Raw genomic sequence first — 144,179 nt, 5'->3', positions numbered from 1 at the left:
CGTGCTTGGGATTACAGCCATGATCTACAGCACGCAGCCTAGCATCCTGACAGACATTAAATCAAATCTTGGTACTGGAAAGTAGCTTAATTATTCAGATATGCCCTTGTATTAAGTTTTGTGAAGATTAGTGAGGATCTCTGTCATTATGAAAATAAAGATCCACTGAAGAGTAATGGAATAAGCTCTGCTTATCCATGCTAGCATCCCAACAGACATCTCATTTTAATAGTCCTCATCTTATAAAAGTGAGATTACAGATTATCATGTTAACCAAAGAAATTACTAAGGGGTTTTGTTAGGATAACAGCACACAGAATTTGGTCTAAACAATGCAAAAGGCAAATACGATGTATAAAAACATACACAAACCGAGTATTTGTTATAGGTACTTTAGAATTAATTTACATCCCCTTCCCGAGGATAACATCACAGAATTTGGTCTAAACAATGTAAAAGGCAAATACGATGTAAAAAACATACGCAAAGAGTATTTCTTATAGGTACTTTAGAATTCATTTCTATCCCCTCTCCCCAATAAACTTGTGCAATTACTTTGTTCTAAATTAATCCTTGGGAACGAGATCTTGATACTAGCTTCACAGTTCATCCAACCTAGGACACTTAGCCTTAGTTATCTATTCAAATTTACGTCAGTTGGTGAACTGATAGACCCTGACATCTGAATTAAATCTAGAGTTCAAAGCCCCTGCAAGAAAAACCAAGTAAATTCTCACTCTCCCTTCAATTCTTTGTAAGACATCTCCATCATCTCTAGATGTATTTTTTCTCAGTCATACATATCAAGACTTGATTAAAAGTTTGGATTTTGTTTAAAAAGGCTTTATTCATTTTTTGATCAGGGAAAAGGACAATCTCAATGTCAACTTGTCACCTAATCATAAATTTGAACTTACAGGATTCACTACCCTAGACACCACACCTACTGACAACACAACTTAAAAATGAACTTCCTTCCATTCCCTAAAGTTGCATGTTGAATGAACAGAATCCCTTCCAACAGCCAACACTGGTACTTGGCCTAGGTGTAAGAATAGCAAAACAGCAGCAAAAAAAGGCCAAGAGCATTATAATGTGAAAGCCCAGGAAGTAGAATCATTGTAACAAAGTTGCAGGCACCAAATTAAAAAAAAAAAGGGAAGGCTCATGAGCGTAACTTACCAGTTTTGACATCACCCGTTGTGTGAGATCAACTACTCTGCCTGTGAACACATATGCCAATCCCAGTAGCTGACACTGAGGCCAAGGTCCCAAAATCCAACTACACTGAATGCAAAATTCAAAGTTTTTATTTATTCCAGGTCCTCTGAAACCTGGATATAAAACAGATTATCAATGCACCTGGAGGGTCCACTGTAATGACTCAGTCACATTTGTAATGACTTAGTCACACCCAAGATACCTTTTCCACTATTCCTGTGTGAAATACGTAAATGTTTAACTACTCAGTTCATGCAGTGTCAAACACTAGATTTACTATCAAGACTTTTTCTAAACTCACACAGCATTAACAGCTAACTGTAATACAACTTCCTCAGAATGCCCAGAAAATATTTTGTTCAATCTTGTGGTGGCTGTGAGAAAACACAACTAAATCTTATTTTGCCACTATTTCAAATTTTAATCTTTCGACCAAACTCATACCTTTCTACCAAAATCCTTGAGTTATAACTACTTCCAATGCTCTTATACCATAGCTCCTACCAGTTTTACAGTGCTCCTTTCCGTGTGCATCTGAATTTTTGTCAAGAATTAAAGTCATTCTGTTATGATTACAAAGCTTTTTCTAGGTGACCACTGATTAAAGCCAAGGTAATTAGCAATTCAAAAATGGCTTTCCAGAGACAGGAACAAAGTACTACTACTAACAATTTTATTACAATCCAGAAGAAATATGGTCTACTAGAAAGCTTCTACTAATCACAACACTTAGGTCTTTCTCTCAGGACAGTCTTCAGATAACCAGAAGGGAAAGAACATTGTTCAAAGGTGTGGTAGAAATCTCAGTTAACAGGGAGAAGATGAAGCCTTAAGAGCATAAAATACACCTACAAATTGGGGAAGAGGGTGACGCTGGCTGGCTATTTATAAAGGACCACAGTTTCTCTGTATGGACCAATACTCTCTACAAAATCAACTGTGCCTTAATTATTGCTTATTTTAAATTACATTTTTACAGAGCTATGTAGTACCTGACGCAGAAAAGCAATCACATAAGGAAGCATTTATTTGAGGTTTAACATGAAATGATACAAATAAAAATGTGTATAAACAAATCCACATTGAGTCATAACACAGATAGCAAAGGACAAAGTAAAAACAAAGAAAACTAATTGGCAGCTATATACAGTTGGACACAATCGTGTCTTGTACACTAGAAAGTCTTTTACAAAATAATCATCTTAGATCAACAGAAGACCAATCTTCAATGTCGTCCTGCAAGATGGGTTACTTTAACATCTCCTCCTAAAAACAAAAACAAAATACCAATTAGATTTGTGCAACTCTGACAAGCTTTTAAAGGTCCACTTTCATGAACTGTTTTAAGTCCTCACTTTATTTTCTTCAATAATTAAAGATCATATGCATATTTATTGGTAAAATACAGTTTGGGTAGTCAATAAGCTCACCCTGGAGTTCCCAAATGATATTAAATTCAATCTATTCAGGAAAGAATCTGGGAATACAATCTTCCCATATTCAGAGGTTCAACTATGTTAGATTAAGGTCTACTAGAAGCATCTCTAGTAACCCAAATAAAATGCTATCACAAACACCAATTTCTAATAAGATTACAAGAACATAAATTGATTTGTGCATATGATCTTTAATTTATATCCCAGATTTAAAAGTTCTTGTTTTGGTTTGTAGATTTCACTATTAGCTATAAAAAGAAAAAGCAAGCATTAAATCTTAAAAGAATGAACACTTAAAATGAGGCTCCACAATTGAAATACAACACTAAACAGAAGACCAAAATGATTAAGCTGTAAAAAGGCATTTATGTACTTTAACTCCTGTAAAAAACCATTTAAGTTAAGTTTAGACATTTAATCTCCAAAAAGATTAAAAAAGAAGCCAAAGTCTGAAGTTTTCCACTTTAATCTTTACGCTGGTACATGAAGTTGGAAGAGACCATACCACAGGACAGCGTTTTCTGGTGTATGCCTTGCGCTCTGCCCGCAACGTGCGACCCCCAGAGATAGACGTGGTCAGGGTGACACACGGCCTGCAATGAAGTTCCCGCTGGCGGGTACAAACAAGGTATAATGTCAGAGTTAGAAGACAACATTCTTGTTTTCCTTAAGTTGTACCCATTTCAGTACTTTACCTGTTAATAGTTCTAAAATGTTTAATTATTCCTCTAGACCACCTGGTACACAAAAGCAAACAGAAAAACTCTTAAGTTTTTCTGCAATACTAAAGAAAGTGAGATAAGACTTTAAAGTTAAAGATCTATAGACATTTTAGGCAAAACAGGCTCACAAAGCAATTTAAAAAATCAACAATTTAGTAAAAACAGGCTACATAGTATTTTGTTTTTACGTTTCATTTGTCTATTGATCTTTAAATTAAATTAGACATTTCCACTGTTTCCTGTACTCTTATACACACCTGTTTTTTCCAATGTTCTCCTTTAGTATGGCTGGTAATTGTTTTGGTGATTGCCACCCCCTCGAGATGCCTTGCCGTAAGTGCTCTGTTGGCCTATTTTGAAAACACAGAAATCTCATTAAGATAGTTTTCTACAAAACTGTTTCTTTACAAACACAATGAGAAGCTATTAAATCTACAAATCTTTGCATGCTAAATAAAAAGTATTAAAATATTAAGATATTTTAGCACCTATTATAAGCTACTCATAAATCATACATCCTCGTTCATTTATAACCACCAGTCTATGTTAGTATAATCATCCTATGATTGTAACATGCCTCAAACACTTAACTCCAAACACTTTAATGGAAAGCCCATACACATAATTTCAGAACAGGATTGTATGCTAACAATGAATTTTAATACCACTGGTTTATAAAATTAAGTTAAATATTCTTACCACTGTAGTCTGCATATCCCTGTCCATATCCATAGTTCCCATAGTTATACCCAGTATAATCATATCCGCCATAGCCACTATAGTTTTGATCACCACCATAGGCACTATTGTAATTTCCATATCCTTGATCATAATAGTTATTAAATCCTTGGTTCCAGTTTTGGCCCTGACCTGAAACAATGCACAATGATTGTTAGGAAACAACTTCTGACCCCCAATTCTAACATAAAATGATGTGTTCTTGTCTCTCACTCTGCAAATCTTGAAGGGCAGAATGGACATATATATTGCTATCTGCTTGAAAAACTATTTTTCCAGCTGTTATAAAAAAGGGGGCAGAAAGTCCAATTGTGCCAGTGTCAAACTTCCTAAATTTAATGGAAAATCATTCAATTTTCCATTAAAGCTGAAGACAGGTATACCGTTCCGTTTAAAACAAGGACTCCTGCCCAAGAAAACCTATCACGCCATGGTGTATCATGTAATGGTACACTTTTCCTATCAGTGATGACACTAATTGTCAAAGTGGCCATACTTTTAACAGTTTTTTTGAAACCAGTGAGCTCACAACAAAAAACCACCACACACAACCCCCACTATGCTGAACACTCCTCCCGGCTGGAATGGTTTTAAGTTTAAAGTTTTGCTTTCGTACAGGACTACCCATATTTAGCAGTATACAGCTTAAATAAACCACGGAGTCATATTCCAAGAATTAAGTCTCACCTCGGCCACGACCCCTCGTACCACCTCGTCCACCAGCTGCAGCACCTCTTCCACCCTTTTGTTGCTGCTGCTGCTGCCTATATACCTCTTTGGGTTGTGCAACTTTGATTTCACACTATAAACAAATTAAAAAAACATGAAAATATAATTTTTACCGAAGTTCTAAAATTAAATCACTTTATTTTTCTCAAACACATCAAGAAATAATTTCAAAAAAAGAAAACCTTTAAATTTTCATTTACAGTACTTAAATGGCTTTACCTTCCCAGAACCAATTTGATGGTATCTGCTTTCTAACAATTTTTTTACTGGCTCTTCATCGGTATATGTGATAAAACAAAATCCTCTTCTTTCATTTGTTTTTGTATCCATGGGAAGTTCAATATTTTCAATCTGAAATCGAGATGCACACTCAACGTCATCCCATAATTGTAAAATGCTACCAGAGTGTCAGAATGCTAAAGGTTCTTTTCAGGCTTCAACTTAAACATGTTATTCTTATCAGGTGACTTCTATACAGACATCACTGCTTTATGATCAACATCAGCCTACAGTGATTTGTTGTAGATTTGAAGCATTGAGAGAAATTATTTTGTACCCCAAAGATGCCACTAGTTAACAAGTCCAAACACTGACCACATTTAAGTGCCCATGTTTTAGCTAAATTAGATAATTGGGTTGCCATCAGAGCAGCAATCAAATCGAGGTAGTCACCGGAAGCCACTTGAGCAGCCACTTAATCCTACCCTTACCGAAACATGAATCTGCCCTGTATAAATCGAACGAGGATTGAACATTTTATAAACACATCAAGCTTAACATGTGTAAACATAATCACACACCTCTCCAAAGGCTCCAAAATATTCTTTAATTTGTTCTTCAGAAGTATCAGGGCTCAATCCACCCACAAAAACCTTTTTGGGAGGTTCTTTCCCTTTCAAAGCTTTGGCCCTTTTGGGATCTATCAATTTGCCATCCAGTTTGTGTTCTTTCAGTTCCAAAACCTACAAGACAGATTTATTTAATCTGACAGCACCATATAACTCCCAGAAAAATTTGCAAAACACCACAAAAACAGCACAATGCAAAACACAGTTCCTACCTTATCAACACTAGCAGCATCTTTGAAAAGCACAAATCCAAATCCTCTTGATCTCCCAGTGACTGGATCTGTTTTAATTGTGCAGTCTACAACTTCCCCAAATCGAGACAAGTACTCTGTCAGATCTTTTTTGCTTGTATCCCAGCTCAAGCCTCCAATAAACATTTTACTAGAAATAAAAGTTTTTTTTTAAAAAATAATTAGCAATAACTCAAATGATCCTTCAGTTCTGGAATTAAATCGTGAAATAAAAACAGGGACATTTACCCCCCAATTGTAAGCAATTTAATCAATGTTTACATTTAATCTATGTCACACAAAAATCCCAATATCCCAACGAAGTTACTCAAACTAGCGGAGAGCTCACTGTCCGCACTACATAAAGCAAAGCTCAAAAGAGACCAATAAAATATAGGAAAGGTTCTGCCCAGATTCCTTTAGCTAGAAGCCCCAACTTCCTAAATGAATCCCTCACATCTTATCTCTTAGGTCCATCCTCGTTCTCAGCTGTCAAGCCAACGTTCCACCCAGAGAACTCATCAATCAACACGTTTTGTGAATCTGGGTACCAGTCGCCTGCTTGTGCCCGAACTCAGAGTCCTCTAAAACTCTTCCCACGAAAACCGCGCCGAGTGGTAACAGAGACACAATGAAGAGGCGGCGGCAGCTGCAGCGTGCGGCGCTGGGAGGCCGGCCCCTCCCCCCCGGGTCCCACGCGGCGCCTGCGCGCTTGGGACACAGACGCCGCCGCCCTCCTCCTCCAACCCCTCCGCCCTTCCCCCACTCTTCCCGGGTCTCTCCAGTCACCCCCTCGATCTCTTACTTTCCTCTTCCCTCCAAGCTAGTGGGGCCCAGAGGGCACGCGGGGAATCGACTCCGAGAAAGAATGGGGGCAGCGCGAGGCTCACGAGGGACGAAGGGCGCGTGCGGCGCGCTGGGGGAGGGGGAGCGGGGGAAGAAGCGTGCGGTACCCGTCATCCTGCTGATTCTTGCTCGCGTTGATCTTGGATCCCTCTGCGAATTCCTCTATATTGCTGTACTCGTTCATATCCTCCATAGTGGCGGAGCTGTCGGCAGGGGGGTGCTGGCGCGCAGTCCGGGTCGCGGCAGCAGCGGCGGCGGAGCGTTGTATGGAGCTGGATTTAAAATGGCGGCGGAAGAGATCCGGGCGCCGCCTGCGCCCTCCCTTTATAGCCGCCCCGCCCGCCAATCGCGAGGGCTGCTGGGCGGTGACGTGGCGCTGGGCCCGGCGCGCCCCCTGCCGGGCGGAGCTGGGAGCGAGCGAAGGGAGGAGCGGGGCTAGCTGCCGCGGCGCCCGCGGCCGCCAATGGGAGAGGCTGCGGGAGGCTAAAGTAGCGGGAGCGGAGGGGAACAATGGCGGCGGCACATGGGAAAGCCGGGGCGGGACCTCCATCGCGGCCCTCCCGGCAAGGAGAGAGGCCACGCGTCAGGGGACGCGGGCTTGGGAGAAGAGAAGAATCAGAAGAGAAAAACGAAGGGGCGTAAATTCCTGGGGTCAGCAGTCCCGAGCAGAGCCGACGCAGGGCCACAGTCCCTCTTGCCTTGGGAGCCTTTGTCTCTGGCGTCCGGTCCAGCCCACTCCTACCAAAAAGCCGTCAACCCCGCCTTTTTCTGCCCTCGGTTCGCCAGTGGGGAGCCGCTGCGGCGGCCGCTGCTACCGACTAGCACCGCGGACAGGCTGCTCCGGAAAAAGGCGGACTGCGCCCGGCGCTGGCGACTGAGGCGGCGAGCGCGCTCGCCCACCGCGCGCACGCGTATTTTGTCCTCGAGCTGGCAGGAACCAGCCAAACAGGAAGCGGGCGCGCGACGACCCCTCCGGGCAGCGCGGCGCGGGCGCCTCTTCCGCTGTGACCACGGGCGCGCGGGCCGAGGGGGCGCGGCGGGGCCTCTCTGGCTGATCTGCCGGGCCCCGCGCGGCCTCTCTGGCGGGATGAGGCCAGGAGGAGGGGCGGGGGCTGGCCAGATGACTGTATCTATGCAAAGGTGGAGGCGGTGGGCGGGGAGGGGGCTGGATTCAGTAGAGGGCAAGGGGCACTCACATCCCCGGCGCGCCACTCGCGGGGCTCCTTTCTGCACGTGCCCCGGGCCTCTCCCGCTCGCTCAATCTGTCTGCGGAGGGCGCGCTCTCGCGCACTCTGCTCCCGCGTTCGTTTCTTTGTTCCCGCCCACGCGAGGCCCATTTTGACGGATCCAGCTCGAGGCCTGACGGCGACCAATCGGCGCTGGCGCCTTCACCCTCCCCGCCCCACCGAACCCGGCAAGGGCCGCCCCTTTTCCTGTCCACGTGGTCTCGGGCTCCTGCCCCGTCCTGCTCACGAGTTCAGGGCTCCTGGGCGGCCGCCTTTTCCAGTTCCAGGTGTGCAGAGGTGTCCTCTCCCCACGCGCGGCGGGCTGCACTTGGTCGCTGGCTCCGAGATCGCGCGGGGCCATCGGAAGCCCAAGACGGTACCGGGGGCCGCAGCCGCAGCCGGCGCCGCCCTCCGCCCTCCCCAACAGCAGGCCGAGTCCCGTAGCATCCGGTAGGGAAATGGTCGTGCTTTCGGTCCCCGCCGAAGTCACCGTGATCCTGTTAGATATCGAAGGTACCACAACCCCGATTGCTTTCGTGAAGGTGAGGGGCGGAAGGGAGCGGGGATGTTACTTTTCCTTAAAAACAGTTATTTTTTTTTCTAAGTATTGCAGGCCTTGCATTGGAGACGAGGGTTAGCAGAGGCGGTGTGGCTTTGCCTCTTCTGTGGAATGGGGAGGAAGGAGAGAAAGCCTGCGGCGGGTTGCGGGGATGCTTTTCCTCGCGGCACTAGGTTCTCCCTCCCCCGCCCTTGCGCTTGGTTGGATACAGATGGGTGGGAAGGGATGGAAGTTGACGCTAAAAATCGCCGAAGGGCAGGTAAATCGGGGCGGGGTGCGACGGTGCGGGCCTTCCCACCCGGCAGGTGTGCACCCGGTCGCTTCCGCAGGTGAGCGCAGCCTTTCTGCTCCGTGGGGCCTGGTGTGGCAGCGGCAGCGATTTAATGGTCTTTGAAGCTTCTGATATCAAAATGGAAAGACTGAAGTGTCAAGATGACTTTTCAGGTGGCCCTGGTGTCGGGCAATCAAGGTTCCTCTTCGCCCCTTCCCACTTTTGCTGTTAGTGGCCAAACTGCACACTATTATTTTACTCTGTTAGGCTCTGTGGTCCATAGCGCTGATTTTTTGAGCTATAGGACACGTCTAAATTCCGTTCACTTTCCTCAGAAAACCACAGAAGCTTGAAGCTCTTATCCAGAGCATTCCTTCTAGGATGTCACTGTGAACCAGCACTTGTCTGCACCTCAGCTTGCAACTTAGCGGATTCCTTCTTTATTCTTTGTCTGTTAGAATAAGCAAATATGAAATGTTACTTTAATTTTTGAAAGATTCCTCGGGCCTTGTCTTTATTTGGCTCCCTGAGGTTTAAGAATTCATTGCAGATACAAGTACTTCTTAGAGGTGCTTGCATGCCCAATAATAGTCGAGATATACAAAGTATATTACCAAGTAGGAAAATTCCATCTTCCAAGAAACTGGGCAGCTTGGGTTTTAAATTCTATTTTAGTTTCCATTAAAAAAAAATTACCTGTGAATAAGGCTTTTTTTTTTCTTTGAGACAGTCTCACTCTGTTGCCCAGGCTGGAGTGGAGTGGAGTGGTGCAATCACAGCTCACTGCAGCCTCGACCTCCCTGGGCTTAGGGCATCCTCCTGCCCCAGCCTCTCGAGTAGTTGGGACTGAAGGTAGAGCCACCATGCCTGGCTAATTTTTGTATTTTTTGTAGAGACGGGGTTTCGCCATATTGCCCAGGCTAGTCTGGAATTCTTGGCCTCCCAAAGTGCTGAGATTACAGGCATGAGCCAAGGCACCTGGCCTGAATGAGTTTCTTGATGTAGGTTATAATATAAAATCCATGTACACTTTTAGGACACCAAACATAACAACCTTTAAAATTCTTTTAGAAGAATCACAGTACCTTGACATCTTAGCATAGGTTCAGAAGAAATCGAGTTTAGCATTTTCTCCATGGTTTTTGTTTTTGTTTTGAGGCGGAGTCTCGCTCTGTTGCCCAGGCTGGAGTGCAGTGGTGTGAGCTCAGCTCACTGCAACCTCTGCCTCCCAGCTTCAAGCGATTCTTCTGTCCCAGCCTCTCCAGTAGCTGAGATTACAGACATGTGCCACCACACCCAGCTAATTTTTGTATTTATAGTAGAAAGAGGGTTTCACCAGGCTGGTCTCGAGCTCCTGACCTCAAGGGATCCACCCACCTCAGCCTCCCAAAGTGCTGGAATTACAGGCGTGAACCATGGCACGCGGCCTCTTCCCCACGTTTTGTTTTGTTTTGTTTTGTTTTGTTTTGTTTTGTTTTGTTTTGTTTTGTTTGAGACAGAGTCTTGTTCTGTCTCCCAGGCTGGAATACAGTGGTGTAACCTCTGCCTCCGGGATTCAGGCGATTCTGGTGCCTCAGCCTTCCGAGTAGCTGAGATTACAGACACGCACCACCATGCCCGGCTAATTTTTGTATTTTTAGTTGGCCAGGCTGGTCTGACCTCAGGTGATCCTCCCGTGTCAGCCTCCCAAAGTGCTGGGATTACAGGCGCGAGCCATCGCGCCTGACCTTCCCCCACGTTTTTAATCACACCAGAGACCTCTGCGGAAAATTTCAGGACAAATACTGATGATTGATTAATTTCCTTTTTTTTGGATTATGACAGAGTAAGCGCTTTATTGGTTTTCAGAGAAAAAAGGAGTCCTCATTTTTGTAATTTATAGTTAACAGCTCACTCCATTCTGGCTCTCTCTTGCTTTCTGCGGTCACCAGGAGACCAAGGATAAGGACAGGAGAGGTAGTGATGTGGCATTAAATCGTTAGATACTACCATTATCTGAAGGTAGATTTGGGGAGTAAGAAATCTCATACAAAATCAATTTTGCAACAAAACATAATACCCCTCCCCCACCGTTTTCCCCAAGTGCGTCTTCTGCTAGATGACATTATGAGCCGCTTCTTGGAATCTTTGTGTCTGTGGCAGACTTATTCTGAAATTCGAAAATAAAAATGTCTTAGTTGCCTAAATAAATTTTTCTGAGTTTGACGCTAGGCAATGTGCAATTTCAATGCAGGCTGCAAAAGAATGATTTAGGGATCTTGTTTAAAGGGTAATTTCTTGTGTCCTGTCCTATAATAATACCTATTGTTATTAATGTTAACCTATTATAATCTAATCTATTATTATAATTTGTTAGACATGAATTTATCAAAACCATTGTTCCTAAAAGTATGTTTAAAAGAAAGTTAGGTCTGTGTGGATGTTTATGGTAATTATGTAAAAAAGGATTCCATTAAATGCACTTCTGGGAAATGCTAGTTAGAATGAGTTCAAATAGATTTCTTTATTGCATGACTTCTCAGAACCTTCGGTATCATACATATATACACACATACACACTTTGTGAGATTTCAAGAGAGTGACATTTCACAAATCTGCTCGAACAAAAACTTAGTAGAGTATCTCAGTGACTAATCTTTTAAACACGTTTTAAAGAGATGCTGAGTTACATTCTTGAATCTGAGCACGGAGAGGTTGAGCATGGGAGTTGAAAGATAATCTGCTTGGAGCTTTAAAGTCAGAGTAGGTGTGTGAACTTGTAGCCCTTCCTCCTGTGGAATGATGGAAGGAAACATTGAGTACTGTATACATGCAGTACTCAATCCTTGACTCATTCTAAAAGACCATGAGGTGTATGTACTGTCTACACTTTACTTAGGATGAAACAAAGGCTCTGAAAAGTTGAACAAGATGCCTGGGATTTGAACTCAGATTGTCTTATTCATAAAAACTCTTATTTTTTCCATTACTGCACTCAGCCTTGGAAATGGGACCCACCCGTTTGTCCTGTCTCCTTTGCTTGGCTGCTGTGTATGTTAAATGACACAGTTAGTATGAGAGTCCTTTAATCGTTGTGGTACTGTGCTATAAAAGTATATGGTAACAAGCCGGGTGCGTTGGCTCAGGCATGTAATCCCAGCACTTTGGGACGCCGAAGCAGGTGGATCTCTTGAGGTCAGGAGTTCGAGGCCAGCCTGGCCAACATGGTGAAAGCCAGTCTCTACTAAAAATACAAAAATTAGGCCAGGCGTGATGGCTCATAATCCCAGCACTTTGGGAGGCCGAGACAGGTGGATCACCTGAGGTCAGGAGTTCGAGACTAGCCTGGTCAACATGGTGAAACCCCGTCTCTACTAAAAATACAAAAATTAGCCGGGCATGGTGGTGGGCACCTGTAATCCCAGCTACTCGGGAAGCTGAGGCAGGAGAATCACTTGAACCCAGGATATGGAGGTTGCAGTGAGCTGAGATTGTACCACTGCCTTCCAGCCTGGGCAACAGAGGAAGACTCTGTCTCAAAAAAAAAAAAAAAAAAAAAGAAAAGAAAAAAAGAAATAATTCAAAAATTAGCTGGGCATGGTGGTGCACACCTGTAATCCCAGCTACTGGGGAGGCTGAGGTGGGATAATCGCTTGAACCTGGGAGGCAGAGGTTGCAGTGAGCCGAGATTGTGCCAGTGCACTCCAACCTGGGTGACAGAGCGAGACTCTGTCTTAAAAAAATAAAAAAGTATATGGTAACAAATTTCAGTTTATAGCATGTCCTTGTGTCTTGCCTGAGGATCATCAAAATTTGTTGGGAGTAGAGCTGCAGCAGAGCCCAGTTTTCCTTAGATGTTCCCACTGCATCTAAATCCACCGCCACCATCCCTGCACTTTACCACAGGACACATACCTCTGGTGTTTGTTTTTTTTTGTTTTTGTTTTTCTGAGGCAGGTCACTGTACTCCCAGGCTGGAGTACAGTGGCACGATCACAGCTCACCGCAGCCTTGACCTCCCAGGCTTAAGCAATCCTCCTACCTCAGTCTCCTGGGTAGCTGGGACCACGAGTGTGCACCACCACGCCTAGCTAGCTTATTTTTATTTTTTATAGAGACGGGGTTTCATAGTGTTGCCCAGGCTGTTCTCAAACTCCTGGACTCAAGCAATCCTCCCATCACGGCTTCCTAGAGTGCTGGGATTATAGGCATGTGCCACTATGTCCAGCTAATTTTTAAAATTTTTTGCAGAGATGAGGTTTCATTGGGTTCAGGCTGGTAAAGCATTTTTAGAAATAGTGAATTCATTCTTGATTATTTAACAGTGCTTATAATTTATGTCCTCTTATAATGTATTTTAGAAGATAATAATTGAGGAGTGTTGCAGTTGACATCTTTCTTATGAAAACTGCTATATTAAATTATGGTCTTTCTAGGAAGAGAGCTTTGAAGTCTGATAGTTATCTCCCAACTTTGGTTAAACATCCATTTGATAAGTAGTATTACTTCTATTATTGCCAGCATTGAGAAGTGTATGATTCGCACTCTGCCTGCACAATGAAACAGCTAGAAGACAGCCTACAAGGGATGGCACACTGGAAGCATTCTTCTACCTGTGCTATTTATTATTGACACCAGTAACTGTAATAGGATCTCTTTCCCTGTCTTCATTCAGTCTACGGATTTAGGCTTTTTCATCTGCAAGGATGGGCTACTAGGATATGCTTTGTTTATAAAGGTGGTGATGAAGGTTAAATAAGATGGAATGCAAAAGCCTTTGAAAATTATGAAGTCCTATAGAAACGCTGATTATAATGCAGGAAGTGTCAGACTGGAGGAAATAGAAAGTGCTTATGAAGGAAGGATTGGTAAGGAAAAGAGGGAGCTTACATTTCCTGAAACCCACCATGCTCCCAGTTACGTCTACCATGGTTACTCCCAGTTATTTTTGCTCCTTATTGCCCTACCCAGAAATACGTTAAAAATAAGACGCAGGATATTGTTGATCTCTAAGAATTTGCAGAAGCACTGGAATGGCAGATAAGTAATTGTTGATGGGTTGATAAACAGCTGCCCCCCTCTCCCCAACCTTTTCTACTGCTTAGGGCCGTGTTTCCCAGCTACATTCATGGTAGTACGTGAGAGGATTTTTGTTGACTCAGCTTGAAACAAGGTGAGGAGTCTTTGGAGAATCACTGTCTTGCGTATATCAAGAGGTGGATGGAGGCTAGCCTTAGCCGTGGTGGCTCACTCCTGTAATCCTAGCACTTTGGAAGGCCAAGGTGAGAGGATTGCTTGAGCCTAGGAGTTCAAGACCAGCCTGCGCAACGTAGCATGACCTCTTCTCTACTAAAAATAAAAAGAGTTAGCCAGGTATAGTGGCATGTGCCTGTGATCCCAGCTACTCAGGAGGCTGAGGTAGAAGGATCATTTGAGCCCAGGAGGTCAAGGCTGCAGTAAGCCATGATTGTGCCACTGCAGTCCAGCCTGGATGACAAAGCAAGACCCTGTCTCAAAAAAAAAAAAAAAAAAAAATGGTGGATAGAAAGCACCTCTGGCCTCCTCTGGGAGGAAGCTGTCCCACCTAGCTGGGAGGGACCTCACCTAGGATTCAGGAGACCTGGGCTGCCTACCACATGAGCCTTAGACAATCTGCTCACCCAGCCACCTGTTAGTTCCCTAAAGCTGGGACTGTCATGTTCATCCTGCTCTCACACAGAATATGTCGTCGTCGTCATCATCATCATCATCATCGTCATCATTGTTGGAACCCAAAGAATCTGCATTAAGTAAATAATTCAGTATGGACATGGTGGCTCACCCCTGTAATCCAAACACTTTGGGAGGCAAAGGTTGGAGGAACACTTGAGGCTAGGAGTTTGAGACCAGCCTGGGCAACATAGCAAGACCCTGTCTTAAAAAAAATTATAAAAAAAGAAAGCACCTCTCACTTTGATTTCTGGTTCCTTATTTTTCTAGAACCTTCAGTATTGTGGCACTAGCATAATCTTTCCAGCCTAATCAATCCTTCTTTCTTTTCCCTCACATTTAATTGAATACCTATCATGTTCCAGGATATGGTAGGGATCCAGAGTCCTTAAGACCCAGCTGTCACCCTCAGGTTCCTCAGGGAACCTAGAAAGGAAGACAGTTACATAAATAGGTTGCCTTTGCATAATCAAAGTCCTCTGTAGTCTCACATTGGCTGTGAGATGAGAGTTCAACAAATGGGTTTTCCAACTTTCTATCCCTCTCTTCCTTTACACTTTACATAGCTGAACATGCACATTCCAGTCATGCCCTTTCTTGCTGCCACCATTCTTCCAGCTTGGAATGTCATACCTTTTCCTCTCCAAGTGTGGGTTCCATGCACTCATTAACTTAAAAAAAAATTACTTATTGTGCGAAGCTGTGGGAATATGGAAGTAAGAGCTACCTCTTCTTGTAAACGACCTATTTAAGCAGAAATTTCAAAGTCCTTTCTCTTCGTCCTCTGCACTCATTGCCAGTACCATGTGTAGTATTTGCTACTGGAGCCAATAGCTGACTTGTGATGTTGGATGTGTGTCCTCTTTTTCAAGCTATGTGGAAGGCTTCTCAAGGGCAGGGACCAGAGCCTTACACAGTGCTTACACATCAGGCGTGCTGTACATGCTGGGTGATGGTGATACACATTCTGGAATGGGTCTGGGAGGGACTGGGATTCAATTTCTTCCATACTCTGCAATCCTTACTATTTCAGATTTCCTCAAGGTGGTACTTTATTAAATTTGAACAATTTAACTGAAAGTGTTTCTAGAGTGGCATTAGAATTCATTGACTCAACATTTCCAAAACCTACAAGTTATAGAGGATGAAACCAGCTGATAATGGAAATTAAATGTCATAAAAGAGAAAATTTTATTAACAAAATTAAGATAAAAAGTGAAATATGTTATTTATAGAAACTTGCATCTGTTAATGTAAAGACTAGAGGAAAGGTTTTTCTACCCCCCCAAATCTTCTTCCTAGAAAATTAGTTCACCCTGATTATGAAATTGCAGACAAAGAAGAGTATGATATAGAGAATGAAAGCCCTGATATGCTCCTACCACCCAGAGGTGACCATTAAGAGTTTGGTGAATATTCCTTCTGTTTTTTTCCCTAGGTACACAGTAAAGTCATACAGATCTTTGAAAGATATGTAGTCAGACTGATTGAGTAAAAGGGGTTGAGCATGGTGGCTCACACCTGTAATCCCAGCACTTTGGAAGGCCGTGGCAAGGAGATTACTTGAGTTCAGGAGTTCAAGACCAGCCTGGGCAACATAGGGAGACCCCATCTCTACTAAAAATAAAAAATTGGCTGGACATGGTGATGTGCACGTGTAATCCCAGCTACTCAGGAGGCTGAGGTGGGAGGATCACTTGAGCCCAGGAGGTAGAGACTGTGGTGAGGCGTGATTGTGCCACTGCACTCCAGCCTGGGTGACAGAGCTGGAATGCAGTGGCGTGATCGAAAAAATAACAATTTTTAAAAGGGGCACCGATTTTAAGCTATAACCCCTATATTTTAAATACAGAGGCTGGATTTTATCTTGCTCATACAGACTTTTAAAATGATACCCTGTGTTTAGCCCTGAAAAGTGCTTACTTCTTGTCTGATGGGTCTTAAGATTTTCTATCCTTACAGCTTACCCTGTGTTACCACTCCACTAAAGAAAACAAAGTATTCTTTTTCACAATAAAAGGTTATTTTTATATGAAACTTTGAATTTCACATTTATCAACTCATTTGATTTTCAAAACTGGTTTTGTTGGAGGTGCAGGTCAGAAGAGGAGTGGAAACCAACCTGCCCTAATCCTGTTGCACCCATTTTCCCATCAGCTCACTAAAGAGTCGTGTGGAAAGTTGGTAGCTTTATCCTCAGAGGCCCTCCTGGATCCTCTCTGGACCTTTCCCAGGTGACACCATTTCAGGAAAATGGGTTTCTTTTCGAAGACAGAACGTCTTTAGGACAGAAAGGGGTTGTTTGCCTTCTGGGTATGTGCACGAGGGGTTCATTTCTCAGCTTGATTTTCTTTCCAACAATTCATGATGTGACCTTCTAACAAGTTCCTTTTCTTAAGTCTAAAAAGTGTAGACCTGATACCCCTTTACTGAGTAAAGAGAAACTAAGGCATGCGGTTTGGAAACTAATGGGAATTTCAGCATTGAGACCTTGGTGGGACTTTGGAGCTCACAGTCAGACCAGTGTTTGACAGTTAAGCTTGTGTATACTTACTACAACTCCCTGGGCTGGACTTGTATGGGTCCAAGTCGTTGTAAGTTCTGGAAGGTAATTAGATCCCTTTGATGGGGGTAAAGAGTGGGATCTTCACCCCCAATCTGATATGGGGGAGATTCCAGGGATCTGACTCTACAAACTCAGACCTGATTGATAAACTATAATCCCAGTTTGTTAATTTGTACTTAACCTTTATGTGCCTCTGAAAAACGGAGGAAGTAGTAACACCTATTTCACAGGGTTATTATGAAGATTAAAATGACATTATCAGTAAGTTGAGTAAATTTTGAGTGCTTGGTGGTGGCAGTGGTGAGAAATGATTGGATCTGAATATATTTTGAAGGTAGAGCTGATGGGATTTGCTGATGGATTAGTTGGATGTGGAGTTTGAGAGAAAGAGGAGTCAAAGATGACTCCAAGGTTTTTGGCCTGAGCATCTGGAAGGATGATTCTGTCATTTACTGTGATGTGGAGATGTAGGGGGAGGAGGAAGATTAAGGGATGGAATCAAGAGTTTGGTTTCAGACGTGTTTAGTTTGAGATACTGAATAGACATCCAAGTGGGGATATTGGGTATGCATTTGGAAAAGGTCCAAGCTAAAGGTAAGAATTTGGGGATCATTAGTATAAACGGTTTAAAGTAATGGAATTAGATAAGATCACAAAGGAGTGATTATATATAGAAAAGAGAAGTGCGTGTCATAGTAAGTGCTCAGTAAATGTTGGCAGTTACTCCCATTACTATAACTACTTGAATTATTATTGCTGATATTTTATAGGAAATGTTACAGAACTACTGGGTGAACCATAATCTCTCATTTTCTTAGTATGAAACCTCTTTGGGGAATCAAAGCTATATTAGAAATTTCCATAGAGAATATGCTGTCAAGATCCAGGGAGTTAGATGATCCTAGTGAATAGTGCTCCTTGAAGTCATTCACCCGTGAGAGCTGGATGGCTTCAGGTGTTGGGATTTGATAGGCCTGGGTTTGAGTCCTGGCTTTACTCTGCACCAGTAGTGAAACCTCTTTGAACCTCAGTGTCTTCATCTATGAAAAAGGGCTTACTTTGCAGGGATGTTAGGCAGATTCAAGGAGATGAATGTGAATGCCTTCCTTTCCCCTCCACTGTTAAGGACTAGGACTCTGGGCCAGTCAAGTTCCCTCTCTGGAACTCATTGGAGATATTCTGTTTCTTTTGTGCTGCTTCTTAAAACCTTACTCCAATTACTAGCCCTCTTGTACTGATAACAATCCCTTGTTCAGTGTGATTCATTGCACTTAATTAGATAACAGCATATCTTTTGTTAATTATAATTTAATCTCCTTAATGGGATTATCTTTTGTCTTATCAGCACATTGATTATTTCATTTTGAATGCACATGTGAAATCTGATGTTCATTCCTAAGGTTTCAGTTTTCAACCTACATCCCTTGTATGGGTCCAGCCCTGTTTACTCCCATGAATACGAGGACAGTAGGATTTTAATTCCTGAAACCATGTGGCCCCTTGTGGCAGCCAGAACACAGAAACTTCTTGATAGCTCCTACTATGGTCTTCAGGAAGCCTATTTGAGGAGCAATTCTAATACCACAACTGCTGAAACTATCTGGCAGATGGCATGGACCACTCCAAGAAGTAACAATTCTCATTGTTAGAAGTATTTAAACAAAGGTTGGTGTATTAGTCTGTTCTCATGCTGCTAATAAAGACATACCTGAGACTGGGTAGTTGATAAAGGAAAGAGGTATAATGGACTTACAGTTCCACATGGCTGGGGAGGCCTCACAATCATGATGGAAGAAGAAGGAAGAGCAGAGGGATGTTTTACATGGTGGCAGGCAAGAGGGCATGTTCAAGGGAGCTCCCCTTTATAAAACCATCAGATTGTCGGGCGTGGTGGCTCATGCCTGTAATCCCAGCTCTTTGGGAGGCCGAGGCGGGCGGATCACGAGGTCGGGAGATCGAGACCATCCTGTTTAACATGGTGAAACCCCATCTCTATTAAAAATACAAAAAATTGGCTGGGTGTGGTGGCGGGCACCTGTAGTCCCAGCTACTCGGGAGGCTGAGGCAGGAGAATGGCGTGAAACCGGGAGGTGGAGCTTGCAGTGAGCCGAGATGGCGCCACTGCACTCCAGCTTGGGCAACAGAGCGAGACTCCTTCTCAAAATAAAATAAAATAAAACCATCAGATCTTGTGACAGTTATTTACTCCTAGCACTTTGAGAGGTTGAGATGGGAGGATCACTTAAGCCCAGGAGTTCACCACCCACCTGGGCAACATAGTGAGACTCTGTCTCTACAAAAACAACAACAACAACAACAAAATAAATTTAAAAAACCAAAAAAACCTAACGTATTACATTTTCCTAATATTATTATCACAGACATCTGGCAGTAAACATCTGTGGGAAAACTAAAAGGGAAGGCTAACTTTAACAGAGAAAGATGCTAGGTGGCAAGATCATCAAAGTAAGTGACTTTGAGCCAGGGAAGAAAAGTGGCTCAGCACAAATGTGGTCTTTCTTCAGATTGATCATAGTATAGCTGATTCACTACCTGTGCTGATATAGCTCTATTCTCTTGAAGTCACAGTCTAGTCATTCTGATTGGAATTTGGATTTTGCTAAATTCTTCAGTCATACTGCCTCAGATAACTAGCTCTTCTTGTCCATTGCATGTAATTTCCCCTAATTTTATTCTCTGGATACAGCCTTTAATTGTTTGTCTTTGTAGGGGGTGATTTTATTTAAAACACTGTCAGCAGGCCAGCTTGGTGGTGGCTCCTATAATCCTAGCACTTTGGGAGGCCAAGATGCGGGGGATCATCAGAAGTCAGGAGTTCGAGACCAGCCTGGCCAACATGGTGAAACCCCGTCTCTACTAAAAATACAAAAATCAGCTGGGTGTGGTGGCACACACCTGTAATCCCAGCTACTCAGGAGGCCGAGGCAGGAGAATTGCTTGAACTCAGGAGGTGGAGGTTGCAGTGAGCTGAGATCACACCATTATATTCCACCCTGGGTGACAGAGCGAGACTCTGTCTCAAAAAAAAAAAAAAAAACACACTGTGGGCAATCTATGATTTTTTTTTTAACACTTAGTTTTGCTAACTTTTAGCACTATTAAGGTTATACATTTTTATTGTAGAAAAGAGATATGCAAAAAGGTTTCTTTTAATGTCATAACCCAGAGAGAACCTTTGTAAACATTTAAGTTCATGTTCTCTCATATTTTGTTCAATGTGTTAAATATCCCCCCAATAGGATTATGCTGTACATACTGTTTGTAACCTGTTTTATTAATTATTTGTATGATGTGATTTATATTTAGGAACCATCAAGCCACTTAATTTTGTTTGTTGTTGTTGAGACAGAATCCTGCTTTATCGCCCAGGCTGGCATGCAGTGGCGTGATCTTGGCTTACCGTGACCTCTTCCTCCTGGGTTCAAGCAATTCTCGTGTCTGGGATTACAGGCGCGAGCCACCACACCTGGCTAAATTTTTGTTTTTAGTAGAGAGGGGGTTTCACCATGTTGGCCAGGCTGATCTCAAACTTGTGACCTGAAGCAATCACTGGCCTTGGCCTCCCACAGTGCTGGGATTACAGGCGGAGCCACCGTGCCCAGGCATATGTCTCTATTAATGTTAGGGAATAAAAAGCAACATAAATTTATGTGGGGCCAGGCATGGTGGCTCATGCCTATAATGCCAACACTTTGGGAGGCCACGGTGGGATGATTGCCTGAGTCCAGGAGCTTGAGACCAGCCTGGCTAACATGGCGAAACCCCATCTCTACTAAAAATTCAAAAAATTAGCTGGGTATGGTGGCTCATGCCTGTAGTCCCAGCTACTCAGGAGGCTGAGGTGGGAGGATCACCTGAGCCCAGGAGACGAAGTTGCAGTGAGCCGAGATCATGCCACTGCACTCCAAAAAAAAAGAAAAAAATAATAGCCCACCAATGAGGGTTGGGCGTGGTGGCTCACGCCTGTAAATCCCAGCACTTTGGGAGGCCGAGGCTGGCGGATCACGAGGTCAGGAGATTGAGACCATCCTGGTTAACACGGTGAAACCCCGTCTCTACTAGAAATACAAAAAATTGGCCGGGCGTGGTGGCGAGCGCCTGTAGTCCCAGCTACTCAGGAGGCTGAGGCAGGAAAATGGCGTGAACCCGGGAGGTGGAGCTTGCAGTGAGCCGAGATCGTGCCACTGCACTCCAGCCTGGGCAACAGAGCGAGACTCCAGTCTCCAAAAAAAAAAAAAAAAAAAAAATAGGAAATAATAGCCCACAATATTGCTTTTGTGTTGTTTAATTTTTTTCTAAAAAAATTAAGTTCTCAAGTACTATAAATCATTTGCATTGTATAGTTCCCTTGGAGGGCTTTTGTTTTATTTATTATTTATTATTTTTATTATTTTTTGAGACAGAGTCTCCCTGTATCACAGGCTGGAGTACAGTGGTGATCTCGGCTCACTACAACTTCTGCTTCCGGATTCAAGTGATTCTCCTGCCTCAGTCTCCCAAGTAGCAGGGATTACAGACTGGCACCACCACATCCAGATAATTTTTGTATTTTTAGTAGGAACAGTGTTTCGCCGTGTTGGCCAGGCTGGTCTCGAACTCCTGACTTCAAGTGATCCACCCGCCTCGGCCTCCCAAAGTGCTGGATTACAGGCATGGGCCACGGCGCCCAGCTGGAAAGCTTTTAAAGTAGTTTCTTTATGTAGCTGTACTCTCAGCACTATTCTTTTTTTTTTTTTTTTTTTTGAGACGGAGTCTCACTCTGTTGCCCAGGCTGGAGTGCAGTGGCGCGATCTCGGCTCACTGCAAGCTCCGCCTCCCGGGTTCACGCCATTCTCCTGCCTCAGCCTCTCCGAGTAGCTGGGACTACAGGCGCCCGCCACCACGCCCTGCTAATTTTTTTGTATTTTTAGTAGAGATGGGGTTTCACCGTGGTCTCGATCTCCTGACCTCGTGATCCGCCCGCCTCGGCCTCCCAAAGTGCTGGGATTACAAGCGTGAGCCACCGCGCCCGGCCTTTTTTTTTTTTTTTTTTTTTGAGACGGAGTCTCACTCTGTCACCCAGGCTGCAGTGCAGTGGCACAATCTCGGCTCACTACAACCTCCGCCTCCTGGGTTCAAGAATTTCTCTTGCCTCAGCCTCTGGAGTAGCTGGGACTATAGTAGGCGTGCGCCACCACGCCCCGACTAATTTTTGTATTTTTAGTAGAGATGGGGTTTCACCATGTTGGCCTGGCCTCTCAGCACTATTTTTAGGAGGTACCTTTTATTACCCGTTTTCTTCAAAGGAGATGAATAAATATTGTAACAACAGTTTGATTTTTATTAATTCTATGAACTTTTCATTAAAACAACCATGCGACCATAAAGCATATCCATATTTTAACTTCTAAACATTTACAAGGCAACTTTTTAAATTAGATCTTCGAAATTTCATGGCTCTTTCAGTAAGCTATCACTGAGCTTTGAAGAGTAATATAAATTGCTGCTTGCACAGTATCCCCCGTAATATCTAGTGGAATTTAATCATATTCCCCTACAAGGCAAATAACTCTAGTTCTATAGCCTTTTGTTGTATGTACTGCTAAATCATAACAACTCCTTAAGTGCCTGGTGGACCAAAAATATTCGCACATTTATTTGTAGAATCCTGAGTTTATTGTGGCATATTTGTCATACTATAGTATTCTGAAATTATCTGTAAGTGGATTATAACTGAAGTTAAAACATTTATTGTCAATGGGTACTGTGGTTTATGCCTGTAATCCCAGCACTTTGGGAGGCTGAGGCGGGATGATTGCTTAAGCTCAGGAGTTCAAGACCAGCCTGAGCAACATAGCGAGATCTTGTCTTTACAAAACATTTTTTAAAAAATTAGCAAGGCTAATTACAGGTGGTGCACATCTGTAATCCCAGCTACTCAGGAGGCTGAGGTGGGACGATCTCTTGAGTCCAGGAGTTCAAGACAGGAGTGAGCTGTAATTGTCACCACTGCATTCCAGCCTGGGCGACAGATCAAGACTCTTTCTCAAAAAAAAAAAAAAATTTTTTTATAATGTATGATAGTACATGCCAGGCTATTTTATAAGCAACTTGAAGGCATTGTATTTGTGTTACAGATACTCTCAATAAGTATGTTGAAAGATTGGATAAAATTTTCACAATTTAGTTGATTATTCCGTGTACATACTTTTATGCAGTAACACTTTTGCACTAAAATAGTACAGTCTGCTAACATGTTGACTGCAAATAATTTGGTTTTTTTTGTTTTGTTTTTTGTTTGTTTGTTTGTTTGTTTGTTTTTTGAGTAGGAGTCTCCTTCTGTTACCCAGGCTGGAGTGCAGTGGTGCAATCACAGCTCACTGCAGCTTCAGCCTCCTGGGGTCAAGTAATTCTCCTATCTCAGCCCCTCCAAGTAGCTGGGACCACAGGTGTGCATCACCATGCCCAGCTAGCTTTTTAATTTTTTATGGAGACAGGGTCAGGCTGGTCTTGAACTCCTGGGTTCAAGTGATCTTCCTGTCTTGGCCTCCCAAAGTGCTGGGATTGCAGGCATGAGCCACCATGCCCAGCAGCAAATAATATTTATAGTCCGGATGTTATACTAAATTCTAGCATCATTGTCTAGCTTTTGTGATGACTTAGTACAGTGGCGCATTTTATAGATGAGGAGAGGGGCATATTGGATGATCAGGAACTCTAAAGTAATCTCCAACTTCTAAAGCTGTTCCCGAACATTCAATACTGTTTGAAACCTTGCACCTTTTATTTCCTTGAGCTCTCTGAGAAGAATGGCTTCATGACTCCAGTGTCCTGCTCTCTGTAGGCCCTCAGGAAAGTTGAATGAATAAGTTGGTTGTGCTTGTGATTTATCCTCTGGGAACTTCTCTGCTATTATTTATCATGAAATTTGAGTGATCCTTGCTCGGTTTAACTGCGTGTGCTGGAGAATATGTTAAGAATATATTGCCAGGCACAGTGACTCACACCTGTAATCCCAGCACTTTGGGAGGCTGAGGCCGGTGGATCATTTGAGGTCAGGAGTTCAAGACCAGCCTGGCCAACATGGCGAAACTCTGTGTCTACTAAAAATACAAAAATTAGCTGGGTGTGGTGGCAGGTGCCTGTAATCCCAGCTACTTGGGAGGCTGAGGCAGGACAATCTCTTGAACCTGGGAGGTGGAGGGAGGTTGCAGTGAGCCAAGATCTGCAGTGAGCCGAGATCTCACCACTGCACTCCAGCCTGGGCAATAAAGGAAGACTCCATCTCAAAAAAAAAAAAAAAAAAAAAAAGAACATATTAAGTGGTAAGATGCCAGGTGCTTTCCATTAGACAGTCCAATCCTCCGATGACTTTGCCTCATATTAGTCCTATGTAGCAAATGAGAAAACTGTGGCTTAGGAGCATAAGTTATTTGAACACAGCTAGTAAAAAGCGGAGGTAGAAGCCTGACTGGGAAAGAAATTCCTAATGCATGGATTACTGACAGATTATTTATTACTGAATTGTTTTGCATATCACTTTTTTTTTTTTTTTTTTTTTGAGATATAATCTTGTTCTCTCCCCCAGGCTGGAATACAATGGTGGGATCTCAGCTCACTGCAACCTCTGCCTCCCAGGTTCAAGCCATTCTCCTGCCTCAGCCTTCTGAGTACCTGAGATTACAGGCGCCCTCCACCACACCCGGCTAATTTTTGTATTTTTAGTAGAGACAGGGTTTTACCATGTTGGCCAGGCTGGTCTCAAACTCCTGACCTCAGGTGATCTGCCTGCCTCGGCCTCCCAAAGTGCTAGGATTACAAGTGTGAGTCACTATGCCCGGCCACATAACACTTTCTTATAGGATGCTCCAAAGGTAGTCTGGTTACCAAGAAAGAGTCATGGTGATCAAGTTTTTTTTTTTTTTTTTTTTTAAATACTTGTCATGCATGGACACCATTATTTTCTGCAGATTATTTGAGTGATGTGTACAATAATGTGGTATGCATGGGGGATAAAGCTGTGAGCAAGACACACTTAATCCATGTCTTCAAGGACCTTTGGTCTAGCCATCTAGTTCCGTAGTTGGGAGACTTTTTCTGTAAAGGACCAGACAGTGAATATTTTAGGCTTTGCAGGCCCTATGGTCTTGGTTGCAAATACTGAATTCTGCCACTGTGATGCAAAAGTAGCCACAGACATTATTTAAATAAATGAGTGTGGCTATGTTCCAATAAAACTTCATTTACAAAAACAGGCGGTGGACTTGATTTGGCCTGCAGGTTGTAGTTTGCTGACTCTTGGTCTAGTTTATTTGTTTCTTGGCCTCTGTCTGTCTTTCTTGCTCATATTCACAGCAGCAATTTTCATAAAGAGTTCCATTGATTTATTTGTTACAGTTATGTAGGTAAGATTGTGGAAGAACTGGATCTTGTATAACTGATAAAAGCTAACTCTTGTATTTTCTTTTACTCTTTTATCCAGGACATTTTATTTCCTTACATCGAAGAAAATGTTAAAGAGTATCTGCAGACACATTGGGAAGAAGAGGAGTGCCAGCAGGATGTCAGTCTTTTGAGGAAACAGGTTGGGACATTTCTGTCTTAAATTCCCAAGTGTCTTAGAAATGAGGGTACCTGGAGATTTAGAACATGCTCTGAGCATTTTGTAAAATAAGTGCCCTCGTTTGATAGGGGATGGAAGTTGCAGTGACTTAGTGAGTTGCCTGCTTAGGAATTCACAGTACATAATTAAAGGCTGGATCATGTCAGTTTGCTGTTTCTGGAGTTGCTCTTTGGTTTTTTTTTTTGGTTTTTTTTTTTTTGAGATGGAGTCTCGCTTGGTTGCCTAGGCTGGAGTGAGTGTGGTGGTGCAATCTTAACTCACTGCAACCTCTGCTTACTGGGTTCAAGCAATTCTCTTGCCTCAGCCTCCCGAGTAGCTGGGACTACAGGCACCTGCCACCATGCCTAGCTAATTTTTTGTATTTTTAGTTGAGATTGGGTTTCACCGCATTGGACAGACTGGTCTAGAACTCCTGATTTCAAGTGATCCACCCTCCTCGGCCTCCCAAAGTGCTGGGATTACAGGCATGAGCTTACCACCCCCAGCCTACCCAGAAAGGGCTTAAGTTTGCAAATATATGATATTTTTAGGCAATTTAAATAGCTCTAGGAAAAGGCAACTCTAGGCTGGGCACGGTGGCTCACACCTGTAATCTCAGCACTTTGGGAGGCCGAGGTGGGTGGATCACTCAAGGTCAGGAGTTTGAGACCAGCCTGGCCAAAATGGTGAAACGCTGCCTCTACTAAAAATACAAAAAATTAGCCAGACGTGGTGGCGGGCACCTGTAGTCACAACTCCTTGGGAGGCTGAGGCAGGAGAATTGCTTGAACGTGGGAGGCAAAGGTTGTAGTGAGCCGAGATGGCGCCACTGCACTCTAGCCTGGGCTACAGAGCAAGACTGTCTCAAAAAAAAAAAAAGTCCTTTCTGGGTAGAATGCAAAAGATTTTGAGCAGTCTCTACATTTTTTATTAACGTGTCTATATTAGTCTGTTCTCACATTGCTGTCAAGAAATACCTGAGAGTGAGTAATTTTTAAGAAAAGAAGTTTAATTGGCTCACAGGTCTATAGGCTATACAGGAAACCATAGTGGCATCTGCTTCTGGGGAGACCTCAGGAAGCTTCTGATCATGATGGAAGGCAAAGCGGGAGCAGGCGTCTCACATGGTGAAAGTCAGGAGCAAGAGAGTGGGGAGGGGAGGTGCTACACACTTTAAAATAACCAGAACTCATTATTGCAAGGACAGCATCAAGGGGGATGGTGCTAAATAAACCATTCACGAGAAGTCTATCCCCGCAATCCAGTCACCTCCCATTACGACTCACCTCCAGCATTGAGGATTACATTTCAATGTGCAGTTTGGGTGGGGACACACATCCAAGCTATGTCATTCTCCATATGACAGTACTTCATCATTTTGCACTCCCTCCTTCCTTACTGCAAGCCCCTGCTGCCCCCTCTGCAAGTGCTCCTGGCTCCTCACACCCACAATCCCCTTCCAGACTCCTCACCCCAGCTCACTCTGGCCCAGCCCTCATACCTCCTTTGGTCTCCTGTGCTTTGTTCTGTCCTCTTCTCCCCACCAGTCATCAGTCTGTCTTTTCCTTCCACATTGTGTGCTATGGAACTCCTGCTCTGTTGTTTTTCTTGTTAAAATTCCTTCAATGGCAAAGATCTTACATGGTCTGCAGAGCTAACTCACTGGCAGTTATTTTCTAGTTAGTTCTATATTGGATACTGTGGAATGCTCTCTGTAGGTGTTTTACTGTTAGGAATTAGGATTCAAAATGTAGTTATGTCCTTTGGGCATGGAATATTTGGGATTTTAATTTTCTAGATAACTCAGGGTTAATCTGAAATATAGTGAGTCCTTACTTAATGTTGTTTTTAGGTTCTTGGAAACTGACTTTAAGTGAAATGACACTTAAATTTCAATTTTCAATTTTAAACCAACTGTAACAAAACCAATTTTTTTCCACATAAATGTTATAACAAAATGATGTTGAAGGAAATGACATTATTTGAGAAGGTCATGTCACTTGAAGTCGTAGTTTCCAAGAACCTTTAGATGATGTTAAATGAGGACTTACTTTACTTTCCTCCCTTACCTTTGTTTGTTGTCGAAACCTTGTTGAAACATACATACATAGTCCCCCATTATTGTATATAGATATGTACACATGTATCTTTAGAAATTGGACTACTTTGTCACAAGGTCATTGTTCTAAGTGGCTACCAGGATTTTTGCAAGATGTGGGAGATTATAGGAGACTGAATGTGAACCAACCTTATTACTTCACTAGCTTCTTTTCGCTGAATTCCAGGCATAAACTAATTTATGAGATTTTCTTTGTTTCTTTCTCAATTAGTTATAGTGCAGAGAAAATGATCAGATTGAGTTAAAGTCCTGGTTTGTTGATCCCAGTAGTGAATCAACAAATCAAGTCTTAATTCTATCATTATATGCTCTCTCTTCTCATATACAACATGCCTCTCTGTTTAAATTTCAGCTTTTAGCAAAAGGAAAGGTAATGTAAATTTACTAATCCAGGTTCTTTTAGGAATCATTTGTATCAGCTCCAAAGTATATGATGTTTCAATTTGCAGCCATACTAGGGCTAATGATGGAGAAAGTTGTTCTGCTGGGTTTTTGGGTCTTGTTTTAAATGACTCTTTTTTGAATAAGCATAAAACAAACATGTTGTTTCTGACTTAAAGGCTGAAGAGGACGCCCACCTGGATGGGGCTGTTCCTATCCCTGCAGCGTCTGGGAATGGAGTGGATGATCTGCAGCAGATGATCCAGGCCGTGGTAGATAATGTGTGCTGGCAGATGTCCCTGGATCGAAAGACCACTGCACTCAAACAGCTGCAGGGCCACATGTGGAGGGCGGCATTCACAGCTGGGCGCATGAAAGCAGAGTATGTGCTTGAGTCAGCCTAAACATTTCACCAGTCCCAAATCCAAATATGTTTTTTCACCAGTCCTCTCTTTCCAGCGTAAGTCACAAGATTGGTAAAACAGATAAAAATCCACATTCTTTTTAGTCTAACAAGTGAGCTTTGTTTCATTTTTTCAAAACTGGGCTAAAATATTTCAGCTGACTAGATTACCTGGACCTGCCTGTCTGGTCTTGTGGGTTGATTGAAGGACTTGTCAAAGTCTCCGTTTAAAATAGCTTCCTAGAAAATGGTGACTTCCTTGAACTAAGTCATATTTGATTCTTAGCACATGAGTGACAGCTCCGTTGGGCTGCTTCCCTGGACTGTTAATTACCTGCTTTTTGCTCTATGAGACATAGGAAATTTTGTGCCCCATCATGTTGAGGTTACTCAGAGGATGTCCACACTACCATGTTCTTCTTTGCTCTTTTGAGCAACTTCCACAGATTCTTTGAGTCTTGGTTATGGAGTTCCTAATAGTACTCCTGCCTGAGGAGACTTTTGAGTATTATACTACTGAGAAATTCTTGATCGATTCAGACAGGGTCCTACTCTGTTGGCTGGAGTGCAGTGGCATGATCATGGCTCACTGCAGCCTTGACCTCCCCCAGTTCAGGTGATCCTCCCACCTCAGCCTACCGAGTAGCTGGGACCAGGCATGTGCCACCATGCCCAGCTAGTTTTTGTATTTTCAGTACAGATGGGGTTTTACCGTGTTGCCCAGGTTAGTCTCAAACTTCTGGGCTTGAGCGATCTGCCTGCCTTGGCCTCCCAAAATGCTGGGGTTACAGGCGTAAGCCACAATACCTGGCCTATTTTTTTTTTTTTTTTAGAACTGGGGTCTTGCTCTGTGATCCACACTCGAGTGCAGTGGTGCCATCATAGCTCACTGTAGCCTTCAAGTGATCCTCCCACCTCAGCCTCCTGATTAGCTGGGACCACAGGCACGCACCACCACACCTGGCTATTCAAAAAACATTTTTGTAGAGGTGTGGTCTTGCTATGTTGTCCATACCATATTGCTGATAAATTCTTTTCGTTTGTTTCTGTTTTTGCTTTGAGACCGTCTTGCTCTTTGCCCAGGCTGGAGTGGAGTGGCACAATCTCAGCTCACTGCAACTTCCACCTCCTGGGTTCAAGCGATTCTCTTGCCTCAGCCTCTGGAGTAGCTGGGATTACAGGCGCCTGCCACCATGCTAATTTTTATATTTTTAGTAGAGATGGGGTTTCACCATAATGGCCAGGCTGCTGTTGAACTCCTGACCTCAAGTGGTCCACCCCACCTCAGCCTCCCAAACTGCTAGGATTACAGGTATGAGCCACCCCTCCTGGCCTATTTTTGTTTTTGGAGATAGTCTCGCTCTGTTGTCCAGGATGGAGCGCATTGACACAATCTCAGCTTACTGCAACCTCTGCCTCCTGGGTTCAAGCAATTCTTGTACCTCAGCCTCCCAGACAGCGGGGACTACAGGTGCGTGCCACCACACCTGGCTAATTTTTTGTATTTTAGTAGAGACAGGGTTTTACCATGTTGTCCAGGCTGGTCTTAAGCTCCTGAGCTCAGGGCAGTCCACCTACCTTGGCCTCCCAAAGTGCTAGGATTATAGGCGTGAGCCACCGTGCCAGGCCTGCTGAGAAATTCTTTTTTTTTTTTTTTTTTTTTGAGATGGAGTCTCGCTCTGTTGCCCAGGCTGGAGTGCAGTGGCGTGATCTCCACTCACTGCAAGCTCCGCCTCCCAGGTTCACGCCATTCTCCTGCCTCAGCCTTGCGAGTAGCTGGGACTACAGGCGCGTGCCACCTTGCCCAGCTAATTTTTTGTATTTTTAGTAGAGACGGTGTTTCACCATATTAGCCAGGATGGTCTCGATCTCCCGACCTTGTGATCCGCCCCCCTCGGCCTCCCAAAATGCTGGGATTACAGGTGTGAGCTACTGCACCCGGCCGTGAAATTCTTAATAAGACTTTGCCTCTAAGGATTTTAGGCCACTGCCTGCTGTAAACCCTAAGATCCAAGATTGTTTCCAGCTGCATATATTTCTTTTGTGTTTCTGTCAAATGAGATGTTGTTTCTTTATTTATGTACTTTACGAGGAGCTTCTACCTTTTAAAGGATGGACTGGAATTTCAGGATATGCCAGTGATCTGGGAATGTCAGCCAGGTTCACTTTGTAAAGCACTCAAAAAAATGGAGACAGGAGACTGTGCACCCAGTAGTTAGCCCATACTTCTCTTGGTCTTGGTTCCTTAATTATACAGCTAACTGCTGAAGACAGGAAAAATCCTGTCTCCATGGGTACGGACTAGTACTCAGAATAACATACTTATATGTGTACTGGTTTTGAATACGTTGATCTCTTTCCTTCAATTAGTGCAACATATTAAGCATGTTAATACATATAAAGCGGAAGACTCCTGACATTTTCCGGGTAATCTTTTAGAGATGACTGGTTCTACAACCCAAGTTGTTTGTGCTTCTCTTTTCACCTTTCTCCTGTGATGTTAATTTCCTCCATGAATGTGGAAAACACTGTAGAATTGGTAAAAGAGACTGAGTGTCAGAAGTCAGAAAAAGACATCTTTATTTGCTGACTGGTTAATGTGAGTTGGTACAAGTCTCAACTGGTTTGTTATGTAATTTTTTTCCCCATATAATAAAACATTGTTTTCTTAGTTCTCAAGAAATGCAGGCCAGGTGCAGTGGCTCACGCCTGTAATCTCAGCACTTTGGGAGGCTGAAGTGGGTGGATCACTTTGAGTCCAGGAGTTTGAGACCAGCCTGGGTGACATGATGAAGCACCATCTCTACAAAAAATTAAAAAAAAAAAAAATAGCTGGGGGTGGTAGCCCATGCTTGTAGTCCCAACTATCTGGGAGGCTGAGGTGGGAGGATCACTTGAGCCCAGGAGGTGGAGGTTGCAGTGAGCTGAAATCATGCCACTGCACTCCAGCCTAGGCAACAGAGCAAGACCCTGTCTCAAAAAAAAGTAATTCCATTTTCTAGCTAATCATTAGTTTATAGCTTTGAGCCTTCAAACTTTGTTTTGAATATTTTGGGTGCAGATCTTTCTAAAAACATTTCCATGCTTTCTTAAAGCACAGTGGACATAATTTAACCTTTTCTTGTCATGAAGAACATCAAAGATTATATTATATTATTGCTGTTTGCTTTTTTGAGTTCTTTGGGAATTTAAAAAACACTTTCCCATTTCATCCTTTTATCTGTAGTCCCTTTTTACTGTCACTAGTGGCTATCTGTTCAAAACTATCCTCCTTTCCACATAGATTGTTGCTTCTAATCTGCTGTGAGCCTGGAACTCGGGCAGTACATTTATTAGAACTGCAGGAGTTTGTAGTCTCAGGGAGCTGCTTCTCAAGTTACCATTTGGGCACAAAGAGAGAAACATATGGCATCTGTTTTGACAGGTTTTCATCTGGCTAGATGAAGTGTTCCTGTATTTTAACTTAGTGGTCTTCTCTCTAGGTTCTTTGCAGATGTAGTTCCAGCAGTCAGGAAGTGGAGAGAGGCCGGAATGAAGGTGTACATCTATTCCTCAGGGAGTGTGGAGGCACAGAAACTGTTATTCGGGCATTCTACGGAGGGAGATATTCTTGAGGTACGTTACCTAGTTTACTTTGTTTTTTTGATGCTATCAAAGCATAAAATAATGAATGTTAATGGAAAACTAATTGGAACTAATAGAATGCTTTTTTGGTTGTTTAAAATTAGGTAAGAAGAAAATAATCACTTTTAATTATATTGTTTTTACAGTTTCTTCTATATAAGGTTGTTATATAAAGTTTATTCTGTGTCTTGAAAAATAAAATCAGTTAGGATGCAAAATAGGATTGTGCACAGTCCTGAGAAATATATAAAGACTTCTTGAATACAGCAGAGAACAAGGTGCACTCATTTGTTTTTGGCTCTTTGAAGAAATATAGATTTTATTTAAGAAGAAACAGCATTATTATAGGAGAACCAGGCACATTTTTAAATAAAATAAGTTAAGGTGGTCACCTGTCGCATTTCGTGTACATGAGAAAATTCTTGCTAGCCCCTCTGTGCCGTCATCCCTGCGCCCCCTGGAGGATTGGGTGATCAGTGAAAGAAGTGACTACATTTAGGGTTTTAAAAAGAAGTGCTGATTAGCTGAATATAGACCAAACTTACAGTAGGTAACTTGGAATATAGACTTAACTTAAAATAGGTTACTTACAGTAGGTAACTTGACCAGATACTTTTTAAAAATAAATATTTACTGGCTGGGCGCGGTGGCTCACGCCTGTAATCCCAGCACTTTCAGAGGCCAAGGTGGGCGGTTCATGAGGTCAGGAGATCGAGACCATCCTGGCTAACATGGTGAAACCCCGTCTTTACTAAATAAAAAAATAAAAAAATTAGCCGGGCGTGGTGGCGGGCGCCTGTAGTCCCAGCTACTCGGGAGGCTGAGGCAGGAGAATGGCTTGAACCCAGGAGGCGGAACTTACAGTGAGCCGAGATCACGCCACTGCACTCCAGCCTGGGCGATAGAGTGAGACTCCATCTCAAAAAAAAAAAAATTTTACTTATTTTAACTTACAATAGGTAACTTAAATATAGACTGAACTTACAATTTTAACTTACAATAGGTAACTTGAATATAGACTGAACTTATAATAGGTTACTTACAATAGGTAACTTGGCCAGACAAGTTTTTAAAATAAATATTTATTGAGCCCCTACCATGTTCAAAGAACACTTTGGCTTTGGAGGTTGTCGTATTCTAATTTTAGTATTTTCCTACTTTCTGTCTTATTTTTAAATCAAATATTAATAATGAAACCCTTTAATCATTGGTGACTGTTCTCTTAATACAGATACAATTTCTCTTCTGCTCTCTCTGACAATCATGACAGGACAAAAGTACCTACTGAGTTCACTGATAAGAATTTTACTCTCTAGTTACCAAGTGAGGCAAACTGCAAGAAAAAGAAAATAAGCAAAATCAATCTTAACTTAAAAAAAAAAACCTTAAAATTACTTTTTTTTTTTTAGCTTCCCATTGGCCAAACCCAGTTTGAGTGCTTACTATGCTTGTTTTTAGTTTGTGAAAAGTTCTGAAAACATTCAAAAGATCACATCTTAGTAACTGATCCTAAATATGGACTTATTTTAATTACTGTTGGTCAAATTAGCAAGTTACACATTTGACCCCAGTTGTTTCCAAGAGGGCAGAGACAGACATAGACGAGCCCTTGGGTAGAATTTCAAAATGTTTTAACTAGAAAATGAGAATTTCTTGTAAGTAAAATAATAGCTTTTTCATGAGGCAGGTTAGAGAAATTTTTTCATCGTAAGATTAAAGGACAGTGTTCAGAATCTTTCATCAGGAGTAAAATTCAATCCAGTAAGTAGTTTGAGTGCAAATCATCTTTAAGGGTAGGATGTAGGGCATGTTTATTTTAAACTATTTCAGATGTAAAATGAATGATAGTGAAAACCAGGTAGATGATAAAATGATCTTATGTATGTTGAGCTGGTAGTTTTCTTCTTCCAGATGTCTGTTGCTATAAAATCTTTATTTTTACTTTGTATACCCTCCATAAATTCCCTATTAAGTAGATTTTCAGTAAATACTGAACGAATGAAGTAACTGTGCTTGTCACGTATTTCAGAGAAAGGCATGAGGGCACTGCAAGTGTATTTGTATTGCCAGTCTTTCCCCTTCTCTTTGTTCAGCTTGTTGATGGTCACTTTGATACCAAGATTGGACACAAAGTAGAGAGTGAAAGTTACCGAAAGATTGCAGACAGCATTGGGTGCTCAACCAACAACATTTTGTTTCTGACAGATGTTACTCGAGGTGAGTAATAGACTTATATTATATACTCCAGGATATGAACTGAGCCTGGCACTACAAATACATTGCCTCTTTAAAGAAAGTTCGTATGGGGATCCTTGAAAAATAAAAGTTTTACAGTTTTATATGAAGAAACAGTGTCTGGTTCAAGTTCATGTTTGAATTAAAAAAAAAAAAAAACAGCAGTGAAGGCAGGCATGGTGGCTCATGCCTGTAATCCCAGCACTTTTGTGGGCTGAGGCAGGAGGATTGCTTGAACCCAGGAGTTCGACACTAGCCTGGGCAACAATGTAAGACCTCTGTCTCTATAAAAAAATTCAGAAAGTTAGTTGGGTGTGATGGCTCACTCCTGTGGTCCCAGCTGTGTGGGAGGCTGAGGCAGGGGCATCAGTTGAGCCCAGGAGGTCGAGGCTGCAGTGAGCCGTGTTTGCGCCACTGCACTCCAGCCTGGGTGACAGAGCAAGACTGTCTCAAAAAAGAATGAACCAACTCTGGGGGTTGCATGTGGGGAAGTGGCATTGAAAAGACTAACTCTTCTCGTTTAACTCCTTGGCCGTGATTTCCCACCCATCGCTATGTACACACACATACACACTATGACACAGGAAATTAACAGGAAGACTTAGAGGAATTGTCATGGGAAGGAGCATGCATGTGGGGGTGTGAGTATAAGGGGTGGTTAGTTGAGCCAGCCAGTTCTGGGATTAAATGCACAGTTCAATTTGTGATCCCTGGACCTTTGCTCTATCTCCATATTAAGAATTATAACCCCTGTCTTTAGACCACTTACAGTTTCTTCATATTCTTTTGTTTAGCCACTTAGTTTTTGTATTTGGGATCACATAGTACATGTATAATTTCCAATCTTTCTCTTCTCACTTAGGCCATTTCCTCAGTTGCAATTGTAGAAATTATTCCTAATTTTGGAGAATAGAAATAATCACTAAATTGGCTTCAAAATGAAATTAGCTCCCTTTGATTCTCTGTAAGGCGGTTTTATTCCTGCCCTTCATCTTCTGCTGGCCCCATACACATTTAGGCGGTGGGGCCAGAACTTGGGTCATTGGCAGCTGGGATGAGGCAGGGAGCTGTCTGCCTGCTTGCTCTTTTCTCTCTCTCTGGTCCTGTTTTGGTACCACATGCCCAGACTTCCACTGCTGAGGCAGAATGAAAAACTAAGTTAATATCCCAAATAATGGCTGGGTGCAGTAGCTCACACCTGTAATCCTAGCACTTTGGGAGGCCAAGGTGGGTGGATCATTTGAGGTCAGGAATTCAAGACCAGCCTGGCCAACGTAGTGAAACCTTGTGTCTACTAAAATACAAAAATTAGCCAGGCAGTAGTGGTACACGCCTGTAATCCTGGCTACTCGGTTGGGGGGCTGAGGCAGGAGAATTGCTTGAGCCTGGGAGGCGGAGGTTGGGATGAGCCGAGATCGTGCCACTGCACTCCAGCCTGCGCGACAGAGAGAGACCCTGTCTGAAAAAATACAATAAAATAAAAAATAAAATCCCAAGTAATACCCAAGTATGAAAAAATGTCTCAGTATTACAACAGTAGAGCAAATAGATGCTTAGGGATAAAACTTGCCCTGCGGTGAATTAGATAAGAAGCCTGAATATGGAACGGCCACTTGTAGTGTCAAGTCCCATGTGGATTGTGATGGCTTAACTTGGTCATATTCCTGGGTTGCCAGTCACGATGAAAACTTTGCTCAGGGCAGTCAGGCTAGGAAGTAGCGGTGAGTGGAAGGTAGCTGCCTTTCTCCAATGGCATCTGCAGAGGTGGTCTGAAGAAGACATTCCCACACAGAGAGGGGAGTCTTGAGTACTGTTTGCTCTGGGAAGGTGACAGGCCCTTTCACAGGCAGAACAGAAAACAGGCACTTGAGGAGGTGGGTGGGTGGAAGAAACAGCTCAGCCCCAGTGTGTCTCCTGGGAACTTCTTAACTCTCTCAGCACGACTGCCCTTCAGTTAATCTATTCAGGTGCTGTGACTCTTCTCCAAAGGCTGAGAAACTATTGGCGATTACTCTTATACCAAATCTAAATTCCACGGGATATATATATATATATTCCAGATTTCTCACCAGTTTTGTTCTATCTGTCCTAGTAAGCGCCATGTCTCTTGTCACAGACCTATATCCCATTTCCCACTCTAACTTGCTCCATTCTAGGCAGGGAGTATGACATGTTTAGGGTCTGGAGGTAAGAGCAGTTTTCTTGGGCTGATTAGACCATAGGATTCTATTTGTCCCATTATCTTCTTTGTGTTTTTATTTTTTTGATACAGGGTGTCACTCTGTCACCCAGGCTGGAGTGCAGTAGTGCGATCTCGGCTCGCTGCAGCCTTGACCTCCTGGGCTCAAGCAATCCTCCCACCTCAGCACTCTTGAGTAGCTGGGACTACAGGCACACGCCACCACGCCCAGCTAATTTTTGTATTGTTTTGTAGAGATAGAGTTTCGCCATGTTGCCCAGGCTGGTCTTGAACTCTTGGACTCAAGTCTGGCGTTCAAGTGAACTCCTGGGTCCACCGTGCCCAGCCCCATATCATTTTAATTGGTGTTACCAACAGCCTGTCCTTTGGGAAACAGCTCAGTTCTTGGTACGGGCTGATGGGAGGCAGTGGAGGAAAGGTGTAGGACAGAACATGGCTCCATCCTTCTGCATTCATAAGTACTTAATAAAGCTCAGAAGTGTAGGATACACTGCCATTCTCTTCTGTCAAGTACAGTTGCGTATTTTTTAAAATTTTATCATGGAAAAATTAAAACATACATAAAAGAGATAATATAGTCAACCCCAGGATGCCCATCTTTTAGCTTCAACAGTTATCAAATCCGGGCCAAATTCATTTCTTCCATCCCCACATCCCCCTGCTGACTTTGATGCAAATCTCAGACATCATTTTTTGGTGTTTCTGACACACACACATCGTTTGATTTTTCACAGAGGCCAGTGCTGCTGAGGAAGCAGATGTGCACGTAGCTGTGGTGGTGAGACCAGGCAACGCAGGATTAACAGATGATGAGAAGACTTACTACAGCCTCATCACATCCTTCAGCGAACTATACCTGCCTTCCTCAACCTAGAGAAGGGTTGCTAAGGCAGACCACACTGTTCCCCAGAGTTGTCCCTGTAGTGTCTAGGTTTATTCTAATGGTAAAAGTAACTTACTTAAAAAACATATGTACACATATGTATGCAAGTATGTATATATGTGTATGCTCAGATTAACTTCCACAGGTACATAAGTGAAAGAAGTCTCAGTTCAGTGAACACAAAACTTATTTAAAGATGCTTTATATGTAGAAATTGTTTCAAATCATACTCTAACGCTTAGTGAGGGCAAAGTGTAGTTGATAGAAGAAATTGCTAAATACCTATCTAATGTGCTATGTTTATCAAGTCGTGTACTAAAATGGAAAGCTAGTTTTGAGAAATTATTCAGAAGCCTTGTTATTTTAAAAATGAAATATTTCAAAGACTTATTTCTAATAATAATTCATTGCCCTCGTTGTGATTTAGAAGATTATAACAGCTGTATTTCATATTTGCCTCCTTATATATATCAGAGACCAAGGTATTTCCTTCTGCTTCAAAAGAGCAAAATTGGGAAAGAAAACTCACTTGAGTCTTGATCAAACAAGTGTCTTTTACTTAAGAAGAAACTTGGTAATCATTGTGGCACCCACAGCAAGCAGTTGCCTTACCAGTGAAAAAGGTGCACTGATGTAACATCTAAAACAGAGATGTGGTTCTTAATGTTTAACAGAACAGTTCTAATCCTGCCAGTTGTTATTATTATAGATTTTATAGTTGCCTTTCTAACTACTTAGCACAGTTTGAGAATACGTTAATTGCTATTTACTATTTAAAAAGTTTTACTGAAATCAGTCCATAAGATTAAGATGAGCCCTAATATGTAAGATTTTCCTCTGGAATGGATGTGAGAAATGTAAATTTTATAACAGCAGTATTTATCCTGGTTTAATTCTAATAGGATGTCATGTTAATTTCATGTTGTGATTAATAAAAGCATTTTTTCTTCACTCAGTTTTATATAGGTTCCTGAACTCTATCCACATGCCGTCATAGCAAAAGAGAAACTGAAAAACAAGAATATTTAGCTCTTATCTTAATCGTGTATGATGTGTGTGTTTTAATGGAGTGCCAGTGGCAATTCGTGGTTATTATTTGAGTTATGTATACATATAAGGTTACTATTCCATTTGGATAGTAAGCATTCAGGATATGAGTGAAGTTCCTTATATTTTTGAGAATCTTAACTTTGAGGTCTATAAGGTAATGCTTGAAGGAGGGAGTTACTCTCCTAACTAATCAAGAAAAACTCATGAATCCTGGAGGAGCAATTTTAGAAATGCTTTGAATAAGGAAAAATAAGTCTTAGAACTATGAGAGGACAGGGGATACAAAAGATTTTATGTTGATAATTTTGATCTAGTAGCCAATTAAGAAATCTAGGGACTATGAAAATATATGAATAAAAAAGAAAGGAAATGAGTTTAGGTACATCTTAGAAATGGGAATAATTTGTAAATGATGATAAAACCACAAATGGTAATAAAAGGATGAACTTAATACCTTTTTTGGAAAGCTCATAGGCAGATGGCAGAAAGGGGTATATCTTAATGATATTTAAGGAGTAGTTGGAAAATGAAATGAGAAGATTAGGCATTAGGATCTAGATTAGAAAGGAATTGAATAAAAAGAAAGGCACACAGCATCTAGCCAGCAAAGGATTGAGGTGGAGAGGCATTTTACTGCCCATGTACACTGAGTAAGGAGGACAGAAAATAAATAGATTTCAGGAATTAAGAGAAAGTTGTATCAGATTTATTTTGCAAAGTAAGAGAAAAACTAGTTGAATCATTTTTAGATCCTAGGAAAACCATTCACAAATGATGGAGAAAGGTCTTAGGAAGAATTTGAAAGATAAAGTAGATTGGCAAGAGAGGAAAAATACCTATCTAAGAATGTAAGCAGTGATACACAATGTATACATGCATTGAAACACCACAGTGTACCCCATAAATATGCACAGTTATGCATCATTAAAAAAATTTTTTAATGTGGATAATGAGCTAGAAGGTGAATTCAGATGAATTCATAGTCCTTACAAGGGGAAGGAAGGAAAAAAACCTCTGGAACTTCCAAAAAGAGGACAAAGGCACTAAATTTCCTCAGCCTCTTGTTTGCAGAGAATACGGGGGACAAAAGCCTCTTAAAGTTGTGGCTCTTTTTATTCCTGTTTATTAATCCAGATGTACTTCTCTTTCCTACAGTGGCACTGATTTCCAATCTTGGGTCAAAGCCCAGGTTGGTTTTTTAGAAGAGAAGCCCTTGACAGAAGATTCTCTAATCTTATCAACATTTCTGGAGTAGCAGGACTTCCTTTTGGTCTGGAAAGCTGGTTTTAGTTGCTACGCAGAATGTCAAATGTGTAGTTGCACAAGGAAAGGTCGAAAGCCACTGGCTTATTGCCAGGGCAGATGCATGGCAGCCTTTCCCCAGCAGATGGTGCTGTTTCTCCAGACTTGATATCAAGTGTGAGGCTCCACACCCCCCACACTCCCCCACTCCCCACCCCCCGCCCCGTTGCCCACCAAATACAGCAGATGGAGCTAAGAGAGAGAAACTATATTTTGTTTATCCTTACAAGCCAAAAGTTTGATGTTGCAAGAGTTGGAGTAGTTTGGAAAAAATGGCAGTAATCCGGAATGAAATCCAACTATCTAATATTCCTTTTCCTCAATAAAAAATTAGTGATTTTTAGATAGCCCCTTTTTCCAGCGGCAGTGTTAAAAAGGGATTGTTTTCAGGGCTTTTTTTATTCCCACGAGTACAAAGTTGAGTATAGTATATTCCAAAAGTTTGTTAACCTACCACCTGTGCCCAAATGGCAAAGTGATATTATCCTCAACCTAATATTTAAGAATAATGTGGAGTTTTTACTAAGACACTTGGAGTAACTAACAGAAGTAAAATTTCTACCTTACAAATTCAACCCAAATTTATTCCTTAAATATTTATTAAGCATTTACCTTGCATCCCAGATCTGCTGTGAGGGGACAAAGTTCCTCTCTACTCCCATGGTGCACACGTTCTTGGAGAAGAGAGACAGTGGTGACTAATGACAAGAAAAAATTAGATACTAGTAAGTGCTCTGCAGAGAACATCGGGTAGAATGACTTTACGGGGGGCTGATGAGAAGGTGACATCTAATCTAAATGACACGGAAGACATGTAGGAAACTAGGAGAACTGGTGTTCCATGCAGATGGGACAGCATAGCACAGATCTAGGGCAAAGCTTGGCCTGTTTCAGGAATTGAGAGCCCAGTGGCTGGATGCCATCAGAGAAGTGGGCCGAAGCCAGATGATAGGGCTTTGTACTCCAGTAAGAAGTTTGAATTGTATTCTAAGTATGGTAAAAAGCCACTGGAGGATTTTGAGCAGAAGATAACCTGAGTGGTTTACATATGTAAGGAATTCTGTATGGAATGGAGAATGGTTTATAAGTGAGCATGAGTGGATGCAGGAAGGTGAGTTAAGTATATCCGGGTTGAGTGCTGCAGGCAAAAGTCACAAGGAGTTAGGTGTATACAACATCAGTGGAAGAACTGGCAGAAGAGTCAGGGCAACTACCACTGGACCGTGAAGTTAGAGGACACCTCACAGTGGTTAGCTCAGGACGCCTGCTACCATTGCCACTGCAGCTCATGCCCACGACGCTGGCCAGACTCTGGAATGCCAGGCCCCATTGCTGCAACCTCTCCAAACAGAACACTTCCATCTCTGACCTTGCTTACCAGCAGCGATAGCAATAGGAAGATCGCCTCTGTCTTGCTTCTCTTGACAAACTTTGTGCTAGTGCATTTAATTGACAATAACTAATTCCAACCCCAAACTACATGTAAGGGTGTCTGGGGAGGGCTTTTAATTTTCCAACTTCTGGCCGGGTGCGGTGGCTCATGCCTGTAATCCCAGCACTTTGAGAGGCTGAGATGGGCAGATCACTTGAGGTCAGGAGTTCAAGACCAGCCTGGCCAACATGGCAAAACCCCATCTTTACCAAAAACACAAAAAATTAGCTGGGCATGGTGGTGGGAGCCTGCAATCCCAGCTACTCGGGAGGCTGAGGTGGGAGAATTGCTTGTACCCAGGGGGTATAGATTGCAGTGAGCTGAGATTGTGCCACTGCACTCCAGCCTGGGCGACAGAATGAGACCCTGCCTCAAAGAAAAAAGTGATAATTTTCCAACTTCTCCAGTTGGGGGTAAAATTGGCACTTGAGAGAGTCAATCTGCTGGGTCTAAAAAGGCTGTCGTAATGAAGGTAAGGGATGGTGGTGGCTTGCCTTAGGGTGGTAAAAGCAGAAATAGAAGTGGAAAGATTCAGAATAGGTTTTAGACATGACAGTGACCACTTACTGATTGATTGGATTTAAAAGGGTAACTCTTACATTTTTAGCTTAAGCAACTGGATAGATGATACTACTGGAAAAATAGCAGTGCTGCTGATAATAACGTAAAGCCGATGTAGATCCTGATGTCAACATGACCGAAGAGCAGTTGGATATAAGTCTGGAGTTCAGAATGCTGGCCTGGCTGGAGATCAGATTTGAGAGTTCACTGGCATAGAGATGCTATTAAAAGCCATGGGATGGGGTCGCTTAGGAAGAATCTGTTGATAGAGAAGAGAGCCTAAACAGCCCGTAGGCTCCAACACTAGAGGTCAAGCCAAGCACAGAAGCCGGCAAAGGAGATGAGAAAGTATTGGGCATTGAGGAAGGAAAACCAGGAGAGTGGCAGGGGAGCCAATTAAAGAAGGAGCTACTCAAATTTATCAATTGCTGCTAAGAATTCAGTTGAGAATAGCAGTGGCCCTGCAGTCTAAGTGGAGTGGTGGGAACAGAAGTAAGATTAAGTTGAGGAGGTGAGGAGGGCCCATGAGGTCTAGCTAAAGATTTATCCTTTTTGTTGATCTTTTTAAAGAAGAACATTTGGTTTTGTTGATTCTCTATTTTGTTTATTTCCACTTCTGCTTGCTTTGGGTTTAATTTGTGTTTCTTTTTCTAGTTCCTTAATGTGGAAATTTATGTAATTGCTTTGCGAGTTTTTTTTTTTTCTTTTTTTTGAGATGGAGTCTCGCTCTGTTGCCCAGGCTGGAGTGCAGTGGCGCAATCTCAGCTGACTGCAACCTCCGCCTCCTGGGTTCAAGCGATTCTCCTGCCTCAGCCTCCCAAGTAGCTGGAACTACAGGCACCTGTCACCACGCCTGGCTAATTTTTGTATTTTTAGTAGAGACAGGGTTTTGCCATGTTGGCCAGGCTGGTCTTGAACTCCTCACCTCAGGTGATCCGCTCGCCTCGGCCTCCCAAAGTGCTAACATTACAGGCGTGAGCGACTGTGCCCGGCCATTTTCTTTCTTTTTTTTTTTAATGTAGGCATTTACAGCTCTGAATTTCCCTCCTTGCATTATTTTCACTGTATGCCATAGGCTGAGGTATGTTGTGTTTTTGTTTTCACGTGTCTCAATATATTTTCTAATTTCCCTTGTGATTTCTTCTTTCACGCGTTTGTTGGTTAAGTGTGTAATTTCCACATATTTGTGAATTTTCCAAATTTCCTTCTGTTACTAATTTCTAATATCATTCCCCTATACTTGGAGAACATACTTTGTATGATTTTGATCTTTTAAAATTTAACAAGACTTTTCATGGCCTAACATGTAGTCTATCCTGGAGAATATTCTTTGTGCACTGGAGAAGAATTTAAATTCTGCTGTTATTGGGTGGAGTGTTCTACGTGTATGTCTGTTAGGTCTAGTTGGTTTATAGTGTTGTTTGAATCTTCTGTTTCCTTGTTTATATATTCTGTCCAGTTGCTCTATTATTGAATGTGAAGTATTGAATCCTCCCTCTCTTATTGTTAAATTGTCTATTCTTTTCTTCAATTTAACTTCATCTATTTCGCTGCCCTATTGTAAGGTGTGTATATGTTTATAATTGTTATAGCTTCTTGCTAGCTTCTTTAACATTATAATGTCCTTCTTTGTCTCTTGTAATGGTTTTTGTCTCAAAGTCTATTTTGTCTGGTATTACTGTAGCCACTTCACCCTTCACCCTCTGTTTACATGGAATATCTTTTTTTTTTTTTTTTTTTTTTTGAGACAGAGTCTCACTCCGGGGCCCCAGGCTGGAGTGCAGCGGCAAGATCATAGCTTACTGCCTCAATCTCTCAGGCTTGAGCAATCCTCCCACCTTAGCCTCCTGAGTAGCTAGGACCACAGGTGTGCGACCTCGCACCTAGCTAATTTTTGTATTTTTGTAGAGATGAGGTCTCACTCTATTGCCCAGGCTGGTCTCAAACTCCTGGGCTCAAGCTATCTGCCTGCCTTCGTCTCCCAAAGTGTTAGGATTACAGCCCGGCCGAATTTCTTTTACCATCCTCTTTCTATTTATTTCTGTCCTGAATCCAAAATATGTCTTTTATAGATAGTATGTAATGGATTACGTTTTTAATTCATTATGCCAGCCTCTGCCTTTTAATTGAAGAGTTTAAGCCATTGACATATAATTACTGACAAGCAGTTAATTCTGCCATTTTGCTATTTGATTTCTATATTTTGTATATCTTTTTTGTTCCTCAGTTCTTTCATTGCTGCCATTTTCTGTGTTAACTAGATATTTTCTAGCGTACTGCTTTAATTTCCTTGTCATTTCTTTTTTGAGACAGAGTCTCGCTCTGTCACCCAGGCTGGAGTGCAGTGGTGCAATCTCGGCTCACTGCAACCTCCACCTCCCAGGTTCAGGCGATTCTCGTGCTTCAATCTCCCAAGTAGCTGGGGCTACAGGTGTGCACCACCACACCTGACTAATTTTTGTAATTTTAGTGGAGATGGGGTTTTGCCATGTTGGCCAGGCTGGTCTCAAACTCCTGACCTCAGGTGATCTGCCTGCCTTGGCCTCCCAAAGTGCTGGGATTACAGGCGTGAGCTACTGTGCCCAGCATTGTCATCTCTTTTAATATATATATTTGAATTATTTTCTTAGTGATTTCCCCTGAGGGTACAATTAACATATATTTATAACATTCTAGTTCTGATTAATACCACCTTAGTTTTTGTTTGTTTGTTTGTTTGTTTTGAGATGGAGTCTCACTCTGTCCCCCAGGCTGGAGCACAGTGGCGTGATCTCAGCTCACTGCAGCCTCCGCCCCCCGGGTTCAGGCCATTCTTGTGCCTCAGCCTCCCTAGTAGCTGAGATTACAGGTGGGAGCCACCATGCCTGGCCAGTACCACTTTAGTTTGAATAGTATACAAAACTGCTCCCACATAACTCCATTCTCCACCATTTAAGTTGTTATTGTCACAAATTACATCTGTATATATTGTGTACCCATCAACATAGATTTATTACTATTGCTTTATGCAGTTGTATTTTAAATCAGATAGGAGAAAACGGAGTAGCAAACAACAAATACATTTATACTGTCTTTTAATATTTAACTATTGTATTAGTTTCCTAGGGCTACAAAGTACTGCAAATTGAGTGGCTTAAAGCAACAGAAACTTAGCCTCCCAAAGTTCTAGATGCTAAAAGTCTGAAATCAAGGTGTTGGCAGAGTTGGTGCCTTATGGAGACACTGAGCGAGAATCTGTTCCATTCCACCTAGCTTCTGGTGACAGCTGACAATCCATGCCATTGCATGGGTCATAAATGCATGACTCCAGTTTCTACTTCTATCTTCACATGGCAGTTTTTCCTGTGTGTCTATGTCTTCACAAGGCTATCTTATGAGCACAGCAGTCATATTAGAGGAAGTGCCTACCCTAAACCAGTATGATCTCAGCTAATTACATCTGCAGTGATTCTATTTCCAAATAAGTTTGCATTCTGATGTACTGGGAATTAGGATGCAGCATATCTTTGGGGTGGTGCGGGGGACATATTTCAACCCGTAACACCAAGAATGTCAGAGCTTTTCAAAGCCCTTGTTCACCAAAGTGTAACTAGCCTTTTCTGTCAAGCGTTTTGGTTAGACTGCTGTTTGCTCCAACTGTTATCCATTGTTCCAGAGTTGTGATTAATACATTTGCCTTTAACTGTTTTCATCAAAGGACCCGGGTAGCTGCCTCAGAACTGGCAGAGTTCCAAGTTAGGCAAGATAATGGTAAGCCCATTCAGCTAAGGAGCCACCAGATAAGTTGCTATGGACTTAATTGTGTTCCCACAAATTCATATATTGAGGCCCTAGCTAAGCCCCAATGTTTGGAGATAAGGCCTTTGGGAGGCAATGAAGATTAAATGAGGTCATAAGGGTGGGCCCTAATCCAATGGATTGGTGGCCTTATAAAAGGAGGAGGAGACACCAGAGAACTCTCCGCCATGTGAGGACACACTGAGAAGGTGGCATCTACAAGCCAGGAGGAGCCTTCACTAAAAGCCAAATCTGCCAGAACCTTGATCTTGGACTTTTAGCTTCCAGAACTGTGAGAGAATACATTTCTGTCATTTAAGCCACCCAGTCTGTAGCATTTTGTTACAGCAGCCCAAGCAGACAAATGCACAGCTCAAAACGAATGACCACAATTCTTTGTGAAGGAGATCTATTATTCTGCTCCCTCTGGCATTCTTACCTGTACTAGAAACCTGGGCTCTTGCCTTCAAGGCCATCATCAATGAGCACAGGAGTTGGGAGGTAGAAGGAGGGTAACTTAAAACACCACAGAGCTTCCTGAGCTTTTGCTGAGATTCAGATAGTTTTGTAATTGCCCAGCTGGGTTCTTCTTGCCCACTGCCCAGAAAAGCTGATGCACTAAGAGCAGCAGGAGTGTTGCAGCAAATAAATTTCATTATCACAGGACCCACCAAGCAGATGGACAGCAAATAATTCTCAAATCCACCTCCCTGAGAATTTGGGGACTAGGGGTTTTCAAGGATAGTTTGGTGGGCAGGAGGCTAGGGAATGAGTAATGCTGATGGGTTGGGTCAAGGATGAAATCATAGGGCGTTGCTATTTTGCTGAGTTGATATCTGGGTGCAACTTTTTTTAATGGGTGGTGCCAGTTGGTCCATACAGAATTCAAATCTGAAAAATATCTCAAACATCAGTCTTAGGTTTTATAACAGTGATGTTATCCACAGGGGCATTTGGGGAAGTTACAAATCTTGTGACCAGTGGCTATGTGACTTCTGAGTAGTAGAGAGTTTTTTTTTTTTTTTTTTAGATGGAGTCTCACTCTATAGCCCAGGCTGGAGTGCAGTGGTGCCATCTCGGCTCACTGCAACCTCCACCTCCCAGGTTCAAGCAATTCTCTGCCTCAGCCTCCCGAGTAGCTGGGATTACAGGTGCCCACCACCACACCCGGCTAAATTTTTAATATTTTTAGTAGAGATGGGGTTTCACCATCTTGGCCAGACTGGTTTTGAACTCCTGACCTCCTGATCCACCCGCCTTGGTTTCCCAAAGTGCTGAGATTATAGGCATGAGCCACCATGCCAGGCCAAGTAGTTTTAAAAAGGCAAGTTATAAAACAATGACTGGTTAGAGTTTATGCCTACATCTTAGCAGAAGAAACAATGACTGATTAGAGTTTGTGCCTACGTCTTAGCAGAATTCAGGGCCCTATCACATTTCTAAGCTTGAGGCCTTTGATTAGTTTTACAAAGGCAGTTTTGGTCCTGAGCAAGGAGGGGGTTAGTTATGAGAAGGAATTATTTTCATCTTTGTTTTAAAATTAAACTATAAATTCGTAGGCCGGGTATGGTGGCTCACACCTGTAATCCCAGCACTTTGGGAGGCCAAGGTGGGAGGATCACTCAAGACCAGGAGTTCAAGACCAGCCTGGGCAACATGATGAAACCCCATCTACCAAAACAAAATAAAACAAAAATTAGCTGGGCATGGTGGTTATGTTCCTGTAGTCCCAGCTACTCAGGAGGCTGAGACAGTAGGATTGCTTGAGGTTGGGAGGTCAAAGCTGCAGTGAGCCATGAGTGTGTCACTGCACTCCAGCCTGGGTGACAGAGTGAAACCCTGTCTCAAAAAATAAAAATAAAAGTAAATACAAAATTCCTCTTATAGTTAGCCTGGAATGAGCAATGACAGCTTGTGAGGTTAGAAGGAAGATGGAGTCAGTTATGTTAGATTTCCCTCACTGTCAGAATTTTTGCAAAAGTAGTTTCAGTCTTTCTTGATTAAGTCCTCCTGGTTGCTGTAAGCTTTTGCTTAGGTTCTAGAATTCTAAAAAAAGTTGTTTCTGGCAGCTTTTGCCAGTTTATTTGTTGCTTTTTTGGAGGGACTTTTGATGTTCCTTATTCTTCCATTTTCACAGATTGTCACCCCTACATGCTTTTCTTACAATGTGACTTTTACACTCCTCTCACCAAGAGGTGGGGCCTATGTTCCATTCCATGAGACTGGGTGGGACTTATGACTGCTAAAACCAAAAAAGGACAACAGAGGCCATGCTTTGTAACTTTCTAAGCTAGGTTATGATACAGCTTCTAGCTGACTCACTTTTTTCAAGAGCTGGGGTTAGACAATTGCTCTGGGGAAGTCAGCTACCACGCTGTGAGAAGCCCAGATTCACCCATGTGGAGAAAAACTAAGGCCTCAAGCTGACAGCCAGCCGTGACCTCCAGACACAAGCATAGGCTGGTCTTCAGATGCTTCCAGCGTCCAGCCTTCAAGCTCTCTAGTAGAGACCCCAGACTTCAGAGAAAAGCTGTCCCTGCTGTGCCCTGTCTGAATTCCTGACCTGCAGAATCTGTGAGTGTAATAAATGGTGGCTTTATGTCACTCCATTTTGTGATAATCTGTTTGGAAGCCAACATGAATCAAATAGTACTAAGCAGTGGACAGGCTTTTTCATCCCCTTCAGCACAGCGAGGCTTTTAAAAGGCCTCTGCTGGGGTATGCAGTTAGGAATATTGAGATTGTCTCATCATTCTCCCCCTCTCTCCTTCCAAATGGTGGCATCTCTTATCTTCCTACATTTTGCAAGTGTCCCCATCTTCCCAGTCATGCAGGCTTGAACCTTTAGAATGTCTTTGACGCTTTCTTCCCCTTCACCCTCCTCCACAGGCGGCAAGTCACACCTGTTGTCTTTTGCACAGTGCCTCTCAAATTCGTTTTCTTCCCATTCCTAGCAGCCTGTGCTTCCAGTAGTTATTCCTACAAAATAAAATGCCACAATAGAAAAAGACTGCCGATAATAAGCATAGTGCTTTCAGGCTTTATACTGGAAAAGGGTACTGCTTAAAGCCTTCCAAGGGCAAGTAATGATAATGTTTATGGATATGATAAGGAAGTCAAATGTATTTTGAGAAAGCTATCTCCTAGGACAATGCAAAAAGCAAATCACCAGCTAGTCTCTCTCTGGAGTACTTCTAGTCACTGAATCCACTTGTTCCTGTGTTTAGTCAAAGCCCTTTCCCCCCAGTGCTCTTAATTATTGTGGGGAAAAGAAAGAGACATCAGATTGTTACTGTGTCTGTGTAGAAAGAAGTAGACATAGGAGACTCCATTTTGTTCTGTACTAAGAAAAATTCTTCTGCCTTGAGATGCTGTTAATCTATAACCTTACCCCCAACCCTTTGCTCTCTGAAATATGTGCTGTGTCAAATTCAGGGTTAAATGGATTAAGGGCTGTGCAAGATGTGCTTTGTTAAACAGATGCTTGAAGGCAGCATGCTCGTTAAGAGTCATCACCACTCCCTAATCTCAAGTGCCCAGGGACACAAACACTGCGGAAGGCTGCAGGGACCTCTGCCTAGGAAAGCCAGGTATTGTCCAAGGTTTCTCCCCATGTGACAGTCTGAAATATGGCCTCGTGGGAAAGACCTGACCATCCCCCAGCCCAACACCCATGAAGGGTCTGTGCTGAGGAGGATTAGTATAAGAGGAAGGAATGCCTCTTTGCAGTTGAGACAAGAGGAAGGCATCTGTCTCCTGCCCGTCCCTGGGCAATGGAATGTCTTGGTATAAAACCCGATTGTATGTTCCATCTACTGAGATAGGGGAAAACCACCTTAGGGCTGGAGGTGGGACACGCAGGCAGCGATACTGCTCTGTAAGGCATTGAGATGTTTATGTGTATGCATATCTAAAGCACAGCACTTGATTCTTTACCTTGTCTATGATGCAGAGACCTTTGTTCACGTGTTTATCTGCTGACCTTCTCTCCACTATTATCCTATGACCCTGACACATCCCCCTCTCCGAGAAACACCCAAGAATGATCAATAAATACTAAGGGAACTCAGAGACTGGCGGGATCCTCCATATGCCGAACGCTGGTCCCCTGGGCCCCCTTATTTCTTTCTCTATACTTTGTGTCTTTATCTTTTCCAAGTCTCTCATTCCACCTAATGAGAAACACCCACAGGTGTGGAGGGGCAACCCACCCCTTCACCTGGCGCCCAACATGGGGCTCGAACCCATGACCCTGAGATTAAGAGTCTCATGCTCTACCAACTGAGCTAGCCGGGCTTCTTACCCATTTAAAGTTTGAGAATAGGTTGAGATCGTTTTGGCCCCAAGACCTCTAATCATTCCACCAGTGAGCCGGGCTTCTTACCCATTTAGGGTACACTTGTAGACTAACAATTATCCCTGGCTACAAATCTAAATATAGTTTACAAAAATGTAGTCATCTTAAATGTTATTCTAATATTGACTGGTAAATAAATCTCTTAGTTCTGCTTTATACAGAAATATTCATTGAATACCATACATCTTTTCTTTATTCCGACCCAGATAGTATTTGTGGGTGGAGTTGTTGTTGTTGCTGTTGTTATCGTTCTTGTTGTTGTTGTGATGGAGTCTCACTCTGTCGCCCAGGCTGGAGCACAGTGACACGATCTCGGCTCACCACAACCTCCACCTCAAGCAATTCTCCTGCCTCAGCCTCCCGAGTAGCTGGGATTACAAGCGTGCACCACCATCCCTGGCTAATTTTTATATTTTTAGTAGAGATGAGGTTTCACTATGTTGGCCAGGCTGGTCTTGAACTCCTGACCTCAAGTGATCTACCCACCTCAGCCTTTCAAAGTGCTGGGATTACAGGCATGAGCCACCGTGCCTGGCCTGTGGTGACAGTTTTTGATGAGTTAAATTTTAAAATCTGAGTATGACCTACAGAGTCAGCTCAGCTTCTTGTTTATTTATTTATTTATTTATTTATTTATTTATTTATTTATTGAGACAGGGTCTCACTTTTTCACCCAGGCTGTAGTGCAGTGGCACAATCTTGGCTCACTGCAACCTTGACCTCCCAGGCTCAAGCAATCCTCCTGCCTCAGCTTCCCAAGCAGCTGGGACTACAGGTGGGCACCACCATACCCAGCTAATTTTTTTTGTATTTTAATAGAGAGGGGGTTTTGCCATGTTGCCCAGGCTGGTCTCAAATTCCTGGGCTTGACTGATCCACCTGCCTTGGCCTCCCAAAGTGCTGGCATTACAGGCAGGAGCTACTCTGTGCCCAGCAGCTTCTCGTCTTAAAAACATGAAACACATTTAATTTTTCTCAGGAAAGGACTTAATTGTCCTTAATATTTTATTTTGAAGCTACATGAGAGGCAATCAGGTACTAACACAGGGTTTGCATAAGGATTTTTCAAGTCTTATTTAGAATTTGAGTATTTAACATGCACTACTTGTTGCAGACATCATAAAAAATAACTATAATCAGCTGGGCACGGTGGCTCATGCCTGTAATCTCAGCACTTTGGGAGGCCAAGGTGGGTGGATCACGAGGTCAGGAGATCAAGACCTTCCTGGCAAACACGGTGAAACCCCGTCTCTACTAAAAATACAAAAATTAGCTGGGTGTGGTGATGGTCACCTGTAGTCCTAGCTACTTGGGAGGCTGAGGCAGGAGAATGGCATGAACCCAGGAGGTGGAGCTTGTAGTGAGCCGAGATGGTGCCACTGCACTCACTGCACTCCAGCCTGGGCAACAGAGAAAGACTCCATCTAAAAAAAAAAACAAAACAAAACTATAATCTAGAACTTCCCCAAGACCTAGAAAGCTGTTTGATGGGACTAGCAAGAGGACAATTGTATCCTCCGAAATTGATTACAATAGCACTGTTTCTTAAATGCCTTGAATGACTGAGCAGCTCATATATAATAGACCAAATATTTGAAAAACATCTGGGGTTGGGGGTTGGCAGCTACCAGTCATTTATTTTAGAAATAGTAAGTACTTACATATGTGCCAAGCACTGGTTCTAAGTACTGGCTGGGTATATGGCAGACACAAATCTCTGTCTTCCTGGAGTTTATATTTTAGTGGTAGAGAGAGTCAGATAATAACAAAATAATAAAATGTGTCAGTATTATGCATGTTAGAATTTTAACTGATTACAGGCTATGTTTAAAAAATGCTATACCCAGGAGATCAAGGCTGCAGTGAGCTACGATGGTGCCACTGCACTCCAGCCTGGGTGAGCAAGATCCTGTTTAAAAAAAAAATGCCATAGAGCAAAATAAAACTGGAAAGAGGGATAGAGTGTACACAGGTGGGCTTGTGGGGATTGAATTTTAGAGCGGTCAGGAGCGTCAGTGAGAATGTAACATTTGAGTAGGTGAAGAAGGTGAGAGATTTAAATATATAGGGGAAGATTGCCCAGGACAGAGGTCACAGCAAGTGCAAAGGCCCTGTATTAGTTCCTTCTCACACTGCTATAAAGAATTACCTGAGACTGGCTAATTTATAAAGGAAATAGGTTTAATTGACTCACAGTTCCACATGGCAGGGAAGGCCTCAGGAAACTTACAATCATGGCAGAAGGGGAAGCAAATACATCCTTCTTCACATGGTAGCAGCAAGGAGAAGTGCAGAGCGAAGGTGGGGAAAAGCCCTTTATAAAACCATCGGTGCTTCTGAGAACTCACTATCATGAGAACAGCATGAGAGTAACCACTCCCATTGAGAGACAGGACTAGCTGGATTTCCTAGGCCAACTAAGAATCCGTAAGCCTAGCTGGGAAGGTGACAGCATGTGCCTTTAAACACAGGGCTTGCAATTTAGCTCACACCCGACCAATCAGGTAGTAAAGAGAGCTCACTAAAATGCTAATTAGGCTAAAACAGGAGGTAAAGAAATAGCCAATCATCTATCGCTTGAGAGCACAGTGGGAGGGACAATGGTTGGGATATAACCCCAGGCATTTGAGCTGGCAAAGGCAACCCCCTTTGGGTCCCCTCTTGTTGTATGAGAGCTCTGTTTTCATTCTATTAAATCTTGCAGCTGCACACTCTCTTGTCCATGTTTGTTCCAGTTCAAACTGAGCTTTTGCTCACCATCCACCACTGCTGATTGCTGTTGTCACAGACACCGCCGCTGACTTCCACCCCTCCGGATCCAGCAGGGTGTCTGCTGCACTTCTGATCCAGTGAGGTGGCACCCAGTGCTGCTCCCAATCGGGCTAGAGGCTTGCCGTTGTTCCCACACAGGCTAAGTGCCTGGAGTTTGTCCTAATCAAGCTGAATAGAGCTTTAACACTCACCACATGGCCCAAGATTCCATTCCTTGGAATCCATGAGGCCAAGAACCCCAGGTCAGAGAACAAGAGGCTTGCCGCCATCTTGGAAGTGGCCTGCCACCATCTTGGGAGCTCTAAGAACAAGGACCCCCCCAGTAACATTTTGGCAACCTAGATGTGAATCTCCAAAGTGGTGAGTAATATTGGACCACTTTCACTTGCTATTCTGTTCTATCCTTCCTTAGAATTAGAGGAAAATACTGGGCACCTGTTGGCCAGTTAAAAAAATGATTAGCGTGGCTGCCAGACTTAAGACTCCGGTGTGAGGCTGTCTGGGAAAGGGCTTTCTAACAACCCCCAGCCCTTCTGGGTTGGGAGCATTGGTCTACCTGGAACCAGCTTCCACTTTGAATTTTCCTGGGGAAGCCGAGGGCCGAGTAGAGGCAGAAAGCTGTCGTCCTGAACTCCCAGTTAAGATCTCGGCACAGCCAGAAGTCTTTACTCAACAGTCGCCCATGTGTGCGCCCCTACCTTTCCTTCTGACCCATACCTCGTGGGTCCTGACCACGACTTTCTTGAAAGTGTAGCCCCCAAATTCTCCTTACCTCTGAATCTACTTCCTCCAATCCCTGCCTCCTAGGTACTAATGCTTCAGACTTTCACTTCCTTTCCCAAGCATTACAGCAAGTTGTATCTCCAAAGGGATCTAGGGAAGCTTGATGTTGTGTCCTTAGGCATCTAGGCTATGAACCCAGGGAGTCTTGTCCTTGGTGCCTCTCCCAATTTAGGTATACAGCTCTCGACATGGGCAGTTATGTGAGACCCATTCCCCACCACCCTTGCCAGGGCCCCAAGTTTGTAAATGGCTAGGAGGATTGCTCTCCCATTGTGTAGATGCTCTTCTCCCCCAATGTCTACCCAGCTTACCCCTCTGCAATATAATCTCCAAGCCTTGGCTCCTTGGCCAGGGCCTTAGAACTGATAACCCAGTACTTTATTTTTTTATTTTTATTTATTTTTTTGACACGGAGTCTCGCTCAGTCACCCAGGCTGGAGTACAGTGGCGTGATCTCGGCTCACTGCAAGCTCCACCTCCCGGGTTCATGCCATTCTTCTGCCTCAGCCTCCCGAGTAGCTGGGACTGCAGGCACCCGCCACTACGCCTGGCTAATTTTTTTTGTATGTTTAGTAGAGACAGGGTTTCACTGTGTTAGCCAGGATGGTCTCGATCTGCTGACCTTGTGATCCGCCTGCCTCGGCCTCCCAAAGTGCTGGGATTACAGGCGTGAGCCACCGTGCCCGGCCGGGTAACCCAGTACTTTAACAACTGGAACTGGGTCTACGACAACATAATAGATCAGGATGAAAGCGAATTGAGTAAAAGGGAGGCTCATATTCCTATAGTGGATGGGGGCAACGAGCGAACATCCTTCTGCTGTGTTCCCAAAATCTATCTACAAAGAAAAGGGAAGGAGAGAGAGACAGAGAGGAGAGGGAGAAAGAGAGATTCAAAGAGAGAGAGAGAGAGAGAGACAGAAAGTCAAAGAGAGAAAGAAAGAGATCCTAATAGTAGCAACTTCTTTGCTAACAAAAGAAAGTAGAAAATTAGCCTTTAGAGGAAACCTCATTGTGAGCACACCTCACAGTTCAGAACTATCCTAGGTCAAAAAAAAAAGCAAAAAGGGTAGCTTACTAACTCAAAAATCTTAAAGTATAAGGCTATTCTGTTTAAAAAAGATAATTTAACATTAACCACTGAAAATTCCCTTAACCCAGTAGATTTCCTAACAGGGGATTTAAATCTTAATTACCATACAAAGGTCTGACCAGACCTAGGAGGAACCCCCTTCAGGACAGGAAGATAGATGGTTCCTCCCAGGTGATTGAGAAAAAACACAATGGGTATTCAGTAATTGAGGGAAACTCTTGTAGAAGCAGAGTTAGGAAAATTGCCTAATAATTGGGTCTGCTCAAACGTGGGAGCTGTTTGCACTCAGCCAAGCCTTAAAGTACTTACAGAATAAAAAAACTCTATCTCAATCCTGACTCAAAATGTTACCCACGCACTCTCTCAAATGAATTTGCATAAGAACTGTTGTTTGTGGGAATGCATCTTGATGGGGCAACTGGGTTGTTAGGAAATACTCAGGAACCCAGCCCAGCTCTAGAAGTCACCTCTGAGCGCAAAGGCAATGTTGGGCACACTGGTAAAGGACCACTAGAATCCAGCAGCCCAGACCCCTTTCTTTGTGGTCAAGAAAGGTGGGAAAACAGGTGCAGGACTTCTACGTCAGTGAGCGTAACTAATCCAATAAGCAGAGGTCCATGGGTGGTTACGCACCCCGGAAAGGAATAAGCATTAAGACCATAGAGGATGCTCTAGGACTAATGCTCATTGGAAAATGACTAGGGGTGCTGGCATCCCTGTGTTCTTTTTTCAGATGGGAAATGTTCTCCCTCAGGCAAAAACACCCCTAAGATGTATTCTGGAGAATTGGGACCAATTTGACCCTCAGATGCTAAGAAAGAAGCGACTTAATGAACTTCTGCAGTACCACCTGGCCATGATATCCTCTTCAAGGGGGAGAAACCTGGCCTCCTGAGGGAAGTATAAATTATAACACCATCTTACAGCTAGACCTCTTTTGTAGAAAAGAAGGCAAGTGGAATGAAGTGCCATATGTACAAACTTTCTTTTCATTAAGAGACAACTCGCAATTATGTAAAAAGTGTGATTTATGCCCTATAGGAAGCCCTCAGAGTCTACCTCCCTATCTACCTCCCTACCCCGGCACCCCCCCACTGGCTCCTTCCCCAACTAATAAGGACCCCCCTTCAACCCAAATGGTCCAAAAGGAGATAGACAAAGGGGCAAACAATGAACTGGAGTGCCAATATTCCCTGATTATGCCCCCTCCAAGCAGTGGGAGGAGGAGAATTTGGCCCAGCCAGAGTGCATGTACCTTTTTCCCTCTCAGACTTGAAGCAAATTAAAAGAGACCTAGGTAAATTCTCAGATAACCCTGATGGCTATATTGATGTTTTACAAGGGTTAGGACAATCCTTTGATCTGACATGGAGAGATATGATGTTACTGCCAAATCAGACACTAACCCCAAATGAGAGAAGTGCCACCATAACTGCAGCTCGAGAGTTTGGTGATCTCTGGTATCTCAATCAGGTCAATGATAGGATGACAACAGAGGAAAGAGAACGATTCCCTACAAGCCAGTAGGCAGTTCCCAGTGTAGACCCTCATTGGGACACAGAATCAGAACATGGAGATTGGTGCCGCAGACATTTACTAACTTGCGTGCTAGAAGGACTAAGGAAAACCAGGAAGAAGCCTATGAATTTTTCGATGATGTCCACTATAACAAAAGGAAAGGAAGAAAATCCTACTGCCTTTCTGGAGACACTAAGGGAGGCATTGAGGAAGCATACCTCTCTGTCACCTGACTCTATTGAAGGCCAACTAATCTTAAAGGATAAGTTTGTCACTCAGCCAGCTGCAGACATTAGAAAAAAACTTCAAAAGTCTGCCTTAGGCCCGGAGCAAAACTTAGAAACCCTATTGAACTTGGCAACCTCGGTTTTTTATAATAGAATCAGGAGGAGCAGGCAGAACGGGACGAACGGGACAAACGAGATTAAAAAAAGGCCACCGCTTTACTCATGGCCCTCAGGCAAGTGGACTTTGGAGGCTCTGGAAAAGAGAAAAGCTGGGCAAATCAAATGCCTAATGAGGCTTGCTTCCAGTGCGGTCTACAAGGACACTTTAAAAAAGATTGTCCAATAGAAATAAGCCGCCCACTCATCCATGCCCCTTATGTCAGGGGAATCACTGGAAGGTCCAGTGCCCCAGGGGATGAAGGTCCTCTGAGTCAGAAGCCACTCACCAGATGATCCAGCAGCAGGACTGAGGGTGCCCGGGGCAAGTGCCAGCCCATGCCATCACCCTCACAGAGCCCCGGGTATGCTTGACCATTGAGGGCCAAGAAGTTAACTGTCTCCGGGACACTGGTGCAGGCTTCTCAGTCTTACTCTTCTGTCCTGGACAACTGTCCTCCAGATCTGTCACTATCCGAGGGGTCCTAGGACAGCCAGTCACTAGATACTTCTCCCAGCCACCAAGTTGTGACTGAGGAACTTTACTCTTTTCACATGCTTTTCTAATTATGCCTGAAAGCCCTACTCCCTTGTTAGGGAGAGACATTCTAGCAAAAGCAGAGGCCATTATACACCTGAATATAGGAGAAGGAACACCTGTTTGTTGTCTCCTGCTTGAGGAAGGAATTAATCCTGAAGTCTGGGCAACAGAAGGACAATACGGATGAGCAAAGAATGCCCATCCTGTTCAAGTTAAACTAAAGGATTCTGCCTCCTTTCCCTACCAAAGACAGTACCCCCTTAGACCCGAGGCCCAACAAGGACTCCAAAAGATTGTTAGGACCTCTTGTTTCCAATCTGGAGATAACCCATACCTCAAACCTCACCTGTGTAAATGTTAGCAATTCTATAGACACAACCAACTCCCAATGCATCAGGTGGGTAACTAATCCCACACAAATGGTCTGCCTACCCTCAGGAATATTTTTTGTCTGTAGTACCTCTGCCTATCATTGTTTAAATGGCTCTTCAGAATCTATGTGCTTCCTCTCATTCTTAGTGCCCCCATGACCATCTACACAGAACAAGATTTATATAATTATGTTGTACCTAAGCCCTGCACCAAAAGAGTACCCATTCTTCTTTTTGTTACCAGAGCAGGAGTGCTAGGCAGACTAGGTACTGGCATTGGCAGTATCACAACCTCTACTCAGTTCTACTATAAACTATCTCAAGAACTAAATGGTGACATGGAATGGGTTGCCAACTCACTGGTCACCTTGCAAAATCAACTTAACTTCCTAGCAGCAGTAGTCCTTCAAAATCAAAGAGCTTTAGACTTGCTAACTGCTGAAATGGGGGGAACCTGTTTATTTTTAGGGGAAGAATGCTGTTATTATGTTAATCAATCCAGAATTGTCACCGAGAAAGTTAAAGAAATTCGAGATCGAATACAACGTAGAGCAGAGGAGCTTCAAAACACCAGTCCCTGGGACCTCCTCAGCCAATGGATGGCCTGGATTCTCCCCTTCTTAGGACCTCTAGCAACTATAATATTGTTACTTCTCTTTGGATCCTGCATCTTTAACCTCCTTGTTAAGTTTGTCTCTTCCAGAATCGAAGCTGTAAAGCTACAAATGGTTCTTCAAATGGAGCCCCAGATGCAGTCCATCACTAAAATCTACCGCGGACCCTTGGACCAGCCTGCTAGCCCATGCTCCAATGTTGATGACATTGAAGGTAGCCCTTTGGAGGAAATCTCAACTGCATGACTCCTACTATGCCCCAATTCAGCAGGAAGCACTTAGAGCAGTCATCGGCCAACCTCCCCAACAGCACTTGGGTTTTCCTGTTGAGAGGGGGAACTGAGAGACAGGACTAGTTGGATTTCCTAGGCCGACTAAGAATCCATAAGCCTAGATGGGAAGTTGACAGCATCCACCTTTAAACACAGGGCTTGCAACTTAGCTCACACCCGACCAATCAGGTAGTAAAGAGAGCTCCCTGAAATGCTAATCAGGCTAAAACAGGAGGTAAAGGAATAGCCAATTATCTATCGCCTGAGACCACAGAGGGAGGGACAATGATCAGGATATAAACCCAGGCATTTGAGCCAGCAATGGCTACCCTCTTTGGGTCCCCTCCCATTGTGTGGGAGCTCTGTTTTCACTCTATTAAATCTTGCAACTGCACCCTCTCTGGTCTGTGTTTGTTCCGGTTCGAACTAAGCTTTCGCTCGCTGTCCACCACTGCTGATTGCTGTCATCCCAGATGCTGCCGCTGACTTCCACCCCTCCGGATCCGGCAGGGTGTCTGCTGCACTTCTGATCCAGAGAGGCAGCGCCCACTGCTGCTCCCAATCGAGCTAGAGGCTCACCATTGTTCCTGCGTCGGTTAAGTGCCTGGGGTTCATCCTAATCAAGCTGAATAGAGCTTTAACACTCACCACATGGCCCAAGATTCCATTCCTTGGAATCTGTAAGGCCAAGAACCCCAGGTCAGAGAATAAGAGGCTTGCTGCCATCTTGGAAGTGGCCTGCCACCATCTTGGGAGCTTTAAGAACAAGGACTCCCCCCGGTAACACCATGATTCAATTACCTCCCACTGGGTCCCTCCCATGACACATGGGGGTTATGGGAACTACAGTTCAAGATGAGATTTGGGTGGGAACACAGCCAGACCGTATCAGGCCCTGTGGCCACAGCATGTCTGACTGTTGGAAGAACACAGGGAGGCAGAGGGATGAACAGAGAGAAGGAAAGGTGTAAAGGCAGACCTTGTTAGGCCTTGTAAAGCATTTTAATGATTGGGGTTTTTAGTCTCAGTACAAGAAGTTCTGAGTGCTGAGTGATGAGTGCTGGAGCAGAGGAGAGATGATGATGTAAGCTTTTTTTTTTTTCTGGACAGGGACTCACTCTGAAGCCCAGGCTACAGTGCAGTGGCACAATCTCGGCTCACTGCAGCCTTGACCTCCCAGGCTCAGGTGACCTTCCCTCCTCAGCCTCCTGGGTAGCTGGGACTACAGGTGTGTGCCACCATGCCTGGCTAATTTTTTGTAGAGTCGGGGTATTACCATGTTGCGCAGGCTGGTCTTGAACTTCTGGGCTCAAGTGATCCTCCCTCCTCGGCCTCCCAAAGTGCTGGTATCACAGGCATGAGCCACGTCAGGCCTAATTTAGCTTTTAGAGAGATCATTTTGACTTCTGTATTGAGGACACACCTTAGCAAATGATGGAAGAAGAGAGACTAATTTTTATATGTTATTATAAAAATCCAGGAGAGATAGCAGTGGTTTGGACTAGATAGTGGCAGTGGATGAATTCTAGTATACTTTAAAGGTGCAGCAGACAGGATTTGTGGTGTGCAAGAGAGAAGAGATGAGGATTGCTCCAAAGTTTCAGTGTGAGCAACTGAAAGATGGGTTGTCTCTAACTTGGGTGGGAGGAATGCGTTTAAAGAGATTAGATCAGAATGTGTTAAACTTGGGATGCCTTTCAAGTGAAAATGCTGTAAGGGTAGTTGAAGACACAGGTCTACGGTACTGAGGATAGAGGTCTGGCCTGGAGAACCTGGGAAACGTCAGCCCATGGCAATATTTAAAACTGGAATACTGGACAAGGTCACTCAGAGAGTGAGTGTGGGTAGGAAAGACGAGTTGCCAGGATGGAGCCATGGGGTACTCCAGTGTTGGGACGGCAGGGAGAATGTGGCCCAGCAGAGGAAGTTGGGTGGAGAGAGAAGCAGGAGGCAAATTAAAAGGGCACAATATTCTGAGAGCCAAGTAAAAATGTTTTAAGCAGAGAGGTGGCAAGGGGGTGATCAAATTGTGAAGTGTTGCTTATCGATCTAGGTATATGGTAAGAAAAGCACTGAGAATCAAATAGTGCCAACCCCGCAGATGGTCCCTTTCCTCTCTTTCTGAACTATGATGGCTTCTCTAATGATTCTTTGGAACTTCACCTCAAAGGAATGACAATGACTAAAGAAGTGGGGGATCCTGTGGTGGTTACTGGGCTGTTCACAAACGCATCTCCCATTGTGGGCACATGGTAGGAGTGCCATGCTTAGAGAAGGCCACTCGGTTTCCTTAGCCAGTGAAATGTAAGCTAAGTAACATTCGCCATTCCTGGCAGGAGCTCTGAGAGCCAGGGAGCAGTCTGCCACATTTCCTTGGCAGTGAGCGACTGTGAGAGCATGTGCCGAGAGGAACCGTCTATCAGCCAAGGTCGGAGTTGTTACAATGAGCAGAACCCCCTGCTGAACTTGGATAGACATCTAGTATGAGAAATAAACTTTAGTTTTATTAGTTTTATGTTGGGACAGCAAAACCTAACCTATCCTGAGGACGCAATGCCTAAATACAAAAATAATATAAACAGTGGTCTCCAGTCTCCATTGATAACCAGTAGATTATACATTTCAGGATACGAAATTTGACTTTTCCACACCAGGGATAGAGAAAATCCAGCAAATAACATAGATGATAAAACTTGACCTCATTGTAAGCTCGCCTTTTTTTTTTTTTTTTGGAATGGAGTCTCGCTCTTTCTCCCAGGCTGGAGTGCTGCAGTAGTGTGATCCCAGTTCACCGCAACCTCCGCCTCCTGGGTTCAAGTGATTCTCCTGCCTCAGCCTCTGCCTCAAGTAGCTGGGATCACAGGCATGCACCACCACGCCCAGCTGATTTTTGTATGTTTTAGTAGAGACAGGGTTTCACCATGTTGACCAGGCTGGTCTCGAACTCGTGACCTCAGGTGATCCGCCTGCCTCGGTCTCCCAAAGTGCTGGGATTACAGGCATGAGCCACCTTATGGGACCACTGCCTTCTATGCAGTGCATTTTTGACTGAAACATTGCTGTGGGTGGATGGCTATATTTGGTCCTTGTCCCCAGTTCCTGCATAGAACTTCTAAAACCTTTGAAATTTACTTAGAGAGATGTCTTTTGTTCTACATAATGAGCCCCTTTTGATCACACTTGAGTTTATGCTAATGAGGTCACTTAAGGTGGGGCCCCTGGATAACCTCAGGCTCAGGCTGGTCAGCAGAAACACCTCCTGACCTTTGAGCTTTGGGGAGAGAGGGCGTCTGGAGATCCAGCTCCATAAAATAAATTCTTGAATGGTAAGATTTGGAGAGCTCCCAGGTAGACGAACACAGCGAGGTGCTGGGAGGATTATGCACTCTCGGCAGGCGTGGAGCTCCAGGCACCTCCCCATGCCTTGCCCTATGCTTCTTTTCAATTTGGCTCTTCCTAAGTTGTAGCCTTCATCATAAACCTGCAAATGTAAGGATTTTCCTGAGTTCTGTGAGCTGTTCTAGCAAATTATTTGAATCTTAAGCGGGCAGTGTGTGGGAGCCCCTTTGACTTTGTAGCCAATATGGACAGAAGTGAGGGTCACCTGTGGACCCAGTATTTGTGACTGGCAGTGGAAGTGAGGCAGTCTTGTGGGACTCAGCCCTTAAACCTGTGGAATCTGACACTAACTCCGGGTAGTTAGTGTCAGAATTGAATTGCAGATACCAATTGGTGTCAGGAAGAATCAGAGAATTGGTTGATGGTGTTGGAAAACACCCTACCAATATAATACTTAAGTTCATTTTTAACATAATATCTGACTGGGTTTTCACACGTTTTAATATTAGAGAAGAAATAGTGGTGTAAGAGGCAAAGAAATAACAATTATGCATAAAAGAATTTTATTTAGTGGCCAGATCCCAATGAATAATGTCAGTCATTGCTTGGTTCTGCTAAAATGTGGTATTAGATATATTCTTAAGAAAGTGTACAATTGCATCACCAAAAGCTGTTTAATTTGGATTGTGTAGAATAAAAGAAAACTACGTAAGTCTTTATTCTTTGATAAAAATTTTAAAATATAAAAATGAAAAAAAGAAAACCAAAAGCAGTATTCAAAACTAACAAATGTCACCTTGGACTATTTACAGTAAGACGCCTTTTTGACAGGAGAATCTTGTTCTCAGCTTGTTCTTTTCCTCACATTTTACTTACAGGGATTCTCACTCCCCCATCTGATCCCTATTCATGACTTCTTCCATTCCTGTCTCACATGAAACAGCCATCTTCCATGCTCTCTCACTCATCTTTGAGTCTCTCTCTGACACTCCTTTTTCCTACTCTTTTTTTTTTTTTTTTGAGATGGAGTCTCGCTCTGTCGCCCAGGCTGGAGTGCAGTGGCGCAATCTCAGCTCACTGCAAGCTCCGCCTCCCGGGTTCACGCCATTCTCCTGCCTCAGCCTCTCCGAGTAGCTGGGACTACAGGCGCCCGCCACCACGCCCGGCTAATTTTTTGTATTTTTAGTAGAGACGGGGTTTCACTGTGGTCTCGATCTCCTGACCTCGTGATCCACCCGCCTTGGCCTCCCAAAGTGCTGGGATTACAAGCGTGAGCCACTGCGCCCGGCCCTTTCCTACTCTTAAATTATCAATAATTCTATTCAACAGACATTTATTGAGCACCTAATATGTGCCAGGCACTGTGCTAAGAGGTGGGGAAAAATACAGAGATGAAAAGACATTGACCTTTTCCTCAAGAAGTTCAGACTTTGGGTTGAATTAAAAAATGTTTTCTTTGTTTTTTTTTTTTTGAGACGGAGTTTTGCTCTTGTTGCCCAGGCTGGAGTGCAATGGCATGATCTCGGCTCACCACCTCTGCCTCCTGAGTTCAAGTGATTCTCCTGCCTCCACCTCCTGAATAGCTGGGACTGCAGGCATGCGCCACCACGCCAGGCTAATTTTTTTTTTTTTTTTTTTTTTTTTTTTAGTAGAGATGGGGTTTCTTGACACGTTGGTCAGACTGGTCTCGAGCTCCCGACCTCAGGTGATCCGCCTGCCTTGGCCTCCCAAAGTGTTGGGATTATAGGCGTGAGCCCCAAGCCCAGCCTAAAAAATGTTTTTCGTATTATATTCCAGGTAATCCCAGACTTCTATGGGGTAAATCTGGGGATTTCTTGAAAGAAAGTGCACTCGTGGAGGGTCTGTCCACTTGGCTCACTCCAACACAGTTTGAATTTGGAATTCTGCTCTTCTTCATGAAGCACAGTCTCAAAAGCCCACATCTACAGTCTGAGTTCTGAACTCTCAGCAGGTGGGAACTGGGAATTGTGGGTTGGCTAGCAGGGTGGCCAGCTGTGTCAATTTGGTTTTTAGGAAGGGTATCTTTTAATTGGCTTCTACAAATTCCAAATTTGAAAAGCCCTTAATCAAAAAAAAAAAAAAAAAATCCTACTAAATTTGAGCAAAAGATACATATTAACGAAGTCTCCCTTGATTTGGACTTGCAACAAGATACTGTAAGGTGCCTATCTTTGATAAATGTCCAGCAGCAGCTCTTTTTATTACCTCTGCACATCCGTATTTCTTTCCATTTTTCTGTGATATTTTCTTAGCTACCAATGTAAGCCTGCAGGTGACCTCAGTTTTTCTTTGATCATGGTTGAACCCAAAGCAAGCTCAGCTCTTGCATTTGGTCTACATCTTTGTCCATGAGGCTTAGAGAGACTCATGGTAGTTACTTAAAAGAAAAATAAACTATGAAATATAAAACATTGTACATGGCATACTATGAAAGCAAACACTAAACCATACCTTCACTGCCCCCATCTTGTTCCGGGCCTGGCAGACCACGTCCCTACACATATTCACATTTGGAAATCATTCTCAGTCACAGTGCATCAAGTCCAGATCACGATGGCGAGCTTTGCTCTCATAGTCTGTGGCATATGTCTCTCCTGGGCTCTACGTAGCCGACCACTGAACAACGATGAAGGGGGCTTTCGTGGGAAAGTTCTCCTCACCATGCCTTTCTACAGGCGACACAGGGTCACATCTCAATACAATTTCCATCCTATTCGATGATACACTATTATCCATTCAAGAATATTAGCTCCAGATTCAGAACTTTCTCACGAGCTGGTTCCAAGCCCTTTGGACCTGAAGGCAACGTCGGGAGTTGGCATCACTCCCAAGGAACATTTGGCCTGCCCTACTTGGTAGGGTGCTTGAGACATATGGAGAGAATGGGAAGAGGAGGAAGTGCTGGGAAGGGGATGGATAAGACGTGATCATGCACTAGCTTCTTGCTCTGTCGTGCATATATTTTCAGTGTAACAACGTGTATTTTGACACATAAGGGCTTGTGCTTTTTCATTAAAGAAATAACTCGCCCTGAAAAGCTCATTTGGCAAATGTGGCCATGATTTTGTGTGTGTGTGTGTGTGTGTGTGTGTGTGAGAGAGAGAGAGAAATGAGGTTCTGTGTCAAGTCCCGTGAGTGTGTCCTACTGGCCCCTCCCCCACTGTCACACCCACCTCACCAGCAAGTTAAAACTGATGGGTTACACCTGGTCAGTCTGATATTCAGAAGCTTCTGACAGGCTTTCTGAGAAGCTTAGGAAATTCTCCTGGTACTCAGAGCAAACAATCTCATAGCGGTAATGCCGGAACTCCACGGCAAAGGTGCCAAAATAAGACAGGAAGCACATGACCAGGCCCCACTGGACCCTGGCTGCGTACATGTGGATGCTCTGGGCCATGAGGATGAAGTCTGGGGAGAAGCAGTCAAGGAAAATACCCTCATCAGCCACATTAAAACTGGAATCTTTTCAGGGCAGAGACAGATTATAGGAAAAGTCTGGCTCTCCTCATCACTAGCAAAACTGGTAGCCTGCTAGAGCTTGTTGAACACGAAAATCTATATGAATAATAAGCTCACATTATTGAGCTCCTATGTGGTGGTAGACATGCTTTTAGGTGCTTTCATGGATAGTATCACTTAATCCTCACAACAATCCTGTTATCGTTGTTTTTGTTTCTCATTTTTACATGTTCTATTTGCCCTTAAATACTCTCTTATCCAAATAATTGTCAGTTTGTTTAAAAATAGGGAAACTGAGACCAAACGGGTAAGTAACTTGCCTGAGGTTACACAGGTATTAATTGGCTGAGCGGGGCTCAAACAGGCACTCTAACTCCTGTGCCATGTATTCAATAGCCGTACTCTGTAGCTGCTTATGAAACTGGGAGATTAGGAAAAGGATTACAATTCCAAAGTAATTAGTTGGCCAGAAAAATTAAGCTATTTCAAAAAAAATCACTGCAAATGGTGAGCCGAGACTGGCCACTGCACTCCAGGCTGGGGGACAGAGTGAGACTCCATCTTAAAAAAAAAAAGAAGAAAGCACTGCAAATGACTATGAATTCATAGTTATCGTTATATCTGCAGAAATAATTTTGAACATATCAAATTACTAACTACCGACATGTAAGTTGTGTTTGGCTCTGCAGTGCTACTAACAGTGTCTGAGTGGCTGGCCCGTCTGTCTCTTCTAATTTTCACTATTGTCTTTCAGACAATACTGTATAGACTAGTTTCATTCCTCGTATCATATCATATCTAAACTTGTATGATAAACAGATGAGGCCAGGTGGGGTAGCTCATGCCTGTAATCCCAGTGCTTTGGAATGCTGAGGTGGGAAGATCACTTGAGCCCAGGAGTTTGAGGTTGCAGTGAGCTACGACTGCACCACTGCTCTCTAGCTAGGGTGACGGCAAGGCCTCATCATTAAAAAAAGAAAAACAGATGAGACTCTTATGCCTGGATATATATATGGAGTGTGTGTGTGTGTGTGTGTTGTGTGTATCTGTATCTGTATATACACAACAGAATAAATGGAGGGCGGAGCTGGGAAGAAGGCTAAAAAGTTCATAGCATGCTTTAGTGAAAGGCCAAGTGTCTGAGGAACTAGATGCATTTACTTAGAAAGATCAGAAATGTCTCCTTAGAATTAGTTCTATCTTCTGAAATTAGACCTGAAATTGGGAAATTTTCAGAGAGCAAGAATGTGAAATTACTTCAGCCAAACTTTGCTCTGCTAACTGGGCCTTCATCCATTCACCTGAGAACCAAAGAAAAAAAAAAAGATTGCACGTGTTCAGAAAGAGCATGAATCAGAATCATTTGGTGAAAGCTCAAAGCTTGGGATAGGCCAGGCAAAGTGGCTCACGCCTGTAATCCCAACACTTTGGGAGGCCGAGGAGTGCATATCACTTGAGCCCAGTAGTTCGAGACCAGCCTGGGCAACATGGCAAAACCACGTCTCTATTAAAACTACAAAAATTAGCCGGGTGTTTTGGTGTGTGCCTGTAATCCTAGCTACTCTCGAGGCTGAGATGGCAGGATGGCTTGAACCCAGGAGGCGGAGGTTGCAGTGAGCCAATATCATGCCCCTGCACTCCAGCCTAGGCAACAGAATGAGACCCTGTCTTAAATCACAAAAAACATCTCGGAATGACTTAAATTCTGCACATTCTTCTGAACAAGGGTGCAAAATATTGCCAAAGCAATATTAACTTATTACTTAAATTAATGGAGAAAGCATATCTCCTTATATCTTATATTGGCAGAGTTTTGATCTTTTTGTTCATAAAGTATTTATTAGGTTGCTAGCAAGAACCAAGTTTTTTGGCTTGAACTTAAGTCCTTAAACGTTCTCTATCTAATGTGACTGTAGAACTTTGGAAAATCAGCAAAATGGTGGAACGGGAATTTGTGAATGAAGACAAAATAAATAGTCCAAATACTCCACTAACTAGAGAAGGGGCTCTGAACTGTGTGTTTTCATACTTTATTCTTTCCCTCCTCATCTTAGGGTCTGCTTCTATTCATATTTTAAAGCTACTTTCTCTCTCTCTTTTTTAATTGATATACTTTATTTTTTTCTACCTATTTTTGAACTATTTATTTATTTATTTATTTATATTTCAATAGGATTTTGGGGAGCAGCTGGTGTTTGGTTGCATGAATAAGTTCTTCAGTGATGATTTCTGGGATTTTGGTGCATCCACCACCCAAGCAGTGTATAGTGCACCCAATTTGTAGTCTTTTATCCCTCAGCTCCCTCCCATCCTTTCCCCTGAGTCCCCAAAGTCCACTGCGTCATTCTTATGCCTTTGTGTCCTCACAGCTTAGCTCCCACTTATAAGTGAGACCATAGGATGTTTGGTTTTTCATTCCCGAGTTACTTCACTTAGAATAATGGTCTCCAATTCCAACCAGGTTGCTGCAAATGCCATTGTTTCATTCTAAAGCTACTTTCTCTAAGGTGGGGTCCTGTAGTGGTTAAGAGTGCAAGAGCTGAGCCTGAGTTTAAATCTTGATCCACCACACATTATCTGTGTGATCTTAGGCAAATTAAACTTCTCTGTGATTCACTGTTCTTACATGTTAAGTGAGGATAAAAACAGTTGATACATTTAAAGTACTTAGAATAATGCCTAGCACACTGTCTAAAAATTGGTGATTATTACGACTGAAGATGTGTAATTGCATTTTCTGTACAATCTACCCTTTAGGAACCTTGATTCCTTTCTCTGGTTTCCTGAGGAGGGCCTTACTGGAGTGAACACTTCTTTTATTTTTGCCTTTTATTTTATTTTTTGAGTCAGGGTCTCACTCTGTCACCCAGGCTGGATTGCAGTGGCATGATCACAGCTCACTGCAGCCTCAAATTCCTGGGATCAAGTGATCCTCCCCCCAAGCCTCCCAAGTAGCTTGGACTATAGGTGCACACCACCACACCCTGCTAATTTTTCTAAAACAAATTTTTATAGAGACCAGGTTTTGCTGTCTTGCCCAGGCTGGTCTTGAACTCCTGGGCTTAAGCAATCCTCCTGCCTCAGCGTCCCAAAGTGCTAGGATTACAGCATGAGCCACAGCACCAGGCCTTTATCATTTATTTATTTATTGTTAGAGACAGAGTTGATCTTAGCTCGCTGCAGCCTCAAACTCCTGGGCTCAAGCAAGCCCACCTCAGCCTCCCCAGTAGCTGAGACTACAGGTGCTCGCCACAACACCCAGCTGATTTTTAGATTTTTTTTTTTTTTTTTTTTGTAGAGACAGGGTCTCCCTTTGTTGTCCAGGTGGATCTTGAGCTCCTGGCTTCAAGCGATCCTCCTGCCTCCCCCTCCCAAAGTGTCGAACGCTTCTGATTACTCCACTTCATGGAATGAGTGACTGATCTGATTGGTGGGATGGGAACTGGCAGGCTTCTATTGGGCCACACTACCAGTAGGTGAGGTCACTACACTCCATCCTAAGCTAGACTCTCTTTGGGATCTGTGTGGGGCTAAGCGGAGTGAGGTGCTCTCCTCTGCCTTTCCCTGGTTTCATTGCTTGCTACTGGGTGGTTAAGTTGAATTCCAAGGTGTGAGAGAGGAGACCTGCAGCATTTTCCTTTCCAGGTTTACTAGGATAAAGGCTGATTTCTCCATCCCCATCTGGCTCCTAGCATCTATTCTCAATTGGTTCAAACTCTGAGCGGAGGAAGGGAAATGAATAGCACCCCAAAACCTCAAATATTTGAGGAAAACTACACATGCAGCGTTAATCTAGTGCTTGAATTTGTCTTCCAGAAAAGCTTCATTATTTTCCTGAAAGATATAAATGTATTGGTCCTCTGAAATTCATTTCAGAGCTAATAAATGAAATGAAATAACAGGGCCATTAATAAAGTCACAAATGCATTTTTTAAGCTAGAGGAAAAAAATGACAATTCTGTTTTGGCTATGCGTTCTCTGATTTTCACAAATAGAACTTTTACATCATTAGTGAAAGGAGAATGTATGACACCATTCCTGCAGATTGAAACAATCTGGAGAGGGCAGACCTTGCTTTATTTTTATTTCTCCATCTCCCCTTTGGCATGAAAAATTGGTCTGAGGGTTTTCGTTTTTATACTCATTTACCTTTGCCTTAAGATTCTGAGAAGATCTGGCAGAATATCCTAACCCACTGGGTTCTTCTACAGAGACAACCTACTTGTTTTCATCTGACTGGCAAAAGAAGCTTTTCACATTCAAAGGATACAGAGGACCACACAGAGAGTGATAGATGCTGACAGAATAACCCGTGGAATTCCAACTCTCCGTCCTTCATTCTTGATGTTGACCTTGAGTGTCAGCGCAGCCTGGATCCAGCAGGTCAATGTGCCAAATCCAAAGGTCAAGGAAGTTCCGACGTTATGGATTTCTTCATCATTCGTGAGCTTAGGGATGAATGGATAATGACACATGAAGGCCCATTCAGCAAAGAAGACAGGCAAGTTGAAGAAATATATGAGGGGAAAAGATAGGAAAAGAAATATCCCAATAATGGGATGTAGAAAGATTAGCTCTTTGTTCTATTCTCAAATGGTTTGAACTCTGAGGGGATGAAGGAAATAAATAATACCCCCAACCCTTAAAAACATTTGTGTAGAAAAAGTAAAAGAAAACAGCAGGAGAGTTACAGAAAAAGAAATGTTTCTACAAGCATACACCCCAAACTTTTCCAGGATAAGAAAATTAGACCAGGGATTTGGACATGATTTTTGGTTGTTGTTGTTGTTTGTTTGTTTGTTTGTTTTGAGACAGCGTCTTTACTCTGTCTCCCAGGCTGAAATACAGTGGCATGATCACGGATCCCTGGCTCAAAGCGATCCTCCCACCTCAGCCTCTGGAGTAGCTGGGACCACAGGTGCATGCCACCATGCCTGGCTGATTTTTTTGTTTTGAAGGAAAATTTGTATTACTTTGTTTTTTTATGTACAGAAAACTCAACAGTGTACATTTAACCCAGCTTGGTGGCAAGTTCTTTAGCCTTTGCCTTTTTGAGCTTAGCAATGTGAGCCACAGACTTGGGACCCAGGACATGGCCTCCCCAGTGACGGCGGATCTCATTGCATCTGTTGCTGTAATTGGTCCTGATAGCTTCCACCAGCTTAGCCAAAGCTCCTTTGTCTTTCAGGTTAACCTGTATGAAGACGACAGTGGTGCAGGTCTTCCTGTGGACTAGACGTCCCAGTCTTGCCTTCCTCTTGATAATGCAGCAAGAGACTCCCATTTTACGACACAGGGCAGGCAGGAAGACAACTGTTGCTTGATGGGATCCACATCGTGTGCAATCACCACCAGCTGAGCCTTTTTGCTTTCCACCAAGGTGGTGACAGTGTTAACTCCTGCTCGAAGGGCAGGTGGTCTCTTAGTGGGGACGTCCTCTTTGCAGGCAGCTTTCTTCTCAGCCCTGGCCAACAGCTTCTGCTTCTTCTCTTGCTTTGTCTCTGGTCTGTACCTGTGGGCTAGCTTAAGCAGCTGAGTAGCTGCTTGGCCGTCCAGGGCCTGGGTGAACTGGTTAATTGCAGGAAGCAATTACAGAGGTTAATCGCAGGAAGCACTTACAGAGGTTAATCGCAGCTGCTTATAGAGGATGGCTGTCTGCCGCTGCAACCTGATATAGCGGGGCAATTTCACAAAGCGAGTGAGGTCACTTTTGGGCTGGATGTCCTGTCCGGTGCCAAAATTCTTAGGCCTTTTCTCAAACCAGGGATTCACCACTTTCTTGGCCTCCTGCTTCTTCACGACAGCAGGGGCCAGAGCCACCTTCTTCACTTTGGCCTTCTTTCCTTTCAGCACCTTTGGCAGCAGGAGGAGAGCGCTAATTTTTTATTTTTTTATTTTTATAGAGATGGTGTCTCCCTATGTTGCCCAGACTGGTCATGAACTTCTGAACTCAAGTAATCCTCCTGCCTCAGCCTCCCAAAGTGCTGAGATTACAGGCGTGAGCCATCAATCCTGGCCAATATATATTTACTGATGGAGGACAGCCAATTCTAGGGAAGTCAATATTTAATTGGCACAGACAACTAAAACCCTTTAAGCTCTGTTCTTCACTCTTGCAAAACTGGCCCGTCTATGTAATGTGACTAATTCATTGTTTGTTTGTTTTTTTTGAGACGGAGTGCTCTGTCGCCCAGGCTGGAGTGCAGTGACATGATTTCGGTTCACTGCAATCTCTGCCTCCTGGGTTCAAGCGATTCTCCTCCCTCAGCCTCCCAAAGTGCTGGGATTACAGGCGTGAGCCACCATGGTGCCTGGCCTAAATAATTGGTTTTTGTTGTTGTTGTTGTTGTTTGTTTGTTTGAGACAGTCTTACTCTGTCACCCAGGCTGGAGTGCAGTAGTGCGATCTCCACTCGCTGCAACCTCAGACTCTTGGGTTCAAGCAATTCTCATGTCTCAGCCTCCCAAGTAGCTGGGATTACAGGCATATGCCGCCATGCCCAGCTAATTTTTGTATTTTAGTGGAAACGGGCTTCACCATGTTGACCACGCTGATCTCAAACTCCCAACCTCAGATGATCCACCTGCCTCGGCCTCCCAAAGTGTTGGGATTACAGGCGTGAGCCACCACACCCAGCCCTAATTCATTGTTAATGAGAATTTTTTTTAGTTTTATTTTCCCATAGTAATAAGAAAAACTGTCACCTATGAGCTTTTGCCACATATAGAGACCCACAGTAGGACAACGGTATTTGAAGATTCATACTCAAGGCTTTTATAGAGGACTCCCGTTTAGGTTATTGCCATTGGCGGTTATAGATGTAAACTCCCCAAATCATTACCCACTGATATTTAAAAAATATACCCATCACTTTTTTATATTTTCATGTGTATATATACATATATACACATGTAAATATATTTTTTTTCAGATTATCACCATTAGATCATAATTTTTTCAGTCAATCATACTTCACCAAGACTATCCATTTCTCCAAAAAAAAAAAAAAAAACAAAGTCTATCCACGTCTTCACCAAACCTAGCGTATATGTTTGTATATATATATATATATATATGTATTTGAGGTGGGGTCTTGCTCTGTTGCCCAGGCTAGAGTATGGTGGTATGATAAAAGTTCACTATGTATTTACATATTTTTTAAAAATTTTCTTCCTTTTCCTTTTCTTCAACATATATTTTTTAATTGCACATATAAGAAAGTAAAATCTATTGTTGAAGACATAGCTTTTAAACCCATTGTGAAAGTATTATTTTTTTGAATTGCTATTGCCTTCAGCTGTTTTGCTGTTTGACATTGTTCATAAGGGTTGCATCAAAACAATATTACTTTCCTTTTACAATTTTTTCTATTGTATTTGGCTGTAGGATTTTTACCTCTTTTTTGGAAGAAGCCATGTTTTCTCTCACAGTTCAAAAGATATATTTTCAAAATTACTTAAAATAATGATACCTGAAATCAAATTTTGCTTTTAGAAAATTGGTTTTCCATGTTATATAAATCTATTAATTTATTATTTTTAATCTTTAAAAAAAGATAATATAGTTACATAGTTAAACTTAAAAAAATTATAATGAGGGATAGATTGAAAAGTCTGTCTCCCATCCCATATACTAGCCACCTGGTTTCTCCATGGGAAACTAATTTGTCATTTCTCATGTATTCTGTTATATTCCAGCAAACGTTCTTCATAAGTAGTGTCAACATTCATGGTCTTGAGTATTTGTGATTCACCAAAGCCACCCAATCTTGGGGATTTTTCTAGGACTTTTGTAAAGAACAAAATGTGTTCTTAGTAACTCATCAAAGCCCTGGTCAAGAGAAACAATAGTGATTGAGCACTTTACAGCATGCCTGTACCCTCAGCACAGGCCAGCAGGTGGGGGAAAGACTCCCACCAAAATTTCAGTTAACATGCCCCATGCCTTACATTTTGGATCTTAACAGGATAAACTCTCAAATATTCTCCTGGTAATCACTGCCTCAGCCAATATAATCCAAGAATGCAGCTTTCTGGTTGCCTAGCTGGATATAGATGGGAGATAGAATAGTTAGAGGAATTGGTGGGATTGCCCATTTACAACTCACCAAGCAAAAAATACTTACTGGGTTGCTACTATGTGCCAGGGGAAGTCTTTGGGAATGAGTGACCCTGGTTTAATGAATCAGCAGTGCTGAGGGTAGGACAAGAAATGGCCTTAGAAAATCCACTACTATTTTCATTACGAACATTACTAAATGAACAATAGAATGCTGACGGTCTTGAATGCCTATGTCATTTGGGGTTTCATTCAATAGACAGGGGGAAGAGTGTCAGGATCAGTGTTTGCCCTCAAGGAGGAAGTTTCTAGCTGTAGTAGAAATAGCATAGGTTGGAGGTTGGTGGGGAGGGAGGGAAATCAGTCAACCACTGTCATAGTACAGAGGTTTCCTTGTCTATTTTACAAATAAAGTCATTCTTGTCAAGAGTTGGGTAATCGTACTGGCAAGGAAAATTATGCTTAAAGGTTGTGACCTTGGGCTTCTGAATTTCTAGGAAGAAGAGTTAGGAGTAGTATATCTTTATACAAGTCATAAGTGTTCTGGAGAAATTCTGGGCTTTCAAATTTGACTTCCACATAAATTTGCTAATCTGAAAAGCATCCTTTTATCCAGTAAGGATGTTTGGTGTTTAGTTATAGAAAGCTAATGATCCTATTGGTTTGCTAGAAAGGTACATTAGGATCCAATTTGTTATGAAAAAAAGTATAAACCACTTGGAAATCCTCTGTAGAAAATATACAGCTGTTCTAGTAGCTGCTTTTCTCAGTAGCCACACTGTATTTCATAGGCATATTTAACACCCTCGCACGTTTAAGAGAACTCAGGAAGACCAGGCTGAGAGACTAGAAAGGTCGAACTCCGGAGAAACTGTGCATATTAGGAACCAATGTTCCTAATTTTTTTTTTTTTTTGTGTGTGAGTCTCATCTTATTTGTTACTCAAAAAATCTTTTTCCTGACTAGATTCAGACTTAGAAGCAGAAGCTCGCAGAGAGGAAAGTCTGCGTCTCTTCACAACTTGTTCCTTGCGCTTCTCTTTAGCCTCCTTCATTCTCTGGGCCGAAAGTTTAGCATATTCTGCAGCCTCTTCCCTATTTTTCTTAGTACACTGCTTCTTCAGAGCAATAGGCTGCCGTTTGTGCTGCAGGACACGTGGAGTAACAAGACGCCGAATCTTGGGTGCTTTGGTCCTAGGTTTCTTACCTTCTTTGTTTAAGGGCTTTCTTACAACATACTGGCAGACATCATCTTCTTTAGAGACACTGAAAAGTTTGACCAGGCGCGGTGGCTCAGGCCTGTAATCCCAGCAACTTGGGAGGCTGAGGCGGGCAGGTCGCGAGGTTAGGAGATCAAGACCATCCTGGCTAACATTGTGAAACCCCGTCTCTACTAAAAATACAAAAATTTAGCTGGGCGTGGTGGCATGCCCCGTGGTCCCAGCTACTCAGGAGGCTGAGGCAGGAGAATTACTTGAACCCAGGAGGCGGAGGTTGCAGTAAGCTGAGATCTCGCCACTGCACTCCAGCCTGGGCGACAGAGCGAGACTCCGTCTCAAAAAAGAAAAGAAAAGAAAATTCTGCGGATTCTGCTAGCTCTTTTAGGCCTCAGGTGACGAGGCACCCTAGTATCAGTCAGTCCAGGTATAGCCTTCTCTCTTTTTTTCACAATAACAAAGTTGAGAACGCTCAGATTGGCATCCACAATGCAACCATGAACTAATTTTCTCTTTCTTTCTCCAGCTTTCCTTGGTCTGTAACAGGAATGTAACAGGCAGGCGGGCATGGCCATGGGTCAGGATACTCTGCTTGTTGTTTCCACCCACAAACAAGAAACCTTGTTTGTTGTTCCCACCACTGATTCGGACCACATAACCCTTCCATTCTTCACCCAGAGCATAAGGAGCAACTTCTGTGGCCATATGCTTCTCATAAAAAGTACGAAGTTTGCGTTCATCTTCCACTTTAATGAGTTTCTGGCAGCCAGTGGCTAGGAAGGAAACGTTCAGCTTCATCTTGAAGCAGCTGAACGCCTCCGAGTTGCCATGGAAAAGAGTCCTAGTTTTTAAAAAAAGTTTGTGCAGAATTATATGGGCCATATGGTGATTATACCTCAATAGCTTTGATAGTCTCAGAAGTGAAGGTCTTACCAGTGTCAGAGGGAGGTGAAAAAGGCCAAATCAAGTACCTGAAAATTACCAAGTAAGGTCATTCCGAAGGAAGCCAGACACAGAGCCACCAATCCACTAATATTCAGCCACGGGTTTAAAACCTTCGGTTTCAGTTGTATGAAGCGCAGAACAGCTACCACAAGGGCTAGGAACAAAGCAAAGTCTTAAAATGAAAGAAATTAAATCACACACCTAGACTGTGAGGCAGAATTCTATTATTATTATTTTTTTATGCTGCACCATTTTCTTAGGTAAGAGGCAGAATTCTAAAGCCGCAATGTGCAAAATTCAACTTTTCACCACAGCACATTTTACATCTCTGGAATGATCCACAATTTTTCAAAGAAACTTTCCATGCAATGCTTATGATTATTTAGATGTTTTATTATACTCAATCTGGGGAAAGCAGAGAGGCAGAGAGGACTCGAGGCAACAGGGCTGTATGTTACTTGGGTGAGGCAAGGATGATAGGACTATGAATAGTGTTGTTCTCAGAGTTTTCAAAAACAAGGTCAGCACAGGACAGACTGGCTTAGGAGAGCACTGCAGAGGCTTGGCACACAACAAATAAGATGGGATAAAGACAGACCGACTCAGTCATCCTTTAGCTTAGAATAGTGTGGAAAATAATGATAGGGCAGGAACATAATGGGAAGAAGAGAAGGTTACCGCATCTAGACAAAACTGCTGGTGCCAGTGCCATAAACCATTCCTGAGAAGAAAGATAATGGAAAGTGTACAAGTTCCTTTATTACTGGTTTTACTCTCACTTCCCTTCGATTCTACTTGGAGGTGTTCACTGTCAAACAACAAAGATAGTTAATCCAAATTAAAGAAGTGACAATATTCACACTTAGGAAATCTGTATTTTAACATAGCAGATTGAGGGATTTGGTATGTACTAAAAATCGTACCTAGTATACCAAGAAAACTCAATTCCTGAAAATAATATTAATTACTCATTTTAAAAGTCCACTCTATCTTTTGAAGCAAATTGGTATCTGAGAATTTGAAGAGAGAATGAGGGAAGTTACTTAGATTTCAAATCTGACTTCTAATAGTAACCTTGGGATAGTCCATACTCAAGGCCCTAATCTAAGGATGACCTTTTTTTGCCTAGTGCAGAGATATTTTCATATTTATACAAAGAGTTGGGAGAGGTTAGTCTATAAATGATGAAAAATCACTTTCAATTAATGTAAATTATATCTACATGTAAGGAAACAAACTTACTACTAAGATAATTTATCTTGACGTTAAGGTTCAGCAGGAAAGACAATTAGAAATTCAAGAATTACCCTATTTATACAGCAATTAAGTTGGTAATTATTTGCTAAAGGTTTTACTTTGATTACAGGCCATTATTAGTAGCCATTAATAAAGAAAATCTATCCATAAATTTGCATTTCCCAAGTATGTTAAATTTCATAGTGTAACCCTATGGCTTTAAGCTCGATAAGTTGACTTTTAGTTCTAAATACTTCTGATCAAAGAGTGGTATAAAACTTGATTAATATTTGGATTTTAGAAACAAAATAGAGATAAATCATGATTTACAAAAGTCTCAAATTGTTCAGCCCTGACATATCTTTTAGTATATGCTTCAGCTAGTACCACCTATTGATCGGAAAATTAATACACTATACCTGAATTGATAGTAGTTTCTCAAACTATTGGTTTGAGGGACCTAGGTAGGAGTTATATCCGAAGTCTTTAACAATGACACTAACTATCCTAGAGGATGAAAAATAGGCACAATGTCTTATTAATTTTAGGATAGGAATAGGAGGAGGAAGTAGGGGAGAGGAGTAATTCAACACACGGCACTCCATCACAAAGTGATCATCAGCTAAAGAGCCATTAGATTAAGCCTAGAGACTCAACACAGGCACCATAGGATATCCTTCTAAGAAGTTGTGTATGGCTGTTAGGACATAATAACAAGACACTAAGATAGCACACTTAATTTTTTTTTTTTTTTTTGAGACGGAGTCTTACTCTGTCGCCCAGGCTGGAGTGCAGTGGCATAATCTCAGCTCCTTGCAACGTCCGCCTCCTGGGTTCAAGCGATTCTCCTGCCTCAGCCTCCCAAGTAGCTGGGACTACCACGCCCAGCTTATTTTTGTATTTTCAGTAGAGACAGGATTTCACCATATTGGTCAGGCTGGTCTTGAACTCCTGACCTCAGGTGATCTGCCCGCCTCGGCCTCCCAAAGTGCTGGGATTATAGGCATGAGCCTATAATATAGACGGAGTCTCTCTCTGTTGCCAGGCTGGAGTGCAGTGGTGCAATCTTGGCTCACTGCAACCTCCGCCTCCTAGGTTCAAGCAATTCTCCCGCCTCAGCCTCCTGAGCAGCTGGGACTACAGGTGCACGCCACCATGCCCAGCTAATGTTTTTGTACTTTTGGTAGAGATGGGGTTTCACCATGTTGGCCAGGATGGTGTCTATCTACTGACCTTGTGATCTGCCTGCCTTGGCCTCCCAAAGCGCTGGGATTACAGGTGTGAGCCACTGCGCCTGGCCGGCTAATTTTTTTTTTTTTTTAAATGACCACTGAAAAGTATTACTCTGAGAACTCTCTGCTGGTCATTTTGTGGGATAGGATGGTGCTGAGACTTGATCTAAGCCCTAAATCCAGTTCCTGAAATGGCTCTTCATGTTGACCCACCCAAACAGTTTGTTCCTTTATGCCCAGGAGAACAGAGTTGATGGCTGCTCTCTATTTCTGTCCAGTAAACACAGGACATGCAACATCTCCTGGTCCCTGCGTTGCTAGCTGTCCTATTTGAAATATGAATGGTAAGTCATCTTTTCATGAACAAATGATGAAATTCAGCAGGAAACAGAAACCTATCTGAAGACAGAGATTTAACCCAACACTCCTCGCTTCCAGAATTGCATTCTAAACACCACACTTTGCCCTTTTTTAACCTCTTAACTCCATTATTAATCAGATCAGGGGAAGCATACTTTGCTTTTAAAATAGATTCTAGCTGAATTTTTAGAATGATGGCTCTAATAAAGATTCTGCCCCTATAACAGTTTTACTAACACTTAGGTATGAATGGAGGCAGATTTGGACTGTTATGAAGTCCATTTTCAACCAAGTAGTGATTTAATTATACCTTCTTGAAAAAGACTTACAGGCCATTTCAAAGCCATCTTTATATACACTAACTTTTACCACATTCATGTTCCGATCAATAGATATATTTTTTTGTTTCACTAAAATTTTTAGATTTCACTAACAGTTTCAGAAAAGATTTTAAAAACTCATCCTTCTGTGGTTTTTGGTATTTGGAACAGTCCTTTGCTATACAGGTGTCCCCTACTTAATTTTCCTGTCTATTTTTAAAAGAGCACAAATAGAATAATGGCTGATTTTTCTAATTACATTTTAAGTTCTGAGTCTGACTGGGTTTTTAAAGTTCAAAACTCAAATAACATCTCTTCCTTGCAGTTCTAAACTGGTACCTGCCAAATTTTTGCTTTGTTTTGTTTCACTCTTTATGCACCAATGATTCCTATTTATGACTGCGGTAGAACACAACTGTCAATATGTTTTGCCTGAAGGAGGAAGAGTGGCTGCTATTAGGTGACTGAAATCATTCAGCTATTAGCTTTATCCTCACAACCTCCTCAGGGCAGAAAATTATATTCCTTTGAAGAAATTTGTCTTAGGTCTTTTTCTCTCCCACCCCGTGGAAAGAAATGCAGTTTCAAGACAAAAAGCATAACTAATTCTCTAAAGAAAATAATTGAGCATTCAATCTTTGATTAGTCTGTCAAAAAAGATAAAATATCTTTGCTAATTTTAATACATGCTACACTGACTCATTTTTAGATTGCAAATTATAATCTATACGGCTGCCGAAAAGCAGTGACTGATAGGCGGTGTGGGTTATTTCTTAAAGTCAGTTATGTAGACTAAAATAATAGTCTGAAGTCTAACAAGGGCAGGCCTGGGGAGATGAAGGTATCCACAGTTTAGAGGAGGAATCATTAGTAAACTGATTCTTTTTCACTCTCAGAGTTGATAAATAAATACTTGTTGGTTTGTTCCCATTGAACACTAATCTTAATCAATTTTATGTCTACCAGATGGCACTAAAAATGAGGAAAGATAATACAGAATAAACACTGGATGTTGTAATACCTTAGAGCAAGAGCTAGCAAAAGCTTAATTGCCTCTTGGTGGAGCAGGAAGGACTGGAGAATAAGATGATGACAAATGTCATCTGGAAGAGGGGATCTTGCTTTCATTGCTTTGTTTTTGGAAATGGTTTTGTAATTAGTCAATCATAAGCCTTACAACTGGATAAACTTGTGAGCTATACAAACTGGGTTTTTAAAAATTATACACTTACAGACTACTGGGAAATATCAATTTGTCTTAAGCATACAAAGGAAACAATATGTGGCTTCCAATGTGCTCACTGGTTTGTTTAAAGCCCAGTGGAGGACAGACAGCTGGTGACAGCTTTTTTATATTCCAGGCTTGAGTATCACGCTTAAATGAGGTAGTATTTGCAAAGCACTTAGCACTGTTCCTGGAATAGAAATGATGGCTATTAATTATTGCTGTTGCCCCCTGTGGGATGATCATACGAATAGATGGCAGCCTGCAGGCCTACGTGCTATAATGGCAGAGGGGCCAGGAAAGGTCCCTGACCCTGCCATTCAAGGTTCACTCTTGGGGATTTGTGCTCTGTTAAATGCAAATGTTCCTTAGCAGCTATTTATGTCTTGGGATGAATAAGTTTATTAGGTCTTTTCAGAAGAATGGTGTCAAGAGTAGAAAAAAGGAGCACGTATAAAGCTCCTGGCAGCTCTGAGGCTGAAAGCAGTGACAACCAAACCTGACTGCCCAGGACTGGCCCTGGTGCCCACGGGTGCACCAGATACTACAGGTGCCATCCTTCTTGATACTTGTGAATATCTGGGATGTGAAAGTCCTGACTGCCAGGGGCATAAAGAGGAGAGCTTTTTTAAAGACTCGGCAACCCCAGCATCAGGGTATATTTAACTATCTCCTTAGTGGTAGAGTAGCAGCCCAGGCCTTCCGGACACCTCCTGCTTTGGCAAATGGGATATGCTTTGGGGGTGGCTGGGGAGGGCTTTGACAGAAAGGTGGTTAGCTCCAGGGAAGAATCTTGCTAACTGCACAGAAGCTCCCCAGTGTACTTCTTTTTGAAGCTTCAGGTTCAAGAGAGGCCTGATTGGCCTGATGGGAAACATTCTCCATGTTTCTCATGTTCTGGGCTTTCTGAACCAGCTAAGTTTCTGCCTGTATTGCGTGTTGGACCACCTATCTCCCTTGATTTTCCACTGACTTCTAAAGGTCTTCCCATTCTTACAGCAAATATTTAAAAAGAATACATTAAGAGTGAGTAGGAATTTTGGGGGGTGGAGGTAAAATAACAGGTTACTTCTTTGGGGGACGTGTCCCACAAAGGTTGAATATTCCCTCAGTAATAATACCACTTCTTACTTGGAGTGAAAGTCTCACCATCAAAAGAACCACTTCCAGAACACCATTGTGGGAAGGGTGGGCTGTCTCTGGTCCTTCCTAACAGCATGCTGACAGTGACAGCTAGTTGACTCTTGGAGAGACACTGGGAAAGCCTGGCATTGAGGAGATTGTATGCAAGGTAGATTCGAAAAAGGATAGAGTGCATGGCTGGTTCCCACCATCTCTGGAGGATTACACAGGGTCATGGATGCACTCACAGAGCGATAGAATATTACAGGAGGGTCTTGGGCCCCAAAGAAAAAGTGAGGAACTGGGGCTAGATATGAGTACTAAAGGTTTCTTCTTCTTCTTTTTAAGCTTACTTCTCTATTTGCCAGCTTACTGTGTCTATAGGCACAGGAGAGAGTGTAATCCTAATGCTAATGTTGACCTTTAGGTTTAAAGACAGTATCTACACACATCAACAAATATCACAAAGCCCATGCATTTTTTTCACCTTTGCTAGTGAAGGAATAAATAAAGCATTCTTTTCAAAGCAAATGTATTATACAATATTACATTCTCATGCAGGATTTTATATCATGAAATATATTATTTTACACAGCAAAATAGATCAAGTCAAGAGTATCTGAAATGATAAAGATGGTAAAGGGAAGAGAAAATGTAAGGACAGCAGGGTGAACATAAATGGATGTACAAGAGAAAAAGACTTAAGACAAAGAGCTGGCCTCAGCGTATTGACGTGGTATGAAACTAAATGATCAAATAAGCCCCCCATTGTTTTGATAAAGGTTTGGGAGAATTTAAAATAAAAAATGTACCAAAGCACATAAAGCATTCTTTACCCTCTTCTTACCTAGGAAGGCTGCCATGTTCATAACTTGACTAAACACACAGCTTGCAGGAGGATCATCACCTGCAATGCTTGAAAAAGATGAAATGTTTTATAGTTACTATATCAAAATCTATAATCCTCCTAACTTTTCCTATGGTCCCACAGGGCAGAAGAGAATTGCTGGGTTACCTTATATACGGTGCATGCTTCACACCAGGTTTCCTGGATAACAAAAAAAAACACAGAAGCTCAGGTTAAAGCACTGTCATTTGTGCAGTTTAACCTTCCCAGTGGGAAAGTTTTTGCTAAATCTCTTGATGAACAATGAATGACCCACAGATAAACTTTACCTTTCAGCTGAATTTAATGGTAAAATTTTGTCATCTTCCACAGCTATGAAGTATCTATCAAAAAAGAATAAGTTTATAGAACAAAGAAATTGAAAAAAGGAATCATTTGTTTCCCAGTTTTATTAAACTAACTGCACTAATTCATATTCATTTTTTCTAACTGAGAAATGCTCTTTTACAATTCTTTACCCAAAGATCATCTAGTTCTTTGAAGCTCAAATGTCATTATTAGTAATATTTCCTTAATTTTCAAAACATCCCCAAAGTAATGGCCATGCTTGTAAACTGGAAACTGGAAAACAAGGAAATAGACCTTATAACTTTGAGCAAACTAAAATTAGGGTTCAGTTTCTAACTTCTCAGGAATATGTGTCCTACCTTTCCTAACAAACTTTGAGGAACTAAAATGATTTTCTTAAAGTGACTATTACCTAAAATAAGCAAGTGTGGGAACATTTTGTAGTAAGCAGGACTTCCAATGTAATGATATTCATTTTATAAACATATCAGGCCAGGCGCGGTGGCTCACACCTATAATGCCAGCACTTTGGGAGGCTGAGGTGGGCGGATCACAAGGTCAGGAGATCGAGACCATTCTGGCTAACACGGTGAAACCCCGTCTCTACTAAAAATACAAAAAATTAGCCGGGCGTGGTGGTGGGCGCCTGTGGTCCCAGCTACTCGGGAGGCTGAGGCAGGAGAATGGCGTGAACCCAGGAGGCGGAGCTTGCAGTGAGCCAAGATCGTGCCACTGCACTCCAGCCTGGGGGACAGAGCGAGAGTCCGTCTCAAAAAAACACAAAAAACAAAAAACAAAAAACAAAAACATATCAGACCCAGGCATGAATAACTGGACTATGAACTGGACTGCAGATGGAATCCATGGCATGTTAGTGTCAAATTCGAAAATCTTGCAAATAATTAATTCATATAACCAGTTTACAAAATGTTCATTACAACAAGAACACATGAACACAAAATAAACTAGTATTCTTCACCACCTGCTTTGCATAACTATTACTCACTCTTGTTACTTACTTTGGTTAATAGAAAATGGGAAAAGAAATGAGGACTTTAGCAAAGTTGAATTAGTAAAATATATTATTTTAAAGTATTTATAAATACAGTCATAAAGATATGCCATCTACTATTTTTTTCGGGGTGGGGACAGTCTTGCTCTGTTGCCCAGTCTGGAGTGCAGTGGCGTGATCTCAGCTCAATGCAACCTCTGCCTCCAGGGTTCAAGCAATTCTTGTGCCTCAGCCCCCAGAGTAGCTGGGATTACAGGCGTGTGCCACCACGCCCGGCTAACTTCTGTATTTTTAGTAGAGACAGGGTTTCCCCATGTTGGCCAAGCTGGTCTCAAACTCCTGACCTCAAGTGATCTGCCTGCCTTGGCCTCCCAAAGTGCTGAGATTACAGGCATGAGCCACCGTGCCCGGCTGCCATATGCTATTAAGGTTTACATTTTTATCTACATTGCACCTGAATCCTTAAATAATTAAATGAGCAAATACTCACACTATCCACAATCCAGCTGAAGTAAACAAAGTAAATACAAGAGGTAGGAACATCCATACACTGCATTTCTTCCCATCCATGCCTGTACCACTGAAATAAAATAAACACGTATTAATAATTAAGGAAAACATTTACTTCACTCTTTCAAGATAGAAAGTTTAGTCTAACTGGGCCGGGCACGGTGGCTTATGCCTGTAATCCCAGCACTTTGGGAGGCTGAGGCGGGCAGATCGCAAGGTCAGGAGGTCGAGACCATCTTGGCTAATACAGTGAAACGCCATCTCTACTAAAAATACAAAAAAATAGCTGGGTGTGGTGGCGGGCAACTGTAGTCCCAGCTACTTGGGAGGCTGAGGCAGGAGAATGGAGTGAACCCAGGAGGCGGAGCTTGCAGTGAGCTGAGATGGCGCCACTGTACTCCAGCCTGAGCGTCAGAGTGAGACTCTGTCTCAAAACAAAAAAAAAAGAAAGTTTAGTCTAACTGAAAAAAAAAAGTGTATTTTATGAAACCATTATTCCAATTGGTATCATTATTCTCACCTACTCATGTGGGAAATCCCTGAAACAGTTAACATGGATGATTGTTATCTAGCTTAAATGTTCCAGAGTTTTAGTTAAGAATTAATAGAAAATTTATTTTTAAATTTTTTTTGTAGAGATGGGGTCTAGCTATGTTGCCCAAGCTGGTCTTGAACTCCTGGCCCAAAGTTATCCTCCTACCTTGACCTTCCAAAGTGTTGAGATTACAGGCATGAGCCACAGTGCCTGGCCAGAAAATTTTTCACAGAAACATTTATCCTTGTATAAGTATTGATACATTTAAGAAAAGACAAAAGAGTTTGGGTTAGGTTAGGACTTTCGCTAGAAGAGCTAAGTACCAAAGGTATACTTCAACCTACTTTTAGTACTAATATTAACATTTATGTATGTATGGAGCTGATCTGTACATAAATCTATAGGTTGGCAGACAAAGGTGTTAAAAACAAATGGTTACTAAATAAATTAGCAATTATCAGGAGGAAATGACAAATGCTTTGCAAATCTGAACTTTTCTCATGACATGTTATTGAGCAGCAATCTCAGGAGACTAAAGATGAATGCTCTGTAAAACAATGCATTGTGTATAACTTTAAATTAGTGCTAATAAATACACTGAAAAAAATACATATGTCTGGCATTTTGGAGGTTACAAAAATATATAAATAAAAAATCCCCCCGCACACAAATGAAGTGAAAACTAGAAGCTCCAGAAGTATCTATGAAAAATTATCAGTATTAAACATAAAGAAATAACTATCACTTTATGTCTTAACTGCCAGACAAAATCTATCTGAGACATTGGATGCCAACATAATCCTTATGGCAAAAACACCTGTTCTAAGGAAATTAAGTGCCCTAGTAACCCCCACTGGGGACCTGATAATCAGAAGAACAATGTGATTAAATGGCACCTCTAGGGAGATATCAATGCTCTTTATTTTGAGTTTTACAATTAAAACAAGTTTTTTTTTGTTGTTGTTTTTTTTTACAAGTTTTTACAATTAAGTTTGTTTACTGGTTTGAACCAGCACTACCCCGTTTGTGAATACCTCCAAGACATCTGCTTTCATATGCTGGGACTCTCTGGACCTTCCAAGTGTCGAGACAAGAGAGGAAACATGATGCTCACTTCAGGCTGGTGAACCAATCCCTTCTGCAACATCTCAGGAGGTCTTAGTTCCCAGAACTGGTCTACCTGATTACACAGATCTTTCAGACTAGGAGATAGACACTGGGCCTAATAAAGTCTTTCAACAGTTGTGCCTTAGTCTAAACACGTATCTGGGCAGTGGTGTTAAATAAATTACAGAATCTAGTTTACAGATCTAAATTACAGAATAGAGTTGAAAGACATTAGAGCCACTTTCAATAATTTAATTTGCAACTAATCTAATCCAATACAATCTAACTCAAAATTATGGACACCCTACCTGTGCCAGGTACTATACCAGGTGGTAGCAATACTGAGGCGAGGTCTAATGAATACGACTATTTATACGTAATATTCTATGCAATATATAAAAACTATTGTATGAACTAGTAGTCCATGGCTTTCTAGTTTATATAATATGGAAGAACAGTGAACATTTTAAGCATACACAGTATTGCTAGTCAGTCTCTATTCATTTATTTATGTCCAAAAAATTGTGGGCTCATAATAAAGCTATCCATTATGCCAATAAAAATAATTCCATAAGTAGCCAAATGTAGAGGGAGCACAGAAAATAGGAGTGATGACTGAGTATGTAAACCAATTATTCTAGGTCTGCCAATGAAATAGGTTCCTCGAATAGGATGAATACAGTTGAGATGCTTAGGAGATCTGGTTCCCAACATTGGCTTTCCCAATAACTGACTAATTGGGTCTGGGTCGTTACTTAAATCTGTAACACCATTTTCTTATGGTGTTACAGAATCTAGGAGCTGAAATGTCTTTCAGCTCCCAGATTGTGAGATTCAACTAAATGAACACTACAGAATGCAAAGAAAGGGAGAAGGATGTCAAGGACAGAGTGGCAGTACCTTGGAGGTTAAGCCAAGTCTGGTATTTTATACCTTTGCAAAAACAGAATGATCCAAAGTACTCAGAATTATTGGCCCCAGAGAAAACGTTAACTATTGTTACAACAGATTGATGAATAAATCAGAATGACGACTTGTTAATGTACAATGAGAGGCACAATTGTCAAATGGACAAATACTCATGCTGGCTCCCCTTTTAGTAATGTCTATACGGGAAATTGAAATTTTCAAGCAGGGAGGTAGAGTGAAGAGGGTTAACAAGATAATTCTAAGACTATGGCATCAAGCTACAATAGCTTTATATACTAATTTCCTGGCCCAAGGTCCTGGGATGTCCCATTTAGCCACTGATTCTCATTTACCTACGCTTGTCAGCTTATATTGTGACCAAAGAATTTGCAATAGAGAAACGACTTTGATGTGCTCTCTGCTCCAGGTACTGGGGAAGGATTCCAGGAGGTTCCTGGAGATGAATGTTTAATTTGGTTTAGTTTCACAGGACTCTCTGAGCTGCCTTGGCTTGACAAGTTCAGATACTTGACTGAAAGTACCTTTTTGCAAAGGATAAACAATATATTAAATTAACTCTCTCTCTTTTTTTTTTGAGACACGATCTCGCTTTGTCACCCAGGCTGGATGGGGTGCAGTGACGCGATCACGGCTCACTGCTGCTTCAACCTCCTGGGCTCAAGCGATCCTCCCACCTCAGCCCCCAAGTAGCTAGGACTACAGCTGCATGCCACCACACCTGGCTAATTTTTTGTATTTTTTGTAGAGACAAGGTTTCACTATGTTGCCCAAGCTAGTCTAGAACTCCTGAGCTCAAATTATCCACCCACGTGAGCCACTGCCCATGGGCAAATTAACTTTTTTAACTTTGCCTTACTGCTGCCTGAGAATTAAAGTTAAAAGTAGGAGATGGATCTTTTTCTTGCATCCTTCCAGACACCATGAAAATAAACTGGCCCATTGCTTCTAATCACATTAGAAAGTGTCACCCAAACTCTACTTATATTTCCTGGCAAGAATAAGTTCCACTCCTTCCCTGAGCTAAATCACAAGTTTCCTCCCAGCTGGAAGAGTACATTTCCCTCTTTAAGGAAAGAGGGGGAGAAGAATGGAATATTCCATACTCCTAAAATAGTTTTGTATTTGCATTTTTTTTAAAGAGATGGCATCTCACTATGTTGTCCAGGCTGAACTCAAACTCTTGGGCTCAAGAGATCCTTCCACTTCAACCTCCCTAGTAGCTGGGACTATAGGCATGCACCGCCACACCTGGCTTGTTGTATCTTTACATTCTTTATTGTGCTTTTTTTTTTTTTTTTGAGATGGGGTCTCAGTCTGTCGCCCAGGCTGGAATGCAGGGGTGCAATCTCGGCTCACTGCAGCCTCCGCCTCCTGGGTTCAAGTGGTTCTCCCACCTCAGCCTCCTGAGTAGCTGGGATTACAGGCACCTGCCACCACACCCGGCTAATTTTTATATTTTTAGTAGACATGGGGTTTCACCATGTTGGCCAGGCTAGTATCGAATTCCTGACCTCGGGTGATCAGCCTGCCTTGGCCTCCCAAAGTGCTGGGATTATAGGTGTAAACCACTGCGCCTGGCCAGTACTTCTTTTTTATTCTACGTAATATTTACTCTATTGATATTATCTTCCAATAATACTTCACAGTAAAAAAATGAAAGATAATTCTTCCCACGTCCTAAATGGTTAATTATATCTGGGACAACGTCACCTCATGAGCTTCTAACAAATGGAGGAAAAAAGCCAGAACTGCATAAATCTTCTTGAAAGGGTTCTGGCATTTAGATTTGCTTTGGAAGACTCTCCTCCAAATGGTATCATTTATCCAAATGATTTGCAAAGCTGTTATCCAGATGGTCAGCTCTTCCTAGAGAGCCAATACTGCAAACTCTCTGTATATTTCTGTCGCATGTTCTTTTCTTCCAATAAATGTCATTCCCTAAGTCTGAGTTATCTTCACTCTCTTTTACTCAATCTGTGGTGTGAGTGAGACTGCACAGTGGGGCTCTTCAACACTTTGAGTCAGATGATGAAAATCCCCACCTTCTACCGCTCGCTTTGTGACCTGGCATCCCTGCAGTTCTCTTTGTTCCTCTCAGAGAAAATGATATGTAGCATGAGGTCTGCAGAGGCTCCCACTGTTGACATTTTTGTTGCTCTGGACGTCTTCAAGCTGCAAATATCCAAGAGAACACCTGGCCACTTGAAAATGTACGATTTTGTGGAAGTGAACAGAGTGTTACTATAAGCCCATATTAATTTATTATTTAAGACTCTAACTCCTTTAGTTGGTTTGAAAAGGGGGTCTTTATAAAGTCAAAATTCACTGCCGGGTGGGGTGGCTCAAGCCTGAAATCCCAGCACTTTGGGAGGCTGAGGTGGGCGGATCATCTGAGGTCAGGAGTTCGAGACCAAGCTGGCCAACATGGTGAAACCCATCTCTAGTAAAAATACAAAAATTAGCGGGGTGTGGTGGCACGCACCTGTAGTCCCAGCTATGCGGGAGGCCAAGGCAGGAGAATTGCTTGAGCCCAGGAGTCGGAGGTTGCAGTGAGCCGAGATCGCTCCACTTCACTCTAGCCTGGGTGACAGAGCAAGACTCTTTCTCAAAAAATAAACAAACAAATAAATAAATAAAGTCAAAGTCACATGATTATTCATACTTCTGTCATCAAATTCAAAACAGATAGTCTGTACAGTGTTAGCTACTGAAGCTACAGAGTGAAAGAACATAGCACAGCATTACCCATGCTAACCCTTGAGGACAAACTTTCTATTTTATCAAGCTGCAAATGGAAATGGAAGCTACAAATGGAAAAATAAAGCCCAATCTTCATTTACCGCTTTAAAAACTTTATTAGGGCCGGGCGCAGTGGCTCACGCTTGTAATCCCAACACTTTGGGAGGCCAAGGCAGGCAGATCGTGAGGTCAGGAGATCGAGACCATCCTGGCTAACACGGTGAAAGCCCATCTCTACTAAAAATACAAAAAATTAGCCAGGCGTGGTGGCACGCATCTGTAGTCCCAGCTACTTGGGAGTCTGAGGCAGGAGAATCGCTTGAACCCAGGAGGCAGAGGTTGCAGTGAGCCGAGATCGCACCACTGCACTTCAGTCTAGGCGACAGAGCAAGACTCTATCTCAAAAACAAAAAACAAAAAAAAACTTGATTAGTGAGAACCACTTAAAACAATGACTGTGAAATGTCATTGTAGTTAATATTTCCAAGGGCTGGAAAGGACTTGCTTATTATAAATAGAAGGACTTTGTCCTCCCTGGGGCAATGGAGAGAGGTAGCTATAGTTCACAGATTCTGGAGCCAGGCTACCAGGGCTTGGAATCCAGCTCTGCCTCTTATTAGCTGTGTGTCCTTGGTTAAGTCTTCTCTGTGACTCTGTTTCTTCAACAGCAAAGTGGAAATAATAATGGTATCTACCTTATAGGGTTTTACTGAGGATTGAAAATATGTTTAAAGCACTCAGAACAGTGGCTGGCATACAGCCAACATTTCAATAAATGTTAACTGTATTATGCTGAAAGTGCTGTTCGGGGTCTTTGGTTATCTTTTTTTGTCTTGTAATTTATCAGGAAATGAGCTCCCTGCTACAGTAATTTTTCATTCTGCTCTCAGGGCCAACTAGAATTAAGCAGAAATGATGAACGAGTCGCCCACTCATGACCACGACTGTCACAGTGTCCATGAACCAAGAGCATCCTTGGTTTGTTTTTTAACCACCTGTAAATCTTATTTTTATTTTGTGTCATGGGCAAGTGTGAAGGGCTCTTATTATCTTATCATTCATTTGTAATTATAAGGGGTAATGATGAGGACTGTTTATTTTGTTTTTCCCCTAAAATGTTTGCAGGCTCTCAGATATAAATCAGCCTGGGGAGATATGCAACACAACCAACAAATGTCACACTTGTTCTGCTAACAATGAAAATTTTGTTTTCACTGAATCCTAAGTTTGGGAAGGCATAATAGTCAGGTGACCTGGTGTCACTTTAAGAGTATATGACTTCCCTCCATCTGCGGATATAAAAAATATTATTCAATTAATGAGGTCAATCCCCCTGTTCCCACAACATTTTTCATAAGTGCTGGCAAGAAACAACATGTGGTAAAGGATTTCTGTTTAACATTACCATTCCCAAAAGAATATGATGATTCCTAAGAAGAACCAATGGCAACTAGCTTTTCTCCAATGCTGTCTTGATTTCTAAAAGCAATCACCTTCATTCAACTGACAGATGACTATAGGACTATAGGGATCCTTCCATGCCAGTGACCTAAGGATTCTTTTTCTCAGAAATCAATGGAGCACATTGTCCCAACACTATTTTTTTTTTTTTTTTTTTTTAGATAGGGTTTCACTCTGCCACTCAGGCTGGAGTGCAGTGGCATGATCATGGCTCACTGCAGCCTCAATCTCCCCAGGTTCAGGTGATCCTCCCACTTCAGCTTCCTAAGTAGCTGGGACTACAGGCGTGTGCCACTATGCCCAGCTAATTTTTGTAGAGATAGGGTCTCATCATATCGCCCAGGCTGGTCTTGAATTTCTGGGCTCAAGTGATCCACCTGCCTCGGACTCTCAAAGTGTTAGGATTACAGGCCTCAGCCACTGCGCCTGGCCTGTCCCTACACTATTGACAGAATAATCCCGGAAGGAATTCCCTTCTACCAGCACTTTAATTCAATAATACTGTCTTAGAGTTTCTATGCCAAGATCCTCTTCAGAGTCCATTTATATCTTTAATAATAATAAAAATATTGCCCACATGTGGCAGATGTAACTACCAACCCAACAGTCATTTCTCCTCTTTTTCTTAGCTAATAGAAGTCTAATATTATTAGGGACAGCAATGTGCTCAGCCCAAGCTATAGGTCATGAGTTGTTAAGCCAATCATAGTGATCTCATTTTCCTTTAACAAGTACCTTTCCAGACTCCTTTGAACCTGGCCCATGAGATGCAAGGGGAAGTCTACTGAGCAGCAAATGGCAAGAGTTTGCATCCTTGATAGTGGATTGTTTCTCTTATGCTCACCCTACTTCTCTCCCACTTGGTATGCTATAGTGAAAATATGTCACCTAGTGCTATGGCAGCCATAATGTAACCACGAGACAAAAAAACATGAGGACCCAAAGTCAACATACTGAGAATGGCAGATTAGACGGTGGGAAGAACTGAGTCCTTGATAACATCATTAAGACACTACCAAATGCTCAATATCACCTACCTCCAAACTTGTAATGTGAATAAATTAAAAGTCATTATTGCTTTATTACTGTAGGGTGGTAGAGCACCAACATTCACTCTCTCTCCTTCCATTATAATTTGGTAGGCGGCTGCTCACCTACCTTATACTTCGCAGCCTCCTTTGCAATAAGTGTGGGCCTGTGAGTAAGTTCTCTCCAATGGAAAATAAGTGAAGGCTCATATGATAACAGGATTGTATTAATACAGGAAAATTCCATTTTCTAGAGGAGTATACTATTTAGCAGCCAATTGTCACAATGTCTAAAATTCACTTAAAATTTTCATCAATGGGGTGATGAAAAAGTTTTAGAGACAGAGTGGTGATGGTCATACAACACTGTGAATATAATTAATGCCACTGAATTATACACTTAGCAATGGTCACAATGGCAGTTTTTGTTATATATATTTCACCAAAATTTTTAGAAGTTTAAAAAGCCATTTCAAAAAAGATGAAGTACCACCTCACCCATTAGGATAGCTATTATCAAAAACAAAAAGTGGTCTCTGGGCAGGGCATCTCTGAAAGAAAGGCAGCAGCCCCAGTCAGGGGCTTATGGATAAAACTCCCATCTCCCTGGGAAGGGCAACTTGGAGAAGGGGCAGCTGTGGGTGCAGCTTCAGCAGACTTAAATGTTCCTGCTTGCCGGCTTTGAAGAGAGCGGCAGATCTCCTAGCACAGTGCTCGAGCTCTGCTAAGGGACAGACTGCCTCCTCAAGTGGGTCCCTGACCCCCATGCTTCCTGATGGGGAGACACTTCCCAGCAGGGGTCGACAGACACCTCATACAGGAGAGCTCTGGCTGGCATCTGGCAGGTGCCCCTCTGGGACAAAGCTTCCAGAGGAAGGAACAAACAGCAATCTTTGCTAGTCTGCAGCCTCCACTGGTGATACCCATGCAAACAGGGTCTGGAGTGAACCTCCAGCGAACTCCAGCAGACCTGCAGCAGAGGGGCCTGACTGTTAGAAGGAAAACTAACAAACAAAAAGGAATAGCACCAACATCAACAAAAAGGACATCCACCCAAAAACCCTACCTGAAGGTCACCAACATTAAAGGCCAAAGGTAGATAAATCCACGAAGATGAGGAAAAACCAGTGCAAAGAGGCTGAAAATTCCAAAAATCAGAACGCCTCTTTTCCTCCAAGGGATCACAACTCCTTGCCAGCGAGGGAACAAAAGTGGACGGAGAATAAGTTTGATGAATTGACATAAGTAGGCTTCAGAAGGTGGGTAAAAATAAACTCCTCCGAGCTAAAGGAGCATGTTCTAACCCAATGCAAGGACGTTAAGAACCTTGAAAAAATGTTAGAGGAATTGCTAACTAGAATAACCAGTTTAGAGAAGAACATAAATGATCTGATGGAGCTGAAAAACACAGCAGGAGAACTTCGTGAAACATCCACAAGTATCAATAGCCAAATCAATCATGTGGCAGAAAGGATATCAGAGATTGAAGATCAACTTAATGAAATAAAGCATGAAGACAAGATTAGAGAAAAAGGAATGAAAAGGAACAAACAAAGCCTCCAGGAAATATGGGACTATGTGAAAAGATCAAACCTTGATTGGTGTACCTGAAAGTGACGGGGAGAATGGAGCCAAGTTGGAAAACACTCTGCAGGATATTATCCAGGAGAACTTCCCCAACCTAGCAAGACAGGCCAACATTCAAATTCAGGAAATACAGAGAACACCACTAAAATACTCCTCGAGAAGAGCAACCCGGGAGGCAGAGGTTGCGGTGAGCCGAGATCGTGCCATTGTACTCCAGCCTGGGCAACAAGAGTGAAACTCTGTCTCAAAAAAAAGAAAAAAGAAAAAAAAAAAAGAAAATGTGGCACATATACACCATGGAATACTATGCAGCTATAAAAAAGGATGAGTTCATGTCCTTTGCAGGGACATGGATGGAGCTGGAAACCATCATTCTCAGCAAACTAACACAGGAACAGAAAACCAAACACCACATGTTCTCACTCATAAGTGGGAGTTGAACAATGAGAATACATGGACATCTCGAGGGGAACATCACACACTGGGGCCTTTCAGGGGGTGGGGGGCTGGTGGGAAATAGCATTAGGAGAAATACCTAATGTAGATGACCGGTTGATGGGTGCAGCAAACCACCATGACACGTGTATACCTATGTAACAAACCTGCATGTTCTGCACATGTATCCCAGAACTTAAAGTATAATTAAAAAAAAAAAAAAGGAAAAAAAAAGTAACAAGTGTTGGCAAGGATGTGGAGAAATTAGAACCCTTGTGCATTGTTGCTGGGAATGCAAAATGTTACAGCTGCTGGAAAATGGTATGGCAGTTCCTCAAAAAATTAAAAATAGAATGACCGTATGATCCATAAATTTTACTTCTGTGTATATAACCATACAAATTGGAAGCAGGGACTTGAACAGATACTTGCATACCCATGTTCATAGCAGCATTATTCACAATAGCTAAAAGGTGGAAACAAGTGTTCATCAACTGATGAAGGGGTGAATAAAATGTGGTCTAGACATACAATGGAATATTATTCAGACTTACAAAGGAAGGAAATTCCGATACATGCTAAATTATGTATTAACTTTGAAGTCATTGTGCTAAGTGAAATAAGCCAGACACAAAAGTAGTGAAATTCACAGAAGCAAAAGTGGAATGTTGGCTGTCAAGGGATGGGGAAAAGTGGGAATGAGAAGTTATTGTTTAATGGGTACGGAGTTTCAGTTTTGCCACTGAACTGCACACTTAAAAAATCATAAATTTAATGTCATGATATTTTACAATTAAAAAAAAAGACAGTCATAAGGAAAATGTGTGACTAAAATCTGGTATGTGCCAACAAAGTCTGTTGACCTTAAAAAAAAAAAACCTGTCACCTGACCTAACTTGGAAAGCAGACCACATTTCTATTGAGCCTCTACCCAGACTGATTTGCAAAGAGAGATACAAAAGTAGAGGAAGAGTTTAGAAATTTGATGTCTTGAAGGGTTGGAAAAGCCAGTGACTTCTATACCTCAAACAGCAAGAGACTGGAGATGAAAATAAGAGTTTTGCCTTCCCTCTCAACTCTGCTGTCTCAGAGGGCTCCATATAGCTGCCACTACATTGAGAGAGGAAAACATGGAGGGCAAGGAAGCAATGAAATAAAGCAGGCATATAGCCCAAGTCTTGGAAAGAAGGTTGAGAGAGAAGGCTGGCATGTGAACTGGCCGGAAGTTCTGAGTACCTGAACTGCATTAGCAAAGGGACCATAGCCAAGCCAGTAATATGACTGTTGCACTCTCAAACTTCCAAATTTGCACCAGCAGACAGTGGGCTGCAAAAGCTGAACAGCCACCAAGTGGGGGATAACCCCAGCACCCACTTTAGATTTGGCGAAGGAGGAAACTGAACACAGAGAAGTCCCTTCCCCAAGGGCAATGCCAAGGGACACCAAGAGCATGAGCAAGGGCTCTCCTGAAGAGCAGAACCAGAGTCTAGTCAGGCAAGCTCCTCTTCTGCCGGGGCAGGGGGCGTTCCCATTGCCTGCTGCAGGATCCCAGCCTTGCTATGGACCAGGGGCTGCTGTGTGCATTTCCTCCTCCTCTTTTTCCAACGGGAGTTTTAATTGTGTTTTTTCTGCTCCCTGTTCTACCGTGGCATATTGAGTGTGAGTATGAGTGCAGAAGTGGGGAGATAACTTGCCTTTTAGTTCACAGGTTGCAAGACCATCAGGAACCATGTTGGAACGTAATGGAAATAATTCATATGTTACCCAGTGACCATGGATTTCCAGGCAGTGCATTTACTGGATGGGGCTTTGGTTTGTCTCCCTTGGGATGAAGCAAGTGTGTTCTACGTGTAGAAATTGGGGCGTTCACTGATTCTTGGTGGTCAGAGGCACTGACTCCAGCAAACACAGCCAGCTGACTATGAATATCTATTCTTCTCTTCTTCCACTGTGTCAGAAGAATAGCTAGGCACATGGCTGCCTGGCTACATGACTCTCCCCATCTTCCTCTGCACTGTGAAGTAGCCATGTGAATTAATTCTTGCCAATGGAATGTAAGCTGCCTGGCACATACTCATTTCCTACGAACTGGGACATGATGACCAAAAGACAGGAGCTATGCTGCAGATGGCCTGGTTATCATGAGCCCCTTCTCCCCTCACTGATATGAAATAGCCACCATGGACTGTTACATGAAAAAAAAAATTCATTTTTAAGCCACATTATTGTTGCCTTATTGTTGTTATAGCAGCTGAACCTTTCACTGTAGCTAATACATTCAGATACTCTGTTAATTGAAGCCCAAACACCTCACCTGATGTTTCACTCTATTCTCTATAAAAATGACAAAGTCACTCTGTCCATTAGCTACTAGAGAGGTACATTGATTCTGAGGTGACACTAACTTAACAGAACCTTACTCTGGTGAATCCACTGATACCCAAGAGTTCCAAGTGACTAGGTGGTTCCCCTCAGCACAGGGAGGAATTAAGGCCAGGGAACAGGTTCCTCACTTAGCAGTGGCCCACCTTTGACATATACAATTTTTAGAAAGGTTTTATAAATATGCACACGTATGTTTTCCTTAAAGATTTCACTGTATTTTACTCAGCACAGCACCCTGAGAAGTATAGGAATGGCTGGGTAACATGACTAATTTCATTTTATAGATGACAGTGAGGTGATTACTCCCAACATGACTGACTCAGCAGTTCTAAAGAAATCTCTTGGCCAGGCGCGGTGGCTCACGCTTGTAATCCCAGCACTTTGGGAGGCCAAGGTGGGCAGATCACAAGGTCAGCAGATGGAGACCAGCCTGGCTAACATGGTGAAACCCCGTCTCTACTAAAAATTAAAAAAAATTAGCCGGGCGTGGTGGCACGTGCCTATAATACCAGGTACTTGGGAGGCTGAGGCAGAAGAATCGCTTGAACCCAGGAGGCGGAGGTTGCAGTGAGCTGAGATCGTGCCACTGCACTCCTGCCTGGGTGACAGAGTGAGACTCTATCTCAAAAAAAAAAAAGGAAGCTCTTCTAGTCCTTCAGGCATAGGCAGTGATTTCATGTGCCTTCCTATCCCTAAGGCAAAAACAAACAAACCAAAAAACTAAATCTGTACGGCAGCCTGACCACAAGCTAACTGAAAATGAGATCCTTGTGCCTGGAAGCCCCGGTCTACAGCTTTGAAATAGCATCACAGCAACCCTCTTTCCGGCCCATAGTCACAGCTCCAAGTGCCAAAACAAACAGTGAGCCTTCACAATGCTGGCTCTCCTTGCTAGGCTCTGACATCAACACCTCAGGCCTGGTTCAGTGAAGAGAAACAACCAAACATGAAGCAAACCAGAGCACAACTAGAAATGCACCACTCAGATCCCCGGAGGACAGACAGGCCCAGAAAGTGCAAGAGATGGGGACCTGAGAAGCAAACTCAGGTTGAATCTTATACGGCTAATGGTAGAACACGAAGACTGAGAAATGCCAGGTGGATGCATTTGACCATCAAGCCCCAAACACTAAACTCGAACCTCCTCCTCAAACAAGCTGGCAGCTGCTCAGTGGATGTGTTATACCAGGGTGATAGTCAAAATGATAATTCTTCCATGCTCCATTCTAATGAGAACTCAGAACAGAGCAGGAACCATGAGCACATAGCCTGGATCCAGATTCTCTGGTTTCAAATCCAGGCTCTGCCACTTAGTAGCTGGGTGATACTGTACAAACTGCTTAAACTTCTTTAAGCCTCAGTTTTCTCATCTATAAAATAGGGATCATAATAGCACCTATTTCCCAGGGCTGTGGTGAAGATTAAGGGAATTAACATATATAAGACTATTTGATAAGCACATGGCAAGCATTCAATAATTGAAAGCTGTTATTGTTATAAATGGTTGTCTCAGTACCACTGATGCCCATTCCATTTGTGGTCCAGGAAAAGAAGGTAAAACTGCAGATCTATTCCAGCTGAAAGATGACTGCTTAGGAACTCAGTGAGAAACCTGACAGAGAATGTAGAACATGCTTTTAATGTCCTCTTGGTGAAGCAAAAGGAACAAATCCTTCAAATAGTCTCTTAGAAATTACTTTATGCTGATGACTTCTTTGGAAGGACAAAACACATGTGAAATATACCAGATCATAGGTTTCTTGTCGGAGTTCATACTGATGATGGGGAAGGTTGTACATCATCCTGCATCCTTCCTATGGCCAGAAGAACTAATCAACAACTCAGAACCCGAACTCCCCAGAACGCTTAGGACCACTACATGACCAGAATGAAAAACAGTGAGACCAGGGACTTGTAAAATGCAGTTAACTGCCTGATGCCTGTCCTTCCAAAGCCTGTTGGTGCTCCACACACCTCGGGAAAGGTGACCCAATGTAGTTTCTCACTTCATATAGTACCCTGTACAAAAACCGACCTGGAACAGACCTTGTAAATTATCAGCCTTCCCTATCTTCCTCAAATCCTCTCATTTCCCACCAGTGATGTCATTTCATGTTTATTTTAAGCACTTATAAGGTTATAGGATATGAATAAGAGTGTGTCCTCAGAAATAGGAGCAAAATCAGGAAGATCACTGCGATGGTTAATTTTAGGTGTCAACTTGATTAGGCTAAAGAATGCCCAGGTATCTGGTAAAACATTATTTCTGAGTGTGCTTGTTAGGACGTTTCTGGAAGAAATCAGCATTTGAATCAGTAGACTAAGTAAAGAAAACTCACCCTTACCAATGTGGGAAGGCATCACCCAATCCACTGAGGGCCCCGATAGAACAAAAAGGCAGAGGAGGGATGAATTCTCTCTTTTCTTGCGCTGGAACACCCATCTTCTACTGCCCTTGGACATCAGAACTCCAGTCTCAGCCTTGGGATTCCAGACACATACCTGCACCCCTCCCAGGCTCTGAGGCCTTCTGCCTCGGACTGAGAGTCACACCATCGGCTCCCCTTGCTCTCAGGCCTTCAGACTTGGACTGGATTGTAACACCGGCTTTACGGGGTCTCCAGCTTGCAGATGGCAGATCATGGGACTTCTGGCCTCCATAATTGCCTAAGCCAATTCTCATAATAAATCTCCTCTTATATAACTCTATATGTCCTATTGGTTCTGTTTCTCTGGAAAACTGACTATACAGTCATCAGCAAAAGTGGCTCCATAGTTAACCAAGGAAATGAAGCACATAGAGCAATAACATATTCTAACAACAACTTGCAAGCACACTGCTAAGAGGACTGACATGTTTCCCACCTCTCCTTACAGAGACTAGGAAATATTCTCAGAAAGTAGTGACCGGGCTGGGCATGGTAGCTCATGTCTGTAATCCCAGCACTTTGGGAGGCTGAGGCAGGCAAATCATCTGAGGTCAGGAGTTCGAGACCAGCCTGGCCAACATGGGGAAACTCCATCTCTACCAAAACTACAAAAATTAGGCAGGCATATTGGTAGGCACCTGTAATCCCAGCTACTGGGGAGACTGAGGCAGGAGAATTGCTTGAACCCGGGAGGTGGAGCTTGCAGTGAGCCGAGATCAAGCAACTGCACTCCAGCCTGGACAACAGAGCGAGACTCCATCTCAAAAAAAAAAAAAAAAAAAAAGAAAGTAGTGACCAGCATGAGCTGCTCCACGCCCTGGCCCCTGGCCAGTGTGGCCCTCAGCGGCTCTCCAAAGGTTCCAGTGTTGCTTACCAGACCCAGGATGCACTGGGCTTTGTCCTGGGCTACCTCTACAGGACAGTCCTCTCCTGTCCCTTTACAGCTTTTTATGCCAGCTGCCTTCTTCAGCTGCCTCTACTTCCCTATGAAGCGGATCATACGTTGACACCATTTTCCTCTCCTAGGTGGGAGGGTAGGGCAGAGCGGAGGTTGGGGGGATCATCCTTTGAGACATACAAAGGGTTTCACTTTTTGTTCCCTTTACCATTCCTAGACCAGCAGGCTCCTCCCTACTGGAGTTTGGCTGCCCAGTTTCTAGACAGTGGGCACTGTTGTACCTTTCAGGACTTGCCACCTGCCTGCACAACTTCCTTCCCAGGACTGGAACCTGACTAATTCACCTTTAAAGCAGCTCTACGGTACTTGGTAGAGTACAAAAAAATGGACTGAGAGAATATTCTTCTTTTAGAAGTGGCTCATCAGTTATTAGATAGCCTGTTCTCTTCCTTACATAACTATTTATAGCATATTATTTGGATTCTCAAATCAGTTATACTACCCCCAATATCTTGAATTGTTCCTCGCCTGGGGTGAATTAAGGGCATATTCATTGACCGAAGAAGTTGAACCATTAGCATTCTCAGTGTGAACAGTGCCGTATGGGGGAGAAAACTGCTTTGATTCGGAGGACGAGTGTTGGTCTTCTGGAAAGAGACAACCTGACAGTAAAGAACAGCAATCTGCCAAACCTGCTCGACAGAAATATCCTCACTTCTTTTGTTGTAAATCTATATTTATCATGTCACCTTTTGGCCTACAACATGGTTTTCTGAACAGAGTTACTCACCAGAAAGGATTTTCCTAAGCAAACGACTATTGTTGCTTTAGCCCCATGGTGAATGCTGTAGTACCCCCTTATCCACAAAGGACACACACATTCCATGACTCCCAAGAGATGCCTGAAATCTTGGATAGTAACAAACTCTATATATAGGATGTTTTTTCTTTCTTTCTTTCTTTCTTTCTTTCTTTCTTTCTTTCTTTCTTTCTTTCTTCTTTCTTTCTTTCTTTCTTTTTTTTTTTGAGATGGAGTCTCACTCTGTTGCCCAGGATAGAGTGCAGTGGCCAAGATCTTGGCTCACTGCAACTCCTGCCTCTCAGGATCAAGTGATTCTCCTGCCTCAGCCTCCCCAAGTAGCTGGGATTACAGGCACGTGCCACCATGCCCAGCTAATTTTTGTAATTTTAGTAGAGATGGGGTTTTACTATGTTGGCCAGGCTGGTCTCGAACTCCTAACCTCAAGTGATCCACCCGCCTCGGCCTCCCAAAGTGCTGGGATTACAGGCATGAGCCACCGAGCCTGGCCACAATGTTTCTTCGATACATACATGCATAAAATAAAGTTTAATTTATAAATTAGGCAGAGTAAGAGAGTAACAATAACTAATAATAATAAAATAGAACAGCCATAATAATATGCTGTAATAAAAGCTATGTGAATGTGCTCCTCCCCATCTGTTTCAAAATATCTTAATATTTTTGGATCTCAATTGACTATGAGTAACTGAAACTGTGGAAAGTGAAACCGCTGATAAAGGAGTCTACTGTGCATTTCCATTCTGGTTTAGAAAACGGTCTTATAAATTTGTCATTGTGAGGTGTTCTGCAGTTTGTGCACCTTCTAGTGAATGATGAAAGAAACCTGTCACACTGAGGGCTTAGACAGTGGACCTGGGCAGACTGGTCTTAGGCATTTTTGTTACCTTTATATTACCTGGACTTGTGAATTATATAGACATGCAATTCATAATTGGAAAATAAAAACGCCCAGTAGTGCCATGCCTGAAACAGTTAACTGTTAATGGTTCAATATACATCCTCCTAGGTTCTCCCCCACATATGTGTAAGTGTGAAATTTTTTACTTAACCACGCGATGTAGACATCTCAGTGTGGACACCTTTCTATGTCAGCACCCACAGGTGTCCTCGCAGTCTTGCTCCCTAAACTTGCTTTGTCCACAGTGTGCCTTGCTCCTTGAATGGTGGTTCCATCCTTCCTCTTTCTCAGGCCAAAAGCCTTGAGATCGTCTTAGACACCTCAATTTCTCCCACATCCCACATTCAATGTGTCCGAAATCCTGAGCCAAAATAAGAGTTCAAACTGAACCACTCCTTGCTACAGCAGCCAGGGAAATACTATGACAGCACTGGTCAGATCATGTCATCCTTTAGCTCAATACCCTGCTAAGGCTGGGCACAGTGGTTTACGCCCGTTATACCACCACGAAGGTGGGTGGATTGTTTGAGGCAAGAGTTCAACACCAACCTAGGCAACATAGTGAGACTCCGTTTGTACAAAAAAATTAAAAAATTAGCCAGGTGTAGTGGCAGGTGCCTGTAGTCCTAGTTACTCAGAAGGCAGAGCCTTGAACCCAGGAAACTGAGGATTCAGTAACACTATGGTCATACCACTGCACTCCAGCCTGGGTGACAAAGTGACACCCTGTCTCTAAAAATAAACAAACAAAACACGCACAAAAACTGGCTAAGCCCCTACCTCAGAGCAACTGTCCCTTCCTCTCTGACTTTACGCACTACTCACCCCTGGCTCCAGCCATTCCAGTCCCTTGCATTACTCGAACACATCAGACACCTCCCTGCACAGGCCACGCATATGGTGTACTGTCCCCTGTCCCGCCAGAAGGGCACATGGCTGCTCCCTCACCACAAGTCTTGGCCAAAATGGTACCTTCTTGGTGAGGCCTTCCCTGAGCATCCCATTGAAAAATCCCCTCACCCCTAGAATTCCCTGTGTCACCCTGCTATATTTTTCTCCATAGCACCTAATATTACATTTTATCTATTTTAATCCCAGACTTTCTTCTTTCACTGATTGCAAGCTCCACGAGGGTAGGGATTTTTACCTTTTGCTCCTTGTTTTCCCCCAGTCTCTAAAACAAGACCTCACCCATAGCAATGTTCAATAAGTATCTGGTGAAGAACAAATGAAAGGCACTGTGCTACCAAATGGGAAATATAAGATTGAAAAAAGCAAAACAAAAGCAGAAGCCTTGGCTAAGGGAAAAGAAGTGTAAACAAATAACTACAGCATGCGGAACAGCCTGAAAATTGCCATACACACATAGAAGATGAATTCTTACATCCACACAGTACAAGTGATTAATTCTGACCATGGGGATTAGAACAGGGTCCATGGAGAAGGTAGCATTCAAGCTGGGCCTTGGGTAATAAACAGAATTGTAAGATGCTGAAAGGGAATGGAAGGCTATCAGCAAGAGTATCTTGGTGAAAAGGAAATGCAAAATGTTTGTGGAGAAGACTTGGTGACGCACAGGGGATGACACACAGGGTAACTGGTTGAGATGTGATGTGGGAGGTGAGGTTGGAGAGGCATCCACAGTCAGACTGTGTGGGGCCAGGACAGAACGCTCAGGAGGGGGACTGAAGGGGGCCATGCTTGGGCAATGGGCAGCACTGACTTATTAGTGATAAAGTGAAGGTGGTGCTTGGGGGATTAAATTTGCTCTTTGGGCTGGATGCAGTGGCTCACGCCTGTAATACCAGCATTTTGGGAGGTTGAGGTGGGAGGACTGCTTGAACCTGGGAGGTCGAGGCTGCAGTGAGCCATGATTGCACCATTGTACTCCAGCCTGGACAACAGAGCGAGAACTTTATTAAAAAAAAAAATTACTCTTTGTTTGCTCTTTGTTTATGGTATTCTCCAAAACCATAAAAACATGTAAGGTAGAAACAGGTTAGGAGGCTACAGGAAGAACTACCACCCCCATATTCTAACCACAGCTCCCTGCCTTGGCAGTCCTCTGGTCTGAAATGGTAAGACTGAGTGTGGCCAGTCCTGGTTATCTCACCAAAATCCACAAGCGACCAAAGTGAAACAATGTAGAGAGACGAAAACACTGGATACTTTTGAAATGGCTTTGACAAGATGGGAGTAAGCTCCAATAAGACGCCGCAGAACACATTCTGGCAATCAGTTAGCAGGCAGTAGCCCTGGCAATTTTACTTCTTGCTGAGTTAAATGATAAAATTACAAAGGAAAAGAGATGCTTGCAGGTTTATTTGGGTACAAAGGAAGTTCAGCATCTTAATGCATGAAATCAAAATTTGTACTTCCCTGAGAGGCATCAGATAGCATGGTGTATGGTCTTTAGGTTCTGCATACTGATAAAAGAATGAAAGGAAAGAGAGATGTTACAGAAAAAACTATTTAATGACACTGGTTAAAGCACAGTAAAGCTGACTTTTTCAGGACCATGGAGACAGGTACAGGGACATCTGCAATGCGATTTGCAGTTAGGAAGAGAGATTGGGCTCAACTCCAAATACAGCATGAGCAAGTGGGAATCTATAGCCAAGGAGCTGGGTGGGGGGCAGTGGACAGAAAATCACTAAGAGGAAATATCAGGGGTAAATGGAGATTCTGGCTAAACCAACCTAACGGGATTCTTGCCGAAGACACCAGGTTGATCAGATGTCATCTGGGGGATGGTGGAGACTAGAAACCCAACAGGGAGAATGATCAGGTGTTGAAGGCTGGGGTTTTTTTTTGCTAAAACGGGATTTTACAAGGCATTCACAGGTGGGCCCAGTAGAAGGTTCAGGAGCCCTGACTAAAGTTTAGTCACACGAAGAATCTTTGTCAGAGGGTAGGGTCCAAATGATATAGCTTTGATGAGTGGAGGAACACCACGGTTCTTGGTCCTCATGCCAGTTTAGATAAAATGACATGGACACATGTGGAGTGGTTTTAAGGAGTTTAACAGGCAAGAAAGAAAAGAGAAAGGCAGAAGGAAGAGGCTCCCCCATACAGAGCCAGAGGGATGGGGGCTGGGGGGTGCTCCAAAACCAAAAGAGGAGGTCCCCACCTGTCATGGATACCAGTCAGGTATATATACAGAGGTTGAAGGAGGCGGTGTTTGATTTGCATAGGGCTCAGGGGATTGGTTTGACTAGGCATGTCATTTACGTAGCCCTGCGAAAAAGCTGGCCCTCTCACCCCAGCCTTTTAATATGCTAATGCATTGCCATGATGTTCTACATACATGGGGATATGTGGGGGTGGCCATGTTGCCAGGAACATGTGAGGCAAGGGTGAGAAGGCTGCAGGAATCGCCATTTTGGGTGGACCCAGTTTTTAATGGCCTGCATTTGTATATCAAAGGTTGCCGGCCTGGTGGGGCCTTACGAGAAACTTTCCGGAAATGCTTTAAAAAATGAAAACTTCCCAAAGACCCCTTTTCCTCTCTATTTGCCTAAAATAAATTCTTAATAACTCCTACAACACAAATAACCTTTTTTTTTTTTTTAAATAACTCAGGCTGGAGTACAGTGACATGATCTCAGCTCAGTGCAACCTTCACCTCCTGGGTTCAAGCGATTCTCCTGCCTGAGTCTCCTGAGTAGTTGGGATTACAGGCGCCTGCCACCACACCTGGCTAATTTTTGTATTTTTAGTGGAGATGGGGGTTTCACCATGTTGGCCAGGCTGGTCTCGAACTCCTGACCTCAGGTGATCCGCCCACCTCCATCTCCCAAAGTGTTGGGATTACAGGTGTGAGCCACTACACCCGGCCTCAAATAACCTACTTTATTAAAACACAACAACTTTGGGAGGCCAAGGCGGGCAGATCACGAGGTCAGGAGATCGAGACCATCCTGGCTAACATGGTGAAACCCCGTCTCTACTAAAAATACAAGAAAAAAAAAAGGTTAGCAGGGCGTGGTGGTGGGTGCCTGTGGTCCCAGCTACACGGAAGGCTGAGGCAGGAGAATGGCGTGAACCCGGGGGGCGGAGCTTGCAGTGAGCCGAGATCACCCAAAAAACAAAACAAAAACAACACAACAACTAAAACATGACCGTAATTCAAAATCAGGTTACAGAATCTAAGTTTATTTCATAAGTATTTTATTTTTTTATTTTTGTGTTGAAAAAAAAATCTATTTTTTCTTTTTCCAAAAACATTCATTGTGCATTTAGGTAGACATTTCTAAAAAGAGAGACATGTGTCTTGGGACCCCCACGTTTCATTATTTAGCTGTGAATGGCTACCTATTTCTTTTAAATCACAAACAAATTACCTGCAGCTTTCTTTAGTCTCTGCAGAAAATTACTCAAGTAATTGTCTTTATTATGTCTTTCCTTCTTATTTATATAACCACTGAAAAAGGAGATTTTCATTCACTTGACAATATTTACCCAGTGCCTTCCCTGGGTCAGGTATTGTGTTGGGTAGTAGGAAGGTACAATTATGAAAAAGGCAGACTCTGACCTGAAGGCATCTAGAGGAGGAGACAGACAAAATTACGTAACCACGAATGCAAATGTAGCAACTTTGATAATGCAAACAAGTTCTACAAAGCCCAGACTAAGGCAAACATAATCCCACCTGAGGAAGCTGGGACAGATGAATAGAGGAGGTGACATTAAGATGGAATTCACCAAGTAGATAAAGCTAGACAGGCAACCTGGGTAAGGGACCGCTCAAAGCCACAGAAACACGGTGTGATTACAAACTAAATGAGAAGGATTTTTACCGATAAGGAGGATTACAGCATGGCTATAGTACTGGGGAAGCAGGAACCTATTGCAATGTTCTCAGAGAGAGACACAGGTATACTGAATCAAGCATTGTGAAATCAATGAATTCAAGAAATATTTTGGAGGTAGGAGGTGACAATAGAAAGAATGCTTGAGGCATTTCATTCTTGCAAACGCAGCTGAGACAGGGCCGGTAGTACACACCTTTCAATGAATAGAAACTTTAAAATGTACTCTGCTAGTGAATTTACGTGTTTGGAATAAAGTCAGTTGGGGCTTGGTAAAGGAGAAAAAAATTGTTGCATTGACAGGATCTGTAGATTTTGTTATAAAAGATAGATATGTAAATGAAAGTACATTCTGAGAATCTGATCAATGCTGAAACTGAGTAATAAAACCAGAACTGTATTGTTTCCAAAGTCTAGTTCAGTGATTTTTCTCCACTTCAAGTAGCTACAAACCAGAAAATGTAATTAACGATGGGAGGTGGGAGGGATGAAACTAAAGATTTACAGAAGGTAAAGATTTATGAAAACTCGATATTCAGGATAAAGAAAGAGGGGTAGAATAGCCTTTAATTAAAAGATAACATTCCATTCTTTGTTTTTCATTGTTTCATCTTTTCAAAGATGAAAAGATATCCAGCCCTTTCTCTTTGGCAGAAAAATGCTTAACAGCATCTGAATATGGTTATGAAATGACACCCACGGCTGTGGATGGACATTAGTCTGTTTTTCCGAGCTCCCACAAGACAAGTCCCTAAATTCTGCCACAGGGAGGCCATATGATCACATGCACACAGCCTCATGAGTGGGCAGGGTGGCTGTGGTTTACTCCCTGGGTTGTAAAACCGTCCTTGCCCAAGGCCTGATAAAAGCAGGTAGTGGAGAAAGGCTGCAAAGCCCATTTCTTAGGCAAAAGAAAAAAAACTTTTGTTTTGTTTTTTGCTTTTCAGGCAGTGTTTTGCTCTGTCATGCAGGCTGGACTGCAGTGGCATGATCATGGCTCACAGCAGCCTCCACCTCCTGGGCTCATGTGATCCTCCCACCTCAGCCTCCATAGTAGCTGGGACTATAGGTGTACTCCACCACACCTGGCTAATTTTTGTATTTTTGGTAGAGACGGGGTTTTACCATTTAGCCCAGGCTGGTCTCGAACTCCTAGGCTCAAGCAATCCTCCCACCTTGGCCTCCCAAAGTGCTGGGATCACAGGTGTGAGCCACTGCGCCCGCTCAAGATAAAAAACTTTGATAGGAAAGTACAGAAAAACATTTTGGGGTTGTGGATGAGGAGATGAGGACAACTGTATTTGAATCCAAGGAAGCAATAAGAACAGGTAGAAAACATTTCTTCTGGCAATCAGCGCTATATATCTGCTCAATTGGCCGGGTACTCTGAATGGTCAAACATATCATTTGGCCTTTGGAATCACCCTGCCTAAAAAAGTATTTCCTTGGGAAATAATAACGACAGTAATAATGATGATGACAATGATGATGACAGGATATTGGCAGCAGTTAATATGCCGTGTGCCTAACATTCTGCCTAGTACTTTACATGGATTCTCTTATTAATCCCTTACAGCAACTCTGTAAGGTGGAGACTATTTTTACTGCCAACTTACAAAGGAAAATATAAAGGCCTACAGAGGTTTAATATCTTGCTCAGGGTCACACAGCTAGTAAGTGGTTGAATCCAAGCTCCTGGGATATTATCACTGCAACTAAACTTTATTATCCCTTATGACACTCATCGCTTACAAAAACCTCTCAATTAATTATAATGCTTAGATGGTCTTCTAATTAATTAAAACTAGATGGCCTTGCTTTCTATCCTTACTGATAGTCTTTCTAAAGTCTATCCTACCTCAGTAAAGACTACATACTGAGCGTAATTATGCCTTTCACTGGTGACTGAGGGTCTTCGGTTAAGAACCATGATTTTGTCTCCCCTGGCATGTGTTCCCCGTGTAATTCTTACCCATCTTTCCAGAACCGAGTCCACTGTCAGCCAATCTAGGAAAGGTTTCCCTCACCACCCAGACCATACTGGGTCTTTTTTTTTTTTTTTTTTTTTTTGCAAACAATTGCCCATATCTCCTATTTTACTTCACAGAGTAAACCTAAGGTATTTCAGCTTCAGTCATGTAGATATTGTGGTGGCTTTGTACTGTGTCACCTTGGCTCACCTGACCTGTGTTTCCCAGAGTTTCCTTATCTGTGTGTTTCCGGTGAGAATGGACACAAGAGACATTTTCACGGGTAATTTGGAGGTGAAAGTGAAGCAGCAGCCATTTACAAAAATGCTCCCATTTTATTTTGGAATAATTTTAGATGTTCAGAGCCATTATGTTCTTATGCTCTGAGGATCAGGGCAGGTGCTTTTGCGGCTCGCACACGTACTTGTTTTTCTCTGGCTCCCCTACTTGGTGTGGGGCATCTGCTGGGCCTGCCACTGCTCCCCCTTCCTCTAGATGCTTCTTGGGCTTCTCTGACTGCTGGGTCAGGAGTGTGTTTAGCTCCATGACGAAAGGTACCCTCTTTCTGCAGGACACTCACACCATCAAGGTTGATGAGGGCTGACCGGGTTCCAGTGTCCTTGTGGGTCCGGGTTGATGCTCATAAGTTCTAGCTGAGCTTGTGGTAGGTTGTTCTCCCTCCATGCCTCCTTCCCATCCATCTGTCCCTTCCCAACTCTCTGCCCAGTGGATTTCTAACTCCAGCATCAGAAGTGAAGAAAACAGCTTCACACAGTTTAACCAGCTGTACAATTAAGTAAGCTCAAATCCCTGTAAACTGTGTGTGTATCCATCATGGTTTTGCTTCTCTTTGAACCCTGACACATATAGATATAAAGGGGTTGAAAGCTTGAATCCAATGAAAACATCACCTTTGATTGGTAAGGTCTCATTCTGGTAATTTATTCATATCCAGAAGTCAGGTTCAAGCAAAGAAGAAAGGAAGAAGAAAAGGCAAGGAGAGAGTGAAAAGGGGTCATAGGAGCAGGAAAAATAAAAGTAATTTGTGATAATGTAATATATGTCCACTTTGCACAGGCACCAGGCCAGTTCTAGAAATACAAAGACTAATATTAACCTTAGACCTCATAATCTATGGGGGAGGAGGACTCTTAAAGAGCTAACTATAATAGAATAAATGCTATATAATTGGCATGAATAAAGTCCTAGGGGAACATGGAGGAGAAAGTCATTAGTTCTAACTGAGAGGACCAGGGAAGGCTCTGCAGGTGAAGCAGCACTGATGCTGGGCCACGAAGAATGAGTCATTCACCAGTGCAGGGGCTCTCGAACTTCAGCAGGCATCAAAATCACCTGCACGGGCAGTTGCAACAGAAATTGCTGGGCCCCACCTCTGAAGTTCTGGCTCAGTAGGCCCCAGATGGAACCTGAGAATTTGTATTTCTACAAGTTCCCAGGTGATGCTGATGTGCTCCTGGCCTGGGGACCACACTTTGAGAACCACAGCTGTAGTGAAAAAAGGTGGGGATGAAGATGGCACGTGTTCCAAACAGAGCAGGCGCAAATGCAGACAGGCATAAAAATTCACTGGAAATTTATTTCCCCTGCCCACAGCCCCCTCTCTCATTCTCCTCTCTCTCTTACTATTTCTAGTTACTTTTCCTTGTTCTTTTTTTTTTTTTAGGTGGAGTCTCACTCTGTCGCCCAGGCTGGAGTGCAGTGGTGCGATTTTGGCTCACTGCAACCTCTGCCTCCTGGGTTCAAGTGATTCTCCTACCTCAGCCTCCTGAGTAGCTGGGACTACAGGTGTGCACCACCAAGCCTAGCCAATTTTTGTATTTTTAGTAGAGACGGGGTTTCACCATATTGGCCAGACTGGTCTTGAACTCCTGACCTCGTGATCCGCCCGCCTCGGCCTCCCAAAGTATCCTTGTCCTCTTTACCTACTGTCTTGGATGCATCAAGTTTTATGGTGTCTTTGAGACACAAAAGTGGAGATGTACAGAAGGCAGGAGACAACCAGGGTCTCAAATTCAGGTAAGTGGTCAGGCTGGACATGTTGATTTGGGAGTCTACACAGAGTGGTAATAGAGGGAACATGAAAGCAGGCGGCAGTCAGCACACACAGAGAGTGTGTGAAGGGAGAGAGGAGCCAGCGGGAGGGCAGGGGAGGGGAGCACAGAGCACAGGAGAGCCAAAGACAGAGAAGCACCAGCAGTGGGAGGACAAAGGGGATGCTGCCAAGGAAGGGGAATGGGAACGATCAGAGAAACAGCAGAAGCACAAGAGAGTTGTTTTTTGTTTCTTTCCCTCCCTCCCTCCCTCCCTCCCTCCCTCCCTTCCTTCCTTTTTCTTTTTTTTTTGAGACAGAGTCTTGCTCAGTTGCCCAGGCTGGAGTGCAGTAGCACAATCACAGCTCACTCCAGCCTCGACTTCCTGGGCTCAAGTGATCCTCCCATCTCAGCCTCCCAAGTAGCTGGGACCACAGGCACATGCTACCATGCTTGGCTAATTTTTTTGACATTTTCTAGAGATGGGATCTCACTATGTTGCCCAGGCTGACTCAAATTCCTGGGCTCAAGCGATTCTTCTGCCTTGGCCTCCCCAAGTGCTGGGATTACAGGTATGAGCCACTATGCCCACCTGTAAGAGTTTTGTTATGGAGGTCAAGGAGTGGTCAACTGTCTCAAATGCCACAGGTGAGGGCTGGAGAGAGGCCAAGGGATTGGCTAGTGAGTCAATCAGTGATGGCCTTTATCAGAGCAGTTTCAGCAGGACTGTGGAGACAGACTTCCCACTGCAATGATGTAAGATGAAAGGGAGGTGGGGAAGTAGAGAAAGTAAATGTGGGTTACTTTCAAGAGAAGCTTGCCCGTGAAAGAGAGGAAAGATGTGCAGGCATGAGTAAAGGGAAACCTACCTAAAAATTAAGAGAGAAATCTGCTTTTCAAAAAATAGAGAATTGAGCATATTTTATGGTCAGTAGGAAAGAGGTAGAGGCTGAAAGTATGGAGAAAGGGAGGGAATGTGCAGGGCTCCGTGTGCTGCAGGAGAATTCAGAGGAGGGGCTCTCAGCCCAGGAGGGGAGGGCTGAGACACAAGAAAGTGAAAGGCTTGGATCATGCCTTTCGCTCTCTTTCGATCTCTCTCTTTCTCTCTCTCTCTCTCTCTAGAGAGAGTGAGAGAGATGGGGGTCAGAGGGAGGGCAAAGGAGGGATGGAGGAAGCAAGAGAGAGAGAAGGTAGTGGGAGATACAGAGGAGTGAAGAGATATGAATTTGGAGTAATCACTGAGGTGAGGTGGGTGAACAGACTTATAAAAACCATCCTGTTCAGGGGCCAGCCACGGTGGCTCAAGCCTGTAATCCCAGCACTTTGGGAGGCATAGGCAGGTGGATCATGAGGTCAGGAGATTGAGACCATCCTGGCTAACATGGTGAAACCCCGTCTCTACTAAAAATACAAAAAATTAGCCGGGCGTGGTGGCAGGTGCCTGTAGTCCCAGTTACTCGAGAGGCTGAGGCAGGAGAATGGCGTGAACCCAGGAGGTGGAGCTTGCAGTAAGCCGAGATTGTGCCACTGCACTCCAGCCTGGACGACAAAGCAAGTCTCCGACTCAAAAAAAAAGAACAAAACAAACTAAAAAAACACATCATGTTCCACACTGAAGGCCTAAATTTGCCTGGAATTCCTAAGTTTGTCTCCACAGAGTTTTTCTTCAGCAGTGATCAGCAGCCAATATACAATGGCATAAAAGGTAGGTGGCTGTATGAATCCATTCTCACACTGCTATAAAGAAATACCAGAGGTTGGGTAATTTATAAAGAAAAGAGGTTTTATTGGCTCACAGTTCTGCAGGCTGTACAGGAAGCATAGTAGCTTCTGGAGAGGCCTCAGGAAACTTACAATCATGATAGAAGGTGAAGGGGAAGCAAGCACGTCTTACATGGCCAGAGCAAGAGAGAGTGAATGGGGAGGTAACATACACTTTTAAATAACCAGATCTCATGATAACTCTATCATGAGACAGCATGAGGCAGACGGTGCTAAACCATTAGAAACAACTCCCATCATCCAATCACCTCCCACCAGGCCTCACCTCCAACACTGGGGATTACATTTTGACATGAGATTTGGGTGGGACACAGATCCAAACCATATCAATGGCAAATGGAGCCAAGGCAGGGCAGATACAGCAAAATAAAAAGAAGCAAAGATGGACACTTAGTAAGGAGTAAAGATCTAGTAACTAAGACAGGAATAGCAAGAAGAAAAATAAGGTGCCTGAGGAAACCCGTCTAGATGAGCTGCACTGAGATGCCTTCGAGACATTTAGGAGAGAAGTACAAGGATAGAAATATAACCTGTAGTTCAGAAGAGGTTAAAGACAGAGGTTTGGAAGTTGGATGCATAGAGGTGCTGATTCAAGTCAAGGTCACTGTTGCAATAACCTAGGTGGACTATGTAGAATGGGAAGAAAGGATGGAGCCAAGGAGAACACTCATGTTTAGGGGGCAATGGAGGAATGGAGGCTGAAAAAATGGTCATGGAAGGGCCAGGCATGGTGGCTCACACCTGTAATCCCAACATTTTGGGAGGCTGAGGTGGGTGGATCACCTGAGGTCAGGAGTTCAAGACCAGCCTGGCCAACATGGCGAAACCTCATCTCTATTAAAATACAAAAAATTAGCTGGGCGTGGTGGCACGCACCTGTAATCCCAGGTATGTGGGAGGCTGAGGCAGGAGAATTGCTTGAACCCAGGAGGTGGAGGTTCTAGTGAGCCAAGATTGTGCCATTGCACTCCAGCCTGGGCAACACAGCAAGACTCTGTCTCAAAAAAAAAAAAAAAAAGGGTCATGGAAATAGAGGAAAGAATGTTGTCATGAAAGCCAAGGAAAGAAAGGTGAAAGACAAAGAGGTGGTCAACAATGTCAAATGTCCTTAGAGTTCAACCAGGAGTAGCACTGACAGGAGTCTGCTGGATTTAGCAATTCAGAGGTCACCGGTGACATTGGCATGAAAGGTGTTAGTAGGGCACTGGGTCAGAAACCAGGTTATAATTAAGTTGAGAAAGGGATGGGAAGAACTCTGGCTGTAAACAAACAGATGGAGCAATAGTTCAAAGAACAGTCAGGATCAAAGAAATATTTTTTTTTTTTGAGAGAGCTACAGTGAAACAGCACATTAGTACTGAGCATTTGTACAGGCTGATAATAAGAAGCCAGTGGAGAGCTGAAAAGAGAGTATGAATAAGACAAGATAACATGTTTGCTTATCAAGTTAGCAAACTTTTAATCAAAATGACAATGCTGGTGAGAATGCAAATTGATATGCAAATATTTCTGGATTTGTCAAATATGTAGGAAGATGCAGCCCAGGCTATATTCGGGGATAAATTGGTGGTCTTAGATATTTTCATTATAGTAGAGAGAGAAAGGAGGGAGGGAAGAGAAAAAGATGCACCCTCTTCATGAATTTAGAAAGAAACACATAAGGAAACCACGAGGGTGACAGTAACAAAGTAAAAGCAACAGTCAATGAGCTTTTTAAGACAGCAAAATTAACATGAAGAAATCCTAGAGCTGCTTCTAAAACCACTATCTCCACCATAGAAAATTGACATATCAAGTATCTGAAGAAAGATATGCAAAGTAGTGTTATAAAGTATCTATAATATGTATTTGTACTAATGGGGGTATGTGTGTTTATATATGTATGTATATACATACATCTATAATTGTATATACATAGAACTTTAAGTTATAGGTTACAGCAAGGCAAAATAATTCTTGTCTATAGGCATGCAAATTCTGTTCTGTCAAGTAAACTTTTTTTTTTTTTTTTTGAGACAGAGTCTCACTCTGTTGCCCAGGCTGGAGTGCAGTGGCACGATCTCCACTCACTGCAAGCTCCACCTCCCGGGTTCACACCATTCTCCTGTCTCAGCCTCCCGAGTAGCTGGGACTACAGGCGCCCACCACCACACCCGGCTAATTTTTTGTATTTTTAGTAGAGACGGGGTTTCACTGTGTTAGCCAGGATGGTCTCGATCTCCCGACCTCGTGATCCGCCTGCCTCGGCCTCCCGAAGTACTGGGATTACAGGCGTGAGCCACCATGCCCGGCCTCAAGTAAACGTTTAATTGACTCTTCTTTCTCCCACCCTCCCACAAAACAATGACTTTTGCTTCCATTTGCACATTTATTTCAATATTTGTTTATGAATCAATGTTGTTGGTCCATAGATGTGTCCACTTTTTGAATTCTCTTTTTAACTGGTTATAACATCTGCCTGATTCCCTCACTGATTAACATGTACCATAAAGTAACGCATTCATTTATATATTTGTATGAGAGCCATGAATTTATCTTTTTCTGACAACTATCCTTTAACAGTTGCAAACTTTTAGGGAAAAGCTGATTTTAATGCTAAATCAATTATGCTCAAATATGGAAAATTATGGAAAGCTACTCAAACTTTTTTATAGGCTATTTCTGATGCCAAAAACTGATAAGCATATCTCCAAAAAAAGAAAACTACAAGCCAATTTTATTTCTGAACAAAATATATCAACTCTCACAGTTTTGAGCTGATGCAGTTTTACAATTATTTATCAATTTTTTTACATATCCACCATTTATGTCTTAGACAAACAAAAAAGACATCAATTATTACTGTCCTTAGATCTTGTAAGCAGTTTTATCAATTGGTACTTCAGAAAGATCTCTTTTAACTCCATTTTTCAATATATGGATTGCCAGGCAGCTTTCCCAAACATGCCAGTAAGTACTTCGATAATTTTTTCAATGACCATAGTTTAAGGAGTAGTTAAGCTAGATTTGTAGAAACAAATAAGGAAGACCAAGTCCAAAGCATCAGCCTCTCAATAAAATATAAAGCTGCAGAAATGTTATCCACACAATGAAAGAATGTAAATCAGGAAAAAAGTTACCTATCACCCCAGGTTTCGATACTAACAAATCTGGTTTGTTTTAGAAGAGGTTACCATCTAGAACTTTCACATTACTGAATTTAGTTACAGATCCAAAACTAAAGTTGGTGCTTTATCCCTAATCCCCTTTGAAATCTTGGTTTTGGTAACTGGAGTTCTGCCAGACAAGCTACATTTTAGAACAAAGTCTCTCACAGTTGGTAAGAAATTGCTATTTTAGAAAATAAAACTTAGAATATAAAGAAAGAGTAGGCCACCACAACTTACAGGGTTGTTATGGGAACAAATTAAGGGTGGGTTCTATTAGTGTTTATTTTGCAATGTTTATTTTGCAATGTTCTGGAAGCTTTGGACAATGTGAACAGCTAGAAATAACAAGTATAATTCTGTAAAGGAGGAGGCAAAAATAATTTGTTTCCAGGTGATAGGCTTATTTACCAACCAAGCCCCTCACTTCACCCCTGCAAAAAATTTAACTGAAAAACTATTACATTTAACAATAGAGCTTAGCAAAGTGGCTGAATACAACACAAATATCTAAAAATCAACAGCTTTTCTGTGTACTCACAAAAATAATTAGAAGATATAATAGAAAAAAGAAGCCATTTACAATGTGCAAGATGTAACATATAAAGGGAAAACTTTGCTAAAAGATAAAAAGACATCCCAAATAAATGGAGAGACAGTAAAAACTTATCAATTATGTGCAGATTACTTTACAGCAGTGTATGTGTAAATGGGGTCCAAGGATTACTGCCTCAAAAATCACCTCAGATGCTGATTAGAATACAGATTCCTTGTTTACAGATGCCTATCTTATAGAATCGGAGCAGAGGGAGGGTAAGTTTTCAAGAAACTTGTCTTCTTAACATGCTCCCCAAGTGATTGTAATACACATTAAAATTTAGAAACCACAGCTTTATGTAGGTTTCATAAAATTCCACGAACATCCCAACTTCATCTAGAATGAGAGCCGTGAAGGGGGCTGGCCTAACATATGTTAAAGTGTATAATACACTTAAACACAAAGTATTTAAAGAAAGTATATCATAAACTTTAGTAATAAAAATAATGTGGTTTTGTAAAAAACCCAGCAAACAAATCAACAGAACTGAATAAACAGCACCAAGACAGACTCCTACATTAAGTTACAACAGAAGTAAAATTGTTTCCGTGTCAATTCTTGCATTCACCAGAGAACTGCTGCATCTTTTTCACCCAGTTTGGAGGGTTTGTTTGGATGAATCTGATGCTACATGGTTGTCTTAGTCCATTTTCTGTTGCCATAACAGCATACCACAAACTGGGTAATTTATAAAGAATAGGAGTTGATTTGGCTCATAGTCCTGGAGGCTGGGAAGTCCATGATCAAGGGGCTGCATCTTGTGAGGGCTTTCTGGCAGGGACAGAATACGGCAGAAGGTGTCAAATGGTGGGGAAGGGCAAGCACAAGACGGAGAAAAACAGGGCTGAACTCCCGTGACAACTAACCCACTCTCTCAATAACAGCATGAATCCATTTATTAGGGTGAAGCTGTCAAGACCTGATCATTCTTAAAGGTCCTACCTTTCAATACAATCACAATGGCAATTAAGTTTTGGCATGAGATTTGGAGGGGAGATTCAAACTGTAGCAATGGTATAGAAGCAATTCAGGTGGGGAGGCCACAGGTACACCTCAGAGGTACAGTGACAAGGAGAAACCACGCAATTCCCAGTCAGGATGTGTGGCCCATATGTATAAATATGTAATAAAACATCTAAAAGGGCCTTCAAGTTGGAAGAAAAAAGGGAACACCCAAGGAAATGTAGGCATTGACCTGGGATTGTTTCTCATAAGAGCAACTCTTTGTAGTAGTTTCTAGACTGGGTAGCAGCAGTAGTTTATGCATTAAAGAATATCTAATATGGGGACGGTTGCTAGTGTAAGTTAATTTTTAAAATAGGGTTTCTCAGCAGAGGCACTGTTAATATTTTTAGCTGAATAATCCCTTATTGTGGGGAATGACTTGTGCATCCTAAGGTGTTTAGCACCATACCTGCCTCTACCCATTAGATGTATATAGCACCCCCCTCCCTGCTGCAACAACCAAAAATATCTCCTGACATTGTCAAATGTCCCAGGCAGGGTTGGGAGTGTTGTGGGGAGGGGCAAAAATCACCTCTGGTTGAAAACAACTGCTTTAAAGGAATCAGTGAGGAATATAAGAATTATTTAGGACGGGCATGGTGGCTCATACCTGTAATCCCAGCACTTTGGGAGGTGAAGGCAGGTAGATCACGAGGTCAAGAGATTGAGACCATCTGGCCAACACGGTGAAACCCCGTCTCTACTAAAAATACAAAAATTAGCTGGGCCTGGTGGCGGGTGCCTGTAGTCCCAGCTACTTAGGAGGCTGAGGCAGGAGAATCGCTTGAACCCGGGAGGCGGAGGTTGCAGTGAGCTGAGATAGTGCCACTGCACTCCAGCCTGGCAGCAGAGCGAGACTCCATCTCAAAAAAAAAAATTATTTAATAAATGTGCTGGGAAAATCAATTTTTAAATGGGGAAAAAATGACCCACCTATTTAGATACTCATATCACACACATACACTATAGGTGAAATAAAGAGTAAAAATGTAAAACTTGAAAACTATAACATGGCTAGAAAACTTACGTAAATATTTATCTAATGTCTGGATAGAGAAGCATTTTCTAGGCTAAAAAACAAAGAAAGAACAGCTGAGCGTGATGGTGCATACCTGTAGTCCCAGCTCCTCAGGAGGCAGAGGTGGGAGGATCGCTTAAGCCCCAGAGTTGGAGACCAGCATGAGCAATATAGCAAGACCCCATTAAAAACAAAAAAAAATGAAATATTGATATGTTTGACCACAGAAGGCTAAAATTCTGCAAAATTAAAAGGTAATTGACAAACTAGAAAAATACTTATAAGCAATACGACAAAGAACTGGCTAATATTCTTCATATGTAATGGTAGTATCTATAAGAAGAGCACTAATGCATTGAAAGAAAAATGGGCAAGAGATGTAAACAAAGATTTTACAGTAGAACTACAAATATCCATAGTAAGTGCACAAAAGTTTTGTTCAACTTCACCAATTGTTATTATTCTTATTATTTTTTGAGACCGGGTCTCACCCTGTCACCCAGGCTGGAGTGCAATGGCTCAATCTCAGCTCACTGCAAGCTCCGCCTCCCAGGTTCATGCCATTCTCTTGCCTCAGCCTCCTGAGCAGCTGAGACTACAGGCACCTGCCACCAAGCCCGGCTAATTTTTTTGTATTTTTTTAGTAGAGACAGGGTTTCACCATGTTAGCCAGGATGGTCTCGATCTCCTGACCTCGTGATCTGCCCACCTTGGCCTCCCAAAATGCTAAGATTACAGGCGTGAGCCACCGCATCTGGCCCAACTTCACCAATTATTAAAGAAATTTTAAAATAATGAATTTCCAAGTTTACTCTATCTAAGAAGAAAAGATATTTTTTTAAATGGTAATACTTAATGCAGGTAAAGAGGTAGACAAATGGGTATTCTCCATACCACTGATGATAAATGAGCAGGTCCTTTTACACACTTTGGAAAACAACTGGGTAATAAGTATCAGGAGCCTTAAAAATGCTCCCATCCTTGACTTCGTATTTCTGCTCACACAAATTCACAGTAAGCATACCGGACTGAATTGTGTCCTTCCAGAAGATGTGTCCAAGACCTAATCCCCATTACCTGTGAGTGTCATCTTCTTTGGAAATAGAGGCTTTGCAGATGCAATTAGTTAAGGATCTTGAGAAGTGATCTTCCTGGATTTAGGGTGGGACCTAAATCCAATGAGTGATGTCCTTATAAAAAAGAGGAGAGGAGCACAAAAAAAATAAAATTAAAAAAAAAGTTTTTCATGCCAAAAAAAAGAAAAAGAAGAGGAAAGGAAATGGACACACATAGGGAAGAAGCACACATGAAAACAGAGGCAGAGATTGGAATAATGCTGCCAGAGAAGGCCAGGAGCCACCAGAAGCTGGAAGAGGTGAGGAAGGATTCTCCCCTAGAGTCTTCAATAGGAGCAGGGCGCTGTTGACAACTTGGTTTTGGATTTCCGGCCTCCAGGACTGTGAGAGAATAAATTTCTGCTGTTTTAAGCCACAAAGTCTGTGGTAATTTGTTGTGGTAGCCGTTGGAAACTAATACACTAAGGGAGCAATCCAAGATGTGAACAAAGGTTCATATATAAAGATATTCATCTCTGCATTATTTTAATTTTATTTTATTTGAGACAGAGTCTTGCTCTGTCACCCAGGTTGGTGTGCAGTAGCGCGATCTTGGCTCACTGAAACCTCTGCCTTCCAGGTTCAAGTGATTCTCCTGCTTCAGCCTCCTGAGTAGCTGGCACTACAGGCACCCACCACCAAGCCTGGCTAATTTTTGTGTTTTTGGTAGAGGCAGGGTTTCACCATGTTGGCTAGGCTGATCTCGAACTCCTGACCTCAAATGATCCACCCACCTCAGCCTCCCAAAGTGCTGGGATTACAGGCATGAGCCACCGCACCCAGCCTATGCATTATTTTATAACAGCAGAAAGTTAGAAAAAAACTTGAAGCAATGAAAAACAGAGGAAGGAGTAAGTTATAATGTACCTATGATTACTTCGCAGCCATTCAAATATGTTTTTGAAGAATTTCTAATGCCACAGGAAAATGCTTATATATGCAGAAAATTCAGGATATAAAACTGTATGTACAATGTAATCCCCAAATGTAATTACATATGATATATACTTATTGCCCTGATAAATAAGATGGGTAAAAAAAGTCTGAAATAGAAAATAGCATATGTCAACAACATACTAGAAGAAAAACAAACCATGACCCAGGAGAGTTTATCCCAGAAAATTTACAGTCAGTATTATCAACAACTTATAATATATTAATGAGTCAAAGCCTTAGAACCAACTCAAAAGATGTTAGAAAGACATTTGAGGGGCCAGGTGCAGTGGCTCATGCCTGCAATCCCAGCACTTTGGGAGGCTGAGGTGGGCAGATTGCTTGAGCTCAGGAGTTTGAGACCAGCCTGGGCAACATGGCAAAACCTTAACTATACAAAAAATATTATACAAAAATTAGCCAGGTGTAGTGTCGCACACCTGTAGTCCTAGCTACTCAGAAGGCTAAGGTGGGAGGATCACTTGAGCCTGGGAGGTCAAAGCTGCAGTGAGCTGAGATCACGCCACTGCACTCCAGCCTGGGGAACAGACCTAGACCCTGTCTCAAACAAACAAAGACAAAAGATATTTGATAAAATTCAGTGATCATTCCTTACAAAATAGCTAAGAAAACCAGGAATAGAAAGATTCTATAATGAGTATCTCTCTTTTTCAAACTCTTTTTCAAACTATCATCCAGCATCATTCTTTGGGGTGAAAGGGGAGCTTTCCTATTAAACAAAATTAGGATGAATGAATACTATTATCATGATGATTAACACTGTTCTGGCAGTTTTTACCAATTCAGTAAGATGAAAAACAGAAATAAGGGGTCTAATTACAATAACATAGAATTATTATCTGCAACAGCAAGACCAGAGAATTGATTAAAATATTATTGGAATTAATGAGTGTTCATATAATGAATTGGATAAAGGATAAAAATCCAAACAACTTTTAAATATACAGGAAAAAATGGAAACATTTACAATAGCAACAAAACCCATAAAATATTGAGGACTACCTATAAGAAATGTACATGAACAAATCCCACAAAACTACTAAGAGACACAAAAACTTGAATAAATGTTCCTGGAAGGTAAATTATTGATAGAATACTGTGAAGAAAACCACTCTTGCCAAATTTAGAGATATCAGAGAATTCAATAGAAAAACTTAACGAGATTAATTTGGAATTTGACAGTGTTTCTAATGTTCATCTGGAAGAAGGAACTGTTGAGGCAAACACCTGCACATAAAATTGGTGTCTAAGCCCAAGTAAGTCATAGTCATTCAATGTTTCTACCTATTCTTTTTTTTTTTTTTTTTTTTGAGACAAGGTCTTGCTCTGTTGTCATGGCTCACTGCAGCCTTAACCTTGTGGGCTCAAATGATCCTCCCATTTCAGCCTCCTGAGTAGCTGGGACTACAGGTGCATGCCACCATGCCCGGCTAATTTATTGATTTTTTTTGTTGAGATGAGGTCTCACTATGTGGCCCAAGCTGGTCTCAAACTCCTGAGTTCAAGCAATCCTCCCCACACCTCAGCCTCCTAAAGTGCTGGGAATACCGTGTGAGCAACTGCGCCTGGCTATTACCTATTCTTTTAATTAGTGTTTCATTACCTGGGAAGCTTCAAAACTGAAGGGTGTTTTCTTAAAAAGGTTTTGCTTTTTTCCCTCTAAGCATTATTATTATTACTATTAATATTTTGCATCTTATTCCTTTTTATCCTGGCTAAGTTCTTCTAGGGAAATGCAAACCCTTGCAAAGCTCTGGTTATTTAAAAGAAGCACCCATTGAAACATTTTTATTTACATAATTACTATATTTTTATCTTGATATAAAGACAGGTTGATTTATTGTTGTGTGCTATTTTTTAATTGACAAATAAAAGTTGTATATATTTATGGCATACATGATGTTTTGATATATGTATGTACGGTGGAATGGATAAATCAAACTAATTAATATATGCATTATCCCACATACTTATTTTTCTGTGGTGAGAACACTTAAAATCTACTCTCTCAGCAATTTTCAAGTATATGATATATCGTCATTAGCTCTAGTCACCATGATGTACAATAGATCTTGTGAACTTATTCTTCTAAGACAGGTTGATTTGAATCCCAGCTCTGTCTCTACTAGCTGTTTGAATTTAAGCAATTTATTTAATCACGGTGCATTCCAATTTATTTATTTTTGAAAAGCAGATTAATGTACCTACCTCAAATATTTGTTATGGGGATGCAGTCACATAATTATTATCTTGTGCAGGGTTTGGCACATACTAGAAGCTTAGTAAGGATGATTTAAGTTATATACTTTCTAACCTTCTATTCCTTTCTCTGTATTTCCCCAAAGTTTTCTTATGTAAATATTTAACCCTGATTTTATTCAATCTCATAATATGGGTAGATCATAGTTGTTCACATGTATGTCTGCTATGCTCAGCTGTAATTTCTTAGAGAGAAGAGGCAATGTTTCATTCATCTACACATCTATACAGCTCCTAGCTCATTGCTCTCCTCATTTCAGATAACCATCAATGTGAAAAAAACAGAAGAAAAAGAAGGAACAGAGAGGGGGAAAGAAAAGGAAAAGGATGTTGATTACAATGATGGATGTACTATGTACTCTAGCAACAATATTTTATTTCATTATTTCTTAAATTTAATAAAACTTCAGCATTAGACGATATTCTAAATTAGTACAAAGAGATGCCTTGAAATGTACAAATCAGACTAAATCAGTGAGGAGCCCAAAATAAGCCACAAATCAATCTGTACACATTTATTGAATTCCCACTATGTACTTAAATACTGAATTCCCACTATGTACTTAAATGACAGTGGGGTTCTGGCTCTTAATTCAACAGTCTATCCATGGTTAAATGGTGATGAAATGTTGATATACTAAAACAGCCCAAGTCTCATGTATTCTAAAAAGTCAAGAAATATATACTTATGGTTCCCATAAAAAGTCAAGAAATATATACTTATGGTTCCCATAAAAAGTCAAGAAATATATACTTATGGTTCCCATAATAGTAACAGCCCTGCCTTGCTCTATAATATTATTTTGTTTTACCACATATGGTCTGGACTCTAGGGCCATACTTAATGTGCAGTGAGGTAGAAATACAGCTGCCAAGAGAAAAATGTTATTCATTTATTTTTTTTACTTACACATACAAAACAAGGACAGTTTTCCTAAATGCCTAACTGGAAAGCTTATAATAATTTTAATATTATCAACTTGGTCTGAGTCTTTAATGAGAAGATACTAATAAAAAATGGCATCTAATAAAGCTCTTAATTAAATATAACCAAATGCAAAAATATAGGAGGAAGCCGGTCAATGTTTAGGAAAAGGTAAGGTTTATGGAATAAGTGGGTCTTAAAGCTGTGGACAAATGTAAATAAATAGAACGGGCCAGGGACGGCATTTCAATGTGGGAACCATGAAAACAGAAGAAGACAGGACAGGGTTCAGATCACTGGGCAGTAAAAGTCTACATAAGAGAGGAACTGGAAGAAAAATGTGGACAAATAAAATGGGTTCAGATTATACGTGGCCTTGAATGCCAATCCCTGTAGCTTGGATTTGGTCCTATAAATAAGTAGTCACTCAAGAGGGCTCCCAGATGCAGGGAGACCTTGTGAAAGTGAAGTTCAGGGAAGATGAGGTAAGCAGGACCTATGCATGAGACCCCAGTGGCCAAAAGGCAGGAGGTAGGGAAACCAGTGTGGAAACTACTGCAGGGTTTTCACACATCAAACCATGGTTATTTAACATTGTCTTAAAAATTTGTAATGCATGGGAGTTATCAGACTTATTTCTAAATAGCAAGTGGTGGAAGAAGAGAGTAGGTAGAAGAGTTCCAGGCAGGTCAGTTGAAGCTCAGTCCTTCTTGGAACCTTATATTTGCATCAAGATGATCGTCAGTGTCATTAAATGGATCCAGGTGAAAGACACACTAGCTGGACCAAAGAAAATGTGAAACTGAAAGGAATTACCACTAGTTAAGACCGGGAAAGACACAGTACTGAAAGTACTTCACGGGGTGTCCAATAGTCGCAAGACCTCATGGAATAAATATTACCTTTATGTGAATAGCACTTTGCAAAATGTTTCATGCACTATATTAATGACTGTTATGTATATAGCACTTACTATGTGCCAGGTACAACTAATACAACAACCCTAGGAGGTAGGTACTAGCATCCACTTTTACAGATGCACAAAAGTAATACCTGTCCAACATCACACCGCTGGGAATGCTGGAACCAGGATTGGGCCCAGGGGGTCTAACTCCAGGACCTGTGCTCTTAACACTACACTCTGCTGCTTCTCATTCTACTTCCTCTTCAGAACAACCTGTAAAGTAGGTAAGATCAATCTTACTTGTTCAACAAAGATTTACAGAGTTCTTACTTGCAAGGATCTATCCCATATATTGAGTTTCCAATGGTGGATGAGCCATGACCCTTACTTTCAACCACATACAGTTTAGAGAGCCAGACAGACAAGTATATCCACATTTAACCGCTGAAAAATGGAAACCTAAGCTTAAATAAATAACTTATCCAAGCACACAGCCAATATAGCGGGTGATTAGGCCAGGACTTGAATGCTGATATTACATCTGCAAGTCTAATGCTTATTCCAAGAACGTTGTTACTACTTTTTCTAGCCTACTAGAAAAAAACGAAAGAAAACAACAATATAAAAACCAGAACTAACTAGTCTAGCCAGATTTCTACAAAAGGGCCTGATCTTGGATGAAGACAACATTGAATGAAGAGGCTGTGACTCTGATGCGAAGAGTACAGGTTACCTATGCCAAGATACAACAGACTCATTCAAGAGCTAAAAGATGTAGCATTTCAAACATGAACTGTCCTGTCATCAATCAATATTTTTCCTAAAATTATTTCAGATGCTCTGGGTAAATCATTCACATAGGGCCACTTCTCTCAGGGAAAAATCAAGAGAAAGCCTTGTGGGCTGAGAAGCTGAAGACCACTCCAATCAGTTCATTTCCACAGTAATTAAAACTGTTTTTCATTTTTCCTTCTGTCCCTTCAATGTCCCCTAAGGGAGGCCTACAGATCCTCCTTTGATACATAAGAAAATTTTCCCAAACTACCTAACTACACCATTTTGCAAGATTTGTTTTACCAAATTTCGATGGCCTTTCTGAGCTTGTCAGTGTGAACCACTATTACAAACGATCGGATATTAACTGCCCCTCACCGTCCAGGTGTAGCTGGCAACATCAAGTGCAGCAAATATTCATTAAGTTTTCACCTACTAAGGTGCTTAAACACCCTAGGGTGCCATGTCGGTAGGAGATCTTTTGATTTGTTTTTATTTCCCATAAGGGTCCTGTTCGAGGTCAATCATACATGTAGTGTGAGCAGCTAGTCATTATCGCATGACTTGGAGGGTGATAATAGAGGCCTCCTTTGCCGTTAAAGAACTCTTGTCCCAGCCTGTCAAAGTGGATGAATTTAAGGAAGAGAAGTTTGATCATAGGGAACTAGCAGGGTTATTAAGGAAGTTAACAGGTATTTATTGAACATGCCTGATGGGCCCAACACAACAGAAGGCCCTGCCCACCTGACCCAGCATAGGCGCCAGAGTTGACCAGTATCATTAAGATCGAAATGTAGGGCCAAGCACAGTGGCTCATGCCTGTAATCCCAGCACTTTGGGAGGCCCAGGCAAGTGGATTCTTTGAGCCCAGGGGTTCAAGACCAGCCTGGGCAACATGGCAAAACCTCGTCTCCACAAAAAATACAAAAATTAGCCAAGTGTGGAGGTGCACACCTGTGGTCCCAGCTACTTGGGAGACTGAGGTAGGAGGATGGCTTGTGCCAGGCAGGTCGAGGCTGCAGTGAGCCATGTTTGCACCACTGTATTCTAGCCTGGGTGACAGAGTAAGACTGTGCCTAAAAAAAAAAAAAAAAAAAAGACTGAAATGTAGCGTTTTTTTTTCAGTCTTCCAAGATTGAATCAGAAAGTGAAACTCTGGACAGACCAATATCAAGTTCTGAAATTGAAGCAGTAATTTAAAAAAATCTACCAATGAAAAAAGCCCCAAACCAGATGTATTCACAGCCAAATTCTACCAGATGTACAAGGAAGAGCTGATACAAATTCTACTGGAACTAGACAAAAAATCAAGGAGGAGGGACTCCTCCGTAACTCATTCTATGAAGCCAGCATCACCTTGATAACAAAATCTGGTAAAGATGCAACAAAAAAAGAAAACTACAGGCCAATATCCCTGATGAACATAGACACAAAAGTCCTCAACAAAATACTAGCAAATCGAATCCAACAGCACATCAAAAAGTTAATTCCCCATGATTGCATAGGCTTCACTTCCGGCATGCAAGGCTGGTTCAACATATGCAAATCAGTAAATGTGATTCATAACATAAACAGAATTAAAAACAAAAACCATATGATAATCTCAATAGATGTGGAAAAAGCTTTCAATACAATCCAACATTCTTTCATGATAAAAATCAAGAAGCTAGGCATGGAAGGAATATACCTCAAAATAATAAGAGCCATCTAGGGCAAACCCACAGCCAACATTATACTGAATGGGCAAAACCTGGAAGCGTTCCCCTTGAGAACTGGAGCAAGACAAGGATGCCCACTCTCACCACTCCTATTTGACACAGTACTGGAAATCCTTGTCATAGTAATCAGGCAAGAGAAAGAAAATAATAAACAGGAAAAGAAAAAGTCAAACTATCTCTCTTTGGGGGCGGTATGAATCTATACTTAGAAAATCCTATAAACTTGGCCAGGTACAGTGGCTGACGCCTGTAATCCCGGCACTTTGGGAGGCTGATGCTGGCAGATCACTTAAGGCCAGGAGTTTGAGAATGGCCTGGCCAACATGGCAAAACCCTGTCTCTACTAAAAATACAGAAATTAGCTGGACATGGTGGTGCACACCTCCCAGCTACTCGGGAGGTTGAGGCATGAGAATTGCTGGAACCCGGGAGGTGGAGGTTGCAGTGAGCGGAGATTGCACCATTGCACTCCAGCCTGGATGACAGAGCGAGACTGTCTCAAAAAAAGAAAAAAAAAGCTAAGAGCCAAATCAAGAACACAATCCCATTTACAATAGCTGCAAAAAAACAAAACAAAACAAAAAATCTAGGAATATATCTAACCGAGGAGGTGAAAGATCTCTACAAGAAGAACTATAAAATACTGCTGAAAGAAATTACAGATGACACAACCAAATGGAAAACATTCTATGCTCACAGATTGGAAGAATCAATATTATTAAAATGGCTGTTCTTCCTAAAACAATCTACAAATTCAACACTATTCCTATCAAACTACCAATGTCATTTCCCACAGAACTAGAAAAAACCTATTCTAAAATTCACATGGAACCAAACAAGAGGTGGAATAACCAAAGCAATCCTAAGCATAAAGAACAAAACCAGAGGTATCACATTACTATACTATAGTATATAGTATATATATATACTATAATATATACATACAACTATATATATTATAGTATATATATCTATATATACATATATAGATATATAGTTATATATCTATATATAGTTGTATATATACATATATAGATATATATAGTTATATATATATATATATACTACATACTATAGTATAGTAATGTGATACCTCTGGTATATACTATAGTATATATACTATACTATACTATAAGGTTACAGTAACCAAAACAGCATAGTACTGGTACAAAAACAGACAGACTAGTGGAACAGAATAAACACAGAATTAATGCCACACACCTGCAGCTATCTGATCTTTGACAAAATTGACAAAAAGTAAGCAATGGGGAAAGGATTCCCTACTCAGTAAATGGTGCTGGGATAGCTGGCTAGCCATATGCAGAAAAATAAAACTGGGGCCAGGCGCAGTGGCTCACATCTGTAGTCCCAGCACTTTGGGAGGCCGATGTGGGCAGATTACAAGGCCAGGAGATCGAGACCATCTTGGCTAACACAGTGAAACCCTGTCTCTACTAAAAATACAAAAAATTAGCCAGGCGTGGTGGCGGGTGCCTGTAGTCCCAGCTACTTGGGAGGCTGAGGCAGGAGAATGGTGTGACCCAGGAGGTGGAGGTTGCAGTGAGCCAAGACCACGCCACTGCACTCTAGCCTGGGCAACAGAGTGAGACTCTGTCTCAAAAATAAATAAATAAACAAAATAAAATAAATAAAACTGGACTTCTACCTTTCACCATATACAAAAATTAACTCAAGATGGATTAAATATTTAAATGTAAGATTTCAAACTATAAGAATCCTAGAAGAGGCCGGGCGCGGTGGCTCACGCTTGTAATCCCAGCACTTTGGGTGGCCAAAGTGGGCAGATCACAAGGTCAGGAGATGGAGACCACGGTGAAACCCCGTCTCTAGTAAAAAGACAAAAAAATTAGCCAGGTGTGGTGGCAGGCACCTGTAGTCCCAGCTACTCGGAGAGGCTGAGGCAGGAGAATGGCGTGAACCCAAGAGGCGGAGCTTGCAGTGAGCTGAGACTGCGCCACTGCACTCCAGCCTGGGCAACAGAGCGAGACTCCATCTCAAAAAAAAAAAGAATCCTAGAAGAAAACCTAGGAAACACCATTCAGGACATCAACCTTGGGAAAATAATTTATGACTTAGTTCTCAAACGCAATTGCAACAAAAACAAAAACTGAGAAGTGGGACCTAATTAAGCTAAAGAGTTTCTGCACAGCAAAGGAACTATCAACAGAGTAAACAGGCAACCTACAGAACGGGAGAAGAAAATGTTGGTTAACTACGCATGTAACTAAGGTCTAATATCCAGAATTTATAAGAAACAATTAAACAAGCAAAAACCAAATAACCCAAATAAAAAATGAGCAAAAGACATGAACAGACACTTCTCAAAAAAAGACATATAAGCAGCCAAAAATCATGAAAAAAAAAAAGGTTTAATCAGCTGGGTGCAGTGGCTCACACCTGTAATACCAGCACTTTGGGAGGACAAGGTGGGCGGATCACTTGAGGTCAGGAGTTTGAGACCAGTCTGGCCAATATGGTGAAACCCCATCTCTACTAAAAATACAAAAATCAGCTGGGCATGGTGAAACACGCCTGTAGTCCCAGCTACTTGGGAGACTGGGGCAGGAGAATAGCTTGAACCCAGGAGGCGGAGGTTGCAGGGAGCTGAGATTGTGCCATTGCACTCCAACCTGGGCATCGCAGTGAGACTCTGTCTCAAAAAAAAAAGAAAAAAAAAAAGGTTTAATCATCAGAGAAATGCAAATCAAAACCATGATGTGATAACATCTCCCACCAGTCAGAATGGCTATTATTAAAATGTCAAAAAACAACAGATGTTGGCAAGGCTGCAGAGAAAAGGGAATGCTTAGGAACTGTTGGTGGGAATATAAATTAGTCCAGTCACAGCAGAAAGCAGTTTGGAGATTTCTCAAAGAACTTGAAACAGAACTACCAGCAGTCCTCTTACTGGATATATAGCCAAAAGAAAATATATCTTTCTACCAAAAAGACACATGCACTCATATGTTCATCACAGCTCTATTCACAATAGCAAAGACATGGAATTAACCTAGGTACCCATCAGTGAGGAACTGGTTAAAGAAAGTGTGGTACATATACACCACGGAATACTATACAGTCATAAAAAAGAATGAAATCATGTCCTTTGCAACAACATGGATGCAGCTGGAAGCCATTATCCTCAGTGAATTAACGCAGAAACAGAAAAACAAATACCATATGTTCTCATAAGTGGGAGCTAAACAATGGGTACTCATGGACATAAAGATGAGGACTACCAGAGAGGGGAGGGAGGACAGCAAGGACTGAAAAACTATTGGGTACTATGCTCAGTACCTGGGTGATGAGAACAATTGTATCCCAAACTTCAGTATCACACAATATATTTAGGTAACAAACTTGGACATGTACCTCCTAAACAGCTGAAATTACTTAAAAAATTAAAACATCGTTTTTCAATCATTTAAATATCAAATTTATTTTCAATAACATCTATTTGTAATAAAATGTAATGTATTTAAAAATCTTTACATTGTTCGTGCAAGGGGCAGCAGGGTGTTGTGGAATGAAGGGCCCCAGGGCAAGTCTTCCATCTCCTTTCCCAGCTGCCTTTCTGAGCATGCTGCAGTCCAGTCCCTCTGAACCAAAAGTGGCTCCCCAAATTGCTGAGCTTGTTGGCTGGGCTCTGTGCTAGATGGAGTGAATAGGAAGACACAGTCCCACTCCCATGCAACTCATAGATAATTAATTAGGAAATAAGTACAGCAGCTGGAAATTGGTACAGGAAACCAGCGAGCTCCAAAGAGAGGAAACTAACCCAGCACTGGGGCAGGTGGTGGGCAAGCGAGGAGGCAATGGCCCTGGGCTGGGTCTTCAGGGATGTGAAGGCTTTAAGCTGGTGAGGAGGCACTGCACGCAGATGCCAGGGCATGGGCAGGGCTGCAAGGCTCCCAACCACTTGTGTGCGCAGGAAACAGAGTTTGTGATGATTAGGGAATCATGAGTAAGGCAGGGAGTGGTGATAGGTGAGCCAGAGAGGTGAGCAAGTGCCCCATCCTGGGGGTAATAGCATTGCAGCCAATGAAGACCCATGGTGGGTAGTCTCATTTGGCTTTCACTACAGGGAAATGTGTTCATTGGAAATACTTCAGAAGGTAGAGATGGTGATAAAGAAGAAGATGAGAAGTACTAAAAAAAATCCCCAATTTAGAGATAACCACTGTTACATTTGATGTGCAATCTTTTGCACAAATATATGTTTGCATGTAATATATTCATATGAATATATACACTTACATATACTAACAAAAATATTTTTCTTCAAAAATAAAATGATTTAAAATGTGGTATATATACTATGGAATATTATTCAGCCTTAAAAAGGAAGGAAATTATGACACGTACTACAACATGGATGAATCATGAGGACATTACGCTACATGAAATAAGCCAGCCACAAAACGACAAATACTATACCATATGATTCCACCTATATGAGGTATCTAGAGAAATTAAATTCATAGAGAAAAGTAGAATAATGGTTACCAGGGGCTAGGGGTAGGAGGATATGGGGAGTTGTTTAATGGGTACAGAGTTTCAGTTCTATAAGACAAAAGAAGTTTTGGAGATTGGATGTACAGCAATGTTAATATACTTAGGACTACTGAACTGTACACTTAAAAATAGTGAAGGTGGTCAATTCCGTTATGTGGATTTTTAACACAAGTAAGGATTAAACATGTAAGTAAATAAAATTTAAAAAGGAAATCACTTAACAAAGCTCTTTAAACTCTTTCATTCTTTTTGTAATCATCTCTTTATTGGAGATATATACAACTCTGTCAATATTTCAGATGACTGTAGAGTATTCTATTGTAGAGATCTATCTTAATTTATTTAACCCAGGAGAATTATTTTTTAGAATGGAAGAAACTTGCAGATGCTTGTCTGATGGGAAGGAGCTAGCAAAGAGCAGAGAGAGGTGCAGGACCACAGAAGAGAGGAATATAATAATAGAGCAAAAGTCCCAGACACAAAGGAGGTGAAAGGAGATGGCATTAGGGGTTCAGGTGATGTGCTGGTCTTAAACACAAAGAAAAATGGACATCATATCCTCTGAGGAAAGGAGGTTGATATGGTTTGGCTCTGTGTCCCCACCCAAATCTCACCTAGAACTGTAATCCCCATAATCCCCATGTGTTGGGGGAGGGGCCTGGTGGGAGGTGATTAGATCAAGAGGGCAGTTCCCCCTTGCTGTTCTCATGGTAGTGAGTGAGTTCTCACAAGATCTGATAGTTTTATAAGTGTTTAACAGTTCCACCTTCACATGCTCTCTCTCATAAACTCTCTCTCTCTCTCACCTGCCACCATGTAAGACGTGCCTGCTTCCCCTTCTGCCATGATTTTAAGTTTGCTGAGGCCTCCCCAGCCATACAGAACTATGAGTCAAAGAAATTATCTTTCCTTGATAAATTACCCACTCTTGAGCAGTTCTTTATAGCACTGTGAAAACAGAGATACAGATGGATATATAAGAAAGAGTTTGGGCAGCTGAGGGAAGTCAAGAGACTAGAGGGCTCAATGAAAAAACAGATTGAGGAAGAAGGGTATGAAAGAGCTGGAAGGGGCTGGGCGTGGTGGCTCACACTTGTAATCCCAGCACTTTGGGAGGCCGAGGCGAGCGGATCACGAGGTCAGGAGATCAAGACCAAGGTGAAACCCCGTCTCTACTAAAAATACAAAAAATTAGCTGGGCGTGGTGGCAGGCACCTGTAGTCCTAGCTACTCGGAGAGGCTGAGGCAAGAGAATGGCATGAATCCAGGAGGTGGTGCTTGCAGTGAGCCGAGATCGTGCCACTGCACTCTAGCCTGGGTGACAGAGCAAGACTCCGTCTCAAAAAAAAAAAAAAAGAAAGAGGTGGAAGGATGCACAGTCATGTTCAAAGGATGCACAGTTATGTTCAGAGAATGGGATAGTGGGGTTAAGATTTCTGAGGCGAAAAAATAGCAGCCAGACAAGAGTTTGGGTGGAGGGTTGAGAGTGAGTAGGTATGGTTTAGTGGAGGGGAAGATGCTAAGAAGGTCCAGTGGAGTTTGAGGCTGAATTCATCGGTCAGACCCTCTAGGATGATGTCATTGCCATAGGTTACTGCAAGAGTTGGGGGAAAAAGGGAGGTGCAGAAAGACATGGAGCCAGACTGTCAGTTCTTTAAGAAATAAACAGGAGTGACTGGGAGTTGAATGAAGAGTTGGGATGAGAAAGGGTGGAAGGGGGTTGCCTCATTCTGCAATGAAACTTGTAGTTCTTAGAAAACATTCTCCAGCACCCCCAAATTCTTTACGTGATTTTTTTCTCCATAGCACATACAGCATACACTATACTATTTATTTATCTACGGTCTGTCTTCCCCACTATAATGTAAAGCTCCCCGAGGACAGAAATGTCCATTTTGTTCAGTGCTCTATCACCAATACCTAGATTATGTCTACACATAGCAATGTTTCAATAAATCATATTTGAATGAATGAATGAATGGGTAAATGGTAAAGGCCAGTTAAAATAAGGACATTCCATGAGGTTTGCTAAAATAGCAGGGAAAGTCTTCCTTAGGAAGGAGCAATCTTATAGTGTTCAGACTTAGAGGGACAGAAAAGTCAGCCAGGGCCTCATCCCAGTGTGTATCTGCTTTTTTTCATTTTCCCCTTTTCACGTGACTACTCTTTTTGATCCTGTCTCTGGAAAGCACCACCTGATGTCTCTCCCCTTATCTATCCAGGACAGCTGCCCCTTGTGTTCTCATGGTACCCTAGGATGCCTCTCAATTAGCATGCTTACCCCACTGTATGATAACTGTTTACATGGCGGTCACCCCACTAGACTGAATAAGTGTGGCATATCTGCAGTAGGCACTCTGGTATAGTTTGGATATTTGATCCCTCCAAACCTCATGTTGAAATTTGATACCCAATGTTAGCGGTGGGAACTAATGGGAGGGGTTTAGGTAATGGGGCTGATCCTTCATAAATGTCTTGGTAGCATCCTCACAGTAGTAAATTTTCACTCTGTGAGTTCCCTAGAAAGCTGGTTGTTAAAAAGAGCCTGGCCCCTCCCTCCCTTCTCTCTGGTTGCCTCCTCTCTTGGCATATGATTTCTGCACACACTGGCTCCCCCACACCTTCCACCATGAGTGGAAACAGCCTGAAGCCCGCACCAGAACCAGATGCTGGCACCACGCTTCTCGTCAGCCTGCAAAACTAGCAGCCAAATAAACCTCTTTTCTTTATAAATTACCCACCCTCGGGTGTTCCTTTATAGCAACACAAAAATGGATTAAAACGTGCTCTATAAATGTTTTTGAATATATAAGTGGAAAGTACTGGATGTGTGAGTTGGAAGATCCTGCATTTTTCCTTCTTTGAAGCTCACCTCTGTCACACACAAATCTACACTTTGGCCCTACTGAGTAAATGGGCCCTGGCGCTAGAGAAACCAGGTGGGAAAACAGCTCGGTCCCCACCAGAGCCTTCCTGTTAAGCTAAGCTAGGGGTCCACCAGCCTTCATGTGTCCATTTCCCTGCCCATCTGCCCGTAAGCATGCCTGTGATGACCTGGTGGAATTCTGAAGTACATGGACTACCTAGCTCACCTGTGATGTTGCTAGCCAGTAGAGCACAATGAAATCATCTGGGAAGCTTTAAAAAAAAAGTTTGGTGTCTGAGCTCCCCGACCCACCCAGAGATTCTGATTTAATAGATTCAGGGCACCTCTGGAATTGTAGAGTTCTTCAGATGATTTTTTGTGCAGCCATGGTTGAGAACCTCTGCCCCCTGCCTCACTTGCCATCTCTTCTGGGCTTGTGGTGCTGTCCAAAGTAGCAACTCATCAAGAACTTCTTCAGTCCAGGGTCTGCCCAGGCCAGCCATGGGCAAAGGTCAATGGTCTGTCTGAAGAACCCAGTGGAAGGGTGCTGCATCTTAGGGCAGCACAAGAAGCCAGATCACATAGTTAACTGGCCTGGAGGAAAGCACACCTTTGTGTTCCATCTGAAACTGCTGTCCAGTAGCCACAGAGGCTATTAAAATTTAAATTAATCAAAATTAAAAATTAAGTCAATAACAGGCTAGCCAGTGCATTGTCACCTTTATGGGCCACATGGTCTCTGTTCCAGTTACTCAACTCTTCAGTGTTCATGTAGAGGCAGTCACAGGTAACATGAAAACAATGGGTATGGCTGTGTTCCAGTTGGACTTTATTTACAAAATAGCTGACTCCTATCGAAAAAACATCAAATGCCCTAAGACAAAAACATTTACTTAATATAATTTCTAAACACAAAGATATAATGATTTATTTGGAAAGGCAAGGTAAATATGCAACAAGCAAGCAAACTAGAAGCCAGATGAAACCGAAGTAAGCCTTAAGGTACAACATCAGAGTCATGTTAAGTTGGCCTGGACAAACAATATGTTGAGAACTAATATAAAATATTCATAGGCCAAAGTGGAATGGAGTCTCATCCTTCTGTGATGGCTATGGTCAAGCCAAGACTCTAAGAAATAAATTGCGTGCCTTCCAAAGGCATTTTCTAGCTCTGAGACACTGAACAGGAGAACAGTTATCATCCAGAACAATCCTCTTTTTTTTTTCTTTTTTTTCTCAGAACAATCCTCTTTAATTTCCCATTTCGATAAAATAAGTTAGAACTTGTGTTATGAACAAGAAAGAAGAGTGAAAAAAAAAGTCACTCTGAGCCAAGGACTGTGCTAGGGACTTCACAAATATTGTCCAATAGCTAATAAAAAGCAACATTTCTGAATTGCTACATTTACGGCTCTGTAAGAGAACATGATTTGGGTCAGTGGCTTGATCTTAAAAGATCACGATGTGCCACTATTTGATCATAACTATATTGTTCTGCGAATCAGTTAATGGAGACTTTTCATCTTTATTTTTATGTGCATACATATACAATCAAAATTTTGTTATAAAATGGCAAACCACTCCTTTTCATATAAATCAATTTTATGCCACATGTAAGCTGAAATTAAAATGGGGAAACACCAATCAAAATGTCACAGAAAAGATAATCAGCTTTCTCAAGAACAATTCTATTAGTTGCTAAAATTACAGGAGATAAATATGGTTTTTGTGAATACTGTGCTGTCAATGACAAGACTGGAAAATGTCTCAGAATGCCATACTTTTGAAGTCTATGGTATGTGGGAACATAATACCACAAAGGCAGAAAAAATGTCACCCACAAGTTAATATTCCTGCTACTACATGTAGGTATATTTTAGTTATCAGTGTTTCTATATAAATATACTTCAAGTTTCAGGGCAAACTAGAATTTACAAATTCCAGGAGATATATTTCCATTAGAAATTCCAGGATGATTATATTACAGAATTCTAATTTTAATTTGCAAATACTCCAAGTTCAGTAAAAAAATACTATTTCTATTTGGATTGCATTACAATGGCATCAACATTTCTTAATTAACACTATTCACTCATGAATCAACAGAATGAAAATAACTTGAAAGACTATTTTATCAACCAGCACAGTTTAAAAAATATATGTTAATTTTAGCTACACACAATTTTTTTTTTTTCTTTTTTTTTTTTTGAGATGGAGTCTCGCTCTGTCGCCCAGGCTGGAGTGCAGTGGCGCAATCTCAGCTCACTGCAAGCTCCGCCTCCTGGGTTCACGCTATTCTCCTGCCTCAGCCTCTCTGAGTGGCTGGGACTACAGGCGCCCGCCACCACGCCCGGCTGATTTTTTGTATTTTTTAGTAGAGACGGGGTTTCACTGTGGTCTCGATCTCCTGACCTCGTGATCCGCCCGCCTCGGCCTCCCAAAGTGCTGGGATTACAAGTGTGAGCCACCGTGCCCGGCCAGCTACATACAGTTTTAATTTATGCTTTCAAACTTCCAATTATTGCCATTTAAATATTTCTTTGGCAGTCAAGTCATCATAAGTGTAAAAAAAGAGTAAGAAATCTACTTTGTTAATAAATGAAATGTTTGATGAATAGTAAAGCTATGCTATTTTTGGAGACATTTATGTTTATATTCAGTTGATTGTTATTATAATTCATTATAATTGCTTCGAAGTTAAATAATATCATTTAAACTACGGGCTAATTTCCTATACTGCCATAGTTAAGCATAGTTACTTCTTAAGCTTTGTCTACACTTGTCTAAAAGTATTACCCCACTTTCAATGTTTTCTCAAAGGCAGTTCATCTTGCCCCTTTGTATTCCACAGATAGAGTCTGGATCGCTCTCCTCAGAGATGGACGATTCTACAGCCTTGAACAAAATCTGAATAGCTTTAGAATTTTTCACATGTTAGACACAGCTTCTGTACTTTTTAAAGGAAAGTACGCATGATGGCAAGCTGTCGCCTCTTCTAGTCTACCTGACAAAGTCTATGGATTTTAAGTGATCTGATTACATTAAGTTTGACCTTTAAGGAAAACTGAAATCTACTTCCAAAATGAAATTAGTTTTACTTTCTAGATTGCACTGGAGAAAAAATATTTCCAGCCTCATTTTCAAGACTTCTTTTGTCATATGAAATTCTTAAAACCACATTGTTTTCTATTTATTTTATTAAAACTATGTCACGAGGCACTTGTGGGCAGGAGGTGATTTTGAAAAGACAAATAACTTAGGATGTAGTAAATAGTGGTAGATTTATAAGACGGACGTATCTATTGAGACCATTTGTCACTATCTGCTACAAACAAATGTGTGCAGAAGTTAGGAAGTGGTTAGGAGGGAAGGAAGACAGCTCTGGAGACACAATCTGTAGTCAGTCTCTGGGACAAGCATATTTCTTTGGGTATATAGCTGTTTTTTCAAGGGCATTAACCTTCAGAGACCACAGGCTGGCAGCAGTGAGGTCTCTTCCTGCCTAAATGTGCAATGATTCCCCTATCACCCATCAGGCCTCCTCTTACACAGAAAATAACTGGCATCAGCTTATTTCCGCACTTGTACAATGCTCTACAATTTTTGAGCCTCACAGTTTTATAGATGTACATCTATGTATCGCTATCACATTGTAAGATGGGAGGTGAGGTGGTTGAACGCTTGGGCTGTCGCCAGACTGCGTGGGTTCCTATTCTGCCTTCACTACTTACTGGGATGTAGGTACTGCAGGATAATGGCAATACCTACACCAAAGGACTGTTGTGAGAGACAAGATAACAGATGCAAAGCATTCAGCACGGACGACTTGGTAAGCACTCAGTAATGTTACTCACTGTTAGCTATTATTTTTGTCTTAGGTCAGTGTTTCCTCAAGTGGATCCCAGGCCTAGTTTCATAGGCAATATTTTACATTATGAACCAGTATACACATATACACTTATGTAATAATAATGCAAATAATAAATATGCATATATGCTGCTTATTACATATGGATTGAGTGGCGCAGAGTTAGGATTTGAACCTAGGGGTCCGGGGTCCTGTTTTTCTAGTGTTGTTTTTTTTTTTTTCTTGGAGGGGGGATTACAGGCACACATCACCACGCCCGGCTAATTTTGTATTTTTAGTAGAGACGGGGTTTTGCCATGTTGGCCAGGCTGGTCTTGAACTCCTGACCTCAAGTGATCCACCTGCCTCGGCCTCCCAAAGTGTTGGGATTACAGGCGTGAGCCAACGTGCCCGGCCTCTCTAGTGCTCTGAACCACTACTCTCCACTGCCTTGTGGCCTGGTACTTGTTATACATGGAGGAGCCAAAGTTTCATCAAACACTAGTAACTCTCACTAAGAAGGATGCACAGTGACCACTTCTATTACACATTTTATTTCATCAAGAAAAATGCTGATCCTAACCTGTTCAATTGATTTTATGACCCAAGACATGTAATTTTAAAAATACTACAGTAAGTGTTGTAAGAAAAATTGTTTTGAAAACACTAACAGCCAGGCATGGTGGCACACGCCTGTAGTCTCAGCTACTTGGGGGGCTGAGGTGGGCAGATCCCTTGAGGCCAGGAGTTCAAGAATGCAGTGAGCATTCTGGGTGACAGAGTGAGTGAGACTGTCTCTATTAAAAGAGAAAAGAAAAGAACAGAAAACAATAACAATAAAAAGTTAAATAAGTATATGTATCTCATCTTAGAGGCTTTACCATGCTATTGTGCATTATAAATCTCCAAAAAATAATAATAAAAAAGATTATATAGAGCATTTATTCAAGCATCCCCATCACCCTATGGGATGGACACTAATTTGGGAAATGTTATCGGGGGTGTTAATACCTTCAAGACAGAGATAATTTGGGAGTTATGTCAATCTATAATTAGTAGGCACAAACATAGTCAATAAATTTTTAAATAATTGATTGAGGAAGAGTCCCTTCCAGAGGAGGGGAACCCCCAGGACCCTGAGCTATGGCCTGGAGAGAAGTACCCCAGATGCCTATGCTGGGTGCGGGAGCATCACTCACCCAAGAAACATGAGAGGCAGTGTCTTGTAAAACAGTCTAATTAACAACATGTCCCTCTCCATGATCAAAATAATGGCTTTAATCAAAGCAAATTAGTTTAAAAATGGAAACAACATGCTTGATGCTAAATCAAATCCCATTGTAATGGCTTTACTAAAAATAATGGTAGGTTACACCTTAAGTGGATTTGGTAATCTCCACAGGCTGGACTTGAGCAAGAGGATCTGGGTTTGAAACCCAAGGGAAAGAAACCAGACAAGAAGGGTCCAACAGAGGCAGAGGCTTCGGCTGCTCCTGCAGCCAGGGGTACCCATTTGTCAGACTTTTCACAGGGTCTCTGTGACTGTAATCAAGGGAAGAGCGTGAGAGTTGTGCATCACTACCTACTTCCTACCTTTCTCTGAACCTCCTCTCCCTTGAAAAATTGAAACGTACAGAAACTGACTCTAAGAATACATGATCTATAATGTGCAAAAGAGCAAATTAGCTCAAGTTCATGAACACTGACACGAGCGGCCAGGCATCTAAACAACTCTGGGTGATGCTTATTATTGAGGCTAGCAGACACATAGAAATTAAAAAGAGAAACTGTTTTTAGAGTAGAGTTGAACTTCAGCACAAAATATCTTCTTCAAAGCAAGTGCAAGTGGTTTTTCTTTTCTTTTTCTTTTTCTTTTTTTTTTTTTTTTGATATGGAGTCTAGCTCTGTCGCCCAGGCTGGAGTGCAGTGGCACGATCTTGGCTCACTGTAACCTCTGCCTCTCCCAGGACCAAGCAATTCTCCTGTCTCACCCTCCCGAGTAGCTGGGATTACTGGTGCCTGCCACCATGCGTAGCTAATTTTTTTTTTTGTATTTTTAGTAGAGACAGGGTTTCTCTGTATTGGCCAGGCTGGTCTCAAACTCCTGACTTCATGATCCACCCACCTCAGCCTCCCGAAGTGCTGGTATTACAAACGTGAGACACTGCACGTGGCCTCACAAGTGGTTTTTCATAGCAATAGGATTATGAAGTCAAATCTCAATTCTGGTATTATCAATGCCAATTGCCACTTTTTTTTCTAATTAAAGGGTAATTGCCTTTAAATGCTATCTCTCTAGGAAATATGGGGAGAAAATTTAGAACTATACTGTCCAATATGGAAGCCACTAGCCCCATGTGGCTATTTAAATTAATTAAGGTTAAATAAAATTTAAAATTCAGTTCCTCAGTTACACTAGCCCACATTTCAACTGTTCAATAGCCACATGTGGCTCATGGCTATCATACTGGACAGATTACAGAACACGTCCATCAATGCAGAAAGTTCTTTTGGACAGCACTGATCTGGAAAAGGCTGTTTATAGATGCCAAAAAGGAAAATATTAATTTCTCACTTAGTAAAAGAGCTTCAAGCCCTACCTACCAGAGCTGGTTTGGCTCAGAATAGTTTGGGGCTGAATTTGAAGGCTACTGCCAAAGATTTCACGATTATCTCAAAATATTCTAAATGGCTGATCTAAAATCTCTTTGCATGATGATTGATTTTTCCATTGCCACAAGTTGTCTTTCAAAATCTAAACATACCAGAAAAAAAAAATCTAAACATACCAGGAAATGATATTTGGTGATAACAATAACTTAAAGTTCCAATAATTTACGAACAAGTTTTAAAATACTTAGAACAACTATGAAAAAAATATAAAGATACATGGCACCATCAGCTCCAGGAGTAAAAATTTATAGTTAAAATAAGTAGAGGCTGTCAGGCCTCTGAGCCCAAGCTAAGCCATCATATCCCCTGTGACCTGCACGTATATATCCAGATGGCCTGAAGCAACTGAAGATCCACAAAAGTGAAAATAACGTTAACTGATGACATTCCACCATTGTGATTTGTTTCTGCCCCACTCTAACTGATCAATGTACTTTGTAATCTCCCCTACCCTTAAGAAGGTTCTTTGTAATCTCCCCCACCCCTAAGAAGGTTCTTTGTTAATTCTCCCAACCCTTGAGAATGTACTTTGTGAGATTCACCCCCTGCCCACAAAACATTGCTCCTAACTCCACCGCCTATCCCAAAACCTATAAAAACTAATGATAATCCACCACCCTTTGCTGACTCCTTTTTCGGACTCAGCCCACCTGCACCCAGGTGAAATAAACAGCCTTGTTGCTCACACAAAGCCGGCTGGTGGACTCTCTTCACACGGACCCGTGTGACAGGGGCTGGGCACGGTGGCTCCTGGCTGTATTCCCAGCACTTTGGGAGGCCGAGGCGGGTGGCTCAATTGAGGTCAAGAATTCAAGACCAGCCTGATCAACATGGTAAGACCCCATCTCTACTAAAAATCAAAAAAAAAAAAAAAACAAAAAAAAAGCCAGGCATGGTGGTGGACTCCTGTAATCCCAGCTACTTGGGAGACTGAGGCAGAAGAATTGCTTGAACCCGGGAGGCGGAGGTTGCAGTGAGCTGAGATTGTGCCACCGCACTCCAGCCTGGGCGAGAGAGTGAGACTCCGTCTCAAAAACAAACAAACAAAAAAAGTAGGGACACACTTATTACACACCTGTGTCTAGTCCTACCCTTTGCATGAACTTAGACCCGGATTCAATAACACTTGGACCCTATAATGTTTTGGGAACTTCAGCGCACATCTCATTTGACCCTTACCAGAACCTAATCACACTGTAGTGCTGATTCTAAGTGTTACAGATTCTTCTGTGAAAGGGGATGACTGAGAAGTAATACATTATCTTGTCAGTGTTTGTCTTGCTTAATTGGTTACTGAACTGATCCCAAATGGCCAGATTACAGTGAAACCAAATGGCTGAGATTGCAGGGTCCAGCTAGCTTTTCCTTTCTCGTGACTCCAGGCTGCCCTGCTAATCTGACCCACTGTACTAAAGAGGTGTGGGTCACAGGGGAGACAAAGCAAGAAGACAGACAAGAGTGTAAAGCAAAGGGCCTTCCCTCTTGACAACCGCAAAGCAGGTAAAGTGAGCCCAAAAACCCCTGCAAGGTCATTGTGAACATGATTGTGGTAGTTCTACAACAAAGGCTAAATATAACGCATTATTGTGTTCATGAAAAAAAAAAATTACGCCATAGAGCAAATTATCCCCCCACAAAGCAACACGGAAAAGGCATTTGTGAGAAATGCATGAATTAAGCAATTGCTCTGAAGACTTAAATGCCAATTTAAATAATCCAAACAGATTGCATTCAGCTAATGGCAGATTATAATAAACATGCATTAAAGTGGTTTTCAAATACTTTAATATATTTGTGAATGTCATAACATCTATCAACTAGTCATTATTGTTAGCAAAACTTCTTTACCCTTTTATTTACCATGTCCAGTTTGTGAGCTTCCAACTTGGGGGACTTGCAAAACATTTATTAAATAATGTATAAAGGACGCACCATTAAAATTCCTATGCTTATGCCTTGAAGATTAAGCTCACATTTCTAGCTCATTAATAGATGATGGCTATAGTTAATCCTGGAAACATGGAGTCTCTACAACACATACAAGAAAAAGTTTGGGATTTGATACATGAGAGCTGAGACTAAAATTCTTTGATCGGTCACATATACGGGCCTAACAATTTTTCCTTGAAATAGGAAACTTTAAGTAGGTCAGTTTAATGACTGCTACCATGGAGTTTATAAATCCACACTCAACTATCCTTTTGATGAACGGCTGCCCAGAATGGAGTTATAGCCCTGCACTATTAAAATGTCTTTGGTTCAAGCAGAGAAAGAAGCAGAAACTGATCCTGCCATTTAGGCTTTGTTATTGTTTTAGCTCCAGTAACTGTTTGGTTTTGTTTTTCAACATGGCATTAGTATATCTGGTTCCCCAATAGGACCTCGCATGTAGGACATCGGAATGGGTTCACTCGGGAAGACGGACTTCCATTCTACCTGAGCTATGTTCCCACATGCAGTCACAATCCTGGCCCAACCGTGAAAGGCAGTCTGGCCGGAATAAACCTGACCAAAAAGACCAGTGAAATGTTTGGGACATCATAAAATGCTGTGGGGGTAGGGGTGGAGGAAAGGAATGAGTAGAGAGAAAAGGAGAATGAATTTAAAATGGGAAAACCCTCTCATTTTCCATTTGATTCATTTAAGGAGGAGAAAACCACTCAAGGACTCTCTCCAGAACCCAAAGCTAATCACTTTTTTATTGCAGCGGATTACCAAAGAGCCTAGGTAACCCACCTACCACGGCCTCCCGCCGAAAAACCAAAAATCCCATTTCTTCCCAAGTGTGCACCCAGGAAAGGAGGGAAGAGTGTGCATTTAGAGTGGAGGGCGGTACACAGGGCAAAGCAAGTTAGTGCCTCCTTCCCAGATCCCCTGCTTCCCGAGCCAGCCTGACCTGGCTAACGGCAAAGTGCAGGGAGAATGGCAAAGGGACCGGGAGGTCAAACTTGGGGTCGCTTCTCACCCTAGTCCACCCGATAACGAGATGATGGGGCGGCGGGTGGGGACACCTGTCAAAGGAGAGGGCCGGGGCTGGGGCCGCAGCGGGCGGGCGGGCTGGCGGCACTGCGGCGGCGGCGGGGACCGAGGCGCGCCAGCTCGGGCGTTCGCAGAGCGCGGGGCAGAGCCGGCACCGACTCCTGGACTCGCCGGGGAGCGTGAGCCCGCGGAGGGCTCCCGTGGGCGGCCCCGCGCCCAGGACGCTATGGGAGGGGGCCGCAGCCGGGCAGGGCCCCGCAGCCTGGCGGACCTAGCCGCCCCAGCCGCGCTGCAGCCCCCGCCGTCCCCGGTCTCCGCCTGCGGGCTGGGCGCGGGGCCGGGCCGGACGCCCCCTGGCTGCGCGACTGGCCCAGGCAGGGGAGGGGGCGCCGCGCCTACCTGCTCTGGTGCCGCGGGGCCGCTGTCGCCTCGAGGGGCTGTGACCTGCTGCGGTGGCGGCGGCGGCAGCAATCGCGGCGGGTAGGGCGCTTCCTTCAGGAAGGGGTGGGATCTGCTCACCCGCCCGCCCGGCCCTCTCCTGCCGCGCTGGGGCCCGCCCCCGACTTATTCTGGGGTCCCCGCTGCTAGGCCTTCGGGGAGAGCTGATCCCCTGGGTCTCGGGCTTATGCCACCCCCGGGGCCCCTAATAGTCACCCGGGGCAGGAGCCGGGTGTGGACGGGCGAGCCGCTTCCTTCCGAAGCCTTTGTGGACGCGTTTGCCTGGCGCTCCTCATCCAACAAAAGGAAGGACGGAATCTTGGATCCTCCGCCTGGTGGTTATTTATTCCTGACCTGTTGTAACCTTCTGCCTGTCTCTCTTTCGTCCGCACACCTAGGGTTTTTGCACAAAGCAGCTTAAATTCATTTTCATGCCCATTGGCTGAATGTAGTTCTCCTCCACTCAGCGCTGTCCCGCGGTTTTTGTTTTTTTTTTTTCCATCCTATTGAACAAACACAGAGCCAACTTCTGACCCTGGCAATGAACAGCAGACACCAAGGCCGACCTCCCAGCGCCAGCTTGCAGCTTTCCTCCCCGGGTTTCGTCTGAGTCCGTCATAAACTGTGTTCATCAGCGTTTTGACAGCTTCCCCCACCCCGGACCCCCAACCTACCAAGGGACCCCATGACACTATATCAGCGACCTCTGGCAGCAGCATGGATCAATGCCATTTTTATCTTAGGCTCATTATGAGCCTGGGTTCCAAACACAACCTCTCTGGCCTTCCACAGGCGGCTCTCCTTTATCAACCGGCCTTTGTCAGTCCGCCCTCTATTCTTTTGGAGGCTTCCGTACCACACCTGTCTCCTTTAAACTGCTGTCTCTACACAAGCAGGCATTCCCTTGTTTTCTTTTTCTTTTTCTTTTTTTTTTTTTTTTTTTTTGAGACGGA

General features: G+C 42.5%; 3 protein-coding genes, 1 long non-coding RNA gene, 1 other non-coding gene and 3 pseudogenes across 12 annotated transcripts; 3 read left to right on the top strand and 5 right to left on the bottom strand.

Annotated features, from left to right (window-relative positions):
• Positions 1 to 2,230: 2,230 nt before the first annotated feature.
• HNRNPDL (heterogeneous nuclear ribonucleoprotein D like) lies at positions 2,231 to 8,113 on the bottom strand. Of its 6 annotated transcripts, XR_008660751.2 has the most exons (9): positions 6,878 to 8,034; positions 5,907 to 6,075; positions 5,647 to 5,808; positions 5,066 to 5,197; positions 4,805 to 4,919; positions 4,079 to 4,249; positions 3,637 to 3,729; positions 3,163 to 3,267; positions 2,231 to 2,487 (listed from the first exon to the last, which is right to left on the bottom strand). XR_008660751.2 is itself a non-coding variant. In XM_055297179.2 (8 exons), the coding sequence occupies exons 1-7, from the start codon at positions 7,318 to 7,320 to the stop codon at positions 3,659 to 3,661; spliced, it is 1,263 nt and encodes a 420-aa protein (XP_055153154.1). In that variant the 5' UTR covers positions 7,321 to 8,113; the 3' UTR covers positions 2,231 to 2,487; positions 3,637 to 3,658. The 6 variants fall into 6 exon arrangements, 4 of the variants coding, with proteins under 4 accessions (XP_055153154.1, XP_055153155.1, XP_063466399.1 ...); XR_010113843.1 differs by lacking the exon at positions 4,079 to 4,249 and having other exon boundaries at positions 6,878 to 7,320; XM_055297179.2 differs by lacking the exon at positions 3,163 to 3,267 and having other exon boundaries at positions 6,878 to 8,113.
• Positions 7,981 to 38,478, top strand: ENOPH1 (enolase-phosphatase 1). Its single transcript, XM_055297190.2, has 6 exons — positions 7,981 to 8,538; positions 25,563 to 25,664; positions 28,362 to 28,564; positions 32,068 to 32,200; positions 34,303 to 34,426; positions 37,379 to 38,478. Exons 1-6 carry the CDS (start codon positions 8,455 to 8,457, stop codon positions 37,516 to 37,518), a joined length of 786 nt encoding a protein of 261 aa, XP_055153165.1. The 5' UTR covers positions 7,981 to 8,454; the 3' UTR covers positions 37,519 to 38,478.
• A 10,442-nt stretch (positions 38,479 to 48,920) lies between these two features.
• LOC134731582 (uncharacterized) lies at positions 48,921 to 49,770 on the top strand. The gene is made up of 2 exons (XR_010113988.1): positions 48,921 to 49,239; positions 49,602 to 49,770. It is a non-coding gene; the product is annotated as an uncharacterized lncRNA (long non-coding RNA).
• Positions 49,771 to 49,872: 102 nt separating this feature from the next.
• Positions 49,873 to 49,945, bottom strand: TRNAK-CUU (transfer RNA lysine (anticodon CUU)). Its single transcript has one exon. It is a non-coding gene; the product is annotated as a tRNA-Lys (tRNA).
• A 5,402-nt stretch (positions 49,946 to 55,347) lies between these two features.
• On the top strand, positions 55,348 to 58,746 carry LOC134731519 (uncharacterized; annotated as a pseudogene).
• Positions 58,747 to 62,237: 3,491 nt separating this feature from the next.
• TMEM150C (transmembrane protein 150C) lies at positions 62,238 to 143,873 on the bottom strand. 3 transcript variants are annotated; one of them, XM_055297188.2, is made up of 8 exons: positions 143,443 to 143,873; positions 83,583 to 83,672; positions 82,062 to 82,115; positions 81,901 to 81,933; positions 81,733 to 81,800; positions 75,417 to 75,544; positions 69,442 to 69,619; positions 62,238 to 65,120 (listed from the first exon to the last, which is right to left on the bottom strand). In XM_055297188.2, exons 1-8 carry the CDS (start codon positions 143,520 to 143,522, stop codon positions 64,912 to 64,914), a joined length of 840 nt encoding a protein of 279 aa, XP_055153163.1. In that variant the 5' UTR covers positions 143,523 to 143,873; the 3' UTR covers positions 62,238 to 64,911. The 3 variants fall into 3 exon arrangements, with proteins under 3 accessions (XP_055153163.1, XP_055153164.1, XP_063466401.1); XM_055297189.2 differs by lacking the exon at positions 143,443 to 143,873 and adding an exon at positions 143,188 to 143,305; XM_063610331.1 differs by lacking the exon at positions 143,443 to 143,873 and adding an exon at positions 88,657 to 88,784.
• Positions 69,636 to 72,587, bottom strand: LOC129491917 (large ribosomal subunit protein eL8-like; annotated as a pseudogene).
• On the bottom strand, positions 73,480 to 75,342 carry LOC129492189 (small ribosomal subunit protein eS6-like; annotated as a pseudogene).
• Positions 143,874 to 144,179: the final 306 nt, after the last annotated feature.

The sequence above is a fragment of the Symphalangus syndactylus genome, chromosome 10 (genome assembly GCF_028878055.3).
Source record: "Symphalangus syndactylus isolate Jambi chromosome 10, NHGRI_mSymSyn1-v2.1_pri, whole genome shotgun sequence".
In the NCBI taxonomy this organism is placed as follows: Eukaryota; Metazoa; Chordata; class Mammalia; order Primates; family Hylobatidae; genus Symphalangus; species Symphalangus syndactylus.
This window is presented reverse-complemented; position numbering and strand designations above follow the sequence as displayed.

Bases quoted from the DNA above. Each gene is read 5' to 3' on its own strand.
- ENOPH1 (XM_055297190.2), top strand. From the start codon at position 8,455: ATGGTCGTGCTTTCGGTCCCCGCCGAAGTCACCGTGATCCTGTTAGAT. The intron at 28,565-32,067 runs GTATGTGCTTGA...TCTTCTCTCTAG, and splicing joins GCTGGGCGCATGAAAGCAGA to GTTCTTTGCAGATGTAGTTC. The intron at 34,427-37,378 runs GTGAGTAATAGA...GATTTTTCACAG, and splicing joins TCTGACAGATGTTACTCGAG to AGGCCAGTGCTGCTGAGGAA.
- TMEM150C (XM_055297188.2), bottom strand. From the start codon at position 143,522: ATGAGGAGCGCCAGGCAAACGCGTCCACAAAGGCTTCGGAAGGAAGCG. The intron at 82,116-83,582 runs GTGAGTATTTGC...CTTTTTTGATAG, and splicing joins TCAGCTGGATTGTGGATAGT to ATACTTCATAGCTGTGGAAG. The intron at 75,545-81,732 runs GTAAGAAGAGGG...CTTTGTTCCTAG, and splicing joins GAACATGGCAGCCTTCCTAG to CCCTTGTGGTAGCTGTTCTG.
- HNRNPDL (XM_055297179.2), bottom strand. From the start codon at position 7,320: ATGGAGGTCCCGCCCCGGCTTTCCCATGTGCCGCCGCCATTGTTCCCC. The intron at 6,076-6,877 runs GTACCGCACGCT...TTTTATTTCTAG, and splicing joins AAGAATCAGCAGGATGACGG to TAAAATGTTTATTGGAGGCT. The intron at 5,809-5,906 runs GTAGGAACTGTG...TCTGTCTTGTAG, and splicing joins ATGCTGCTAGTGTTGATAAG to GTTTTGGAACTGAAAGAACA.